This window comes from Emydura macquarii, unplaced genomic scaffold (assembly GCF_026122565.2).
Source record: "Emydura macquarii macquarii isolate MOO-44397 ecotype Brisbane River unplaced genomic scaffold, CSIRO-AGI_Emac_v2 contig_1348, whole genome shotgun sequence".
In the NCBI taxonomy this organism is placed as follows: domain Eukaryota; kingdom Metazoa; phylum Chordata; order Testudines; family Chelidae; genus Emydura; species Emydura macquarii.
In genome coordinates, this window is record NW_027131485.1 from 7,171,550 (window position 1) to 7,285,946 (window position 114,397).

The following is a 114,397-nucleotide window of genomic DNA, read 5'->3' on the forward strand; positions in this document are numbered from 1 at the left end:
TCATCAGTCTCTTGTTGCAGAAGAGCCCAATCCTCCCATGTTCTTACAACATAACTTTGGTGCAGAAGGCCACAATTTTAATACTTTTCAGCATTCCCGAAATGTGACTATTAGACTATCCTTAGTTCTCAGACAATTTTTGGAGCCCATGAGGAAGAAGCAGAGGCTACTGATGGTAAAAAAAATTGTGACATTCCCCAGGATACAATCTGGACTGTTGGACAGTTGTGTCCCCTCAGTTCTCCAACCTGAGGTGCCTTTTACACTCCTGGCCTGCTCTCACACAGTCTCCAGCATGTAAATTACCCCCAGCTATACTACAAGATTGCTTAATCCAGCCAACCACCCTTGCATTACACTGCAGAGCAGAGTAACACCAGCAACTTCCCAGTCCCAGACTTTCCCCCAGAAGTGTGGGTCTTGTACTGCCCAGCACCTTTCTGGATAACACAAGCTCATATAAAGTCTGTCATTTCATTCTTAGAAAATGATATGCACAAACCTTGTTATCTCAAATGGAGTTCCCCAAACACATCAGTCCAAACACACTGGCTTATATAAAACAATAAAAGAAGTTTATTACCTACAGAAAGATAGATTTTAAGTGATTACAAGTAATGAGGTATAAAGGTCAGAATTTGGTTACAAGAAAATAAAAGGTAAAATGCAATAGCTAACTTAACAAGCTAAGTGAATTTAAAGCAAAAGGATCCCTCTCATCATATGTTCTTTTGCAGTCTTACTGTGTGGATGCCTTTCAGCCAGGACCCTTCCCCCAGTCCAATGCTCCTTTTCTTGTCCTTCAGGCATTGTGGATGTCATGGGCAGAGAAAAAGGGAGGAGAAAGGGGATTTGGGACCTCTGTTCGTCATTTTTATATCTTTTCCTTCTCTTTGAGAATCATTTCCAGCAGGGCTTCAAAAGGCAGCAAGTCTGGGAGATGGGAACTTCCAGCTGTTCCATTGCCAAGATGTAAATTTCTCACTCGCCTTTTTCTTCCTGCCAAAGAATGGCTGCTTACCCAGGTGAGAGATTATGCTGACACCTGGCTGAGGTGTCAATATGCTTTTTGTCTCTGAGGAACTGGTTTGTGCCTGCTTTTTTAAATTTGGCGCATGTCTCAGTAAAGTCACACAATAGAATCTTATAATTTTACATACAATGTTGCCATACATATTTACCAAGACAATAATGATCAGCAAATTATGAGTTTTCAAATAATACCTCACAAGGCATACTTTGTACAAAATTTATCATAGTCTTGTAAAAAGGATGAACATCAGCTGTCACAAAAATGTACTAATGTTTTTAAAAATGTTAAATGTTCATAATGTCTCAAGGAGTTCGGGGTAGCAGTTCCTTCCAGGGGCTGTGTTACCAGTTTCAAAATTCTTCTTTAAAGGCTGGCCAACAATTGGAGAACATTGCAGTTTTCAAGGTACCAGAATGGAAAAGAGAGGTGGCTTTCCAGTCCCGTGGAGGATATCTGGCAGTCTAGGCCAGAGAGATGCTTCAGGTAATGTTCACACCTCTACACATTGATGAGTGGAATGGTCCAGTGAGCTATGAAGGTGGACCAAGTGGATTTGCACTGCTGTTGAACCTCGAGACCCAGATGAAGTTTCTGCTACACCAGAAATTTGTTGAAATTTTCTTACAGGACTGGGAGGTAATTTGACTAAAAATTGACTCTATTCTCAGATAGCATTAGTTTCCATGCAAAGGGAAATGTGAACCACTAAAATTGCCCGCTCTGCTGGCATCACCAGAAAATTCTGCCCCTGAGTTTACCTAACAGTGAAATGGGCAGGGAAAGAAAGACAATGTGGGTGATGTATTATCTTCAGTCTGAATAGGAGTTCTGTGTAAACTCGAAAGCTTGTCTCCCTTACCAACAGAAGTGGTCCAGTAAAGATATTACTTCAACCACATTGTCTTTCTAATAGCCTGGAACCAACACAACTACAACAACACTGCATACAGGGAAAGAAAGAGACACACTGCAACTTTATTTGGTTCCCTGAAGTTTCAGATCAGCACCACAAGTACCTTTCCTCTCCACTGCAAAGGGACACCGCATCGTGTTTATCTATTAGCCTGTCCGGATCCTTCTCCCATCTCTATTTCCCCCAGTTTATGCAGCATGGCTCAGTGCGGGGAGAGGCCAAATGCTAGGGATAGGGATGGTAAAAATGTTGTAATTGTCCAACGGAGAGAGAATTGCTGTGACTAACTTTTCCTCAGACAACCAAAGTGCTCACTTCCCCTGCCTGGACTTAACCCTCCTCCACCTCAACCCTTTCCCCCATTCTGTGAGGATCGCATTTGTAAGGGGACGGTGGTGGTGGTAGAAGCAGTGAAACTGTGTAGTCTTCCAAGGGACAAAAGGCAGCTGTTACTATGATTACACAAACTGTCAGTTTCCTACAGTTGTCCCATCCCTAACTAGAACCTTTCTAAACCCACTCCCTTCCTCTCCCCCAGTTTGTGTGGCCCTGGGATCATTGCTGCCTGTGTGCGGGTCGAGAAATACACAGACATGGGCACAATGATTTTTAATTAATAATTTGTTTTTCAATCATTTTCTGGCCAATGCATAACAGTGGTTCATTGGAAATCAATAAAATAAAATAAAATAAAGGATGCTCACATTAATACCACCCTATACCGAAAACCAACTGACTGCAGTACATATCTTCATGCCTCCAGCTTCCACCCTGGACACATTACACGATCCATTGTCTACAGCCAAGCCTTAAGATACAACCGGATTTGCTCCGATCCCTCAGACAGAGACAAACGCTTACAGGATCTCCATAAAACATTTTTAAAACTACAATACCCACCTGGAGAGGTGAAGAAACAAATTGACAGAGCCAGATGGGTACCCAGAAGTCATCTACTACAGGACAGACCCAATAAAGAAAACAACAGAACACCACTGGCCATCACCTACAGCCCCCAACTAAATCTCTCCAGCACATCATTAAGGATCTACAACCTATCCTAGCAGATGATCCCTCACTCACTCAAGCTGTGGGAGGCAGACCTATCCTTGCTGATAGACAGCCCCCCAACCTGAAGCAAATACTCACCAGCAACCGTACACCTTACAAGAAGACCATTAACCCAGGTACATACCCCTGCAACAAACCCTGTTGCCAGCTCTGCCCACACATCGACTCTAATGACACCATCACAGGTCCTAACCACATCAGCGACACCATAAGGAGCTCATTCACCTGCACATCTACTAATGTTATATATGCCATCATGTGCCAGCAATGCCCCTCTGCCATGTACATTGGCCAAACCAGACTGTCACTATGCAAAAGAATAAATGGACACAAATCAGACATAAAAAATGGTAACATCCATAAACCAATCGGAGAGCACTTCAACCTCCCAGGACACTCTGTAGCTGATTTGAAAGTTGCTATACTTCTACAAAAAAAACTTCAAAAACAGACTTCAAAGAGAAACTGCAGAATTGGAATTCATCTCCAAACTTGACACAATCAAACTGGGTCTAAATAGGGACTTGGAATGGTTATCCCATTACAAGAAGTAATTGTCACCATTCACACATTCTCACCTCCTAATCAATGGTTGTGAATAGGCCTCAACTACTCTAACTGCATGGACTTTGCTAACACCTAGGCTCCCCATTATTGTTCCTTAACCTTAGATGTATATATATACCCCCTATCTGATTTCTATTCCTTATATCTGACAAAGTGGGTTATAGCCCACAAAAGCTTATGCCTGCAGAAATTAAATTTGTTAGTCTTTAAAGTGCTACAGAACTCTCGTTGTTTTTGTTGTATACAGACTAACACCGCTACCCCTCTGCAACTAATCACAAGAAAGAAGTTGCTGTGCAATCGATTAACTATGTAATACTTTGCTAGTCTATAATGTCTTTCATCCAGTGATCTCATGTGCTTTGCAAATAATTATAAAAGGGCTGCTGCAGTATGTGCTCCCCTGAGACCATGGTGGAATCCTGGCTGAGTCTGCTATTGTGATACCCCTTTCCACTACCTTTGCGGGTTGAAGTTTAATAGGCACAATATAGCCCATTATATAGTATTAATTATAATTTTACTATTATGCATATTTTTCCAGGGCATTTTATTTAATCTCCTAATCTGTTCTCAGTGACATTGGTATCAAATAAAAGTAACTCCACTGAGTACTTACTTATTCAGACACCACTTTAATGGAGTTATTCAGCTTTATGCCGGTGTAATTACTGGATGTGGCCCCATGGTGTAGAGCATTTAAAGTAATCTGAATTTAAAGAACAGATCATATAGAAGTATAGTTTATATCTGTAGGCAGGCCCCATGTATTCCATGGCGTGAATCCAAGTTCTGTAGCAAAAAACCCATACATTCAACTTATATTGAATAACTTGTATTGCAAACCTGCAATACCCATTTTTAATAGAATGTTTGTTTTTAAAAAAAATTCTATAAAGTGAAAATATAAATGGTAACACAACTGATACAATTACTTTCTTTCCACTGAACCAGCTGAATACTGCTCTCCTCTAAACAACAGCAGGAAATTGCCCTCAAAACAACCTTGATGCCATAGGTTAAATTCCCACATATTAGATCAACTGTACTCAAGCAAATTTTTAAATAAGTAATCAGTGGAAGATTTGTTAGTAATTGGAGCAGATGAGTGTGTTGGTAAAATGTCTTTTCCTCTTGTTATCAACATCAACAGGGATGCTATTTTTGTTATTAGTGTTCAATTTACTGTACATTTACCATACCATTCAAAGACGCTATTGTAAGATTTCTTGGCACTAAATGAACAAAATTTGCAATGACAACAAGAATGTATGAGTGTGTCATCTTATAAGGTCCATTGTTTCAGTTCGTTTAAATGTTAATGTAAGGAAGGTTGTGTAAACATCGGCTTTGGATGAAATGCAGGTAACTTGTACAATGATGCACAATCATCTTTGCATAGCAGTGTTATCTTCCAAAGGAATCCATATTCTAGGAATCCTTTGTGATCTTTAAAAGGCACCCACTTGCAATACTCAAACTACAGAATCTTGGTGGGTTGTGTTTCTCTGCTCTAGTCAAAATATTGTTTTTCTCCTTGGCCTCAGTCCTGTTTCCAAACTAGGAAATGGTTAGCATCTCTTTCCCTCCCTACAATGGTGATTGTTTTTCTTTCAATATGTGGCTTTGTTAGGGGCATACATGGAGCCATGAAGCCAAGAAAATGACTTTCATCTTGCCTTGTATTCCTTAGCATACGCAGATTTTTTAGAAAAGCCAGCAAACTGGTGAGGACTGGAAGATGTAATGTGTTGTCTTATTCAAGCACAGTAGAAGTATACAAATTGCTCTTTATTACAACTAAAAGTAACACTTGGACTAATAGTTTTTCTTTTTACTTTACATATTAAGTCAGTAAATAATCAGGATAAATTGAAAATCAGCAAAAGAATTAGTGTCAATCAGCTTCAAAATTCTGCATTATAAAGAAAATTGTCAGTGTGGTCTAGTGGACTGAGCACCTGGCTGGGAATCAGAAAACCAGAGCCCTATTTCCAACAGTCCCACTGATTCATTCTGTGATACTAGACAAGTGATGTAAGGTTACATTTTAAAAATGGCCTCTAATTTGGGGTGCCTCAATTTTTGGATATACAGCTTTACACACCTACAGCTTGATTTTCTGAGGCGCAGACATCTGTAGCTCCCATTGACATCAATCCTGGGCTCTAGATATCTAAATCTGGGACCCAAAAACTGAGAGCAAACTTAAAAGCCAATTTAGAAAATGCAAGCCTCAACTTCCCTCTGCTTCAGCTATCTCCTCTGTAAAATGGGTTCTGAATGTTTTTATCCACTTTTATAAAGCACCTTGAAATCTACAGGTGAAAAAGTGCTATGTGACAAGTATTATTATTATATCTCATGGATCATGATGAAAAGTTTTATTACTTAAAAGACTATCAAAATTTCACAATGTAGTCATTCGAAGTAGAAATAGATCAATTACATATGGAATAGTGAGTGGAACTTATATAGCATTTTAATGTTTGTACAGTGATTTCAAAATGTAATTAACCAACCATTATTATCTCTGTTTTACAAAAAGAGAACATGAAACTCGGAGAGGCTAAGTTATTTGCACAAGGCCACACAGACTCAGGAGCAGATTCATGACTAGAATCCAATTCTTATACAACGCTCCTTGCTCTAACCACTAAATCAGCAGTGCTCAAACTGTGGTGGTCTACAGACAGATGTTGATCACAGAGTGCTGGTTCTCTTTCTTGTGTCCAGCTGTTAAATCCATTAAAAGGCAGCTAAAGATACATCCCGTAATATTATCTTCCCTCCCCCCCAGGCAACTGCTATAGTTGCTGCAAAGATTTTATGACATCATGAAAATGAGGGGAGATGATCTGCTCCATTATCAATGAGTGGTGATATGATCCATAATATTCTCTCTTTGTGAGTTAGACAGACAGGACTAGGCAGCACTAGATATAGCTGCCATGCCAGTAAAATCTGATTTTGACTCTACTGTTTTAAATATATTCAGCTTGCTGAATATCAAATGCTACTGGTTAACTTTCTCAGTTTAAATACCAAAAGTAGAAATAAGACAGCAAATGGAAGGATTTATAACTTCATGTACAATGGTTTATTTCTGCAAAACTGACTCGAGTATTTAAGAGTTGCAACTAGGGTGACCAGACAGCAAATGTGAAAAATTGGGTCAGGGGGTGGAGGGTAATAGGCACCTATAAAAGAAAAAGCCCTGCATATCAGGACTGTCCCTACAAAATCGGGATATCTGGTTACCCTAGTTGCAACTTAACCAAAATGTTTTTACAGTATTGCTCTTAAACTGCTAAGCACTTGAAAGCTAGTGAGTAGAAGAAACACAGTACACACGCAGCGTCTATCCCCGGTTACTATTTGTGACACTGTCAGAATGTTGTGATGCATTATAATGACAGTGGGTCATGTCACATCAAAATATAATTATGTTGCAATTCAGCCTTGTAATGTGATGTCTCTGAGTCTTGGGACTTATTTTGGAAACTGTGGCTGTCCAGCAAGCATGGTTTGAGGGATGAAAGACCACAACACGTTCATGGCTGTCCAATAAAAGCCAAGAGAGGTGGCAATATGCCCATTGACTCAGCTCATTAACAAAACACAACTGCAGTTTATTGGATGATATTAACAAGGCCTCTAGTGATGCGGTTGTGATGTTAAGCCTGGGACATAGGCCTAACTGCTCTTATTTATGACTATGAGCATCTTTGCTAAACCTTTGACTTGAGTGTATTAGATTTCATGAAAACTTGAGGTTCAGTAACAAGAAAACATATTCAGGAATCAGTGTGGCCATTGCAATGCATACATTTCTTGGAGGAGAAAAAAAACGCTAGTATTTTAGGCTATGTCTGCACTTAAACTGCTGCAGCTGCACCACTGTAGCGCTTCAGTGCAGATACTCACTACAGTGCTGGGATGGGTTCTCCAGTCACTGTAGTTAATCCACCTCCTTAAGAGGTGGTAGGTAGTTCAACAGAATTCCTCCATGAGCCTAGTACTGTCTACACTAGGGATTAGGTCGGCTTAACCACACTGCTCAAGGTGTGAATTTTTCATACCAACATGACCTAGCTGGGTTGACTTAACTTTTTAGTGTAGAGCTGGCTTTAGTATCTTCCTTAAAAATGTGTCCTACAGCACGGGTTTTTATGTTCTTTCAAGTGTGGACCACATTATAGTAGGCACAGCAGACATTTTCTTGCCAATTTGTCTCTCTCTCCCATTTTCAGTCACATCCTTGTAGAAAGGACAGTGGTTGCTTCCTTAGAAAAGTACCATTACAAAAGTGTTATGCATTTTTAGCTCTTTTAAAATGCATTTTAGCAGCTGGAAATAAAAGAGAAACCAGCACAAGGACTTAGCCAGCTCCCTGCTGCCCACCACCCAATACCCTGTGGTACACCAATCTGTGAACTTCCATCCTACACGTGGGAGAAACAAGCTCAGGGTGGATTGGGTAGGGGAGGCAGCACCCCCTCAGGGTAGGTGGGAAGGCAAGAAACTATTTTATGGGGAGTAGTCCCCTCAATATGGCTGGAAGGACAGGAAACCCTACCCTCAGGGGGATAGCAGATGTTCTCAGCAGAGGGCGACCCCCAACCGGAGGTAAGGAGACCCCTCCTGAGGATTAAACCCAGCTTAAGTAGTGGGGCCAGCAGGCTCCCTCAGGAGCGGGCGAACCCCCCTCCCACAGGATGACCCCCGCCTGAGGGAGCCACGAGGCTCTAGAGGGCTGAGCCCCCTCGCTGAGGAGACTCCGCCGGTGGGTGAGGGCCCTCTCGGCGTGGGGGAGGGGCTAGGGAAGCCCGTGGTCAGTATACGGCGTGCAGGTGCTGTGCTGGGGGAGGGGGCGGGGGGCACCCCGTGGGACCTGCCCTAGCCCGGCGCAGGGGGGAATTTGCCGCGTGAGTGCTGTTGACCGGATGACCCCGCTCGCTCGCTGCTGTCCCATGGTGCCTCGCGGAGGGCGGGCGAGCGGCGGGGCGGCGGCCCCATGGCCCGCGATCCCGGCATGCCGTTCGGCGAGGCAGCAGCACCAGCGCTCAGCAGCCGCAGGCGGAGCCACTGCCGCCGCCGTCGTCTGTCTCCTCTGCTCCCCTCCTTCAGTGTGAGACCGCAGCAGTGAGGAGAGCGAGTGAGGAGCTGCCACCGCCGCCCCCCGCCGCCCCTGCCCTGCGCCGCTGCCCGGCCGGCCATGCCCTCTCGGGCAAGGTAATGAGCCGCAGAGCCCCGGGGTCTCGGCTGAGCGGCACCGGCACCAGGCAGCACTATCACCCTCGGAGCTGGAATGACTGGCAACCCAGGTGGGCTGGGCTCGGGCAGGGGGAGGCGCGGCCTAGGCGGCCTCCGTGGGGGGGGGACACGAGGTGGGGGGGTCTGGCCTGTTCCCGGGCTGGGGGCCTACGGAGACTGGCGGGGGAGAGGAGAAAACCCCGACTTTCTATGTAGGAAGGCCCAGCTTCCTGAGTGTTTGGGGCCTAGAGGGAAACGGGGGGAGGATGCGGGTGCCCCATCCCTTGACTATTGGGGCCTAGAGAGAGACGGGAGTGACACTGGGGACCTAGAAGGAGATGGGGGAAGCGAGTGACCGTATTGGGGCCTAGAGTGAGCTGGGGGCGGGGGAGCGAGTGACCCGCCCCTTGACTATTGGGGCCTACACACAGGATTGGGGGGTGTGGTGAATGGCCACTGCCTCTCTAATGTGGCCTAGATAAATGGGGGAAGAAACGTCAGGACACCTCCGATATAAAGGATCCAGACTTTGCTGTGCATCGGAAAGAACTGGGTAGGTAGGAGGTGTGGACAGTGGAGGGTATTTCCTGCTATATAAGCAATTCCTTATCTTTTGGTGGTTACAGAAAGAAAATGTTTCCTTATCACACAACGCACAACTTCATGGGTTCCTAGTTCGGTTGGATTTATGCTGATTTAGCCCAGGCTCTGTTTTTGCCTAGGTGATCTATAGTTTTTGATGATTTTAAGACATTTCAGTTAAGTTGTTGCTGGCCCCTCTCCCAGTTATTATAAGTAACAACTGTGTTGCTCAGTGACTTATTTTATAATAGGAGACACTTTCCTTTAGTGGCAAATAGAAGTTTTGAGTTGCTTATATTGAGACAGAGAATTTAGAGGAAGCTTCCGTAAGTGCATTTTTGTTCCCTCTTCTTGTTTTTAGTTGGAAATTAATTGAAGGTGAATGGAGGCCGCAAACATACTTGTTGTCTTTCAAGGACTAATAAAATAGTACCCAAAACATATATAAATTTTGTTCTTTAATCAGGAAAAGTAGTCCAGAGTTGTAAGTAAACTAATGTGGTTTTTGTATGTGATGTGTTGCAATAATTACATTTCAGCTACACATTCTGCACTGCAACTTTTTTGACCAATAGCATGTTGGTAGTTATTTTCTTTTATTCAAGTACTGAAAGTGTATTTTGCATCTTAACTATTTCCAGCACTTCCTGTCACCAGTGTAGTTGCTAAACTATTTTAGTTTACTATATTAATTTTTAAAGTTTTTCTAAACTTGCTGTAATTTGGCCTGATGTATCTAAGTACTTTGACTTTATTATTGTTTCTATGTTTTCTGGCTGTATTCTAAGTTACTAAAACTTATGTTGTCAGAGGAAGGGACTGTAGTTCTAAAATTTGCTCTGTGTCATGAAGTTTATGAAATTGATGAGATTGGATGGATAGGGAAGTGGATCCTTCTATTGTAGGGGTATAACATTAGTTTCACATACGTGAAAGAAACAAATGTTCATTTTGATTAAGTAGTCAGCATTCCACATGTAGTGATGTTAAGCATGCAAAAAGCATGCAACATTCATTTGATCAAAAGGTCACACCTTACTAAATTCTGCTCCCTTCAGTTATTGAGGTGCATTAAATTGCAAGTTTAAAACATAGAAATTTGCAAGCCATCATTGTGATATGTCCTGTTGTGGCATCCTACTTCTTCAATAACAATAGAGGGCTTCTAATGACCTACAGTTTGGTACCTCCCTTATCTCCTACCTGCAGAGTAGGGTTCTGATTCCTGGACTCCATACGTGAAGTCAAATACTTTAAAGCTCTTGACCCAGAGTTTTCCCCCTAAGGGAAAGGATAATACAGCTGTGATAACAGCTTCCTGATAAGACATTTAATTTGCTACAAGTCCCAACTTATTTTCAGCATAGAAAATGTTCTTCACCGAAACTGAAGCCCTGTCTATGCTAGGAAATTGACTTTCTGCAGAAAACGATTGAACTGGAGGAGGTGAAAATGGTTTAACTGCTGGCACAGTCAGAACAAAACTGTATTCAACAGTATTATCAAAAGTGTGACTGAAAGGAGGTGAGACATTATCACGGACAAGTTAGTTTCGTAGTGTGAATGGGGCCTGGTCCTCTGGATCCACGGGATCATGAAATTGGGGCTTTTGTAAAGGAATAAGTGAGATCTGTCAACTGTCCTTGGGAGCAACCAGAACCTACAGCAAGTAGCTTTACCCCTTAGTTTATCTACCTCTATCAACCAGACACTCCAAAGAGTATAAAAATGTGCACAATGAGAATTGTGATCTAATTCTACATGCATGCATATATATATATATATATATATATATATATATATATATATATATAATGCTAACATTTTTAGACTTCATAAAGATCACTGATCATATGAATCAATGTACAGATGTTTAGTTGAGGCTTCAGCAAGAAAAAAAATCTTTGCAAAGGTATATTGTCAACTAATCTTAAAAAAAAAAAATTCTGCTAGAGTTCTTTTAAATATTATGGCCTGATTTTTTTTTATAATTTTAAAAGTAGCTGTGAAATTTTTTGTTTCCATGTTTATATTTAGAATGTTCTTTTGGACAACCATGATAACAACACAAAATATGCTCAGACCTACTTTTCTTCTTTTTCCTCCATTTCTTTCTGTGTTTTTTCCTGTCTGCTGCTTACTACCTGTTCTGTTGTAGCTCTGTTGCTGCTGTTTTTGGTAAACAGCTTCTTGCAGGGAAGGTTGGACGAAGGCACCAAAATTGTAAAAATGTTGTCATTTCCAATGCAATTAAAAAGAAACAGATTTTTTTTCACTAATCTTTCATGGCTTATAGTATGCACACTTTCAGATGGAAATACTATTTTTTGAAGTTAACTGTATCCTTTTAAATAGGGTATTGTTTTTGAAGTTTAATTACCTGTAAAGTGATAAATGAGATGACGCCTGAACCAAATCATTAGAATCAAAATCTCCTGAAATTTGAGGTATGAAAAATCTGGATCTAAATTTTGCAGCTCAGATACATCTCTAATAAAATCTAGTTGGTGAAGCAGAATTTGAATTTTGTGCCCATATGAACGTGGCAATACCTGTCAGATGTGTGTGGGCTGGTCCACACGGTTTTTGTGACACTGCATATTGGACAGGAATAAGCTATACTGATATAAGATAATTTATTCCTGAATAACTGCATCCACACTAGGGGCTTTTACCGGTTTAACGATGTCTGTTTCTAAATGGATATAGCTATAGCAGTACAAAAGCTGTGGATGGACAAGACCTGAGTGTATGTGGCAGAACTCTGATCAGGAGACTCAATCAGATTTAGCAGATTTGATCTGCTACCTTTCTAAACTTTCAGATCTTTGCCTCCTTAGTTTCCCTTTCAAGTTTTCACTTCCTTTGGCTTTGGCTTTTGGAAATAAAAAAAAAAATTCATATCACTGTGTAGCTACTACTAGTTTCAGTCCACTGTTAATCTATAGAATTGTGCTAAATCAACTGCAACACACAGTACTTCTTCATACTGACAGGAAAGCAGGCATTATGCAACACATAGCATTAAGCAAACTGATGTCTACTGGTGCATCATAATGGCAAGGACTAGAACATGGTTTTAACATTCACATTTTCAGCGCATGGTGAGAAAGGGTAGATGGATTTTTAATAGTCCTCTCCTATAATCAGAAGTTACTTCTGGAATAACCACACTTCTCTTTATGAACAGAAGAAGACACAAACATATGGTAGCTGAGGATGTATATGGAGAAGTAAGAAACAAAAGCTCTGGTAAAAGTTCCAAAACTACTCTGATAGATACAAGTTCAATACTGGAATTTAATTTTTGAAAATGGAATTTTTCTTTCTCTGGAAATATGTTAGTGTTATGAATTATTATATTATTATTACTAATTTGTATTACCGTAGCACCTACAACCATGGTCATGAATTAGGATCCCCTTGTGCTAGATGCTGTACAGATATAGAACAAAAACATGGTCTCTGCCCTCAAAGTGTGTACAGTCTTAAGTATAAGGTCTGGACTATTTTAGAAAATTGAGTCTGCTTAACTACGTTGCTCGGGGGTGTGAAAAATCCACACCATTGAGTGGTGTTGTTAAGCCAACCTAACCCCAGTGTAGACAGCGCTAGATCAATGGAAGAATTCTTCTGTTGACCTAGCTACTGCTTCTGAGGGAGGTAGATTACCTACTTTGATGGGAGAACCCCACTGAAGCGCTACAGTGGCAGTGGAAAAATGCACCCTGGGAGATGTAGCTATGTCGATATAAGTTTTGAATCTAGACAGCCCTGAGAAAATGATCTTTGCAGCAGCATTCTGAATAGATATAAGCAGTACAACATTGCATTTCTCAAGGACAGAGAAAAGGATATTGCAGTAATTGAGACATGAGATGAGAGCCCATACAACAGTTTTAACAGTGTGAATGGATAGACAAGGCTGTATCTTAGTTGTTATGCAGAAAAAATCAGAAAGATTTAGATATAGCTTGGATGTGAGGACCTAGAGACAGATCCAAGGTGAAAATGACACCCAGGTTACAGGCATGAGTGACAGACAGGAAGGTGGTGGTGTTCATGGTGATGGGGAAAGGGGGTAGTGAGAGGGTTTGGTGGGAAAGATTAAGAGCTCTGTTTTCTCTTTATTCAGCTTGAGCTGACAGCTAGACAGCCATGAAGGAGATGTAAGAGAGAGTTTGGGATTTTAGTTTGGACAGAAGGAGACGTATATGGAGTGAAGAGAGAGATCTGTGAGCATAGAGATGGTAGTTCAATTTGTCTGTGGATGATGTTGCCAGAGATAAGGTGTAGAGAGGAGAGAAGGGGACCAAGCCCCCATAGAAAGTTGCATAGATGATGAGGAGAATCTCACAAAGGACATGCTGAAGTAGCAGTTAAAGAGGTAGGAGGAGAATCAGGAGAGGACAGAATCATGAAAGGGAAGGGAGGACAAGATTTCTAAAAAAGCATGATTGACTATGTTGAAGGTGGCTGACAGGTCAAGAGGTGTGAGGAGGGAATATTGGTTCTAAACTTTGATTAGGAAGAGGTCATTAAGAAATTTTGATGAGTGATTTCAGTGGTGTGCAAGGGACAGAAGCCAGATTGGAGAAGATCAGGAATGGAGTTGGAGAAGAGGAAACAATTGTAAACAGGGCATTAATAACCTTACAGATGGGAGAAGGGATGACAGTTGGAGAGGCAAGTGTGGTCAAATTATTTATTTTTGGACAGGAAAGATTAAAGCATGCTTGTTTTGTGAGGGGAAAGAGCTAGAAGAGAGTGACAGGTTGAGGATAAGAGGAAGAGGGGATGAGAATGAATGTGAGGAGATCTGGAGATGGCATGGGAGGGGTCACTGAGGCAAGTGGAGGGGTTAGAGGAGAAGAGCAGGCAAGAAACCTCTATGTCTCTGACAGGAGAGAAGGATGAGAGGGGATAAAAAGGAAGGAGATGGCTGAGAGCAGACGAGAAGTCGTCAACCCTGATAGACTGAAAGTCACGGACTATTCTGAATGTTTTAGTGTTGTGGTTTTTATGTAGCAAAGAATCGAAGCATATTATAGTTGTTTTGACCATCATCTCCTATTTAATATGTTATTCTGTAAGTCTCATGCAACGATCATGGCGCAGTTTCTTTTTTGCAATCTGTAAACATTTGTTTTTCTGCAAGTTAAAAGTTCTTTTGTGTCACTGTTTCTGTTTCTTTTCAACTGTGGCACATGGTTTTCAAGACTTTCTGTTCTAATATACAGAGCTTTTTAGCTAATTATGTCAAGGATTCAAACTTGTATAGAGGTAATGTAAGAATGTAATGTAGTGTACAGAGAAGTTACCTCCATTACTGTTTATATGCTGTATTGCCTTTTTGATGCCAGGTTGGGTCCATTGCACTGAAAAGATAACTTTACTGGAGTGAGAGCTGATGATTGTGGTTCCTGTTGTCAACAGATTCTGCAAAGATCCTACTAGAATGCTTTTCATAGTACAGAAACCCTTTTTAAAAAATTGCAATGTATCAGATTCCTGTTCCACTCAGAATAAAGAAATTATAATGAGCTCAAATATACTTTTTTTTTTTTTTTTTAAAATTCAAACAGTTTTACTGTTGTATTAGGGATCGTGTTTTAATTTGGTGTGATAAGAAAGAGCGATAAGGCTTGATGTGTAAAATGAAAGTACTGAGATAGTAGGGAGTGATCACCTTAGTAAAATAGAGGTGACAAAGCATTAATATCCTTCATATGATGAATATTTACCCATAATGGCTTATACCACACTACTTGCTGCTGGCCTCCTTGAAGTGTTCTTTTACAAGCATTCCATTTCCAGTCTGTTATTTTGAATCAGTTTCAGTAGTTTGTCCCAAGTGCCATGCTTTTCTAATCTTGAAATCAATCTGTTCAGTTGTCCACTGAAAGCCATAAAGAAATCTGGGTGACTGATGTGTAATATTTCATCCTTGTTTGCCACATTAGTACTGTTCTCTAAGCATTTATGGAAACAGTTGTGAATAATTTTCCTCATCAATCTGAGTAATCTTTAAAGCTGACCTGCAATGGATTTTTAAGTATTATACTTTACTTATTCTATTTAAAAATGGCCTGTAAGATGGTGTGTGTGTGTGTGTGGGGGGGGTGTTGTTTTTTTGTTCCTTTTTAATAACTTGGTAAATAACTGAAATATCAAACCTGTTTTTTTTTCTGGTTTTGCTGGAAGACCTCTTCCAGGTCTCGGAGCAAATGTATTGTGATCTCTCACGTCTTGACTGAATGGTCTGTGGAGTTGATCTTTAATAAAAATATACTTTCTTCAGAACATTCTGTCATCATCACTGGTACTGCATCTAGAGGCCCAAAGCACTTTTGGAATCTTATTGTCCCAGTCACTGTACAAATACAGTAGTAGACATAGTCTTCTTGCCATGGGGATGATTCTTTTGACCACAACAACTAGAGTTAGATATAAATGGGCATTAGCAAACACACTGTTTAAAACATTCTGACTAAAAATCCCATTTTCTCTCAGTTACTTCACAAAAGTCAAGAGACAAAGCTAAGCAAGAATTGGAGGAGAATGTGGGATAATCTTTCCTTCTCATTCTCTTCCATTTTCCTTGAAATGTGGGGGAGGAACAGCAGTGGACGTTTTCTCCCACTTTCTGGTGGTATGGACTTTAGTTTCAGGAAGTGGGAGCTTGCTTTCAGAAAACAGCCTTGGCAAACGGAACCAGGAAACCCAGAACAGAGTCTGCCAAACCTTTTTTTTTTTTTTTTTTTAAACTGGATTTCAGTGCCAATTTCTTTCCCCATGTTTTGGAGAAAATAGACTAGTTCTGGGACTCATAGGGATTCATTCAAGGAATGTACCTTAATTTACATTTTGGACAGCATATTTTCAAATTCATATTTACCTTAAGGTAAAATATACATCAGGTAGTCTGTAACTCTTCTGCACCTAGTGTTTCCATCCTGAATTGTCAACATGTAGATATTATCAAAAAGGTCAGTTACTATTGTCACTTCATTTGTTATCCTCATTCCATTCTACCCTTCATTTGTGCCTTGTGGACCAAGCAGTTTGGAGGCCCCCCTGTGCTCCAGCACAGCATTTTTGTCATTGTTTGTTGGCACAGTGTGAAACTGACCAGGATCACATAATCCTGGTGCTGGCACTGTGGTGGATGTGGGTAGTTATATAGGATTGAATTTGAATGGCAGTTTGCCAGAGGGTGTGTGAAGACTCTCAGTGTTTAGTATTCCTTTGACTAATTCATATCAATGAACATACTAGATTTTTCAGTCATAGTCATTCACCTATGCTGTTGCAGGTTCTAAAATCTCTGCTGAGAGAGCATATTTTAAAAATTAATTTTCTCTGGAAAAAGTACCTACCTTGCAGGGTGGATAAAAATCTGATTGGGGAGGGGGATTTATTTTATTTAAATTATAATAAGTTTTTCTTATTAAAAATAAACCTGTTTAAAATGAATTCTGAATTTAATACCAAATTTAGGCCTAAACTTATTATAATCATTCAAATATAAAATAAATATGCTGAATCCATGATACGCTATCACAAACTTTGTGTTAAAGGCTACTCTTTTATATAATGGAAGAGTCAGGGGAAAAAACATCTAACTTTTGGTGTCAAGCTTTATAAATACAGCACAATAAGGTATTCCTGACTTGTTTTGTTTAAAAAATAAATTTTAGATGCTGTTTTGTGTGTTAAATTAAATTCCAGTTACCGTTTTAATGCATCTTGACACACATCATGAGCAGAAAGTTAATTATCTAGTAAATAAGCAATATATTTGCCATTTTCTAATATATTAAAAATGTACAATTTTGATGATAATCTGAAAATATTAAACTTTTATTAGTTGCTTAAGTAAATGTCTATAGTTATATTGTACCCTCCTAGGTAGCAAAAAATGTACCAAATCTAGTATAATAGCTCTAATTAGTTGTAAATCAACATGTTTTAATGGTTTCATCAACCAGTAAGAATGCACCTTTCTTTAGAAAATAACTGAAATACCAAGGCCTTTCACCTAGAGATTTAAATCATGATTTAAATCAATCCATCCTGATACCTTGGGCGCTTAAGTACTAGGGGCTTTATCTGCATGGGACACTTGACCATCAAGGCTATTCCAGAATAATTAATCTGCTATAAATTACTTTTATTCCAGAGTAGTGTCCACACAGAGCAGTTATTGTGGGATAGCTAAATTATAGCAGAATAATGAATTTGGAGTGGCCATGCCAGTGGATTTCCTCAGTGTAGACAAGGCCATAGAAATCTTAAACCCTTCTGGCTATCCTCGAAAAGCTATCCACCCAGCAAGGACGATAGGTTATTTTTACTGATTTAGAACTATAATGAATATCGTAAGGTCACTGATCTCTGATCCTTCATAGTATGATGTATTCCCTCAGTCGTAAATTTGTGCAGTCAGGACATAATAACTCTACTTCTGACTGGCAATGAAATGAACTCCTTTTCCAAAGAGATTTCTGTCTGTCTCCTTAGTTATGTGTTAGAGCATGAGTACAGTAACTTTTGCGAACATGCAATGACTATTTGAGTGTTTAATAAACTGGCCTATTCTTTTTTGGAGGGAAGAGAATTCAGAATGTTGCTTTGTGAAGGTGAGCTTCCCAATATAAAAGTGCAGCACCAAAACAATCAAAGCAAGGCAAGGAAATTGCTCAATAAGCAACTATGCTGATTTGCTTCTCTTTCGTTACATGGTAGTCACAGTGTATCTCCGATCCATAATCTTCTGTGTTCTTTGTCTATTCTCTAGTCCTGAGTTTCTCATATAGAAACAAAAACTTGAAAGTATCTAATTGGCACTGCCTTGTGGAAATGCATCCAACACCTTGTAGGATAATTACAGTTATCCACCTTCTCATTCCAACTGGACAATTTTTATCCTGATATCTCACCTCGTATTTGTGACTGAGCTGGTCTGCTGGCACCACTGCATAATGGTTTAGTTGGCACACTGTGTGTGTGTGTGTGTGTGTGTGTGTGTGTGTTAGTTATGTGGTCATGTCAAAATATGTGACTGATGTACAATTGGTGTTACACAAGACTTCATGTGAAAGATGACTAACAGAGTTAGGTTCATTGTTCAGATTCATCTGCCAGCCACAACCTAGTCAAAATAGAAATACTACTTTATGACCAGGAAAAATGCCATCTTAAAATACAGGCATGAGCTTAGGAAGGCCAGAATACAAGTTTGTATATCCAATTTGCTTGATGTTTGGTGGCACAGTTGTACTGCAACATAAAAGAGGGTATGGGGAGACAGATCAAAGAAGTATTCTTTTAAATGCAAGTAACTGAAAAGGTTCTGTATCTGTAAGTATGTGTGTTATGGTTTTAAAGTGGGTAAAGTAGATTAGTACGCTCCAAAACACATGTACTCTAATATTGAAAGAAGCTTTTAAACTTCTAAATGATCGAAAATAAGTTTATTTTTATGGTTTTCTTCTTAGTGTTTACCAGTAATTGAAGAAACATATTTTGAATAAGCATGCACGAGCCATGATTTTAAGCAGTCTTCTTTCTATTCGTTCCTTCAGTGAAATATTGAGACTAAATTTTCATAGTGGCATATTTAATTGTCATACATGGAACTCTGATAAGATCAAATAAAAAAGAGAATATGGGCTCTGTGAATCTGTTACTTAAACACACATTTCTGAATAAATAAAAAAGTAATGCCAGATATGACTGCTAAGAAAATTGATTTTTGCTTAAATCTTCTTCTGAGCTTGCTTCAGTGTGAAAGTCCATTTTCAAAGCACTGTAGGTCATAGTAACCAGTTGGATCATAAAGTCTATTCTCAGGAAACCAACAACTTGTACTGAAGTGATTCTTCTGTGCCTGCTGAGAGAGGATCAGAAGTTGATGGTTGTTTGAAATGAGCACATTTATTGGAATGGAAAGGAGCAGGCTCTTTAAGAGATAATAATGCTTGTTTGAGAAAGATGCATGGGTGCAGAGCAGCTTTTTTATTTGAACAAAATGCCACTCTCCCTTCTTCAGTTGGGGGCTGTTATGCCAGGTTGCTTGGCATCTCTTGGTTCTGTTAGTTTGCAACACTCTGCTCCCAAACATAGAACCACAGTAGTACATAATACTTCTCAAAGCTTGTGGAGTATGTGAGCTTCACCACAATAAAATGATTTTAAAACCGTTTTAAAAAGATGGCAACATTTCATGAAGTGAGGTTAGTCAAGAACATGTGCAATTCTCAGGTCAAGTGATGTGTAAAAAACCTCCAGAGTTTAAATGTGCAAAGTCAATTAATGCTTTACTGAACTAAGTTTTGTTGACTCCCTATTCTAACAGTAGGAGATGGAACCGTATAGTGTACTGGAAGGCCATGCTTATCAGAGGAACAAACTGTTATTATGAACCTTTTGAGTGTTTAAGCTCAAAGCTGTTGAAAGCCTCCTGCTCTGTTACATTGGGCAGCTGAGGCAGCAGAGACCCTTTGTAGGACATTCTCCATCTCCCTGAACGTGCACTGGAAGTTTCTGCAGTTCACCCTGGAGGAGAAAATGTGCATGGGCCATGTAAGTGGAGCTGAAGCATGATACAGATACACGAGGCACAAAATTGCTTGGAGTGGGGGAAGAGGAGATAAACAATGGGCTTCATCTGCTATTTAACACCCTGTGCGGTAGTAGTGACTGTAGTCCAATTGTGTGGACATCATCTTCAGAGCCCCCAGTTAGTTCTCGAGAGCAAAGTCTTTTACTTAGTCTTTGTCTGTTGGATCAGGATTTGGGCCTAATGGAATACTGTAGCTTACTCCTATAAAGCAAGCCATGTGAAGTGCTTGACAAAATAATTAAACTATTTTGGGTGCAGTACCTCAGAACTTTGTTTGATTAAGGAAAATGTTCTTATTTTCTGTATTCAGAGAGGTTTTTGACCATGGGGTAGTAAACATCTGTCTTCGTTCCAATATGAAAGTATTAATTTGGAGACACATCTACTTGATTCTGTAAACGGGACAAAATTGTAATTTGGAGTGTGCATTGGGGAATTCAGGAAAATAGATGTATTCTCTGTTTTTGAAAAATCTCCAATAATATTAGTGGTTTTTCCACCTGCAAAGTGCTTTACAAGCAATAACCCTCAGGATTGTTGTTCTATTTTGTAGATCAGAATGCAAATCATTGAGAGCACCAGATCATTAAGAGATGGTTGAAGAAATAAGTCTTTTAATACTTTACCAAACTAAGAATATGAATCTTTAAGCCTACAAAGTGCATTTGATTCCATTGTCTTGAATTTACCTTTTGGCTCTTATCACACAGACCTTTTTTGTTTTGTTTTTATTGGAAGACTATTGAGGGTTTGTAGTATTTTTCTCTTCCAATGTTTTTGGAGTTTATATTTAGGAAAGCTATGGTTAATTTTTTAAGAGCAAGAAAAAAATATGTTCTAATTTTTTTAATTTATTAAATCTAAACATAGCTCATAGCGAGTGTGGGAGATTTTTAGGGCTTGCCTAACAGCCCCCTCTGTGAATAATTTTCAGCAATGTAAACTCAGGTATCATTGAGTGTGTTGTATAAAAAAATCTGTTATCATTTTTGTTGGATATAGTTTTATTGGGCTTAACCTAACACCTCCAACACTACTTACAAGGAAGCATTTAAAAGAAGCTGGCTTTAATTAACTTAAGATACTGGAGTTGGGTACGCAAAACCAATAACTTCAGAATATTAAATAAAATTACAGCATTCAAAGTCAAATTAACTTGACATATATGGGGAGAAAATGAATGTTGAGGTTTCGCTTTGTCACTCCCCCCATTCTTTTTTTCATTATAAACTTATTTAATGACACACAAAGTATATACAACATACCTTAATGAAAGTAATGGATTTTATAATTTTGCCCTAGTTTCTTGTGATTGTTACCTTTGTACTCTAAATAACTTCCTAACATTAAACTTGCTGCTATACTTCACTATATTGCAGAGAGGATTTTATTGTCTGAAACTATTTGGTAAAAATTCATATTACATAATTTTGAGAAGTAATAGTGTGGTGGTCTTATTATGATTTTGTTTTTAAAATCTCTAATTCTGGAACATCACAATTTACACTTTATACTACAAAGGAATTACCTGAAAAGTCATGGGTAATTTCCTGGCCCTTAGAAAGGGTAACATCTCTTACTTTGTAGCTTTAATTCTCCCACAGACAATTTCCCTTTAAATCTCATCTGATGTTAGGTGTGTGCGTGTGCGTGTGCGTGTGCGCGCAAGATTGAGAGAGATCAATCTACTTTTCTCTTTTTGTCCATCCCCCCTTTCTTGCCAAAAGCCAAATTCATCAAGATCTTAACATACCATGCAGTCACACAGTCCATCCACATCTGAGCACTTGACCAGGTAGTATTTGCAGTAGGGCTTTGACATGCTAGAACACATTACCTTTGTGTTCTCTTACTGTGCTTACTCTGTTCTGATACAAGGCAAAGCTTAAGGTGCTTGCTTCTTCTAAAAGTAGCTAGGGTATACAGTATAACCTTATTTTTTCTTTTTAAGAAAATTATTGGATTGTTTTTCAATGTGAGTTGTATTCATAAATGTGAATCCCTCTTTTAGTGCACTCTTACATAACAAATAATTTTCTTTTTATAGAACTGACAGTGCATCAGCTGACCAAGACAATTTAAAATACCCTTCATCCAGAGACCGGGGCAGCTCTGCCTCCTATGGATTACAACCCTCAAATTCAGCTGTGGTGTCTCGACAAAGACACGATGATATCAGAGTCCACACTGACATACAGAATGAAGAAAAAGGTATATGGATTGCTGTTTCATGTGTAAAACATTAGGGGATATCTAAAAAAACTGAAAGGCAGCAAATTTAAAACTGATAAAAGGGATTGCCTTTACATAAAACACAGTTAATCTGTGGAACTCAGTGCCACAAGATATCACTGAGTCTAAAACCTAGCAGGATTCAAAAAAAGATTAGCATTTTATATGGATAATGAGAAAATCCATAATTACATTATATAGAATAAAAAATAGAAAATAGAGTATTAATTGACTGATTAGAAAGAAACTTTGCTTTGGTCCTGTTATTCCATAATTGTCTGCTATAGGTTTCTGGCACCTTCCTCTGAAATACCTGGTACTGGCTGCTGTTGGTGGTAGATTAACGGACTAAATGGACCATTGGTCTGATATGTTATGGGAATCACTGTTTTTCTAGTGATCATAGCAGTGGATTTGGAATTTACTTCTGGGATCTAGTCTGTGCTTTTCCCCTGGCTGTAATTTTGAGTAAATTGTTTAACTTCTTTCTGCCTCAGCTTAGCTTTTTTAATAAAATTGGTGTGATATCTATCTATCCCACAGGAATATTATGAAGTTGGTGGTAAAGCGCTTCGTGGTCCTTAGAGAAAGTATGAACTGTGTTCCCTTATATATAGCTGAAAGTGATGTTGTCTACTTCAATTTTATAGCTATTTTCTGGTTCGGAAAGTTGTCTAGGTTCTGACAGCTTGTCTACGCAGCAGTGCACACTAGAGTGATTTAAATTCTGAAGCTCACCAGTGTTGTGCAGTAACTGGCATGTGTACACCCTGCTGGTGTGCACTAAAAATTCTCTGATAGGAAAGAGTATGATTGATTCTTTTTTCAAGTTCTGAAAAAAATCAGTTTTGCAGCTTTCTTTGTGAAAGTCTGTACTGTGGAAATGACCAAATACATTGCTTTGGGTAATCTGACTTGGAAAGTATCTGATTTCAGTAGACTTAAAGGATACATACCTTCACGTTCCCATCTTATCTGCTAAAGGGACTTGCATTTTATGATGACAAGAAGTTGTCTGTATTGCTTTCTAACTTTGTTTGTCAGAAAGCATGGTTCCTGCACTGTTCTCTAGTATTGTCATGAGCCGTTATGAACACAATGTGCCTGGTCCTGCAGTATTTCATGAGTTACGAATCTGATGACAACACCGGGTTGTCTGTCCTTCTGTGTGCCATGGACTGAAACAATTCAAGGTTGTTGTTGGCATTCACAGAGCAGCTGCACGTGGTGAACCATAGTTCTGGACGCAAGAAACAAGCACGGAGTGGTTAGGATTGCATTGTTTTGCAGATATGTGATGAAGAGCAGTGGCTGCAGAACTTTTGGATATGCAAAGCCAACTTCCTAGAACCGTGTGTGGCACTTGCCCCTGCTCTTTGGCACAAGAACACCAAAATGAGAGCTGCTTTAATGGTGAAGAAGCAAGCGGCGATCGCTCTGTGGAAGCTGGCAACGCCAAAGTGCTACTGGTCAATCGCAAATCAGTTTGGAGTGGGGAAGTCCACAGTGGGGTTTGCAGTGATACAAATGTGCAGGACCTTTAATAGCCTCCTGCGACAAAGGACTGTGATTTTGGGCAATCTGCGTGAAATAGTGAATGTTTTCATGGCAATGGGATTCCCTAACTGCAGTGGAGTGATAGATGACATGCATATCCCCATTTTGGCCCCAGACCACCTTGCGATAGAATACATCAACAGAAAGGGCTGCTTTTCTATGGTATTGCAAGCGCTGGTTGATCACTGGGGGTTGTTTCATTGACATTAACGCAGGCTGGTCAGGGAAGGTTCATGATGCATGCATCTTCAGGAACGTTGGCCTGTACAGGAAGCTGCAAGCAGAACTTTCTTTTGAGACCAGAAGATTTCCATTGGGGGTGTGGAAATGCTGATAGTGATCCTGGGAGACCCAGTCTACCACTTGCTTCTGTGGCTCATGAAGCTGTACACTAGCAACCTTGACTGCAGTAAGGAGCGCTTCAACAACAGGCTCAGCAGGTGCAGAATGGCTATTGAATGTGCCTTTAGCAGCTTAAAGGAGTGCTGGTGCTGCCTCTTTGCCAGGTTAGACCTCAGTGAGGAAAATATTCCCATGGTCATAGCAGCCTGCTGTGCTCTGCATAATGTTTGTGAAGCTAATGGGAGGAGTTTCTGCAGGGGTGGAGCATTGAGGTGGGTTGGCTGGCTGCTGATTTTGAGCAGCCAGATACCAGGGCTGTTAGAGGGACTCAACAATAGGGGAGCTATTGGAATCAGGCAGGCTTTAAAGAGCATTTTGACAATGAGTCACAGTAATGTTTCTGTAATGCATTGAGCCAGGCGTTGTTTTCTTGCAGCATAGTATGAAATTTGTAATGATTGCTGTGTGTGCGGTAATGTAACAATGCAAATGTACCTATTGGCACAGTGTATGAAATTTAGGAGCAATCACCATATGCAGGAAACAAATAAACATTCATTCACACTCTATAAATATATTTTTAATAACACCCATGCAAAAGTTTCTGTCTTCTGTCAGGAACATGAAAATCAAGAGCATATTTGTCATTGAGGCTCTCACAGCTTGGTGTATGTCCATCTGTCATTGTGAAACATCTCCCTTAGGATGGAGTACCTGGGGTACTGCAATGGCACTGGAACATGCAAGGAATGTAGGGGGATGGGGGGGCAAGCAGGCTGGAAGGCTGTATGGGCTTTCAGGGATGTGAGCACAGATGTGTTCTGCCTGAAGTTCAATCAGAGACCTCAACATGTCCATTTGCTCCCTGAGCAGCTTTATCGTTTGCTCTTGCCTGTTTCCTATTCTGACTATCCATCCGCAGTTTGTCACTGATAGCCTCTCTCCATGTTCTCTGCTCGCAATCTGAAGCACCAGAGGATTGCACCACCTCCTGAATGTCTTCTTTACTCCTCTTGTTTCATCTCATCAGACAGAGCCGCTCAGCCGCTGTGCAGGAGGAAAGGAAACCCTCAAGGGCACATCTGCAGATGCTTTTTTTTTTTTTTTTAAGTCACTAAAGTCACTACTGTGAGTGTGCTCACACACTTGATCCAAATAAGTTAGAAGCACAACTTTCTCACTTTACCATGGAAGGAGCCCCAACCATGGTGAGTTTCGCCTGGTGGGGAAGGGGCAAAATGGAACAAAGGTTGGGAGGTTTCAGTGGGGTATCACTACAAGTGCCTAGGACTACTATTTTGAATACTGGCACCGTTTTCCACATACTCTCAGGAGCGAGTGATCAGTTGCTAATTGAGGAAGCAGGGGTGCAGCTCCTGCATGCATGTGGCTGCAGACCAGGTCCATATGATGCTCATCTGTGTACTGCTATGGTGCCTGCAGAAACAATTGCTGATTGGCGAGGAAAAGTTTCCTACGGGGGGAAAAAACAAAGCAGCCTCCACCCAAGAAACCTTCGGCTGAAGATTGCTGATTACCTCCAGGAAAGTTTCCTAGAGATCTCTATGGAGGATTCCTGGGACATTCCAGTGTGCATAAACAAACTTTTCCGCAGGGCCCCCTGTGCCAAGCTGCACAGGAGGATGAGAAGCAGATACAAACTGTGCCTATGTTGGTTATTTCAATTCCTCCTCTACCATCATTAAAAAGCAGAATGTTACCACATGTTTCCCTGCAGTATTGAATCACAATGAGTACTTACCAGAGCTTCCCTTTCCAGCATCAGGCATACCAGAGTCAGGGTGCTTGGGACTAGCTAGACCCCTTGAGTTAAAAAGAGGTCCTGGCTCACCACATCATCACATGTCCCTGTTGCCTTCCCCAATCCTCCTCCAGCTCCTTTTCCTCATCCACCACATTGTTCTCGGGGCCCACTCCACTGGCCACTGTCTCCAGCGCTCCTGAAGTATCCACGATGTTCATGGAGGCGGGTTCACTGCCAAGGATGGTGCAGTTCCTTGTAGAAGCGGCATGCCTTTGACGTCGCACTAGAGTAACTATTGGCCTCCCTTGCCTTCTGGTACGCCTCAGCTCATTGATTTTTGCATGGCACTGCTGCTTGTCCCTATCGTACCCCTTCTCCTTCAAGCCATGAGCGATCTGCCTGTCGATATCAAAGTACCTGTGACTGGAGCAGACCTGTGACTGCACAGCCTCCTCTCTCCACAGACCCAACAGATCCATCACCTCCAGGCAATAGTTTGCTGCAGGGAGCCAGCATGGTCAGCTGGGCATATTCATGCTACCCAAGCTGAGCAACAGGAAAAGCAATTTCAAAACATTTAAAAGGCTTTAAAAGGGGAGGGGTGCATGCCTGTGTACCTGGCTGCAGGGCAGTGGGGTTCAAACTGATGACCAGAGCGGTCATGATTGACATTGTGGGACAACTCTTGGAGGCCACATAGGGTGACATAAGCGACAGTGTCTGCACTAGAGTGTTTTATTGACCAAAGCGGAAGCGGTGTACGCACTGCAATCAACGCACTGCTGACAAAATTGTCCTGGTTTTTTTTTTTTTTTTTTTGACAAAATAAAACCATCTTGATGAAAGGTATAGGGCTTTTGTCAGCATAGTTAGGGTGACACAGTGTCAATGTAGACACTGTGTCCCCTTACATCAGCTGTGAGGCTGTCATTCTTGTCAGTTTCACTGTAATTGACAGAAAAGCTCAAGCCTGGGCTGCTGGTTCCTACTCCTGACTGGTTCCTGGCTGAAACTTGCAGCCTTGTCAGTTTCTCACACAGCTGTATAATTGATATGGTTGCCCCACCAGGGAGCAGGTAGAAAAGCACCTAGACTTCTCGCCCTGTCTGTTAGCCAGGAGCGGGAACCATCTGCCTGGGTTGCTGGCCTCTGCTTTAGGCTGGGAGCCGGGGCCAGAAGTGCAGGTGATTCTCCACCTGCTCCCAGCCCAAGCAGCCTTGTCAATTACATGGCTGAGCTGTGAAATTGATATGACTGCCTGTTCAGAAGGAGAGCTGGGAAGGGAGAAACCCCACATGGCTTCCCGTGGCTCCCAGCAGGAAAAGAGGAGGGGAGGGAGTGAGGGGGCAGCCCACAGGGAGACCAGGAGCTGTAATTACAGCAGTGGCTGTAAGTCAGTCTATATTATGTTGACTTATTTTGTATGTGTAGACAAGGCCTTACACTGCATCACTCTGTCACCCTAAGCACTACGCCTCTTGTTGAGGTGGTTTTATCATGTCAGTGAAGCAGGAGACTTAAACCAGCAAGAGGAGCATTGCAGCACCTACATCTCCATAGTTAAGGCAGTTTGTGTCTACTTATGTTGACTTAATTTTGCAGTGTAGGCAAGCCGTTAGAGAGACAAAGTAGATATGGTAATATCTTTTATTGGACCAACTTCTGTTGGTGGAAGAGACCAGCTTTTGAGCTTGCACAGAGCCCTTATTCAGATCCTGGGAAGATAGTGTCACAACTAAGTAGAAGAAGGATGGGAAAGATAAGGAGTTAACCCATGGTGCAAGAGACAATTCAGTGTAGTTAGAGGTTAAACACCTCTACAGTCATAGAACAAAGGAGGGTTAGTAATTTACAGATTGTTATGAGCCATAAATCCAGTGGCGATACATCTGTGGGTTTTGCATCTGTTGTTGCTCTTAAAACTGCCTTCACCAAACAAGGAAAACTCCATCAGTTGCTTTACTAGAGTGTTGCTTTACTGTGGCAAAATGTCCTTGGTGACATGTATGCTTTCTATTTGAGCTGAAAAAATAGGAGAAATGTTGTAGATCAAATAAAAATACATAATAAAAGATTATCCTTCACCATAATTTTCCAGTTAATTATATAATGTACTGTACATAGTTTCAACTGTAATGATGTTATAGGTCTCTGTACGCAACTTTGTAGTATCGTGATGGAATGGTGAAATTTCTGCTAACATCTCCAATGTGCTTCTCTTGGAGAGAAGCTTCATAATTGCTTTTTGGGCCCACTGCGTCTCAAATTCACCTCAATATCATTTGGACTTCAGTTTTTAAATGCCCTTAGTCCTGCAGCCTTAAAAGAGATTCCAGTTCCAAGCAACTGCCATGGCTGCTAGAAGATGGTCTGCGTGATAGTCCTATTTCTTTTGCATCTTCCTTATACTGTGAGGCAGTGGGGATTGCGGAAATGGTATTGCTGAGAGATGGCCTCATTGACCATTGGTGGTTTAGATTTTTTTTACACAAGATGAGTTCTTCCCTGGTTGACTATAGTGGATCAGGTTAGGGAATAAATGTCAAGAGGCTGCCTGGATGGCCTGAAACCTTCTCTGTGGCTGAGCTTCAAGATTGAGTTCTTGCCAGTCAGATAAATGATTATGAAGGCTCAGTAGACAATTCTTTGTCCTGTAAAAATTGGCAATCCTGTGGAGAAATGGAGAGAGGGAAGTTCAAACCACAAAGTGCTGCAGCAAAGTTGATGGCACAGAAGGTTTCTTCTAGTCGCTATGTAAATTCTCAGAGAACTGGTTCTTTCAGGATGGCAGTGGCATTTGGCTGTCACCCTAGGACAATATGAACACCTCTGGGCTGTGCAGTACCATGAAGAGAAGTTACATGGCATCAGGAAGGTCATGTACTTTCATGTACTTCTACAAGAGACCATTCTTTCTTCTGGGTTGGCTGTTGAGTGGTGAATCAGCATCTAACTTCCAGGGCTTGTATAGCTTGGAAATGTGCAGACTTTTAAGAACATGATCCATTAGGGAAAAAAGCTTTAAATTCTATAAACCTTTTTGAACTAAGACAATGACAGCATTTTTGGTTCTATTGTTGTTAGTGGAAGTGCTCCCAGTTTAAGTATATGTTGTGCACTTAGAATAGACTCTTTTTTCCATATTTTAAAATGTTTTTCCAAATAATTCCAACAGGTGTGAGTGAGGATATTGATTGACACATGCTTAAAAGGGATATTGTCAATTTGAAAAATTGCATTTCTACCTGGAATTTTTTAACTGGCTATTTTTACAAATAAGCCCTAACATCATTATAACTGAGATTAGAGAACTTTCTCTCAGTTTTTCTCACCATTTTCTAGAGTCTACAAAATAATGTTTATCAGTTAATAGCATCAGATCTGGAACTGAAAGTGAACAGGCAACAAGGAACAGGTAGGTGTGTGCACAGAAGACGGATGGGCATAAGCATGATTATTCTCAGGCCCACCCAAAATACATTTCTAAACATAAGTAAGAGCAAAAGACCCTCAATCTTTTTAAAGGGATTTTTTAAAAATCAAACATACATATTACTTTGAAAATTGAACTCTTTGAAATTAGAGTTTAAAAAAAAAGTCAAATTGACAGTGTCCCTTTAATCTGAACAAGCCACTCAGAAACTCAAAGGGCCTAGCAAAGCACTTTTGCATATGTAAGTCCAAAATCAAGCCAAATAACAAGTTAAAATATTAAAACAAAGCCTTTTAATTTATGAATAAAATTGAAACACTTTATTACATAGGTATAAAATCATACTAAATAGGTAAGTCAATAACATTTTGATTTCAAACCAATTTTTTCACAGGTGGCTACAATGTCAATGGAGGATCTGGGGAAAATACTTATGGTCGGAAGTCGTTGGGGCAAGAGCTGAGAGTTAACAATGTGACCAACCCTGATTTTACCAGTGTTCAGCATGGGAATCGTGCTTTAGCCACAAAAGACATGAGGAAATCACAGGGTAAGAATACTGTGTGTTTGCAGGAAGAATAACAGTATTTTTTGCCAACCTCTGTCATGTATTCAATGAGTGAAAGAAACAGAAGTTTTTTTGACTAGGCATTGTGTACATATTTTAAAGTGTAAAATTATAAACCCCCAAAGATATAATAACTGCAGATGGAAAATATTTCGGGGAAAATATCCTATTTAAAAATGAGCCCCACAGTTTGGGAACCTCTGCTCTAAAATGAGGAATATGGTCTACTGGGGCCTGGTCTATACTTACAGGGAAATTTGGTGGCAGTCAATGGGAGTTATGCAAGCTACACAGTGTAGCTTGCGTAACTTACGTCGACTTCCTAAATCCCCTTCTGCATGCTGTCTCCACTATGCTGTGCCTTTTGAGGAGGTGGTTTAATTGAATTGACTTGCAGATCAATTAAGCAGGTCTTCACTGCCGCTCAGTTGATCTGGATAAATCGATCTGACGGTGGCATATTTGCTGCTGTCAGTGAAGACATACCCTGAGTGATAAGAGCAAGATGGGAGTCAGTCATGGATTCTGTTCCTGCTGAATCAGAGACTTCCTACATGAGGTTGAACAGATCTTCAGCCTTATTTTTTTATAATGTTTTAATTTGAAGGACGCTTGCATGAAAATAGGATTTGTTTTGTGACTAAATGTGGAGTCATAAACACTAACTACTGTTGTTACTTAGATATTCCAACAACAGCTGACTGTTACAATTAATTAGTTGTTCCTAAAGGTCTCCACCAAAATTGTGACCCTGCTGTGCTGTGCAATTTGCAAACAAATAGTAACAGATAGTCCTTGCCCCAGATAGTTTAGTCTGCTTTTAGACAAGACAGACAAAGGCTGAGAGAGACGAATATTATCCCCATTTTGCAGATTGGAAAGCTGAAACACAGACTGACTTGTTCAAATAGAGATTTTGTGACATAGCCAGGAGTTAAACGTAGACTTCCTGAGTCCCAATCTAGTTCCTTAACAAGAACGTCCTGCCTTTCTAATCTCTTCAGATGAGCCGTAAACAGGTGAAACAGATGAATGCCTAATTGCTAACCCTGTTTTGAGTCAAATGTCTCTAGTAATGGAATTTGGAGGTGACGGGAAAGAATATTTACCAGTATTAGCAGAATATCTTAATATTTTGTTTGTTTCCCTTGAGCTAGCCACATTTCTGATTTTGTTTTTAAGTGCAAAAAATACAATTTTCAAAGAATGAAATTTAAAAGTAGCCATCTGTGACTAGTACACATCTGTATGTATTTTATCTGTCTTTGAACTCAACAGTTTGAGGGTATCTTTTTAGTTGGGCAGAGTTCACTGGTGTCATTGATCGGTGGTGTACTCTCTCAGCAAGTTATATTGAAACTTTGTCTCCTTTGAAATATAGAATAATTTTGTTGAGGTAGGATTTTATTTTTAATTTCTTTAAGTTTGCCATAATATGGATGTGGTTTTTTTCAGTTTTGTAAATATGGAGGTTGTCATAGTATTGAGGGGTAATTAGCATGTTGCAGAAACTTCCCTGTTTTGCAAACAGAAAGTCTTTTGCAGGTGTTCTGTATTTAGTGCTTTGCACAACTTCATTCATGTTGCTGGGTGTCCCTCTTGTCCTTCTGACTTGGTTTTCAGCCTATGATTTAGGCTCAACAAATTGCCAGTCTCAACATTTTAACAGAATTATAAACTGGAAGACTTTTCATGGAGAAATGAAGTATGTTTGTCTAAATCAGTAATCTTTCTCTTTTTTTTTTTTTTTTTAAAAACAGTTTCATATTGTAGTTTCTTTTTCTATATAAAACTGCCAAAAGTTTCACTGTACATTTTATTTATCATGGTCTTTTCACTTCAGCATGATCTGACTTGTACTGAGGGATCTCAGGGGAAACTCACTTCTGTATGTTCTACTTAGGCAAACAGATACCAAACCTAGATGCTATTTCTAAAGTAAACCAAACTTTGCATAGTGCTGCAGTAGTTTTGATGACATTTGGTAAGATTCTCCCCATGTAAAATCTGACAAATTTTAGACAACTGCAGAGTCATCAAGGTTCCTGAAGCTAGTAGTTTATCATCTTATTTAGAGCTCCAATTCACCTATCAATAGAAACCTCATGGACCATGGGATAGTATATTTCACATGAAGATACTGGTCAAGTAGTAAATTGATCACTCATTCACTAAATAATACAAAACTTTTGTGGAGTCCACCCCCAACACAATATTTGGGTGGAAAGACTTGCATGTAATAGTAACTTGGTAACTTACTTATATTTCTTTTTATATTACAGTGGCACAAAAGAAGCCCTGACTGAGATCAGGGACCCATTGCTCTGTACATATACATATAATTGAAATAGTCCCTGCCTAGAAGAACTTTGAGTCTTAATAAACAAGACAGAGAGCATGGGAGAAATAAGTATAATGCCTATTTTACAGATTAAAAATTCTGTATTTGTCTCCCCTCCAACATTAAAACAATGATATGACCTACCCCTCTCAGTGGAGTAGCAGTACCGTACTTAAAACGATAACAGTTGGTAATGTACAGTATCAGTTTGGTCCGGATGCCCGAGGCCTTCCAGAGGGCCCCAGACCTACAGAGAACCTTGAAAACGCCTCATAAATTCCCCAGGTCTGTGTCCACTATGTATGCTATACTAATGAAGAGGAATTAGTCTGGAGTTCTTTGTATAAGTGTGGAAAGGTGAATTATCACAGCCCTTAAAAGAATCTGTGGCAGAGCATATTACAGAGTGTTAAAAATGCTTCTGTGGATCTCAGGCTATGCCTGACATGGCAAAGGATTCTATTCACAATGGATTGGTGGACTCCACGGAGGTTTTGCAAGATGGGGGCCTTGTCCTGTGATGTTTGTTGGTGCTGTAATCAAGAAAAAGGAATCCTTCTGCACATGCTATGGGACTATCCAACAGTCAGGCAGTTGTGGAAAGAGGACCTGAGTGAGATTGATGCTATGCTTCCGCAACCAAATCTCAGCTAAAAATTATTTCTTAGGTTATATACCTACCATGCTAGGTTTAACTCCACCACAAAGACTTTGATTCTTGAGGGCTGCAATGATTACAAAGCGCATGATTTTACAAAAATGGAGAAGTAGGCTTATGCCCAGAATAAAGCAGTGGTAATCAGACCTGTCTGAATTAGCAGCAAAAGAGAGAATATCTTATTGATGTAGAGAGCTCTTATGTGAATTTGAAGAAATTTGGCTCCTGTTTCATGCTATCTTTGGATAAAGAATGCAGACAGCTCAAATAATCCAGACTTCCATTCTATCTGATTGTGCTGCTTCTTTTATCTCCCTCCATCTCCCCCAGTCCTCTACTTCCCTTTTTTTTACTGTTTTTTTTTTTTTATTGTTATCCCTACCCTGAAAGTGTTTTGTTTTTGTAAAATTGCATCATTTTATTGGATATCCTGTGAAATGTGCAGTATTTGGTAACATACAAGCTATAAATCATTTACTTCTTTGTATTTTTTATTTTTCTTTATGAAAATTAATAAAAATTAATGTCAAAATTGCATTTGGCTGTTCTGAAATACTGAAAACAAGTGATCATTCCATTCTAGTTAAAATCTCTCCTGCTTGGGACACCAGCTCCTAAGATTTCATTTTAAGGTTTTTGTGCCTGAATATACTGGAGATTAGGAAAGTTTTAGTCACCTGAAAACTTCCATTCTTTTAGTAGACAGGGAGAATAGGACTTGTGGGCCTATGAGAAGTGGAGACATAATTACAGTAAAAGTATTCTGTTTTGAACTGCTCTGTTTTCCTGCCTCTGCAGCAAGGTCTTCTGTTTATAAACCAAAACAGTTAACCTGTTCTTATTGTTTAGCTATCATAAAATTAACTTAATTTCAGTTTTGAAAATTATTGCACTGAAAGGCTCTTAAACAGGCAGGGTTAGCCCAATGCTGTAACCACAGGTTTTTTTCTGCCTCAGAGCAACAAGGAGACAGAAGAGCCATTATAGGGTGTCTCCTGTCCGCTAGAAGAGAAGAAATTTTCAGGTATCTAAACCCATTTTCCTGTTTGTTTTTTTTTGTTTTTTGTTTGGTTTTTTTTTTTTATTTGAAGGCTACGGTAAAAACAAAAATAAAACTTTTTTTCCCTCAAGGAATGGCTATGCTTTTAAAATGTACCCATGAATTTAATTCAGCTTTCTGATTAAATACTCATACACCACATATGTTATAGAGAATAAAATATTATTTTTCAGAGCGATCATTGTCTTATTCTGACGAGTCTCGACTGTCAAATCTTCTTCGGAGGATTACTCGGGAAGACGACAGAGACCGAAGACTGGCTACTGTAAAGCAGTTGAAAGAATTTATTCAGCAACCAGAAAACAAACTGGTTAGTAATGTTAACATACTGTTCCTCATAACATTAAAATGTATAATATGTTTGTTCTTTTTCTAACTCAATTTTTATAAACATTTGTCTATTGAAGTGTGGAGCTGGGTTAATACTTTTTTTTTTTTTTTTTTGAGTGACCATTTCTGGGCCAGTGCTCTTTCTGTGGCATTCAGGAAATGATTTATACCTTGATTACTTAAGACATTTGCCTCAAAGCAAAACCATTAAATATATGTGAGCCCTGGTGTAAATATGGCATCCATTGTACAACAGTCATTCTGTTCTTTTTCTTCTGACTGTTCCTGGAAATGTTGTCTTATGCACCAAGTGCATTTTTAACTTGCATTGAAATTGTTTTCTTATAATCAAAATGATAATTAACTTGAATATTTTTAATAAAAATGGAATACATCTATACATCCTGGATAACTGTGATAAGGTTCACATCTGAGGGAAATTCTGTTTTCTAGAAAATACGCTCTCTGACTTACTTCATCCTTGACCCTATATAACAGGGTCGCTTGCACCTTTTAAAGGCGTAGGGCCAGCCAATTTTAGGTTAATAGGCACACCTTAGCAGGGATCAAGTGAGTCCTCTATCAGAGCAGCAGGAAGCTGCAGAGAGGGGGGGGGGGATACTCTGGGAGAGACAATCAGAGAAAGCGGTGGTAGAGACTGCAGAAGAGCTGTTGTGCACAGGAAGCTATTGCAAGAGATCCTTGTCCAGGCAGAAGGGTCTGGGCCAGGAAACCAGAGAACAAGTCTGAGGATCAGGAAAATCAGATTCCATGGGAGAAGAAAGACTCCAGCCAGGTAGGGCTGAGAGTGACTTGCTAAAACAGGAAGAGCTTGGGGAAGAAGAGAAGTCTTAGGACTGAGTATTATTTAGTGTTTCATGCCATTCAGTTAGACTCTAGGAGAAGGAGTGTTGTTGGACAAAAAAGCCTGGATGGAGTTTCTTTAAGGAGCCTAAAGGAGGGAAATTGAGGTAGGCTTGCCTGTTGAGTGACCTCAGGCTGCGAGAGGGCACAAAAAACAGTCCTCATGATGCGGTCCTGGCTGTAGGCCTGATCACGAGTTGATATCCTAGCAATAAACTGAGTTCAGATCTTGTCTTGTTGATTATTATTATTATTATTAGGTCAGCTACCATAAGGGGCACAAGTCCAGTGTGCAAGTTGGAAATCAAAGCTATGTGAACCCATCTAGTATTTTAATGTGACAAACTGAACTCAGAAAAGACATTGCACTTGTCTCACATAAATACAAATCTGCTATCATGAAGGCATCCAGTCTGGCCACAACAGAAATATTGCTGCTGCTTGTAGAAGGCAGCCTTGATTCATTAGACAGTACACCTCTCAAAGAAATTCTGGTGGTTATGGCTTCCTTGTTCTGGAAGAAAGTGTTTTTGCCTCCTCTGAATCACTGTTAGACACAATAAGAATCTTCTAATCACATTCTACAATTTACAAAGATTTGCCATTATTGGCCTTATGTGTGTGAAACAGAGCAAATTTGCCAATATTTAAATATTGGCAAGAGAGAGAATCTATTGGAGGTAAAACATCCACATAGGCAATCTCATGTTCTGCAACAAATGGTGCTGGGTTCAGTAGTCTTACTATCAACATCAGAAGCTTCTTTTGAAGATCATATAAATGTCTTTCCCTTTTAAAGTTTAAACCAGTGCACTTTTCTCATGCAGATGAGGCCTAAATCAGTTACTCTCCGTTCGCTTATTTAACAGTAAATGTAAAGTTTCCTGAAAATCAGTGTGCGGTGTTGATTTCTGCATCATATTGAGTATCTTTTTTATTGAAGAAATCTTGTTAGGTGTTGATGATGATTAAACTCCAGAAAATGCAAATTCTATTAAGGATTCCTATTGTTGCTTCCCAGCTGCTTATGCTTAGAAGAAAATCCTGGTGGGCATCTATAAGCATTTCATATTATTTATATTGGGGTGGAGTATGTGTGGGTTTTTTTATTTAAATGTGGGAGAGGTTAAAAGACTTCTCAAAGTGGGACAGTTGAGGCACTCTTGCTTTTAGTTTCCTAGCATGATGGCAGGACTTCAAAATTAAGGGTTAGCCTGGCTGAAAACATGACAACTTGCTAGGAATCTCTTCATATCATCTTACTTGTAGGATCTTGGCTCAGGCTCCCATAACTTATTAGTTAGCCTCTTCCTTGTGCCCTTCTCCATCCTCAATCCAAACTCAGTTTTTCATAACCTCTTTTTAATTTAGACTTTTCATAACAGTAGGGAGGATACAGTAGACTTTCAGCTGTATTTATTGGAACATAATGACAATGCCCATCTAACTTGTCCTTAACTCAACAGTGAAGGAAGTTTTAGAGTAGACCCACAAACAGTTAGAACACTTAGTATCTGGCATTCCTTATACTTCTCACATGTGGCCCATCAGAACACTGTCAAATCCTCTGCACAGTGTCAAACCTTTTAATATTTTTATAAAGGAAAATATTTACTTTCACTTAGATAATTCCAAGTACACTGTTCATGATTGAAATCTTTAACTATGAACAGATAATGTTCTTGTCATAATCTTGGGCCAAAACTTTAAAAGATATTTGAGACAAAGATTTTTAGTGAGCATTAATGTTTGTAGGCACCAGATGCTACCATATTTTTTTCCTTCTGTCTTGCAAAGACTGTGTAAGTCTTTTCCCCTTCTTGTTCCATGGTACCCTATTCCTTCTCAGACTTTCTTTTCCAGAAGCAAAGTCTGCCCAACTTGTTTTATAATGACACCGTGGAATTCTGAGAGACTCGAGCACACAGACCATCTTACTATGACATTGTTTTCTGAAATGGATCAATATTGATCAGAATGTAAGATTTTTTTGAAGTGACCACCCACTTTTTTCCCCAAAGCACATTAGTAGAAGGTAAACATTGTGTCTTATCAACAAAGAAAACATAAAAGTAGAAATATTCCTTTTTAAACATGTCAGGAATGATTTTTGCTAGATAATGCTGATAAATGTTGATAAATGCAAAATAGTGCAAATTGGAGAATATAATCCCAACCATCCATATAAAATGATGGGGTCTAAATTAGCTGTTACAAGTCAAGAAAGACATCTTAGAATCGAGTGGAGGTTTTCAGAGGACTATCCACAATGTGCAGTGGCAGTCAAAAACACTTACAGAATGTTGGGATCATTAGAAAAGAGATAATAAGACAGAAAATATCATAGTGTGTCTTTATAAATCCATGGTACGCTCACATCTTGAATATGGCATGCAGATCTGGTCGTCCCATCTCAAAAAAGATATATTGGAATTGGAAAAGGACAACAAAAATGGTTAGGGGTATGGAACAGTTTTCATATGAGGAGAGATTAATAAGACTGGGACTTTTCATCATGGAAAAGAGATGACGGGGATATGGTAGAGGTCTATAAAATCATGACTTGTGTGGAGAAAGTAAAATAAGGAAGTGTTATTTACTTCTCATAATACAAGAACTAGGGGTCACCAAATGAAATTAATAGGCAGCAGGTTTAAAACGAACAAAAGAAAGTATTTCTTCATACAATGCACAATCAATCTGTGGAACTCTTTGCCAGAGGATTTTGTGAAGGCCAAGACTATAACAGGGTTAAAAAAATAACTAGACAAGTTCATGGAGGATAGGTCTATCAATTGCTATTAGTAAAACCATGCTCTGAAGTGTCCCTATTCTCTGTTTGCCAGAACTGGGAATAGGCGGGATGATTAACTTGATGATTACCTGTTCTATTCATTCCCTCTGAAGCATTTGGCATTGGCCACAGTCGGAAGGCAGGATACTGGGCTAGATGGACCATTGGTCTGATCTAGTATGGCTGTTCTTATGCCTAATACTATTGCAGTTATTTTTTGTTTGACAATGCACTACACTACATACCATGCGAATAACTATTCCTCTAACTATTTTTTTATTCGGGAGTGTGGGCTCATTACTTTCTCTGCAAAGAGAATTATTGTTGCTTTTTTTTTTTTTTAAATACCTCACAGCCATAACTAATCAATTAAAGGGTTATTCTGCTGATATACCCGATGGTCAGCACAAAAATGTGTGCTTGTAGAAGACATTACTGGAGATAAGGCTCTCTTCAGGTTTGTGATGCAACAATATTAGCGTGAACTACGTTTGGGCACAGTGCTTAATAGCAGTGTATTAGTAAGCTTTCTTAGCCAGTGCAACTAGGTATGAAACATAATGTACAGTATAGTATTACAAATCTATTTCAAATAATTCATGCCTGTGTGTGATGGTCAGGGAAGACATTATAGCACCCTGCTAGCAAACACTGTTGCTAATAATGTTTTAATGTGAGTGTAGGAAGACCTGAATTGCAGTAGCAATTATGATTGCTTTAAGTATATATCCTTTAACTGTTTCAGGTACTAGTTAAACAACTGGATAATATCCTGACTGCCATACATGATGTGCTTAATGAAAGGTAAGCTTCAATAAGTTAGATAAACTAAGCAGTCCAAAGGTTTTAAAGGGAAACTGTCAGCTTTGAATTTTTGCAAACTGACTGACCTCTAAATGTCCATTTTCTGATATAGCACTATTTCAAATATTGTGTCCTGACTTAAAATAAATCCTTGAAACATTTTTTAAATGCTTTTCTGCTTCTGTGTTGATTATAAGGATCTTAGCAGCAAGGGTGAAACTGACGGTTGGAAGGAAGTGTGTTGTCAGTTTCATGAAGTAAACACAACTGAAAATTTTTTTTTTTCTCCAACTCTTTCTTCGTAGTCATGACAAGTTGTATGAGAAGGGTGGGATTTTAAAAAATGCTTAAGGGAGTTGAGGTTTCAACTCTTAGGCACGTCAGAAAATCCCACCCATATAGTTGAAGTGCAAAAATGACAAATACCTTAGACATCACTGAGGTGCTTACTTTTTTAAATCTTAGATGTTACTTTTAACAGTAACATGTACAGATTTTTCATGTAGAAATGTGATTTTTATTTTCAAGGGGTTATGATGTCCCTTAAACTGAAAAGTTGTATAACATTGTTGACACTTGTTTATTCTCAGCTGCTGTAATTAAAATGCAGCTAAAGTAAGGTTTAATATAAATGTCCATTAGTAGCCATAGGTATATTGACTATTTTATTTGGTGGTCATTGCAGCAGAAGGCCTCTCCGGCCTAACTAACATGGTACAACATATGTATTGTATTACTATCAACTTTCTAATTTGTCAAGTTTCCAAGGATATTTTCACAAGGCGACTGGTCCTGTTTCCCTCATGTGTATTGAGCAGGGATGTAAAAGACTAACCATTTAAACTATAATCAGCTGTTTAAATGTTTTAAACAGCTGATTACATTTAAACTGGATCGGGGGAGCTGCTGGGCTCCTCACAAGCCAGAGCAGCTGGGCAGCTCTGGCTCATGGGGAGGCGCGGAGCCCAGCGGGGTGGGTAGCCTTCATGTTTCAGGATACAAGCAAACCACTAAGTGACAAAGGTTAGGAGAAAACTTCTTTCATGAGCAAATTATTCCATCATTGTCTGCTATGGATTTTTTTTTTTTTTTTTTTTTTTTTTTTTGCACCATTCTCTGAAATATCTAGTGCCACTGCTAAACAGGATACTGAACTACACAGCCCACCTATTTGATTTGGTATCGTAATTCCTAGGTTCCTAAATGATTAAAATAATTCATACCTTAAGCATTAACATTCTTTAACTTAACCTGAAAGTTCATTTTCAAAACAATAGCTTCTGAATCTGTCAATTTTATTTTACTGGGTTTTCCAGTGGCTGAATTAAGTAGTTGAACTCTTCAAGTTTTAAGGTTTATACATACAGTACTGGAGCTGTATTCTGACCTAAAGGAAGTAAGTTGTCCTGGAGTGACTGGAGAGCAAGAGAACCCAATATTTACTTACTTGAATATCTAATTATAGGAGCCTACAGATTACAGAAATTCTGTGCCAAATGCTACCTTGCTACCTATGTGTTATAAATTAACTTAAAATAAAATAAATATTAATGTTACACATAAATAAATTACTATTTTTTCAAACCTCCTCCATTGGCCAATAGACAAACTTCATGCAAGTGAAGAAACACAATCCAAGTAAAAGTTAAATGAAAACTATATTTTATGGTTTCTGGAAAGTGGACAGACATAAGCTCTTCTGTAATGTCAGAGGAAGTGAGTTCTGGAGCAGAGGATCTCCCATGGACAGTGCATTGCCACAGCCACAGTGAGGTCATTTTAGAAGACTGCCAGAAGAGAACCTGAGTGGATAGAAACTGCTGCAAGTAGAGCCTAGGGGAGAGGTGATGTCTGAGATAGCCAGGTCTAGAACTATATCTGCTATATATTCTTGTATCTTAAGTTAGCTCATCTGTTTACAAGAGAAAATTTGTTCATCAGATTGGCAAAATAGTATTGCCAATCTAACTCTAGTATTTCCATATTGACTTGTTTAGTGGAAAATCTTTTTCATATTATTCATTTTCATATAATGGCTCTAAATGGCAGGTGCAGCTATTTAATGAAAAGAATACAATAGCTTCATATATACATGCCTTTTCTGCTTTAGAAATGATTGCTTGTGCAAAACTTTTTTACTGAACATATTCAAGATTTTTTCTCTTCTTGTACTTTTTGTTCATTGTGTAAAAGGTCTAATTGCTGTCACCCTCTGAAAACTTATTTATTTTTTGTATAAATACAGTAGCAAATTGCTTCAAGAACTGAGACAAGAGGGAGCTTGCTGTCTTGGCCTTCTTTGTGCTTCTTTGAGCTATGAGGCTGAGAAGATCTTTAAATGGATTTTTAGCAAATTTAGCTCATCCACTAAAGATGAAGTTAAACTTCTTTACTTGCGTGCAACCTATAAAGCACTAGAGACTGTGGGAGAAAAGAAAGCCTTTTCATCTGTAATGCAGGTAAGAATAAAAGTTAAAATCGGGTCATTATTGCTTTTCCAGTATTATATTGATTCAGAGGTTGAATTACATGATTGCTTTTACTAAAACGAACAAATAAAGAATAAGCGGTCATGGTGTTAAAATAATAGATATATATGATAACCCTATGAAAACCACATTTTACGCTTGGAATAAAAAAAGTTTAATATTTTATCAGGTTTAAGTTTAATATTCCTTTAAAAATGTGATTTGAATTCGATGTTTGGATTATATTTTAAAAAATCTTTACGTAGTGAGGACATATGAAATGTCTTTCTTTAATCTGTTCTTGGTTAATATCTGGTCTGTAAGACTTACTCCTTGTGACATTGCTGCCTGTTCTTGGTTTTTATAGCAATTTTTTTTGCCTTTTTACTTGATTAAACTGGAAGACTTGGCAGCAAAATTTGCCAGACCCTTTCTCCCCTTGAAAAATTATTTTCAGTCATGGGGTCATCTGAAGTATCACCTGTCCAAATCAGGGCTGTGAAGTATTTAAATAAGCTTGGTGGCTGGAAGGTCCACCAGAGCACTAGCTTGTGTTTGCTTTTGTATTTCAATTTGCACCTTTTTTACTCTTCATCCTATTTTGTTCTTGTGGAGTATTCATAATCACATCAGTTCCTTGGGTTGTTTTTGGTAGGGAGATCTGCCTGTGCTTAAAAGGTTTTACTGGTATAGATTTACTGGTAGAGTTATGTTGGCAAAGTCCACTAGTGGAGCTTATACTGATAAGTTTTTTTTGCCAGTATAGCTTAAACCAATTTCCAAAATGGAGTAAGGCTTGGCCTGTATTTAAAAGTCTTTTGCTGGCATAATTCTTACTGATGTAGTTATGCTGGCAAAAGCCCCAGTTTAGAAGCAGTTGCACTGGCAGAAAAGTCCTTTTGCCAGTTTAGCTTATTTTGTTCAGGGAACTGGTATAAGTTATACTGGCAGTAAAATTATTTTGCCAGTGTAAGCTGCAGCTATATTAAGAGGAAAAAACGACAAGAGTCCTGTAGCACCTTAAAGACCAACAAATTTCTGCGGGCATTAGCTTTCATGGGCTGCAATCCACTTTGTCAGATGCATGGAAATCCACTTCATGCATCTGACGAAGTGGGTTACAGCCCAGGGAAGCTTATGCCTGCAGAAATTTGTTAGTCTTTAAGGTGCTTACAGGACTCTCGTTGTTTTTGCTGTATACAGACTAACATGGCTACCCCTCTGGAACTATAGTAAGAGAGTATGCTAGTTTGATAATGGTAAAACTATACTGGCAAACCTTTTGTAGTGTAGACAAGGCCTAAGCTATATCAGCAAAAGGGCTCTTGCCAGTTAACTACATCTATGCTAGGGCTATTGCTGGCATAGCTATGTCAGATAGGGATGGGGAAAAATCACACACCTTACTGAGATAGCTATGCTGACAAAAGTTTTAATCATAGACCAGGTCCACACCTCTAGCACAGTTGAAACACTCATTTTGAAATGCCAAACTTTTTTGTCATTGTCACTCATGGGGATTCCTTCAGTGGAAGAAGTCTGTAGATAAAAATGCTAATTATGGTCAAGGAGCTCATTTTATTTCGTGATCACTTCAGTTAGTTTTTGGCCTGAGGTATCTTACACTTTTCTCTCTCTCAAATGTTTTATGGTGTGGCTATAGTTCCACCCTCCCCTTCTCCATACAGTTGCTGCAAGCTAAAAAAATGTGTGATTTACCCTAGGGATCAGCCTAAAGTAAACCCAAATATTTGGGTAAAAAGTATTCAAATTGTCTTTTTAAAAGGTGTTAATTGTCAGTCAGTTAAGTCAAGGTAAACTCTAGAGAAGACAAGCTGAGTTTATGCTTTACTTTTAGGTTGTGTCTACACTACAGAGGCTTGATCTACACTTAAAAGTTAGGTTGACATAGCTGTATCATTCAAAGCTGTGAAAAATTTCACCCCCTGAGCATTGTAGTTAGTTCTAACTAACCCCTGGTGTAGATGCGGCTGAGTCAACTGAATAGTTCTTCCGTCAAGCTAGCTGTAGTGCTTCAGCTGTGCGATTGTAGTATGAGTAGTGTTGACCTACTCCTAGTTTTGGTGGTGGTGTTCCTGTATTGACAAAAAAACCCTCCAATCAACATGTCTGTGCTCCAGGGTTATGCTGGCATAGCTACGCTGACATTGGAAGGGTTTTTTTCCAGACATATAAGATCCCTACCTCCCTGAATGAAGTTAGCTACATTGACGGAAGCATTTCTCCATCAATATAGTTACATTTGCATGAGGGGGTTAGGTCAGCATAGCTGTGTCGATCAGGGATATGGTTTTTTCATACCCCAGATCAGTGTAGCTGTTTAGATCTAACTTCTAAGTGTAGGCCAGACCTTAGGAAAGACAAGGCTGCTCCCTAGGGTAAAGCATGAATGCTTGTAGCCTGGATCAAAATAAGGAGTGATTGCATAGCCTTTATGAATGTTAAATATTTCCTAATTGGATGTAAAAAGGCTAGTGAAGAGAAGCCTTGTGTGAACCTCAGGTATTTTGGAAGACCCATCCGCAAGATCAGCCTATGGAATTGTTAGGGTGATTGTCAGGGGAACTTTCAAGTCTTTTGTAATTTGTTGGAAGCCTTAACAGCATGCAAACCCTCTCTCCTGGTAGCCTTATTAGTCTCTGCAATTCCTAATGAGCTTAAATAAATTTGTCATTATTAACCTAGCATTTTCCCACTTTTACACCTTGGCATTCCCATGTCTTATAGGTGGGCAGAAAATTTATATTATCCATCAAAATGTTTTGCTAATACCTCTTGCTTGAATCTGAACAATTTTATCATGAGCCACCATCTGTTTTGTAGCAGACTTTTCTTATGCCTGACTTGTCAAGGTCACAATAGATGTAACAAAATTCATGACTTTTAAATCTTTTTGAATAAACTGAAATGACTAGTAGCTTTTTAAATTTGTAACTGTTTTTAAGCTTGTAATGACCAGCCTGCAGTCCATTCTAGAAAATGTGGATACACCAGAGTTACTGTGCAAATGTGTCAAGTGCATTCTTCTGGTGTCCCGATGTTACCCACATATTTTCAGCACCAATTTTAGGGTAAGCTTGTTCCTCGCTTTTTCCCCCACCCCTCTTTTATTGTATAAAATATTGACATAGCACATCACATAGGTGATTTACCTTTTTCATTGCTTTCAAGGACACAGTTGACATATTGGTTGGGTGGCATATAGATCACACTCAGAAACCTTCTCTGACACAGCAGGTGTCTGGTAAGTCTGGCCTATAAAATCGTTACACGTGGTGACGTACTATTAGTGTTCTGCCCCACCTTGTGGAGGATATTGATTTATTTCTAAGTATTTCTCACTTCCACTGCACACACAATGCTGTGGAGGCAACCTGCCTGATCTCCAGAAAAAGGAATGCCTCTTGTCACTCAGTGGCAACTCCTCCAAGTAAGTGGCATTCATGGATTATTAAAAGTCCAATGCAGTTTCTCCTCACATGGGGTAAAGGAGTTTACATAACCAGAAATTTTTATTTTGTTTTTATATGGGAGACGTAATGTATTAACAGAATTCAGAACCAAAACACTTATTATCATATACCCTACATGGAAAACTTACTTAAAGGACATTTTAGACAGTCTGTATTTAAATATCACTTCCTTTCTCTGTTAGAAAAAATTAAATCATTCTTATAGTTATCAACCCTAAGCTAACTTCTGAAAACACAACCTATTCCTTGTGCACCTTTACAAATAATGTTGTGTTAGAAAAGAGGAAGGATGGATTGGGATTCAAGAGACCGGAATTAATTTCCTGACTTTGCCACTGACTGTCTGTCATGACTTTGGGCATATCTCTATGCCTCAGTTGCTCACCTGTGGAAGTAATGTTTCCTTTGTCTGTTTGTCTATTTAAACTGTAGGCTCTTTCTTACAATATACTTGTGCCTGGCCCAATGGGAACCAATCTCCTTGAGGTTCCTTGTGTTACTGTAATACAAATGAATATAAATAAAAATACTTTTCTTCTAAAAAATGTGAATGAGTAACCTTTTCCATCCCTTCAGAATATGTATCTAAAATTTTATACCCATGTTCTACTTTGTTAAAAACAATCTGTTTTACTTGGTCTGACTTCTTATACAGGATGGTTACAGAGCTTGGAGCCATTTTGGGTAGCTGATCTTGCTTTTTCCACCACACTTTTGGGTCAGTTTCTAGAGGATATGGAGGCATATGCTGAGGTAAACAATGTTTGTTGTGCAGCAACATTAACAGTTCTAAAATAATTAAGATATAACATAGCCATAAAAGCCTGTTTGAAGAGCTCAGTGTAAGCTTGAAAGATTCTCTTTCATCAACATAAGTTGATCCAATGAAAGGTATTACCTCACCCACCTTGTGTGTCTGTTTTATATTACCTTGTTTTGTTAAGTTTACGGAGTGTATGCTGAGAGTAAGGTGTGGGGTTGATCGATGGGAGGGGATTCAAATGCTACATATACTTGTAGAATATAAAATAAAGATGCTTGCATACTAAAAGGCTTCTTGGGTGAAATCCAGAGATTTCACCTCTTGTTTTTAGGAGGTTTAATTTTGAGGATGGGAATATGGAAGTAACAATGATCTTTTGTAACAAATTAGCCAGTAGCTGTGGGATGTGTTTAAGTCATGCATATTGCAACACAGGGGTGCAATACTTCATTTTATTTTCTTAGAGAGGCAAGGTGGGTGAGGTAACGACTTTTATTGGACCAACTTCTGTTGGTGAGAGAGACAAGCTTTTCTTTGCATTTTCCCTTAGTTTGTAATATTGCCATCATGATTTCCTGTTAAAACAGATGAAATGGTATTGAGACATCACAATATTTAAAAGACAATATAAAAAGAAAGCTGCTTCTTAAATCTTATTTAATATGGTAACTGGTTTTATTTTGCTATACATGAAAACAATAATGCGTCCATAATTGGTACACTAGTAATCTATCACACATTTTTTGGTGATTATAGATACAGAGCTAATGTAAATACAGTTTTCCAGACATTTTGTGTTGCTTGTAACCTTTATTAAAGAGAAATCTGAGTTGCTTAGTGTTTTCATATTTATTGTGTTACGCCTGTGATACATCTGATATCAAAACTGCATTTTATATATATTTTGTGTATATTAGAACTGCCTGTGCTTACTGCTTAATGACATAAATTTCCATATCTAGGACCTCAGCCATGTGGCCTCCGGAGAATCAGTGGACGAAGATATTCCTCCTCCTTCAGTATCACTACCTAAATTAGCTGCACTTCTTCGGGTTTTCAGCACTGTGGTGAGGAGTATTGGAGAACGCTTCAGCCCAATTAGAGGACCACCAATTACTGAAGCATATGTAACTGATGTAAGATTTCAGTACCCGTTTCATGATTCTTGTTAATAAATATTTTCTGGTAAATTGATGGTAAATAATAACGCAACAATTGCATTTTTGCAAAATTTGACAGCACACAAATATATTCAACTTTATTCAAGGACTAGATTTGTTTGTCAGCTAACAGAATCTGATTTAATATTTAGTAGAGATTGTGACAGAGGCCTGTGATAGCTATATGTACCAGAAACCACCGTGTACTTGATGTCAGTATTTTTGTGAAGTTGTTTGTCTGACCTGGCTATAGACGTATTTGTTGTTATGATCTGTTCAAATAGCCATTTATGCAAGTTATCATGGTGCTTTAAAAAATTTGAGTTTAATTATAAACAGTTAAAGGTTTGTACTTTGTCCTTTTCTAAATTTCATCTAGTTGACCTCTGATATGCAAGAAGCTCTTTTGTTTTAGAGTATCTTTTGGAATAGTTAGCATTGCACAGTATGAGAAGGTGACTTTTGTTCTTACACTTGCCATATAAAAATAATGAATGGGTTACAATCACAGTTAAATCAACAAGGATCCAATTTAATGAAAACAAAGAACATGCAGGATTAAGGTCCTGATCCTGCAATTGGGTCTGCGTGATTGGACCTGTGTCTGTACAGAATCCCAGTGAGAAGTCTGGGACTGCTTGCAGGCATAAGGGTCCACCTCTATAGATTTCATTATTGGGGTGTAAGACTGTCTTTGACTGACATGTATAGGCACTGAAGTATGAAACCCTTGTGGAACACAATAAGAAAAGAAGTCCAATTCTTTTCTCACTGAAAACTACAGAAGTTCTACCGCTGACTTCAGTTCAAGCTAGGTAGAATCCAGAATAATTACTTTAACTCTGTGTTTCTGTGCTCCTTAGTTTGTCTTGAAAATTATTTTACATTTGGGGTTATTGCATTTTTGTACTTAATAGAATACAAATGCACATTGTCAAAATAAATGTTAAAAATGCATAAAGAACTTGTTCCAGTGCAGAGTAGTGTTGAATTCTGAGATTAATAACAGGAATGCCATAGGAAGGCAGTTATTCTACTCTACTCAGCACTGGTGGGGCCTCAGATGGAGTACTGTGCCCAGTTTTGGATACCATACTTCAAGAAAAATGTGGACAAATTGGAGATAGTCTAGAGGAGAGCAACAAAAATAAGAGATTTAGGAAACATGACCTGTGAGGAAAGGTTAAAAAACCTGGACATGTTTAATCATTAGGAGAGAAGCCCTGGGGAGGGGACAACACATAAGTCTTCAAATATGTAAAAGGTTGCTATAAGGAGAACAGTAATCAATTGTTTTCCTGTCCATCGAGGCTAGGACAAGAAGTAATCAGCTTAGTTTGCAGCAAGGGAGATTTAGGTTAGATATTAGGAAATCTTTCTAACTATAAGGATAATTAGGCTCTGAAACAGGTTACCTAGGGAAGTTGTGGAATCCCCATCCTTGGTGGTTTTTAAAGAACAGATTAGACAGACGTCTGTCAGGGGTGGTCTAGATATACTTAATCTTGCTTCATTGTGGGGGCGGGGGGGGGATTAGATCGCCTAGTGAGGTCCCTTCTAGCCCTGCATTTCTATGATTCTATGTAGTATCAAATGGATGTGAGGTTTTCCCTGTGCTTAAATAACACCCAATATTAGTTTTGGTTAAACTGACTTGAATTTGCTTTTCTTCTTTTCCAGGTTCTATACAGAGTAATGAGATGTGTGACTGCAGCGAACCAAGTGTTCTTCTCTGAGGCTGTATTAACGGCTGCCAATGAGTGTGTTGGGGTTTTACTTGGTAGTCTGGACCCCAGTATGACTATACACTGTGACATGGTCATCACATATGGGTTAGATCAACTGGAGAATTGCCAGACTTGCGGTACCGATTATATCATCTCGGTCTTGAATTTATTGACACTGGTACATACACATTCTTATTTTTATGTGGCTTTTTATTTAGAAAAAATTATGTCTCAGGCACCTGAATTACAAACTGATTTAACAGTAAATCACAATATTTGCTCCCTTTTTGTCTATTTAGATGTCTTGTATTCTTCCCTCCCCAACCAACCAACCAAACAAACACACAACCTATCAAATGTTTGTAATCATTTCCAAAATCTTGTAGAGCTTGTGCTGATAGCCCTTCTACTTAGTCCCATTCCTGAGTAGTTTCCAATTTATCCAAAATAATTTTCCTTTGGCCTTTGGATAGTGCCTTTTCTTTAACTGATAGGTTAATTTTCCTCAGCATTGGTAGCAGTATTTTTGATGAACTGCCAGAAGGACTGGGATTTAGTATGTTTATGTAGTCACCTCTGCCATGGCTAAAGATTTTGGATAGCAGATTAGTTCAGAGTATTGATCTCAACAACCATGGTGTTGACTAAATAACTATTTGAGCCTTGTTAGCTAAATAGGCTTATTAGCCCATTGTCATAGCATTTTTGTCCAGCAACCTATATTGGTCATGTTCTTGAGTTTCACTTAGGTTGACAAGTTAGCATAAAAATAGTCTGTCCTCTGAATATTGAATTTTAGGAGAGCAATTGTAAGTTAATGAAAAACATATATAGATATGGATAATTATTTCTGTAACTTATTTCTTAACTCTAATGTAGTCAAATATCTCTAAATTTATTTAAGGGGTTCTGATTTATTAAATTCTGTAAGTTAGTGCCATCAATATGTGTGTATGAATAAAGAATTCAGGCAATTGAAGATGTATATTATCAGCTCTTATGTTTTGTCTCTAGATTGTTGAACAAATAAATACAAAATTGCCATCAACATTTGTAGAGAAATTGTTTATACCAGAATCTAAACTTCTTGTACTCCGTTACCATAAGGAGAAAGAGGTAAGGAATAGATGGTTGCTACCAATATGCTACAGCAATTCTGACACCGTTTTATGAGCACTGGTATGTTATCTTATATAATTTTGCCCCATAAGAAAAAAAATAGTTGCATAGATGTCTGAACTCATTGAGAAAACAGAAACCCGAACTCATGTTTGGCTATTCTTCATTTGATTGTGGCATGTAAGGAAAATCTATTTTGGTGTCAGATACTAGACAGAAGAGAGGTCTTTTCTAAAATTGTTTTCATAATTTGTCTATGCATCGTATATTACAAATATAAATTGGAAGAATGTGGACCAGAAAAGGACTAAAATCCAGTGGTTTTGTTTATTTGGGTTTTTGTGTGTGTGCTAATACAGCCTAACCCAAAATTTATTCAGTAGTGTTTTCATCATATATTTTAATCTTAACTCAGTTTTAATTTTAGTTTTAGTTGATTCTTAATGGAAGTTCACCTACCTGCGGTAAATAGTTTAATTTGTTTTACTGTTGGTTGCTGTGGTTTTGGTATCCTAAAATGGCAATCTAATTTATTTATTTAATTAATTTAATTAATTAATTAATTTGCCTAGAAGAATTAAGGGAAAAGTTAATGATAGTAAACTGAAGACTAAAAGAGGCACACTGTCATACCATGGATGTTCATAAATCTTTCTTTCATCTAACAAGAAAGCTTCACTTCAGAAATATCTCACTGTGAAATGACATTTTGAATCTTTTCATTTTCTAGGTTGTTGCAGCAGCTCATGCTGTCTATCAAGCTGTATTGAGCCTGAAGAACATTCCTGTTTTGGAGACTGCTTATAGGTTGATTCTGGGAGAAATGACTTGTGCGCTAAATAGTCTTCTTTGTAGCTTACATCTTCCTGAGGCTTGTTCCGAAATTCAGCATGATGCTTTCAAGAACCAAGTGTTCAATGTGGCTAATGCAAAGTTTGTGGTTATATTTGACCTCAGTGCCCTAACTACTATTGGAAATGCTAAAAACTCATTGATTGGGGTAAGTATTTAACAGCAATAAAAATAAAATACTTCTTAATTTTTAACTCAGTAAATGATATAATGTTTGGCTTTTATTGATAGAGACAAGTCTCTATGGACTCATGTAATGCACATAATTTTCATTTCACGCATGCATCTATGTACTTAAGGTGTTTCTTTCTGGATCTCATCATTTTTGAGGGAGGAGTTTTAATATTCACTTCAATGGTGCAAAATTGGTTGAGATAATTACATTTCTAATCTTAAAGGTCCAAAATACACTGTGTGCTGAAATGTAATTTCCACATTACAATACTTTACCGTGGTAATGGTGTATTGCTTCTGATATCATCAGGATGAGAAAAGAAAGAGAAAAAAATAGTTTTGGCATGTCTTGCAGTGATTTTCACTGACAATATAATGCTACTTTGCATTTGTCATGCATTCCCTATCCTTTCAAGGTAGAGTATAAACCTTTTGGGGCAGTGTTTATGCTATATATTATGTATACAATGCTTTAAAAAGATTGGGAGAAGACTTGCAAACGAGATTAGAAATATGAAGGATATATTTTCATTAAATAATTTAGAATATAAACAAGCAAATTTAAACAAGCAAAAAATGTATTTTAATATAGTATGTGGAAATAGTAGAGAGGAAAATGTAGAAGGCTGCATTGTCTCAAACTTTCATGTTGTGCCACTTTGACTCAAATTACCCTTGCATCACCTTTTAAAGAAAACTTTTACATCAGAAAAGACTGATGTGTGTTTCCTTAACTGTGGGCAGGAAAGCATTCACATTTGAGAAATACTAGATAGACAAAAATAGTAAAGATTACTAGTAAAAAGTCCTAATCTCAGCAGGTCTTTTGTGATTTCAATAGTACGTTATTTGTTAAAAGCAGATTTATGACCATTTTTTTCTTCATAAACCAGATGCCTGTAAATATGACAAATACCAGCATCCTTTCTATGACTTTCTTTTTGCTTTAATTACAATTGTTTTTATAGATGTGGGCCCTTTCTCCAACTGTATTTGCACTGTTGAGTAAGAATCTGATGATTGTTCATGATGACATAGCAGTTCACTTTCCTGCTGTCCAGTATGCAGTTCTCTACACTTTATATTCACATTGTACCAGGTAGGAAGATCATTAAAGCATTAATATTTAAGAGCATAAATAAATAGATGTAAACTGTATTTGAGTTTAGGGAAGAATTTTACTATAGCAGAACTGATGGCAATATAATCAATGTTTTGCCACCATTTCTCTTACATATAAATCCTTATTTTTATTGATTTTATTTTCATAGGCACTACAGCTTACCCATGGACAGTGGTTCCAGGTTGAAATTGGCCATGCATATTCTCTGTTTCAGAAAAAAAAAAAATGTTGCACAAAACATAGTTTTAGATATTTTTAAGATTGAGAACTAAGATGTATTTTATAATTTCTAATTTAAGTGTGTCTAAAATAATTTTGCAAGCAGTTTATGATGTGGACTAATGATTTTCCTTTTTAGAAAAAAATTAACGTCTGGTATGTTACATGGTATGGTATGTTCCTCTGATATTTAGCGTATTCCTTTCAGTATGCATTAAACAATGCTTCATTTTATACGGCATCTTTTCATGCAGATATTAAACAAAACGTACATTGCAACTGCAGAATTTAAAGTAGATTTTAATTGTGGTATTAGGGTCAAAATGTCTAAATAAAAAACTTCTAGATTTCAAATCAACAAGTAGTCATAACATGAGTGACTGCAAGGGTAAAGTAAAAAATCTGGCTTGAAATAGAAGAAATCGGGGGCAGAGGGGGCAGACAGATTGCTGAGACACAAGTTGCTCCTGAGCCATCTTGGATTTAATAATACATGACTGATCACTCATTTAATGTTTGCAATGGTGGTGTGGCCGTGTTGGTCCCAGGATATTAGAGATATACATTAAAGAAAAGCTCTTTGTAGCTCAAAAGCTTGTCTTTCACAAACAGAAGTTGGTCCAATAAAAGATACTACCTCACCATCTTTGTTGCTCGTTATTTAAGATATTTTGCAAGGAATGTCTTGTGGCTGAATCTAACATTAATGATGAGGAGGAGGAATAGTAGCATTGACATAAGGAATAGTAGCATTGACGTAAGCTAGAAATACAGTGCACACAAGCATTGAGCAAGTTTTTACATGGAGCTTTGCAGGTCAGGACTGAACGACATAGGCAATAGTCTCATTATTTTAGACTTAGAACTTTTTTGAGCAGATACTAATAGATGTGACAAACTTCAGTGATTTTGTAGTGGCACACATCTTGATGAGACCCTTTCATCTTATCTCGCTTAAGTTTCCTTTCTTGCTTACGTACCTTATTTTTTCTCTCGCTCAGTTGAATGTTGAAATTACATTATTTTCAGTAATTCAAAGAATTTGGGGTTATAACTAGCATAAAACTTTTTAAAATAATTATATTTAACCCCTTCTTATTTAGCCAGGCATTCATACTTCATTGGATCATTTTTATTTTAGACTGTCATGCAATTATAACATTGAAACTAATTTCCGGGCAACACACCTGAGTAAAACACTGTTTTTTCGCCCTGGTTTTGTTGTATGTTTAAGGAAATAAAATACTTCTGATTTTCCTTCAGGCATGACCACTTCATATCCAGTAGCCTCAGCTCCTCCTCTCCTTCTTTGTTTGATGGAGCAGTGATTAGCACTGTAACCACAGCTACAAAGAAACATTTTTCTATCATACTAAACCTTTTGGGGTTATTACTTAAGAAGGATAACCTTATTCAAGATACCAGGTAAATAGTATTTTCTTCATATCCGAGATTGAGATTTATTTTCAATAGAATTTAGTTCTAATTTAGAACCAACAAAAAGTTTGCCTTTTTTTTTTTTTTTTTTTTTTTTTTAAAGGGGGAGTGGGGTTGGGGGGAAGCTTTTCAAAGTGTAGGATTTTGGTTTAATACAAAACATAACTAAAATCATTATTCATGCTCAACATAGTTGGTTCATAGGATTCAGGCTAAAACATCTGAAAAAAATTAATTGATCATGTTTTCATATTCATGTTCATGTAAACACACAAGGTGAGAGACTCTTCTAGGCCAAACATTGAATATAGAACATCCAAAACTCGATTGACAGATGATTTTCAATTATTTAATGGTTATCTTTCACAAATTCTTCCAAGCTTGCATTATCAGATTGATGTGAAAGCTCAGGGTAATTAATGTCTTGGAATCTGTTGTCCTGGAATTTAATTGTATAGAATGACTATTCTGTAATTAATTTTTAGGAAACTACTGATGACCTGGGCTTTGGAAGTGGCTATTCTAATGAAAAAATCAGAAACATATGCACCATTATTCTCTCTCCCATCTTTCCACAAGTTTTGTAAAGGACTCCTAGGAAACAGTAAGATGGAACAAAATTATTTTTTCTTATTGATTACCTTTTATAAGCTGCCATTAACCATATTGATATGGCTCTGATGAAGACAACTGATAGATGTAACTGTGATCATCTTCTGATTTTCAATTTTTTTCTGACCTCTGGTTGCGGCTGCATAACCATCCCCTTGCCTTCTCTTCCTCTTCCTCAAACTGTTAGTTATTTGGAGAAGATAATATACTTGCAGGTGGGACTATAGTCATGAAATTGTTTGAGAGTCTCAATGGAATGATAAATATTTGAAAGTCAGATTGCATATGTTTGACAAGGGATAAGCAATCCTACCATAATTTGAGGTATTGTGTTAGATAGAGGGAGACTGGAAAACTAGCTGGTGACAGGGTTACTAGTAATCTCTGATCTCCTTCTGGCCTTGGGCAATTAATTCACTTTCTTTACCTTGGTTTCCCCTAACTGTAAAATAACAAATGTATATTATCCCCATTGCATAGAGGCAATATAAGGATTAACCTGTCAACATTGTTTTAGGTCAGAAAGTGTTATATAGGTGACAGATTATTATTAATGATGGTTACACTTTTTTTAAAAAAAAGTGTATGTTAAATATACATGATAGGAATGCAATTTCAGCTTTGATTGCCATGAGGCTTCCATTAGTATTAATGAAATCCATGCAGCTAAGACAGAATTTAAAAAAAAAACCCACTAAATGATTTTTTTATACAGTAATGTCCTTAAACATTCAGGATAGCTCTGTGTGGAAACTAATGAATTTTTTCATCTTAATGAAAATGACATCCTTTATTTGTACCCTTAATGCAGCCCTTCTTGAAGATGTGAATATCTGTCTTCAAGCATGTAGTAGCCTCCATGCCCTGTCATCTTCCCTACCAGATGACCTTTTACAAAGGTATTTTCCCAAAAATCCAATACATTTTCTTAATATGTTACTAGTTGCACATTTAATTATTACTTGTTTTATTTATTTATTTACACAGGTGTGTTGATGTGTGCCGTGTTCAACTAGTCCATAGTGGTGCCCGTGTAAGACAAGCTTTTGGAAAACTGCTAAAGTCAATTCCTTTAGATGTGGTTCTGAGGTAAACAGTTTCTTTTACGTACTTGTGTATCTAGAAAGTGTTAGTTCTTTGTTTCACAATCTACCTCTATTTTAATTTTAAGTACAATTGTGTAATATTTCCAAATAATTTAGCTATGCAGAGTTAATATTTTTTAAAAGGTCATATAAAAGATGACAGTACCGAGACCATTCTTTCTACTGGCTTGCTGCAAGAGTAAATTTTTAGTATAAATGACACTTATTGACAAATATTTAAATAAATGTGAATTTTTGTAAGATCAGTGTCGTCTGGTGTTTCAACAGTAACATCATCTTGATCTCTGGGACACAGACCTGTCTTCCAAAAAGCATTTCTCATTTTTATAATCAGAACATACTTATTTCCAGCAATTATAACTTTTATTTTGACTGGGAAGATGATTGTTGCTTCCATGCGTATTTAGTAAATTCTGATTTTAATATATCAGATTGTATTCTTAATCTAGGAACATACGACTGTGTTTCCTTCATAACTTATTCTTTTGGGCTGGAGACAAATATTGATAAATAATGTATGGCAACTCTCAGTTGATATCTTTTTTTGATATTTCGACCACCCGATAATTCAAGATGATTCAACTTGAATAGGCAGAGAACTTGAAATCTAGAAATTCTTCTAGTATCTGGTAAATTTATCAAAGTGTCAAGTCCCTCAAACCTTGCATAAATCTTCAGATTCTATTTTAAGATATATTTGTGACCTGTTTTCTTTTATCCTTGGATAATTAAAAATCATCTACATTCTTAGAAATATCTTAGTCTAATTTCTCCTGTTCTGCTAGAGATTGCCATCTCTCTTAAAAAGTTCAACTGATTCTTCCACCTCAGCAAAACAAGTGTCAATGTTATACAAAATTCTTTTTTTTTTTTAATTAAATAATTTGTGGTATTATTCAAGTCTGTATAGACCAAAGCTTGGAAAACCTGGCAAATTAACAAGGTATGAATGGCAGAGACTGGTTATAGAGAGACTCGCACCCCTACTTTTCCCAGTCCAGAATTTATATTTATATCAAGGGGTTTTTGATGGTGGGACTTCTCTGGAAGCTTTGTCTCTTTAGAAGCTCTTCAGAAACTCAAATGTTTTTCTCAAGGAAATCTTGCCAATATAAAATTCCACACACTTATTAAAAAAAAAAAAATGTAAAACATACAAATCATCCTAAAATCTCCAAATAACAACACATATAACAAAAAAGCTCTTGCTTTATTCTAAAGGATGAGTAATGTTATGTCAAAACAATAGTTAAAAATCAATTATAATCCTTAACTTCAAAACTTTCACTGAAATGTTTCTCAGCCCTTTAGTATAGTAACTTTTCAGGCAAACCAGCCAGAGGTATGTCCACTGAAAAACAAGTCTCAAAATCTTCATCAGTATTAATGATATAAAACAGATACAAAAACAGTTCAACAAATCATACTCTAAAATATGTAGTTCTACTTAGTTGAGATCACTGAGTTGAAAGAAGAGGAAAAAGACCATTACAAATGTAAGGCAATTGGAGATAAAGTGTACATTACTTTTTTAGTTTTTGCTTATCTCTTCTTTCTATGACCATGTGGGATGAGATTGGCCCAATGAACTCTAGGGATTTTTTGCTGTAAGTACAAAGACTAGTTAAAACTGAAATAATGTTGCATTTTTTCCCCTAAAGTTAGTAAAAATCTGGAATAATTTAAATTTGTTTTTTGTGAACTTCCTTCTACAGTATGTGTGTTTGAAGTTTAAAAAAGCAGATTTGGTCTAAGTAGAATCAGACATCTTATGTGTTTTTCTTTTTGCAGTAACAACAACCACACAGAGATACAAGAAATCTCTTTAGCTGTAAGAAGTCACATGAGCAAAGCTCCAAGTAATACATTCCACCCGCAGGACTTCTCTGATGTCATTAGTTTTATTTTGTATGGGAGCTGTCACAGAACTGGGTAAGAACTTTTTGTACCTTTAAAATCACAAAGGTATCATGTAGAATCCACACTTGATCATTTACTAAATATATGCCTATTATTATGGAACAAGTTTAATGTGTTTGATTTGCATTGGTTACCTTGAATCCTGAAATATTAAACTAGCTCATCAACAGATGTAGTTCCAAAGTAGTAATTAATTTACAAATAGTTTTACTTCATGATATAGCTATTACCTGTGATGGTATTGGAGACTCTGCTTTTATTAAGTATATAAGACCAAATAGCTTTGGCAGCTCTTTTCAGTGTACCCTGGAAGAATTGGATTCATTTAGAACTTGGGCTTCTTGCTCTTAAGAGTAATGGAAAGTCACTTTTGGTGGTAGAAAGCTGCTTCCATCTTTCAAAAACTCCTGTTCGACTAAAAAAAATTGCTTTTTGTTCACCCTCTCAATCTTTCAATTAGTGAGAACTGTGTATAGGGTTGTGCTAGTGACAATGTAGTTGAACAAGCACTTTAATTACAAGACGGTCTTTTTCAGTTACTTGTAACTGTGTGTGCACTATATACTTAACTACTTCTTTTTCTCAGCCCAAAGCCTAAACTTATTTTAGAAAGTTTGGTAAAATTCCATTGAGCTGTTTGAATTATCAGGATCGGAAGTGCTTGTGGGAAGGTGTATTCTGTTTTAGGCCCAGCTCTACAAAGGGTTCCATATGAGGAGCACATGGGTTTGCACTTGGCTATCTTGCCCATTTTGACTTGTGTGCTAAATACAGTGATCCAGTAGTAACCTCTCCTTTTCCATGCTCCCAGTGTGGGGACGGGCTGGCCGACTTATAATTGAGTCCCAAACACTGTACAATGGGCAACTGGATCCTAAACATGGTCAGATTGGATTTATGCCATACAGGTCCTCTCTATCCTTTCTCCCGACCCCACTAGCCCATCCCTTTTCAGAGACCCCTCTCATGGTGCATGAGTGGCCTCTGAAGCCCAGCATCATGCAGTCTATCTCTGCAGTTTGCGGCATCCGAATAGTCAATCAGTTTGCCACGAGAGACAACAAGAAATACCAGCAGTTCTGCTTCTGGGCAGGGTGTCTCTTTCAATCTGGGCTCTTTGGTTGGTGCTTTTCACCTGAGCTGGGAACTGGCAGTCCTGTATGGCATAATCCAACTCTGATCATCCCTCAAGTCATTCTCAAATTAGATAATGCTAAGCTCATTCTTATTGCTCAAGCATGGCCAAGACCAGATTGGTTCTCTGACCTCCTCACATTACCGGTTCTGCCTGTCATATCTCTTCCTCTTCATCTTTGCCTCATGACTCAGCATCATGGTCAGATTTTGCACCCAACTCTCAGCTCTGTGCATCTCACAGCATGAATACTGTATTGTTAGATGAGGAGGTGGAACATGTTCGAAGGCAGTCAGGTAGATCTTGCTTAACAGTAGGAAGCCCGCCACCAGAGCAGCCTATTCGGCCAAGTGGAAGTGATTCTCATTATGGGCATTCAGTCGATGCTCTAGTGTCCAGTACATCTTGGAATACCTGTTATATCTTCAGTGTTCTGGTCCTACGCTTGGTTCATTGAGAGTCCATCTGGTGGCATTTCAACATTTCATCCATCTATCCAGGGGAAACTGGTGTTCTTAAATTCCATGGCAGTGAGATTCCTGAAAGGAGTCACTCATCTCCACCCACCAGTTAAAGAGCCAGCTCATTTGTGGGACCTTAATACTGTTTTAGTGGCTCTTATGGGACCTCTGTTTGAGCCTCTGGCAACAACTTCTTTCCACCTTCTGTGTCAGAACACGGCCTTCCTTGTGGTGATGACATTTGTAAGGAGACTGAGCAAGTTGCAGGCTTTGATGGCACAGCCTCCCCACGCACAACTTTCCAAAGACAAAATAACCCTGAATTTTTTTCAAAGGTGGTTTCCCAGTTTCACTGGCACTGCATTATATATCCACCAGTGTTCTTCTTTAAGCCGCTTCAACCTTTGAGGAACAGTGTCTTCCAACTTGGATGTCAGGTGATGTCTAGCTTCTTACCTGGATAAAACTAAACCTTTCCATTCCTCATTTCATCTATTTCATATGCAGACTGAATGAAGGGTCAAGTGGCCTCTTCACAGACAATTTCCAGTTGGATAACTTCATGTATCGTGACAGCATATGAAGTAGCCCAGGCTATGCTTCCTCAAGGGGTATGAGTGCATTCCAAGAGAGTTCAGGCGACGTCCACAGCATTTCTATATGATGTTTCCATATTGGACATTTGCAGAGCACCCACTTGGTCCTCTATGCATACTTTTACAAACCACTATGCATCCAGATCAGATGCAAACTTTGGGAAGGCAGACATGCTGTCCTCCTTTAAGTAGACTCACATCCTTCAACTATTGCTTGCAAGTCACCCACATGGAATACGTGGTTGCATATATTTCAAGTAAAAATGGTTACCTACCTATAACTGTTGTTTTTCCAGATGTGATGCAAATGTGTTTTCTGTGACCTGCCCTCCATTCCCTCTGCATTTGGAGTCTATACTTCTGATGCTCGATGCTAAGGAACTGAGGGGATCGGAGTGCCACTGCCCATATACAGCAGAGGAGGCTCTATGGCCGCAGGTGTGAGCACCTCTGCTACAGGTACTCCTAGGCAAAGTTCTCCCAACTCCAGTGCACAGAGTGTGCACACCCATATGGAATACATGTCTGCATCACATCTTGAACAGTTACAAGTAGATAACTGTATTTTCCAAGCAGAAGCAATTAAATGACATAATATGCTAATGAAAATTGTAAATGTTAAATTTCAACTCATTTTTTGGTATGGAAAGACTTCAGTGTATTAAATCTACAAGAAGAGATGCTGTGTAAGCCTTTGTATACTCAAACTTGTCATCATATAGCTTCTAACATCCACTCTGCTCATGTTCATGTTGAAAGAATTGGCTGTTTTTGCTTTTACTTTTTATTACCATTGGTTTGGTCATGTGACATTGGAAGGGTTGTTAATGTTTTCGGAAGTTTCTGAAGGCAGACTATATATAAGGCAGCATTTGTGAACCCTAAAAGAAAACTCTATATACATCATAGTTTTCAACCATTTGTTCCTCCTTTATCCCTACCAAGTCACACTTACAATTAAGGTCTTTCAACTGTAAACAAGTAAGTTTTTGTTTTTGTTTTTTAAATTATGGTCTGTTTAATAGCTGATTTTTTTTCTGATAGCCTTGAGTCCGCTGGTGCGATAAGTAAATTTGAATAACTTTTTTTCTTGTTTTAATTGCACCATCACCATAGCAGATTTCATCCATAGTTGATTTCATTATCATAGTAAATTTCCTTAGCTTGATACAGTTAGTACCATTGCACAGAAAAAATGCTACAAGCTAGTGTTGACTGGTATATAACACACTGCTTCCTCAGGTACTCCAGATGCCCTTACCCTTCTTCCCAGAGGTTATACTTTCTATTATTCATGCTCCATATAGTTATAGATGTCCCCATGAGCTCAATGTAGAGATCGTCAATACAGATGTCTTTATACTATTTCTGTAGGATGCCTATATCTGTCTAGGTATTTGACATCTGATACACTAAATTTATACTGATACCATCTGCATTATGAGACTGCATACTCAGTTCAAACTGATAGAGGCATTTTTTTGGTAGTGTTGGTACATCTTAGATGAGGAGATGATGTTGGAATGGATTGTACTACTTGCACTTGGCTTCACTGTGGTCTTTCTAACTTGTGGGCCTTCTCTGTCATTTTGTGCATCTGGAAGAGGATGTCTGAAATCCTTTTTCCAGTTTTTGGCACCAGCTGAAACTATTTACTATTCCAATTTTTGGGGTGCAGTATTTTATGCTGCTAAGTCTTCACCATCGTCATTAGTCATTAATCACAATGCCTATTTTTGTCTCTTTGAATTTTTAATATCTTATTTCTCTTCGCTCATTTTCATTTTTAACCAAAAGTGTGTGCCTCTTTTTCAGATTTGTCTTCTGCACTTTGTTTTCATTACTTTAGGCTAGCAAGCCCATTTGTCGCCATTTCTTCTGCCTTTAAGTCATTTTTTGCAATGTTCTTGAACTCTGTATTTATTCCTGCAGAATAATCCTGTGTTCATGTATATGCATGTGTACATGACTCTTAAGAAACATACGTCCATTAGAGGTTTGATTATGAGAATAATCAATTAAAAATTAAAATATATTTACAGCTCTATATGTGGATATGAATTGCTATATTTGTCTTAACATTTTTTTCAGGAAGGACAATTGGTTAGAAAGATTGTTCTACAGCTGCCAGAGATTAGATAAACGTGACCAATCAACCATTCCTCGCAATCTATTGAAAACTGATGCTGTACTTTGGCAATGGGCTATTTGGGAAGCAGCTCAGTTTACTGTCCTTTCTAAGTTAAGAACCCCTCTAGGTAGAGCTCAAGATACGTTCCAGACAATTGAAGGTAATGTAAAGAATGTATAATTTTTTATGGGATATTTGGTTTAAAAAATTGAGCAGTGAGCTATTTCTTAACTTGTTTATGTTCAACACAGGAAAAAATTACTTCCTTTTTCAGCAGTTTGCTGCTTTTTTAGACAGTTCTTAAATGTCAAGAAATCAACTGTTATATAATAGTTTTGAAGGCGCTAGTTCTTCATTTGTTGCACTACACGTTAATGATTTTAGACTCAATTTTCACAGATATTTTTATACTGTATAAGGATGTAGATACCTGATTATTTGATAACCAGTGTGTTGAAATGTTCTGGCCAAATGTTCATAGGTATCATTAGAAGTCTTGCAGCCCACACGTTAAACCCCGATCAAGATGTTGGCCAATGGACTACAGCAGACAATGATGAAGGACACAGCAGTAACCAGCTTAGACTTGTTCTCCTTCTACAGTACTTGGAGAATCTGGAGAAATTGATGTACAATGCTTATGAAGGATGTGCTAATGCACTCACTTCTCCACCCAAGGTTTGTGTCTTTCAGTGCTGCAGATTGTCCCACAAAAGTGGGACAATTTCACTGTATATCAGTTGATGTTTATCAATGTTCATATGCCAGTTCTGAATGATTCCATATAATAACTTTTCTGTAGAAATGTATGATTTACTACCCTGATTATAAGCTAACAGTTTTTGCACTTTAAAAAAGACTTGGGATTGATAGCTCTTCCTGGTGGAGTCTACTTTTGAAAAAGATCAGCTGCAGACAACCTTGTTTCCCAACATTTTAAGCTTATGTTCAGGTTTTCATTTAACCTTGCTTATTTGTCTAATTTCTTTTTAAAAAACATGATATATGCCTTCAATATGTTTTGTCTGTTTTTATTTAATGTTATTACTATTAAGCAACTGAAAACGGGACATCATTTTCTTGAATAACTGTTTACACAACAACACAATATCAAACAGGTTGCAGATGATAAAATGAATAACTATTGGGTGTGAATTAAAGATACCATTCCCACTGCTATATTAAGTTGCTATCAACACTTCCATTATGAAATACATTCAGCTATGTATGAGGGGTTCAAGCTGCCATTTTTTGGTTATGAAATAAAAATTGATTTATGTACAGCTTAATCTATGAAGCTTTAGCCTTCATAAAAACAAATAGCTATACAAATTTGAAAGGACCACTGCTTTCTTCCTATTTCTGTTTAAACAATCTGTAAAATGGCCAAACTATTGCAATTGTAGATCATTTCATAATTGGAATGAATTTTTGCAATAATTATTTGTTTGCTCTTTTGCCTTCCTAGGTATGTAATTAGAAGGGTTCCTAGGAAACTATTTCCATTTATTGAGAACAAATCTATCCATACCCGTTTGATTATAGTATTTGGTAAAAGGATATTACACCACGCATATGTGTTTGTCTCAGAATCTCTGTAATGTATGTTGTAATTATCCAGTGTCAGGTCAAACTGAATTTGGAAGCAGTCTAGAATTAGTGTATTCTGTTGCTGTGCAATGGATCATATTTTGAGGATCGAGCTGAATCCTTTTCTCCCAGACTGGCAAGAATCAGGGAGTCACTGATGAGGCAAAATTTCCTTCTTTTCATACCTTCTCTTTCCCCAACTTCCAGCCGCTTTCGGTCCTTCAACAGCAGGTATTGGCAGAGGGTTGAATAAAGTAAAAATATTTGAGAAATTGTCCATTGTAAGTAGGTCGTCTTAGGTATGGGGGAAAGAGAATTTGAAAGGACAAGTTAAAAACACTTTTAAATCTAGCTTCTTCTAATGGACTTGCTGACTGAACTCTTCCTACACATGGTGTTACATTCTTTTAATCATTATATATTTAAATTACATCAGTTGAAAATTTAGTTAGAGAGGGTAACCCTTCTGGACAAAGATTATACTGTGTTGTAGGTATTATTAAATATTATAATGTATCTATTTTGATTTATAAAAAAAATAAAAAGTATTGTATTATAAAACTCAGGATCTCTTTTTTTTCCCTGTTGTAAAGGTTATCAGGACATTCTTCTATACTAACCGCCAGACCTGCCAAGATTGGCTAACTCGGATTAGACTTTCTATCATGAGGGTTGGATTGTTGGCTGGTCAGCCTGCTGTGACAGTGAGACATGGTTTTGATTTACTCACAGAAATGAAGACCAATAATATCTTTCAGGTACTGTATTTTTCAAAACTTAATAGGCTGTAGAAAAAATATTTCCGTAGTATTGTAAGTAAATTCAAAGATAAACCAATGGATTAGGTCATTAAACCAATGGACTTAGGTCAGTAGTTCTCAACCATTCTAGACTACTGTACCCCTTGGAGTCTGATTTGTCTTCCACATTCCAAGTTTCACCTCACTTAAAAACTCTCTGGCTGCCCAGCGCTGAAGGCAGCACTGCCACCAGCAACAGTGCAGAAGTAAGGGTGGCAATACCATACCTTGCCAATCTTATTTCTGTGCTGTTGCTGGTGGTGGTGCTGCCTTCAGAACTGGGCAGCTAGAGAATGGTGGCAGCTGGCCGGGGCATTCATGTTGTTTGTAGCACGGGAGGACCATTTTTTTTTTAATTCCGCCCCTGTCCCTCCCCACAGTACCCACTCCCACCAACTCCGGCATTGTTTGTTGAGTTTTTATCCCTCTCCTGCTGTCATGGCAGTGAGTCCTGTGGTATCCACGGGATCCCAGTCCTACTAAGGGCTCTGGAGCCTGTTGTAATACTAGGCAAATAAAATGAGTTAATGTACTCTCAGGAAGACCTCTGCGTACCTTATTAAACCAATGGGCCTGTTAAAAACTGTATTCTAGAGCAACAAGTTTTGAACTTTTACTTACTCATTTTTGAGGAGGCTAGACAAAAATAATTAAAATAATTAAAATTTGGAAATTGTGTGTTTCACACTTAGTCAAAGATTATAGTAAACAGATACCAGAGCTGTGTTATTCCCACTGTTTAAGTAAGGAGCCTCTGTTTAAAACTTGTGGAACAGTTTTTGATACTTTTGCTAGACCAGTATTTTTCAAACTTTGGTCTGTGGAGCCTTTTCTGTATTGTGAAAAGCGACCTTTTTCTGACCAAGATCTGGGGTGAACACTGGAAGAGCGTGTGGTCCATTAGGGGATCTTTCTCCTACAAAATATTGGGACGATGAGTTGGAAAGACTAGTGTTTAGAACAGTTTGTATAAAAGCCGAAGGGTACTGATATCTTGTTCAATAACATTATTTGGCCTTCTTAAAATGTGTTTCTTAGTGGAGAAGGCTTTCTAGATTTATGTTTAGTTAGTGATTGTCTGCTGATGAATTTTTAGAGATTTGTGAAAAAGTAATGTCTTTACATAAGCATAGGCCAGCGCCTGGATGTGCTTTTCAAAGGGTAGTGTACAGTGTCTGGTTTTCAAAGATTTTTTGCTGTACTGTTTGTGGGAGTGGGCTAACATGGCCACTGAGAATAGTTTATTAAATATAAACATGAAGTATTGCATTACATATTTAAAATATTTAACAGTGCATGTAGCTTTTCTCTTCAAACAAATCTGTTAAATTAAGCCTAAATTTCATTTCTAGGGAAATGAATTAGAAATGACAATTATGATGTTGGTGGAAGCACTATGTGAGCTTCATTGCCCTGAAGCTATACAAGGAATAGCTGTCTGGTCTTCTGCTGTAGTTGGGAGGAGTCTTACTTGGATTAATTCTGTAGCTCAGCAAGCAGAAGGACGGTAAGTTGGCACAAATGGCTAGAGGACTGGTATAAATGTGAACTTATTTTCTAAATACATGAAGTGCCAATATTTTTATCCCAATGAATGTAATTTGCTTCATGAATCAAAGATGCTGTTCTGGTTTCCTTATCTGAACAAGAAGTTCACTTTACATGTCTTTGAGAAATGGTTAACATGTCCTAGGATATTTTAAAAACAGATGCATAAGAGCATCACTGTGTTGTCAGTGTTCAAGGATCAGCTGTGCTATGTCACGTTTTTTAAAAGTTCTCTGTAGTGTAGTAGCATGACTTACGTTTTATTTAGCCTGGTTTGTGCTGCAAATTATTCTCTAATCTGAATTTTTTTTTACCAGTTTCCTGGTCAGAGGTAGTAATCTGAAGGTTCACTAAGGATATCCATATGTAATTTTCAGACCTGGCTTTAAATCCCCAGTGTTATGGGGGTTGATCACTGCTGAGCTAGTGTCTTAGGTTTCAGATAAGAATCAGTAGATCAGTGTGGTAGATTTTAAAAGGGTGGATCAGAATATGTTGAAACATAATTGAAATGTTCATCTCCTGTGCAAGGAATTTGCAGAATCCCAGAAAGAAAAGAGAAGACACCCTGTTAGTTCTTAGGTACATGTGCAGACAAACAAAACTTCAATCAGGCAAAAATCTACAGAATTTTTATAAGGATTATTGAAGTCTGTTTTCTTTTGTTAGGTCCTTCAAATAATGTATATCTTTGTAAAATACAAAGAGTGTTGTTCAGAAATACTTTCTGTTGGTCGTGCAACAGTTCACATTACTAAGATTTATAGAAAACCTTCAGTCCTAAAATCCTCTACTAAATATTATTTAGCTAATGGATATCCAGTTTCACTGTGTTAAGACAGTTATTACACTTGTGACTGAATAAACAAAATAATATTTGATAGATTATTCAACTATTTGAATAGTCAAAGCTTGCAACTCTGTTCTTATCCAACATCCTTTCAGATAATGAGATGTTCGGATATGACTGGTACAACAGGCCACAGTGAAAAAATAAATTAATGGGACATTTCTGAAAGGAATAGCAGTGAAAAGGGAATGTTGGTTTACAGTTTGGTTTAACATTTGTTTTGCAGTAGTACCCAGATCTCTCTCTCATGATGGTGGTAATCTCATTGTGCTAAGTGCTGCACAAGGGCAAATCTAAGAAAACATGCATATACAAAAACTGGAGGGGAGAGGGAAAAAGTCAGATACAATTATTAAATACATATATACATTTACATTTTTTGGTATAATAAAGTAAGTTAGCATGTGTCCTTTTTGTTCCATGGTTTTCTTTCTTTTAAAAAATGTTTTGTTAAGGGAATGGTGGCAGGGGGAGTGAAGGGGTGCCGAGGAACAATAGGTGGGGTAGGGTCATTGGCTGTTGAGGGATAGGAGTGCAGGGAGAATGGCACTGGCAATGAAGGGGCTGTGGTGAGGGGTGAGAAGGAGGTTCAGGGGAGCAAACAATCAGCAAGAAAACAAATTTAGAATTCAAACTGTAAAATGACAACTGTTCACATCACTAGGGTCTAGGGGCTATGAAGCTGGTTGCTAGTTTCACTAACTATGGCTTTTGTTCTGTCTCCCCAAACTAACATAGCTGTGGGAAGTGACTGGGAGGTTGGGGCAGGTTCTGCTCATTCTCATTCTGCTGTGTTTCTGCTCCTGTGAGGGAGGGAGAGTTTCTGGCAGACTTCTCTTGTGAAAAATTATCTAGAACAGTGCCAGCAAGTAAATTTTGCTTCAGTTCATAGTAATTGGAAGTTGGCATGAATACCTGAATAAAAAATGCTGAGATATACATAGTTCCATATATGTGTAATTATTACGGCTTTCAAACGACAACCTTAATTGTTTTCCATCTTATTCAACCTTATTTTTTAAAGATCACAGTTTAATGTTTTGGGTTGAAGGATAAAAAGAGTTCCAAGAATAAAAGAGATGAATAACTAGATCACCCACCTTCAGTAGGTTTCCCCCTCCACTTCTGTTTGCCAAGTTCTAGCACAGGGAGAAAATCCTCTGTGGTTTTCCTTTGTTTTATTCTTGTGGCATTGCAGAGATCACTCTTTCGGTCTTCTGTGGGAAATTTTCATACAAACTCCATATAAAAAAAATAGAAAATCACTGCTGTGAAATGTTGACTAAACATTAAATCTTAAACATTTAAGGTTTGAAAAAGCAACTGTTGAATACCAGGAGCACTTGTGTTCCATGACAGGAATGGATTGCTGCATAACTGGTTTTGATAAATCTGTCCTGAAGTTGGCCAATTCAAATAGTGGCAATAATGCCAGCCCAAAACATTCTTTGAATGGTAAGTATTTTTAATTGCTTTTTAAAACTACCACAGACTTCATGTACTGAATTATATACATAACATTTGTGTGGTTTACAGGTAATACAGTAAACAGCAGAGCCTTGCTAAATTGCAAGATATGGGTCTTAGTAATTTACATTGTAAACACTTGTGTACAAGTTTAACTTAACTGGGTAATCCTGTTGAAGTTAATGGCATATTTATGCATGTGCTGAGATGTACTAAACATCTTTACATGTTTGCAGGTTTGGGACTAGTGAAGAGATGTGATAAAAGCAAGGATAACACTGTAAAATGTACTTTGTATTTTAAGCAGTTGCAGTGTAGTTCTAACTATTTAGACTATAATAATACTTCATTATTTCCAGTTTTTTACACTTAATGAATGTACTATGGTATAAAAGGAAGCCTTAATATGAGACCTGACCACAACAATCTATTAAAACTTTGAGAAGTGGGAGGAGGTACTTTATATACTACTTTGTGTGTATTATCAGGTGCACGTATTCGTTTAGTTCTTCCATATTAATTAGATTATTTTCTATCTTCCAGTCTCTTTATAAATATTAACTAAATTCTTCCAAAACATCTTTCATAAGTATTTCAGTTTTAGAGGTGGTAAAATATGCTACAGATGAGAAGTTAGGTGCTGTAATTATTGTGTAACTAATTTTATCTAAAACAGATTAAACTTTTTGCCTTAAACATGGTTTCCAAATGCTTTGTCAAGTAATAAGACTTTTATTTTTCTTAAATATTGATTTTCTTAATTTCACAGGTGAAGCTAGAAAAACTGTTCTGACTAAACCAAGTGATGCGTCACCTGAAGTTATAAATTACTTGGGTAACAAAGCATGTGAATGTTACATTGCAATTGCTGATTGGTCTTCTGTACAAGAATGGCAGAATGCTGTCCATGACTTGAAAAAAAGCACAAGTAATATCTCAGTCAATTTAAAAGCGGACTTTAACTACATAAAGTAAGGTTCTCATTAATTTATTCAATAATATCTCTAACAGCAGTAAACTGTTACATGAAAGCGTCTCTTAGGCTCATCATATCAGTGCCATCTGGTTTCCAAGATCTTTCTTTTGTGATGCAAAATCAATAATTGTTTTAGTAGGAAAACTTGTCCTTGACACACAGTGGTTATAACAGATAGTAGTGAATTGACACCATCCTAAATAAACTATTGGGGGTTTCATGATTCTTACAATTCGACTAGTGTTTAGGAAAGGCCTCTTAAATTGTTTATTTGGAAGCAGAAGATAATGAATTAGTTTTAGTTATTTTTTCATTCTAAGGCGATACAACCATTCTCACAATTAGAATAATTTTCATAATACCTTATCTTTCACTTGTATCTTTTTATTCTTTAGATTTGTGAATTAAAATATTTTGACTCTAAAACTTTCTTCAGAAATTAAAAAGGTTTATGTTGGTTGATTATAAAATGAATCATTAGAGAGACAAGATGGGTGAGGTAATATCTTTTATTAGACCAATGTCTGTCGACGAGAGAGAAGCTCTCAAGCTTACACAGTGCTCTTCTTCAGGATCTCTGCAAGCTCAAAAGCTTGTCTCTCATACCAACAAAAGTTGGTCCAGTAAAAGACATTACCTCGCCCACCTTGTCTGTCTGATATCCTGGGTCTGATACAGCTGCAACAACCCGGCATATATCTAATGAATCATGATACTCTTTAGGTTTTTTTAACTAAATATATAACTATTTTTAAAAAGCACACTTATGGTCCTAACAGACACTTGACTTGTTACTCTAGTTAAGTGATTTTCAAACTCTTTTCATTTGCAGACCCTTAAAAAATTTCAAATGGAGATGTGGACTCCTTTGAAAATCTTAGACATAGTCTGGGGATCCCCAGCAGTCCACAAACCACAGGTTGAAAACCACTTCTCTAGTTAATAAAGGTGAAATTGCAATAGATAAAGCTTCAGTAGCCATTCCATTTGAAGACCTTTTTTTTTTTTTTTTTTTTAAAGCCTGTACTTCTCCAATAAACTTGACAAAAAATCTTTTGTCTGAAGTTTCTCACATGCAATCTTGACCTAAAAGTGAATTCTTTGAGAAAAGTTTAAATATAATCTGTCAAGAAACTTGAGTTTCTAAGGAGAGAAAGTGCTCTTTTTTTCTGTAAATAAAACTCGTGGCCTTTCTTGTATAACCATAACTCAAATGGTTTGCTTTTAAAAGTTGTCATGTAGGTTAATCCACAACGTGGACAAGTCCTTGTGATGTGTATGAAAATATTTTGTTTAGAAATAGTTATGAATGCTTCATATCCTTAACCTTTTTAGATACATTAGCTTGTATTGGGAGTGATTTTCTATGATAAGTGCCCACAAATAGTTTGTTTGCAGCTGCAGAGATTTGATCATTATAAGTTGTGTGGGGTGGGTGTAGTTTTATCCATGTTGAATCTACATATTTTCCGGATTACTAGGCACCAAATTTGTACACCCCTAAAAAGCTTTTTATGGTGCTCAATACCCTATTTAAGACTATGACTTCACTGCAGAATCATGCAAAATGGAGAAACACGGTAGTTAGAGAAGTTTTTAATCAAACAAATCTGCAGTAGTAATGGGAATATAAACATTTTCATAGTGAACATGGGTTTTTTCTTCTTTGTTGGTCTAGACATTTCATAATTCTTTTCTGCCAGCAGATGGTAACAGAACATTTGAATCATGACATTCTCATTTAAGGGGCTTGTTGGCTCAATCTTTGATATCTTGTCTCCTGACTGGCTGACTGATACTGTTCTAGAAGAATCTAGTCTCATGAAATGCTCAATTGATATGCTATCAGCAGGGTAGAAGGGTTGGGTGAGGAAGTTAGATTTTGGCTGTTGCAGGCTGTCGGTGTACTCCTATGTAAACTAGGCCCTATCCAAGACTCTAGGGGCTTGTCTACCGAAGGACAATCAAGAAAGTTTACCTCAACTAACTGAAGATGTAAATTTAAAGTGGATTAGTTAAATCAAGTTAAACCTCTTTTGGGGATGCTATTGAGAATTAAAGCAGTCCTAATTCACTTAATTCTGAATAAAAAGGTCCACACAGGGGTTTAATGGAGTTTAACTAACCCCTTTAAAATTTAGTTTGGATTAATTTTTCTGAGTTTCCTTGTATAGACAAGCCCTAGGTCTCTTGTTGTCATGTGCACTAAGCAGTTGAATTACTGGCCAAGAAAATTCTTTGTGGCCACTTTATTGGCCCCATTGAAGTCAATGGTAAAACTATCATTGACCTGGATGGAACCAAGATTCCACCTCTTAGACATAAAGGAAAGCTCTTTTTAAGATTGTTCCCCTAAAAGGAACTCACTTTAATTTGCCAATACTTTCCCTTTTTCTTTCTTCATCCCTACACCTAGTGAAAGAACACTAGGTGTGTGGACTAAATGATTTTCTGTAAATATGAAACTTGGAAATGTTTATCCTTTAATTTTGATAGGCTGGTAGCTTCTAAATTTTCCTGAGTGGCAAAAATTGAATTGTTTTCTGCTACATCACCTTCATTTTACTGATTGTGATTGTACGTTTAAGATGGAAATCTTGGCTTTAAAGTTATGTGAATATGCTATGAATGCCACCTTCTAAAAGTGCTGTGTGAAAACTTCAGGGCTTTGAATACAGGTATGTTTACACTTGGATCTGGTGGCATAATTCACAGCTTGAGGAGACATATGATAGCTCTGACTGAGGAAGCATACTAAAAATGGAATGTAGCCACAGCAGCACAAGTGTGCTAGCTGCCCCGATTACCTGTGTGATGTTTCTGAGAGATACACATTCTGGGTGGCTAGCCCTTCCTGCTGCTTGCGCTGCTGTGGCTACATTATATTGTTAGCATGCTAGCTCCATGAAAGCTAGTGTATGTCGCTTCAAGCTGGGATCACACCTCCTGCCCAAAGTGTAGACATATTGTAAGGCTATGTTAAAATATGTTAAAAGATCATTGGTTTAATAGTAGTGTTCTTTCTGCTTTTCATTGCTGCTTTGTTGTAGGATGTTCACCTACTAAGGTGAAGTGTAGAGGTGTGAAAATAAAACTCTAAAAATTGAATTGCAGATCTTTAAGCAGCTTTGAATCTGGAGAACTTACTGATTGTATAGAACAGCTAGAACTGTTACCTGGAGAAAACATCAATCTACTTACTGGAGGATCCAAAGAAAAAATAGGTACAAATAAAATTAAAATTCATAATATACATAGTAATTCTTAAACACTTGTTATAAGCTTAAAATATTGTACTATATCCATATAGAAATGATAGGTGGAGACTTTTTGGATACAGATTCCAGAGTGCAGCAGAACTACTGTAACTTTATTTACTAAGTTTAGAAATAATTGGCAATCATATTCTAAAAGCTGTTCTAGCTTTTTGTGGATGTATGGTTTTTTTGAGCAAAGAACTTGGGGCTTATAAATGTAACTTTCTGATTAATTATCAATATTTGTTCTGTTGTTCTTAACTCAAACTTCCTTCCTTTCAAAACTTTTATTGCAAGAATTATGGTAATGGTTAGTAATTTTTAACCAGTTGTGGAATATGTGTATAATCCTTGTAGACATGAAGAAGCTCCTTCCTAACATGCTAAGTCCTGATCCAAGAGAACTTCAGAAAGCAATTGAAGTACAGTTGTTGAGAAGTTCAGTGTGTCTGGCAACAGCTATAAACCACACAGAACAGGAACAAAAGTGGCAATTGATAACTGAGTAAGTTTAAAGAACCTTTGAGTGAATACAGTGACCTTGTATCATTTGTGTGTGTGTGTTAGGCGATAATCCCATTAAACACAACTTTGTAGTAACTGTAGTCTTCATCGTATTTAAACTATCAAGCTTTCGGCTGTCTTTCTGAGAGTACATGAAGTTGTGTTTTGTGGATTAGGAGTATAAACCCACTAAGAGAAAGTATAACTAAGGAGGGATTTTAATTTGAGATCTAATGCTTTGTTCAGATGGACAGTTGGCAGTAAATCTGCTTTGATATAGACAATCTGTATGTGAAATTTACTGTGCATGATAAACTCTATGTCATGCAAGACTTAATCCTTTCTTCCATATGAAGAGGCTGAATTTTGGCTGCCTGTTCAGAGGGTTTTTTTTGGCGTTAATAAATAACAATATCTGTTTATTTAAAAGACAAGGACACTTAGTAGCTAATGAACTGTTCTAGTCTCTAACACTAAACCTTTATTTCAGAAATATTGTAAAATACCTGAAGCAGACATCACGAATAGCCGTTGGACCCTTAAGACTTTCCACATTGACTGTGTCTCAGTCATTGCCAGTGTTGAGCACCCTGCAGTTATATTGTTCATCTGCGTTGGAAAATACAGTATCAAACAGGCTTTCATCAGAGGTAAATTTTTTGTGTACAAATTTTTTAAAATAACAATATAAGTAAGGTCATGTATTAATACATGCATCAGGTAATATCTTTTTGCTGAACTGTTATTGCATGAACACTGTTGCAAAGATGGGCTCATTGAGAACACTTCGAGTTTTCTAACAGAGTTGCACCTGAAAATAATTTTTTTAAAATCTGTCAGTAAAGTTTGACTGTTTAACACCACTTTCATCTACACCTTTATAATCCGACAATAATAATAAGGGCTGTGTTGCAGAACTCTGCAGACCTCACTTTAGAAACCTCTCTCATACAGTAACATCTGTGGTCAAACAGTCCAACTTACCAAATATTTTTGGTATTACGTTTTGCTGTGTAAACTTAAAATTAGTAAACTACAGCTTGAGCCACCTTAAAATGTTCTTTAAGTATTGAAAACTACAGGCTCTATAGTATTCCATGATAAATGTGACATTTTTTATGCCTTCTGCAGGACTGTCTTATCCCTCTTTTTAGTGATGCTTTACGGTCATGCAAACAGCATGATGTAAGACCATGGATGCATGCTCTAAGATATACTCTGTATCAGAATCAATTGCTGGAAAAACTTAAAGGTATCTACATTTTACTTTAATGTTCTCAAGTATCTGTACAGAATTAATAACTAATACCTTTGTTTTGGTAGACGCACCTGCATTTTCATGGTTTGTTCAAATAATTTGCTTTGAAATATGAAAGAAACATGCTTTAGTTAGCAAGTGCTTATGTATATTATAAAATATTTAGGAAACAAAGGCTATAAAGTAATTCACTCATTTTCAAGTTTTTAAACACTGCCATTGTATTCTTGGACATACCTTGTGCTGTCATGAGCGTGTTTTCAAAAACAAGCTCCTTTACTGTAATTCATGCAGAGTGCTTGTGGTATGTAAAGAAGCAGGGTATATACAGGTAAAATTTCCTTCCTATTTTTTTCTCTATTGGTAATCCATGAGTCTCAAATTTTAAATGTTAAACATGAATTTAAAGTAGCTACCTCAGACGAAAGTATGTTGTGGAAGAGTGGTGAATGTTTAAGCCTGGCTCCAAACAGTTTTTTAACTTTTATATTGTCGAATAGAATCTTAAAATGGAAAAAAGTAAACAAATTTCAAAAATATTATACTGCTTATGTAACTATAGTTATGTGGCCTCTGACATCAGTCTTCTGTTAAATTGCATAGATATTAGAGGGGAGAGAGCCCACAACCTTTTCACTCCAAAGCCATCTCATACATCACTCGACCTAATAGACTCTACACTAGTTGTTAGTGTTTTTGTTGTTGTTGTTGTGAAGCACTCCTCTAATATCTGGATTTTATTGGTCTTCTGATTATAAAAAAATGTACCAGTAAAACTGCACAATAATGAATTTGGACCACTGTTGAGAATCTAAAATCTCTTAAGTCATTCTGTCTTCAAAAAAGAAAACTCCCACATAATGGTCCTTATGGTCTGGGAGAATATTGGAGGTTTAGCATGATCTGAAGCTCAGTACAAATTTGGGCTCTAGCAAACAATCAGAAATATTTGAGCAGCTCTCATTTCTTTCAAGAGAAAGCAATAGTATACATAAACTCAAGCCAGCATACTAGTTTTTTTAAAGTACTTATTTAGTAAGTTTCAACAGGTTTACAACATAGTGCTAGATCAAAAAGAGGTCCATTTCTTTTGTTAGGACTTGATGCAGAGAAAGCTTTTGATAGACTAGAGTGGAACTTTCTGTCTATAGTCCTATCTGGTATTGACATTAACCCCCAATTCTTTAAATGGAAAACTGCTCTTTATTGTGGCCCAAAAGCAGCTGTGCCTATTGGAGTTAAATCTCCCCTCTTTGAATTACACAGGGGAACTAGGCAAGGATATCCATTGTCTCCTTTACTTTTTGCATTGCCATGCCCTTTGCAGAAAGGATAAAGAATAATGAATTTATCACAGTAATAAAACTTGTAGGAACACAAAAAATATAGTGTTATATGCTGATGATATAATAGTATCTAACCTGAACACTTCCTTAAAAATAGTATCTAAAGAAATCCATGATGTCAGGAAAACATCAGACTTGAAAATAAATTATACTGTTTTCATGTGAAATTATAAATCTATAATACTAGCTATAAATTTGCTAGATTCTGAGAAGTTATCCCGCCAGATAATATTTGGGCACAAATAGGCAACCAATTCTGTAAGATACTGGGGAATTAATATCTTCAAGAGGCCTAGAAGAGCTATATGATTTACATATCAGATGACTATTCAGCAGACAAAAATAGAGTTGGGGAACTGGGGGAAGTATGCAATTTCTTGATTGGTAAGCACAGCAATGATCAAAATTAATATTGTTAAGGATATCTTGTTTCAAAATCTTCCTATACTCATCCCAGATAAAGCTCTAGCAGGAGTATAGAGAATGTTAGAATTTATATGGAGTAAAAAAAGACTGAGAGAGTACAGATTTTTCCTCTGTTTGGTAATTGCATTCTGTATATGGCTGGTATGGTAAGGCAATCATCTACTGTGTGTTCCAAATGCAATTATTGCTTTAAAACAAAGTTTTGTTTAAAAAAAAAAAAAATTTGCTTTCTTTTTCAGAACAAACTGTCCCTGTTAGAAGTCATCTAATGGAACTGGGTCTAACAGCAGCAAAATTTGCTCGAAAACGGGGGAATGTGGCCCTAGCCACACGCTTGCTTGCTCAGTGCAGTGAAGTTCAGCTGGGAAAAACCACTACTGCTCAAGATTTAGTGCAGCACTTCAAAAAATTGTCAGCAGCAGGTCAAATAGATGAAAAATGGGGTCCTGAACTTGATATTGAGAAAACAAAATTGTTGTACACAGCTGGTTAGTGTTTAATAACTTCATATAGATACTATGGTTTATCGTACTTCTTGCCATGTTGTTTTTTCCAAGAAAATCATAATGGTACAGAAAACTTACAAATTGCTTTCAGTTCAGTAACTAATGTCTCAGTTTAAGAGTATTTTAAAATGGCTTTTCCCTTCAATTGTGTGTTAGATTTGAAAGAGAAGGGAAAACTCCCATCTATTACAAATTGCTGAGAGTATATAATTGTTTTTGTATTATAAGTTTAACTCCTACCAATATTTGGCCCTGTAGAATAGAATCTTATAATACTCCAGTAATGTTAGTAGATAGTCTCTCATTTCTGTTCATAATTGGTTAAAATGGCATCTGAAATCTGCTGAATTTGAGATTACAGGGAAGTGCTTTGAATAAAACTAACGTCTCTACTAAAACTGTACTGTCTTGATATACAGGTCAGTCAACACACGCTATGGAAATGCTGAGTTCTTGTGCCATATCCTTCTGCAAATCTGCCAAAGCCGAATATGCAGTAGCTAAATCTATTCTTACACTGGCTAAATGGATTCAAGCTGAATGGAAAGAGATTTCAGGACAACTGAAGCAAGTATATAGAGCACAACAGCAACAGAATCTCGCTGGCCTTTCTACATTGTCTAAAAACTTGTATAATTTGATTGACCTGCCAGCTGTTAATACAATAGAAGAGGAATATCCTAGGATTGAAAGTGAATCTACAGGTAGAAGTTTCTCCTTCTAGTTTATGCTTTGCTGGGCTATATGGTTATTCAGATGTGATGGTTTCAATGAGGGACAGAGCAAGTTGCACTTGTAAAAGTACAACTGTTTTGCTATTTTTTTTATAAGTTTCAAAGTGATTTTTCAGACTAAGGCTAATTTACATAAAATTAATATTTCAGTGTTTTGTCTGTAGAATTTAAATACTAATGGAAAATAGAGGAACTTGGACTGAATTCTCTAAATGCAGCACTATGCTTTGTTATGCTTTTGTGATAACTTTAAACTCTCACTTAAATTATTTATAATCTACAAGATATTTAAGAACTAGCACCCACGCTGTGAATATAAAAGATCTATATTTAAATACCTTTAATACACTTGAGAAACCAGTATGATTTTTTCCCTTGAGAGGTAACTGATCTTTTCTAAACTTACTCAAAACAACTTTTATTTCTCTTACAATTGTGATAATTTGAAGCTATTAAAGTTGGCTGTTTTTAGTAGACTTCTCCAAATGTCTCAATTAAATTTTTCTTTGTTTAAATCTGGATTTCCTATCTAATTTAGGCCTCTGTTCAGCACATGCTCTCTACCTGACTTGAATCTATATTCTCTTCTCCTTAGCCTACCTATATCTCTACTCTCTTTAAAGTGATATATAGAAGTCTCAGTCTTTGAAGCACAGTATTCTGGTATTTTGGAGATCAGGATTCTCATAAATGTGAATCAGGAATGTTTATTTTTATGTGTAAATATCTATTGCTCTGTTTCCACCACCACAGTAAATATTGGAGTTGGAGAACCTGACTTCATTTTGGGACAGCTGTATCACCTGTCTTCAGTACAGGCACCTGAAGTAGCCAAGTCATGGGCAGCACTGGCTAGTTGGGCTTACAGATGGGGCCGGAAGGTAGTTGATAATGCCAGGTAAATCTATTATCCTTTTAAAAAAAATTTTTTTTTAAATCTTAATTTCACATTTATTGAGTATTTCATAGCTCTCAAGTGAAATTCACCCTTGTGCAGTACCGAGAGCCAAAACAAAACCAATGTGCCACTTGCATTCTGTTTTGATTGTTGGCCCTCTGAATAGGGGTGAATTTCACCGTAAGGTGAAGTGTTACCTTTGTAATACTGTATATTTAAGTAGCTCTGTAAATATTTACATTAATTGTGGTTTTGGGGGTGATGACTTATTAAATGTTACAGTCAGGGAGGTGTCCGTCTTCTGCCAAGAGAGAAATCTGAGGTTCAAAGCTTGCTTCCCGACAACATTGCAGAGGAAGATAGAGAGAAAATCTATGGCATTCTTGGACAGGCAGTATGTCGTCCCGCTGGAATTCAGGTAAGTGGAAACTTGCATTCTTGAAATATGTTCCAGTTAATTAAATTTGCCACTTTAGCTTTCCTCCCTGATTGTGAAGCAGACTAAAATATTTATATAATGGCCTTATAATCATACTTCTCCCAAGTTAACATAATCAGACTGCACAAAAAAATGCAGAAATTCCTAAAGAAATAAGCTATGTTAGTGATTGTACATATATGACATTGTCTGCTGTGGGAGATTATGGCTATACTATGGAATGAGGCAACTGAAAGAAATGTGTGTACACATTTCAAATTCCTGGTTACCCTTCCCAGGATCAGCAGTTAATATACCATGTGGAAAAGATTTGTGGTCTTGTTTAAACCAATTATCTCATTGCCTTCTCCTTAATATTCTTGCATAATCTGCATTTAGGATGAAGATATGACCCTACAGATCACAGAAAATGAAGACAATGAAGAAGATGACATGGTGGATGTTATATGGCGTCAATTGTTGACTAGTTGCCCCTGGCTTTCAGATCTTGATGAAAATGCAACAGAGGGGTTAATTAAAGTGTGGAGAAAAGTAGTAGACAGAATCTTCAGTCTCTATAAACTGTCCTGCAGTGCATATTTTACCTTCCTTAAACTAAATGCTGGTCAGGTATGCATTAGTTTCCTCTGGTGATGAAAGCTAGTTCTCAAACTTTTCTAAAGCTTGAGACCCATGACAAAAACAGTATGGTCTGTTAAGAGTGCTATTTCTTTGTATAATTTGTAGGTTCCTCTTGATGAAGATGATCCCAGACTACTACTAAGAAACACGTCTGAACAAAGCACCGATGATGTTATTGTGATGGCAACCTTGAGATTGTTGAGGTTGCTTGTGAAGCATGCTGGAGAACTTCGACAATATCTAGAGCATGGATTAGAAACAACCCCTACTGCTCCATGGAGAGGTAAGGTGGTTTTAGCTGAATTATTAAACTGAATTTTTTTTTTTTTTTTTTTTTTTTTTTTTGGTAAGTAGTTTTCTCTTTATTTATATTTATCAAACTTCCCTTTACAAACCTCCATCTCTCAACTCGATAGAAACAAACCTAAATTCACAAAATTTTTATACATAATGTCTGTCCCCAACCTAATAAGCAGAATATTGTGTACTCTTCATCTAACAAAACTTAATTTCTAAGAAGATTTTGGTATTCCCCAAGACTTTTCCAAAGACTAACCTGTTTCCAAATTTTGAAGAACATTTTAAGTTTCTTGTAGGAAGGTGAATAACCACTTCCAAGTGGGGCCAGAGGGCTGGACCATATCCCTGAGTTACAATGGTACTCAGCCCTTCCAGGAATGAGTGAATTCCTACCACTTCTTTCAAGTGCTAGGGTTAGTCAGCAAGACTCAGTGACCTGACCATAAAAGAGTGATTCTAAGTGGAATTGGGCCTCTTCTTTCTCCACCTTCCACACTGTGACAAAATCACATTTGTTTTTGGAGCTTCTAATGATGCAATCCCTTAAAACTAACAGCCTCAATGTGCAGGACTCAATTCCTAGTACTCAACTGTAAGATTTAATAAACTGTAAATATAATTAACTTTGCTCCTTGAATGGTAGGGGGAAATAATTTGGTACCCATACAGTAAAATGTACTCATCTTGCTGTGGTTTAAATAATAGGAGAATGTGACTGTTCATTTTCTTGATACAAAAATTACACATCTCTGAAAACATCTTTCTGTGGCTTCAGTGTACAAAAACCAATGCAGCCCTTTTTCTGCTCCTTTTTATAAAGGTATTATTCCTCAGCTCTTCTCCCGCCTGAACCATCCTGAAGTATATGTTCGTCAAAGTATTTGCAATTTACTGTGTCGAGTAGCTCAAGATTCTCCTCATCTTATATTGTACCCTGCAATAGTGGGTACCATTTCACTTAGCAGTGAATCCCAGTCTTCAGGTATTGAAGGATTCCTTTGGTTGTTTTATTTAATGCCGAATAGTTGTTAAATGCAAAATGAAATAATGTTCAAAAGGTCCATTTTAATATTTTAAACAATTTGCTAAGAAATATATCAAGTCTACGTCCATGTGTACTACTAGCTAGAATGCATTATGTTTGAATTTTTATGGTTTACACAATAAAATGCAATTACAGTAAAATTGTTCTCATTAGTGTCATCACTTTGGCTATATCCTTTGATACAACAGTCCTTAAGGTGAGAAGTATTATGCAGTACACCTGTGAGCTGTCTAAATTTATAGTATTTTAGATGGAGACACTTTTTGTCACACCATAATTTTTTCATTATGATTTCATATATTATTTCTAAAAGCCTTTTGTACTGCCATCAATTTGTGCAGCACCTAATACAATGGGGCCCTGATTCTGATTTTGGCCTTTGGATGCTACTCCAGTATGTATACTATTTAATTAACTTTTTCTAATGTAGGGAACAAGTTGCCCTCGGCAATCCCTACTTTACTAGGTAACATTCAAGGTGAAGAACTATTAGGTGGTGAATGTGAGGGAGGAAGTCCCCCAGCTTCTCAAGAGAGTAATAAGGATGAACCAAAAAATGGATTAAATGAAGACCAAGCAATGATGCAGGACTGCTACAGCAAAATTGTGGAGAAACTGTCTACTGCAAATCCAACAATGGTGTTGCAGGTAAAATAAATTGGTTTTTGCAATGTCTTCATGCTCTGACTTGTAACCAAACATACAGTGGAGGGTTGTTAAAGATTTCAATGTAACTTTGATCTTACTGTAAGGATGTTGTTTTTTCACGACATCCAACCTGCTATTAAACTACTTAAAAAAAATTCTGTATTGTTTGAACTTTAAAAATAAGGGCATTTTAATGTATTTTATACAGGTTCAGATGCTAGTAGCAGAGCTGCGCAGAGTTACAGTGCTTTGGGATGAACTTTGGTTGGGAGTCCTGTTGCAGCAGCACATGTATGTCCTCAGAAGGATTCAACAACTGGAAGATGAAGTCAAGAGGGTTCAAAACAATAACACTCTACGGAAGTAGGTTTTCATGAATAACTTCTAAGTAAATTTGGTGACAAAAGACAGGTTGTCACCGTGTACTAGAATTATCAAATTGACCAGTCATGCTGTTTCCCCTAAATCTATTTCAAAGGTCAGAGTGCCACAACTGGTACTTTGGTGCAAATTCTCTGGCCACTCCATTTGCATCACTCAGGATGCAAGAGGAGCAGAATACACCAGCACGTTCCTTGCTGGGGATTCTCCCAGTATGGAGCAGTTTTCTGTGGACATAGACCTAAGGTATTCAAATCCTTCACATTCTTCCCTTCTCACAGCCCCAATACAGGGCCATGTCAGCTATGGAGAGGTTTGTAAAGGATAGAGATAGGAGTGGCTGGTGTACTGTACTCTAGCTATTTACATCTGGTGTATGGTGGTGTGGTAACAGTTACCAGATCACATCAGGCTGGTACAGGTAGCTTTTATTGATTTTCAATTTTCAGCTTGTTTTTTTCCCTTTCCTGGGTTTTCCTGGATGGTTGTGTGAAGAAGGAAGCCATACCTTTTGAGACACTTGCCTAGGCTTAGGCAGAACCAGATGAGTTTCAATCCTGCTCTCTTGTAGTTACTGCATTCTAGCATAGAAGATAGCAATAAAAAGGCCAGAGGTATTACTGCCTCCTCCTCTGCAGTGCTGCATGCAGCCAGGAGGGGAGCTGCTGAGTAGTTGTGGCAAGGAAGGAGAAGCAGCTGTTCTGAACTCTCCCTCACAGCAGAGCAGCTCCTGTCATGTGACTGGAGAGGAAGCAGTGACAGACTGTTTCTCTATCCACATACTGATGAGGCTGATTCAGAAGCTTCTATTTAAAAAATTAGAGGCCAAAGCTAAGGGGAACATATTTGCAATATGTAACCACATTCAAATTTTCTTCTCAATATAGCAGCCTTCAAAGACTACAATTTAGAGAATTGAGGACCAGAGGTTGGACATCCCTGTCTTGACTGCTTTTAGTGGGATTGTTTGTTGTCTCTTATTAATGTATGATTATCTTTGTCCTATTTTTGTTTGATTCCAAATTCTGTACTGGAAGCCAAGATTGAAGATGGCAAAATATACTCAAATTTAATTATTAACACTTCTGTGATTCATCTTTTCAATTCTAAGACATTTTATTTTGTATAATTTTTTTACCCCAACCTAGTGTATCTGTTTTTGAAATGTTAGGCATAAGTACTTCTGGTACTATTGATCTGTCTTCTGTCTGAAACATTGACTATTGATAAGCTCCCAGTGTTTTATGCTTCCATTTCTGAAAGACGTCACAAACGAAACACCAAAGGATTTGGAAATATAAATTCAGGTTTTGTTTTGCAGTGGTTTTTTTATGAAGAAGACAGGAGCTTAAAACAATGGTTGCTGTTCTTTATGACTATTATTTTTACATTTTTAGTATAATGTAGAAATATTGTTCAGTGTTTTGAGTATACATGAGTAGCTTCTTTCTCTTCCAGGTATTGACTTTTGGTTGGCTCACTTGTAGGTTTTTAAATATTGCTTGCTGGTGTTAAAATACTAATTTTCTTTTATTTTATATTTATCCTGAAAGATTGCTAACTTAGTTTAATTTTTTCTATTTAACTGGGTAACAGTCAGTGTGATCTTCTGTAATAAATATTCCTTTTGTTTTAAAATAGTTCATTTTTAAAGCTGAAATAGAATTATTTTCTCTCCTTCCTACATAGAGAGGAAAAGATAGCAATCATGCGTGAAAAGCATACAGCTCTAATGAAGCCTATTGTATTTGCTTTGGAACACGTACAAAGCATCACTGCAGCTCCTGCAGAAACTCCTCATGAAAAATGGTTTCAGGACAACTATGGAGATGCAATTGAAAATGCTTTGGAAAAACTGAAGAACCCTTCTAATCCTGCTAAACCTGGAAGCAGCTGGATCCCATTTAAAGAGGTACTTGCTAGTAAACTATATATAAAATCTGATAACTTCTGCTGCTTACATGTGATTAAACGACTTCTTACTTGTTTCTGGAATGAATAATATACCAGTCAAAGTCTCTTCCTCTGTTTCATTGGTTTTATGTCACATTTGTTTTAGGGCTAGATCAAAGCTGGTTGAACTTGGGAAGATTAACAAGGACAGATTTTGTATCCTCATCGCATAGGCAAATATTTTTGCCTCAAGCGCAGAAGCTGATATTGGGAACTTTATTAAAATCATAATAGGGCCAAATTAGGGCAGTGGTGCTCAAATTATAGTCTGCAGAATGAGATATTTAGGAACCAGGCAGAGATGCATTAGGAGGAAAGAAATATCCTCTCATGAATTAAGTAGACTGCAGAATGAAACACTTTGAGAGTTACTACTGCATCAGTAAGCATCTGTTTTCCAATACCATCCAACTATAGGTTGTCCTCACCCCTTGCACTTTGGGTAGTATTCCATATGCACATTTTTATGCACTTTCCAGGCCTTATAAGAGCTCTGATATCACCAAATCCTAGAATTTTGCCTGTGCCACAAATGCAGCTTATGTCTTTACACTCTGCACTACTAACCTTTCAGCCACTGGAACTACCTTTCTTTTTTAACCTCCTACTTTCTAGTCTGTGGGAAAGTCTAGTCTGGAAAGTTATAGGAGCAATTTCCTGTTCTTCCCATCCTGTCTCTTCAAACTTGTCCCCATCTCCCTCTCCATGAGCCCAGTGAGCTCAGACTCTCCTTACCTAACACATTCTCTCTCTCAGTAATTCACCAGTGCTCCAGTTAGTTTTAACAGCAGTCAGCAGCTTCTCCAGTTCTCTTCACATGATCTACTTTCTACCACCTGATAGCCTTTCTCAAAAAGTCTCCCACTTATTGCAGCCTCTCCTAGTTCTTCCAGGTACTGGCTTTGCCATCTCAGTACTGGAAGACTTGGGCTGCTAGATCAAGGTAGGAAATACAGCTTTCTTCGGAAGGTTTCTTTGCTGTCACAAGGGGCAGCTAACAGATAAAGGCCTAATATTACAGTAGATGACCAAGATGTTCTGCCAGGTCCAGATCTGCCAACATTGAGGACTGTCTATACACAGTGCTCGGGTTGAGAACTTTAATTAAGCCATCGAAAACAATTCCAGGATGGTAGTTCCTGGAACTTGTTGAAGATCCAAACTCAAGCTTTAACCAATGGAAAAATATCAACCAAATGTACTGGTGGAAGGAGTATGAAAGCTTCATTATTAAATTCTGTCGATTTAGCTGCCACCTCTGAGAAGTAGTTGGATTACCTACACTGACAGGAGAAGCCCTCCCGTGAGCATAGGTAGGGTCTATACTGAAGCGCTGCAGCGTTTTTAGTGTAGACATACTCAAAAAGAGAATGATGTAAATGATGTTGTCCCACTGTCAAATGGCCAGAGCCAACCTGGTAATTGAACTGGTTTGGTAGATGGATGCTATTTTATATGTAAATTGGTTTTCATGAAGTTGGCCTGTTCTGCAAAGCAGAAATAAGGAAACGTGCGGATTTCTTGGTAGCAAGTAACTCTCCAGTGCTCTGCTTTGTCCTTTTTCTGTTCTCAGAACACACCTTGTACTGAATCTTAATATGTACAAGAACTAGCCCCTTTAAAGAAGTTCACTTATTGTACTGTAACCTTTTCTTTTGTTACATAAAAATGGTAAAAATGTTAGTCTTTGATATGGTTTTATCACCAATGTCTATAAATATAGATTAGTATGTTAATAAAATGGAAGAATACATGGGTTAAGAAAGCAATTCCTTTCTTCCCCCCAAAAGTGGAAAATCTATTTGTTTTTGTAAATGTTTTCTACTACATCAGCTTGAACCTCAGCTTTTTAACAATTTCTTTAAAAGGTTATGCTAAGTTTGCAACAAAGAGCACAGAAACGTGCTAGTTACCTTCTACGCCTTGAAGAAATTAGTCCTTGGTTGGCTGCCATGATGAACACTGAAATAGCACTTCCTGGAGAAGTGGCTGCTAGAGATACAGTCACGATTCACAGCGTGGGCAGCACTATCACAATTTTGCCTACTAAAACCAAACCCAAAAAACTCCTTTTCCTGGGTTCAGATGGGAAGAACTACCCCTACCTTTTCAAAGGTAAGACCTGGAAATTTCCTCAGGACTGAAAAAAAAGATGTTGCTAAAATATTGGGCAGATACATGTTTTATATGAATATTTTTCAGGTTTACACTCACTTAAAATTAGATAGCAGCATATCTAAAGTTGTAAATATGTATTGTAGCATTTTAAGTGATAAAATCAGCCTGGCCAATAAATCTTTCATGCAGCCCTTAAAGTTATACCTGAACAGTGGATGAAAGATATCATATGTAGATGTCCATATATAATAGTGTCGATCATCCATTGGTTTTTTTTTTTTCCACAAATGCTGTAATATTCTTTGACTCAAATAAAGCTGCAGAAGAAGAGGCCTGTGAGTCTTTGTGGCTGTTGCAGTAGAGTCCCAGCTGCAACCTGTTTTGATTTTCCTTCTCAGCTGAACTCTCACAATACTCATGCAGTAGTTAGAAGAGAGAACTTCAGCCTGAGACTTCACACATTTCTGCGAATGGTAGGGAAGTGCTTTGTAGTGCAGGCACTCCATTTGCATGCTTTTCCCATGGAGTCAGTACAGCCAAAGGACTGTTCCATTAGCAGATACCCCATTGCTTAAGAATCCATTGTGGGCCTGATAGATATATACCTGTTTTAAATCTAAAATGAAACGTGCACGTCAGAAATGCTACCTTGAGGGATTCATTTACGGGAAAACAGCTTTTATAGTTTTAGTAGTAAAAGCTCAATTTTAAACAGTGTTTTTGTTTTGTTTTGTTTTGTTTTTTAATGTTTAATACAGGTTTAGAAGACTTACATCTAGATGAGAGAATCATGCAGTTTTTATCAATTGTGAACACCATGTTTGCTACAATTAATCGTCAAGAGACACCACGGTTTCATGCTAGGCACTATTCCGTGACACCACTGGGAACAAGATCAGGCCTGATTCAATGGGTGGATGGAGCAACTCCTTTATTTGGCCTTTACAAGCGGTGGCAACAACGAGAAGCTGCTTTACAAGCACAGAAAGTAATTGTTTTATACTAGTTAGCGCCTCTCAGATGTGGAATATATCATGATTTGCTTCTAAATCTAAAGCAAATATTTAACTATTTTTTCTGATTTTTATCTGAACATGCTGAATAGCTCTGTGTGTTCATATCTCATGGGGTTTGACCAGATGCCAGACAAAACTATATAGTCAAATTGTGTGTTTTTAGAGAAAGGAACATTTCTTAGGCATATTTTAATTATACTGTTCTTGTGTGATACTTCAAGGGGAGGAGCATTTTGGATGCATTGAGCTAAAGTTGCTCTAAATCACTTGAATTTCATTTCTCGTTCATAGCTGTTTTGTCACTTTACCTTCAGCTTTAGAATGGGATTTTCAAAAGTGCTAAATGTTGTCCTAACCCTGCTGCTACTGAATTCAGTTGTAAAATTCTCATTGACTTCAGTGGACGTTAAGTTAGGACAGTACTCAGTGCTTTGAAAATCAGTCATAAATTTAAAAAAACAAAACAAAAAAACACCTACTGAATTTGAAATGGTTAGTCCAAGTGCTGCAAGTCATAATCAGGAGAGAGGATTTAGATTCCATTTTTTTTTTTTTTTTTGGTCGGAACTGACTTTAGGGAGAACTTTTCAACTCAATATTGTAGTCTGCATTATAATGCTAGCTTATTTATTCTATCTCTTGTAGGCTCAGGATTCTTACCAGACTCCTCAAAATCCTGGAATAGTACCTAGACCCAGTGAGCTTTACTACAGTAAAATTGGACCTGCTCTGAAGGCAGTTGGGCTTAATCTAGATGTATCTCGTCGTGACTGGCCTTTGAATGTAATGAAGGCTGTTTTAGAGGAGCTTATGGAAGCAACTCCACCAAATCTTCTAGCTAAAGAACTTTGGTCATCATGTACTACACCTGATGAGTGGTGGAGAGTTACACAGGTAAGCTAATATATATATTTTCCCATTTAAAACCATATTTTTGATTTGGGTGGGGGGCAGCAGATGCTTCTAGCTATGGCACTCTTTTAGGTACAGGTGAGCTAGTATTACTGAATCATCACTTAGCAGAAGTGTGTGCTTTAAATATGGACAGTTAGAAGACAGAAGTATATGTGAGAGTGGGAGTAAAAGCAGAAAAGAAGTGGGAAACCTGATGACCTGTATCTTAATTAGCCTATTAACTGAAGTTCTAACTCAAAGAAATTAGTGTTGTGTTGGTAGATGTCCTGAGACAGTAAGTAAAGGAGAACTTGCAACTGACTGCTGTGACTTATCCTAAAAAAAATTAAGCAATGTTCTTTTTTTAAGAAGATTCCTAAAACATGATTCTGAAATTTTCTTTAAAGTCATACGCAAGATCCACTGCAGTTATGTCCATGGTTGGCTATATAATTGGTCTCGGAGATAGACATCTGGATAATGTTCTTATCGACATGACTACAGGAGAAGTTGTCCATATAGATTACAATGTTTGCTTTGAAAAAGGTAAAAAAAAAAAAAAAAAAAATTTTTTTAAATACATTTTGTGTTTATACACTGTTCAAATATAAGCTTTTCTTAATAATTAAAAATCTGAATCTTTCTCTTGAAGGAAAAAGCCTTAGAGTACCAGAGAAAGTTCCATTCCGGATGACACACAATATTGAAACAGCACTTGGAGTAACAGGAGTAGAAGGGGTTTTCAGGCTTTCTTGTGAACAGGTGGGCTGTGTGACTTCTAGAAGTGTGGGGGACTCTCCTCTGTTTGTTCGTTTGCTTTGGAAATGCTTCCCTTCTCCTTACTGCCTTTTCAAAGCCTTTTTCTACTCTTATACTTGTAAATGTTGTTTGATATAGAGGAAATAAGAGAGTGTTGTTTTGTGGACCGTTTATATTTATATGAAACACTAAGTATAAGAGTACAAGTGTATAAAATTTAGCTCCAGATGTTGGCATGGATCACCATTGTTCAGCAAGTTTAACTGACTTCTAAAAATTAGGTTCTCTAGATCAGAAATATAAAGTTTTATGTTTAGAATACTATGTTAAAATTTTAGATTAATGCAATGTAAGAAGCACATAGCTAATCATACCTGCCAATCAATTCAAATTAGAAACAAGGCACACATTTAACAGTGAATGTGATTAACCATTGGAACAAACTAATAAGGGAAGTGGTGGATTCTTCATTTCTTTTTGTCTTCAAATTAAAACTTAGATGCCTTTCTGGAAGATATGTTTTAGCCAAACACAGGTTATTGGGCACAGTACTGGGGTAACTGTCTGAAATTGACTGGCCTGTGATATATAGGAGGTCAAACTGGATGATCTTATGATACAGTCTTCTGGCCTTAAGATCTATGAATCTGTTATGTCTTATGTCTATATAAGATGGTTAAAGAATTTAATAGCTGAAACATTTTTGAATTCTAATAGTAATAGTACATGGGGTAGAGGGGGTTCTGGAGAAATTGTGGTGATGTGACGAAGGCAGTGTTCGTTAGATTTTACTGAAATCTTAACTTACATGCTGAGCATGTTCAGAGACTTTTTTCAGCCCCTAAGAAACCTTTTCTTTCTTACTGCATACCAAGGAAATGAAATAGTCTTCCATGAGGACTATATGTGTGTCAATCTTACATTTCAGACTTCAGCTTTTTTTAAAAAGGTGTACTCTCATGTAATTTAAAAAAAAAAGTGGTAAGATTTTATTTATGTATTTATTTATTACACAAGTGAGAATTTTTTACACTAGCATAACTCAAATGGCTAAGGGATTTTGCTTAGCTGTTATTATCTTTCCTCTTCTTTCTCTACCACTTTTCTTCTCTCTTCTCACCCCTGCACCCTTTACACATAAATAAGAAAAGAAAAATCAGCTTTGGACAGAGATAAATAAGAAAAATTCAGCCCCCAAAGTAAATGTTTTCAAAGAGTTAGGTAGGAGCTTGTGAAGAATAGTTAGAATGCAAACTGTGTTGCAGCTGTAATTCAAGAAACTATTTGAACTTGCTGCTATAATTGTATATACCTCAATGTATCCATTATGGATTGCTTTATTTAACTATTCAAATATTAATGTCTGTATTGTATTTAATAGTTTAACTTGACTAAACTTGTTAAAATACAGGTTCTACATATTATGCGGCGTGGGAGAGAGACTTTGCTTACATTGCTTGAGGCTTTTGTTTATGATCCTCTTGTGGACTGGACAGCAGGAGGGGAAGCAGGATTTGCTGGGGCTGTGTATGGTGGTGGCGGCCAACAGGCTGAAAACAAACAGAGCAAAAGAGAGATGGAAAGAGACATCACTCGTAGCCTCTTTTCTTCAAGAGTAGCTGAGATAAAGGTGAAGTAGAGTCACTACAGTAAAATTTCACATTATACTATCAGATAAAACATTTTTAAAATGCTACAGGTGTCATGAATAGAAATTCTTTGTATTAAAGTAGTTTTTGCATGTTAGAAATGGTATTTGCTAAGAGCATAACACTTGCAGCTTTTATTGAGCTAATTCAGGCCCAGATTTAGGAAAGTATCACTATTTAGGAAGGACACTTAAGCACGTGCTTACCTTTTAAGCACATAAAGGTTAAGTATGTGCTAAAGTAATTTTCCTGCATTGGCACTGGTCATAGGATTGAAATCTGAAGCTTAGAGACATTGGTCAAAATATTGATCTATCTTAAAAGCTTTACACCTATGAGAATGGAGGAAGCCTGTACCCATGGATTCCAGCTGAGCAGCAGTACAGAAATGTGAAGTACTGCCTTTGTGGCATGCTCCATCCTCTATCCATTTGAATAAGTATCACATTTAATTTTCTAATTTCTATGTCTTGATTTTTAGGTAAACTGGTTTAAGAACAGAGACGAAATGCTGGTTGTGCTTCCTAAGCTGGACAGCAGTTTAGAAGAATATCTAAGCCTGCAAGAACAGTTAACTGATGTTGAGAAATTGCAGGGCAAATTACTAGAAGAGATAGAATTTTTAGAAGGAGCAGAAGGAGTGGATCACCCATCTCGTACATTGCAGCACAGGTACAGAAATAACTGTGCTTCTACAGTGCTTTTATTTGAGGATCGGAAAGCTTGGTAAAGCTTTGTTTAATACTGCACTGTTAACACATTGCAACTTTTTATTAATTAGATGTTATAAGCATACTGGTTAATTTTATAACTGTTAGTTTGGACCAGAGATTGACAGTAGTAAGAAACTTATTATCACAGTGTAAATACAGGTGTAAAAAAGGTGTTTTAATATATTAGTTTAAACTTTGTATATGTAATCTGTGAAATTTACAAAATAGATTTTCAGATCAGTTGAGTTAGTATTGCTTTGATAAGTGTAGTTAAATATTTCTCACATGGTGATTGACAGAGTATATGACTTCTATAACTCAGGTATTCTGAACACACCCAGCTGCAATCACAGCAAAGAGCTGTTCAGGAAGCAATCCAAGTGAAGCTGAATGAATTTGAGCAGTGGATAACACATTACCAAGCTGCTTTTAATAATTTAGAGGCAACACAACTTGCAAGTCTGCTTCAAGAAATTAGCACCCAAATGGACCTTGGTATGAAATAAATAGTATTGTATCCCTCTCTTGGTATTTCTTATCCATTAAAAAATAATTGAACTAGTATTTGAAACCAAATGTTTTCTTCACAAATGAGTTGTGTGTCTTTAAATGAGACTTGAATACTGTAATACTCTGATTTTATATATATATAAAGACGTGATTTTAAATTATAGTCATTATGTATTTGATCGATAGTTACAGGAAGATAGTTACATTTTAATCTCTTTCTTGAAAGGTCCCCCAAGTTATGTACCAGCAACAGCCTTTCTGCAGAATGCTGGCCAGGCACATTTGATCAGTCAATGTGAACAGTTAGAGGGAGAGGTTGGTGCTTTTCTTCAGCAGAGGCGTTCTGTTTTACGTGGCTGTCTTGAACAGTTGCATAATTATGCAACAGTAGCTCTTCAGTATCCGAAAGCAGTGTTTCAGAAACACCGAATTGAGCAGTGGAAGACCTGGATGGAAGAACTCATCTGTAACATGACGATAGAGCATTGTCAGGATCTCTATGGGAAGTAAGTTAACAGCACAGTAGATTTTCCTAGTAATTTAATCCTTGCTACTTTCAAGGTATCTTTATTTTAAACAGGATATATAAAATACTGAAGTTTTGTTTTATATTAAAATGCCATAGAGTTCTTCCAAGGACTGTTTCTTTTTAAGGTGCTGTTACAGAAGTTTTAAAAAGATATTCTCTATTATCTTTTAAGTGTGGTCAGGCATCTTCCTCCATGTAGCAACAAAACAGAATTATTAATATCGTTGCTTTATTTTGTGATTAATGGCTGTTCACAGCTCTAGGGAAATGACCATCATGGTTTAAAACAAAACCCTACCCCATCCCAAGCAGAGTTTTGATCATAAAAAAGAAACTCCAGAGACTCCATGAGGTCCAGTAGGGCCTTTATTATTGCTATCAAATACTACAATGATGGGCAGTAGAAAAACACTAAAGCAGAGTAAACAGGTATTTTAGCATGATTAGTGTTTTTTAACACTAACTGTACTTCTGGATTGTTGTCCACAAATTGATCCTGAAAATAGATTTTAGTGTTAATGCTTGATTATAATCAATATCCTGTAGGCAGAAAGGTAGGATGTCCATTGACTTACATTAGTGCTGTTTTAAATAACTTATTCCCTAAAGAATGTTGAAAGGTGAACTGAAGGAAGGCTTTTTTCTTTCAAGTTAAAATAAGTATTAAGTTTATTGATCTAAGCAAATGTATCTATTAGAGATGTTCGGGAAAACAAAGAGTCGAATTCTGGCTAATAGGGAAAGTGAGCTAAACTCTTCACCTCAATAGAAGGAGATGCATTCAGAACAAAAGCAGTGTTAATTTGCATTTGTATCCTGGCTTAGATCAACTCTCATGATTTCTGTTTGTTCCAAAAATGTGGGGGGCGGGAATGTGGATTGACATCAGGACTTGGGCTAGGCAGTTGGGTGTAAGCAGACTAAAACTGGTTGGAAAATTCTGAAAGAATCAAAATTTTGAGAAAAGGGGGGGGGGGGTAATTGCGCTCATTTTCTGTCCGAGACATGATTTGCAAAGAGCTGGTCCATGTACTACTTTGCCTCTGTGTACTCCATGCCAGGAGCCATTGAATGAGTTCCCAGTATTTGACAGAAGAGCCAAAGTAGGGTGGCCATCATCCACTTTGTTCACATTTAGAATTTGTCCCAAAATATTTGATGATATTTAAAACAAAAACTATGGAATACTCTTCCTAGGGAATGGAATGCAGCTTGTTAGATCTTCAGAAAGGAGAACTTGTCATGTTCCTGTCATTTTACAGGTATGAAATACAGTATGCTCCTCAGCCACCTCCAGCTGTATGTCAGTTCATAACTGCTACAGAAATGACTCTTCAAAGATATGCAGCAGATATAAACAGCAGACTAATCAGACAGGTGGAACGTTTGAAACAAGAAGCAGTCACTGTGCCAGTTTGTGAGGAACAGTTGAAAGAAATTGAACGTTGCATTAAAGTTTTCCTTCATGAAAATGGAGAGGAGGGGTCACTGAGCCTAGCAAGTGTTATAATCTCTGCTCTTTGCACACTTACAAGGTGAGCTGTTTTTTCTAAAATATACTGTAGGTGGTTGTTCTGATGATCCCTGGACAGACTGCCCCTTCTGAGACCCTTTTCCAGTCCCCTGAGTGTACCCTTTCAAGTTACAGGCCTGTGCCCCCACTTGTCTTTGCAGTGGGATCTTGTAATCCAATCACTCTACAACTATGTCTCTGCATTACAACCCCTTGGCTACTGACTGTGACTAATTTAGGAGATCCAGCTGGGGTTGGATACTGCAAGGTTTCCCTTTTGGGGCGTGCATATGTGTTGTTACAAACAAAGCATGATCTGTTTTTCCCAAAGATACCCAAAGCTTAGAGAAGCGGATTTAAAATAAGAAACCTATATGCATATTTCCTTGTTTAAGCTTTTAACCTCTTTATCCATAGCTCGGGCAGGTCTGGTTTGTTTCCCATCTCTGAGCTGGATGAAACATTCTGTCATGCTTGCAGCTTTTCCCCACAGTCCCTGAGTGTCTCAGTCTTTCAGCCTTTTCACTGCCACATCCTGACCAGCCTCTCTGACCACTTCCTCGCCTACTTTTCTGCCAGAAACATCTTTTAAACTGGTCAAGATTTTTCTGATCTTTTAGGTTCTCCTTAGGCCCTAATTTCAGCCTTTGAAAGAGTAAAACATCCTAACTTGGATGGAGCCAGCTAGGTGGACCCCACACACACCACCATACTTGATGGCCCAGCCACTGTTACCTTATTTCTCTTGCAGCTGGAGACTTAAGAGGCTGTCTTATCTGTGTCATTGTTTTACCTTTCTTATCTGGCTCCTCAACAACACTTTTATAGCCTCCTTTGATTTCACTCTCTGCATTTAGGCAGGCAGCAATATACAATTGAACAGGGAAACAGTCACATAATAATCATAAGAAATAAAACAGACATTTCCTCAGTTCATCACGGATTACTTTATATTCATCCTTATATTTGGAAGAAAAAAAAAGTAACTTTTTACACTTGGGTTATTGACTTTTGTTAGGAAATGGCATTAAATTTACATTGGTTAATATGAGTATTAGAAATTGAAACTAGAATATACTGTAAAATACGTTGTTTACTTTTTAAGATGGTCTGTTCCATTCCATGTTTTTTATGGCTAGTTTATCAATTTAAGTGTTAACAAAATAAACTTAACGTGCATTAGCACATGTGCTTTTACTTGTCTAACAAAAATATTGCTTCCTTTAGACGTAATCTGATGATGGAAGGTGCTGCGTCTAGTGCTGGAGAACAACTGGTTGATCTGACTTCAAGGGATGGAGCCTGGTTCTTGGAGGAGCTTTGTAGCATGAGTGGGAATGTTACATGCCTTGTGCAATTATTGAAGCAATGTCATCTGGTCCCACAGGACTTGGACATTCCAAACCCAATTGAAGCATCAGAAGCAGTTCACTTAGCTAATGGAGTTTACATCTCACTTCAGGTGAAGTTACAGATTAGTCAAAACAACAACTTTGTGTCTTGCTGTCATTTCATAATATTCCATAATACTATCACTGACACTATGAAAAGATTTCCAAATAGTGTTTAGAATTTCTCATTTCTATTTATTTCTGGCTACACTTTATTTTTTCCCAAAAAAACAAGCAGTTTGAAACAGACTCAAGAAATACTTTACAGGCTTTAATTCCCGGAGTTGGGAGGAAGAAAATCTTAATTTTATCTATAGAAGAGTGCTCACTCATAGAAACTTTTGACTTTAGGGGCAATTCTGAATCATATGGACCAATTACTTGGTCTTCACCAGCCATCCATTTGACTAGAACAGGGGTGACTTATATTTTTGAGGATTTTCGTGCCCCTAAGTTGCTTTTCAAAAGCACTCTTTACTCATTTTTGTAAAGGGCTTTGAGAGTCTCTGAAGAAAGGTGCTATATAAGTGCAAAGTATTAGCCTTCGTTTCAGAAGCATGCATATAACTTAATTGCACTGCAGCTAAGATCCTGCACACAAATATGGCCATATTTCCTTTTGAGTTCTTGGATGAGACTTGAGAAGCTTACTAAACTAAGCTAACTAACATTTCTTTTAGTAACTCTTGTCTTGTTTTGGAGATGAAGGGCACTGGCTGATACCTTGCACAGCCTGCATTAGCCCTCTGATGCATTTGCTTAGTGAAAATAGTCTTGCATCACTTAAGGTATTCTCCTTCTTACCTACATTGATGTCTGTGGCATTAATAGGCCTCTGGCTAAGATAATCACTATTTGGTAAGTCTTTGGATCCCCCCCCCCCCCCCCCTTTTGCTTAGTCCGTCATAAATTTAATGACTAAAAATTGAATCCAGGTTTTCTTTTATGAGTGGTTGAGCCTGAATTGTCTGAATCAGTGGTTCTCAAAATGAAGTCTCTGCACCAACAGTCATCTGCAGAGCACATGCTGTTAATCATTGCAGAGCTAGTTGGTCGCATGGTGTCAGAACTCTTCATTTCTGGCTGCTAAACAGAAGTCAGATAGGCTAAAACTACCTTAAATGTTTTTCAATTACTTTTAAATATAACAATTTCTGATTTCCTACAAGGTGGTGCTATGAAATACTAAGTAATCTGCATAAGTCATGAAAAGGTGACGAGGTGGTCAACAAGACATTTTTTCTAAGATATTGTCTTCACTACTGAATGTTTGTGAAAACCCTTTAGTTTATGCAAAATGCCATCATTTTAGATTTAAAACAGCTAATCCCAAATTTACAGGGCTTCATAGTCTCAATTTATACGATAAAATATTTGAAGCAAGTTTCTGATCCTTTTGCTAGCTGATAGCCCATTGTTTTCAAATAACATTTACAGTAGGTGGCATAATAAAATAAAGCATTGCATATGACATCTAAAAAGGGAAGAAGCTATATTTTCTTCTTCTTGCATATTTCTGACAGGAATTGAACTCAAACTTCAGGCAGATCATTTTTCCAGAGGCTCTTAGGTGTTTAATGAAAGGAGAGTACACTTTAGAAAGCATGCTTCATGAATTGGACAGTCTTATTGAACAAACAACTGATGGAGTCCCTTTGCAAACGCTGGTTGAATCTCTTCAAGCCTATTTAAGAAATGCAGCTATGGGACTAGAAGAGGAAACACATACTCATTACATTGATGTTGCAAGGTAAATAGTTTTGTGTGCGTTTCCTTTAGCTCAACCTTAGTATGTTTTGCCATATTCTAACCCACCATGTCCAAATCTTGGTTTGTCCTTTATTTGATTATTTGTTTCATATGTTGGGTTTTAATTAAAATGTTTCACCTAACAACATATTTAAGCAAATATGGCAATGGATAATATTTAGCTTTTAATAGTAAAATAAGTATAAATGTGAGATTAGGGAAACTCTTATAATATTGTCAGCATAAATTAGACTTTAAAATGCTTTTGGTGTTTAGAGTATTTCACAAAGTTTATAGGTAACATAAGACCTTTTTTTTTTTTAAAGCCAGACATTTTTGTGTTAGAGATTTTAAAAAGCTTAGGAAAATGTCATGGAGAGATGAGATTTCAGGAGAGCAAGATTCTCTAGAGTCTGAGAAAGCTGTAAATTGGAGTGAGGAATTCATAACTTTTGCTGTTCCTGTAGCAGACCACGATTTGATTGTGTTTTTCTGCACAAGACTTCCTGGTCAGATAGACTCACCAATGGCAATAGGTATTTTTGGTGCCAACTCCTTTGTCATATTTCAATTTCTGGCTCTAGATTTTACTTTCTTTCCAAATAAACACGCCTCACTCCAGTAGTTTCACCAAGGGAAAATACCTATTCTGTGTTTCTGCCTGACTAGTCTTGAACATTAGACTCATTTTACTGGATTTCTGGCAAAAACCTCAAAACCTGATTTCAGGGTAAAATCTGTCTGGTTTTGGTCAACTGGTTTTTCATGCAAGACCAGAAAACGATCAGAAAATTGAATGTATGACTAACAACTGAAAAGACACTGCAAACCAAATAAAGGAATGCATATTTTAATGCATAATGGTTAAACCACAGGTGACTAAAACAAATTGAGCAATTTAATAGCAAAGCATAAGTTAATTTTCTGGGATTTGAAAGGACATTTTTATTGACAAGTGTTCATGCAAAAGGTTTTGCCAGTGGGATTAGTGTGTTCTTGCTGCTATTTTAGATTTTTGTTGTAGATCTTTCTTCATCATAGACCAGCTTCTGCTTGGTCCATGGTGAAATCCTAGTCCTGTATTACATCCATGTGCCATGAAAATAATTTCTATCATGGATTCAGCATTAGAACTTCACCACAGGATTAAATAGCAAGAGAAAATAGGATATGAAAATAGGATTTGTTTGACTACAAATAATGACCTTTCCGTAATTAGTAGAATAGACTGGAAAACTTGAAAGAAAAATGTTTGTTTTGAATACTTGTTTTCAATCTAGTGATCTATAATATGTTAAGTAAAAATATTTTAACCCCCTTATCTTTTTTCCTAGAATACTTCATGCTCAGTATGGTGAACTAATTCAGCCAAGAAATGGTTCAGTTGATGAAACTCCAAAAATGTCAGCTGGTCAGATGCTTTTGGTTGCATTTGATGGAATGTTTGCCCAAGTAGAAACTGCATTTGGCTTGTTAATTGAAAAGGTATGGCTTTATTTTTCAGTATATGCTTGGAGGCATAAGACATTCATAAAACAAGAATATAATGCTTTCCTTACTTTCATTCAGCTAAACAAGATGGAAATACCTGCTGCTTGGCGTAAGATTGACATAATCAGGGAAGCCCGGAGCACTCAAGTTAATTTCTTTGATGATGATAATAATCGACAAGTTCTAGAAGAGATTTTCTTTCTAAAGAGACTACAGACAATTAAAGAATTTTTCAGACTCTGTGGTACATTTTCTAAAACTTTGTCAGGTAAATATGCGTTAATGTAAAACAAATCATTTTTGTTTCATAGCAATAGGAAACCTCCCTACTCTTCACCTATTTACACGTGACAGGGGTACAGAATGAGACTAATCTATATTTTTTGTAATTTACATATTTTAAGATGCCAGTGCCTAAAAAATAAATGTAAATTCTGTCCTCTAATAACATTGCTGTCTGTGTAGGAAAGAAATGAAATGTTTCTAAATATACAAGATGTTTATATGAAATATTGTTTATCTTTTAAAGGCGCAAGTTCACTTGAAGATCAGAATACAGTGAATGGACCTGTTCAAATTGTCAATGTGAAAGCCCTTTATAGAAATTCTTGTTTTAGTGAAGACCAGATGGCCAAACCTATAAAGGCATTTACGGCAGATTTTGTGAGACAGCTTTTAATTGGCCTTCCAAACCAAGCCTTGGGGCTTACTCTGTGCAGTTTCATCAGTGCTTTGGGTGTGGACATCATTGCTCAAGTAGAGGCTAAGGACTTTGGAGCAGAAAGCAAAGTTTCTGTGGATGACCTGTGTAAGAAAGCTGTAGAACACAATATCCAAATTGGCAAGTTCTCACAGTTAGTCATGAACAGGGCAACAGTATTGGCCAGTTCATATGACACAGCATGGAAGAAACATGATTTAGTGCGCAGACTTGAAACCAGTATTTCTTCTTGCAAGACTAGCCTTCAGAGGGTGCAGTTGCATATTGCCATGTTCCAGGTAAAACCATATGTAAACTCTTTCCAAAATTGTTCATCTGAAAATATGCTTCAGTTATGTCATGCAGGCATGTAAAATGCCTATTGCTTGTGGAGTGTGTAATGTATTTTGATGCTTTTTAGTAGTCTTAATTTAATTTTCAGTTTTTAACTCTTATTTAATACACACATGTGGAAGAATAGCGTAGCATGCCGGTAGCTTGTGCAGCCTAGCTGCCGTCAAGGGTGCAAATATGCCCATTTAAATTTTGGAAGTAACCATATATAAACCATTGTCCAGCTATGCTGGAAGAAGGCGAAGAATCTTCTTCCAGTGTAGCCGGACAATGGTTTTTTTATATATATATATATATATATATATATATATATATATATATATATAGGCAGTTTAATTAGGCCACAGATTTATTCTAAAATGTCTGGGAGTACCCAATAGATACATGTGTATGGTGCAGATAATTCCATAATAATTTCCATGTATATTCAGGGGGCTTCAGTCAGCCCCTTTCCTTTTACCCATCATGGTCCTCAGCCAACCCATAGCTTGGACCTCCCTCACTCCTCTCCAAATGAGGGTTAAGAGAGGGCTATTCGGGGAGCAGGGGGTTGGCTCTCTGCTGTACCAGTTATAGGCATCTCAAGCTCCCCTACCCCCATTTCCACTCCTTTAAAGAATACCTCCTTTAAATCCTTTACCCCAGTCCATTTTATCTGATCACTGTGTCCCTTCCCAATGGAGTACTTGCACTGGACATCTGCCCCATGTTTACATAATGAGTTGCGATATAATAACCTAATTCCTGTTTCATGTTTGCCCAACTAAGCTTCCTCCTCCTCCTGTGAATCCACTGTGGGGAGGCAAAAAAAAACCAAACCCCACTTTGCCTTGGCCAATCTAGTGATGAGGGAAAAATTCCTTCCCGCCCCCTTGAGAAAGGAGGAACTAGTGCAATGCCCACATTTAAAAAATCCACATCCCTGAGCGACATAGTTATACCAATCTAATCCTTGGTGTAGACAGTGCTATGTTGATAAGAGAGCTTCTCCAGTCGACATAGCTACCACCGCGTGGGGAGATGGATTAACTATACTGATGGGAGAAGCTCTCATGTTGGCATAGTAGCATCTTCACTGAAGAGCTAAAGCGATGCAGCTGCACCACTGCATGTGAAGACAAGCCCTTAATGATTTCAGTTACATAGATATTTGGTTGAGTGTAGTATTCCTTTTAGAATGTCTTGTATGTTTTAGAAAAGTGTAGTAGGAAATTTTTTTATTTCAAATGTAAATCTGGGTTAATTTTAAAAGTAATAAGCAGTAACAATTAAAATGTTAATTGCTAAACTGTTTTATAGATGGTGTCTCAAATATTCTGTTTTGGTTTTTAAGCCATCACAGATTAACAATGATAAAGTGTAATCAGTTTTTAGATTAAGGTAGCATAAATAAATATTTACTGAAAGGTTAATAATTAATAAATGGTATAACAAATGGCTAATCAATTTAGTCCAACAGGACAGTACATTATTTATATCCAGGGCTTATAATAACCATCTGTATCACCTTCTACTGATTTTTATGACCATCTATGATGTATGCTGCTCATATCTGTAACATATTTGTTATATATTAATTGTTTAACGCTTTATAAATATACGCTTAATATAAAATATAACCAGAATGGTCAAATTAATGTCTTATAAAAGTTTAACATTTCTGAAAGAAATTATATAAATAAACTTCAATAAAAATATTTTTCTGAAAAAGTGGCAGCATGAAGATCTCCTTATCAGTCGCCCACAAGCCATGTCCATTACTCCTCCACCCCGTTCTGCAATTTTAGCCAGTATGAAAAAGAAACTTCATACACTCAGCCAGATTGAAGCTTCAATTGCAACTGTTCAGGTACTTTCTTTTTTTTGGTGTTTTTTTGCAGCATGCCTAAATGTGAATTCTTTCTCATTGTACTAAACCCAGTCCACATGTTCCAAAAGTGTCTACCTCTTCCCCACCATGATGGATATTAGCCAATGTGAGCTAAAATCTTTTACCTTGCCCTTTAAGTCTGTGTTGCTTTTTTCTGTCCCACCTTTTACATAGTATTCCATTACTTCATCCCTCTGCCTCAGCAGACACAGCATTCTGTGCATGGGATGGCAGAAAATTTGTTCCATGACTAAACACCCATGTATAAAAAAGCACCCTTCTCCTGAAGGCTGAGGCACACTTATCCTTCAAGAGGAAGGATAGTCCCATGGGTAAAGTGGTTTGAAAAAAAAAAAGGCAGTCTGTTCTTTTTGCAGTTTTTTTGGGTTCAGAATTATTTTCTCAATCTAGGAGAAACTAGCAGCACTTGAAGCCAGCATTGAGCAGCGTTTGAAATGGGCAGGCGGTGCCAATCCTGCTTTGGCACCAGTCCTACAAGATTTTGATGCCACTATTGCTGAAAGAAGAAACCTTGTCCTTAAGGAAAGTCAACGAGCAAGTCAGGTACTATATGCAATTTAAAATTGATTAGTGTTGGCTTATTTGAGAAGTTAGGAAAGTTTGTTCAGTCCTACTGAAGGTGGTACTGTAGGCTTTTAGAAATCTCTGGTGCCAGTATGGGCAGTCAACTATTTTTGGGAATTCCAGATCTTATTCCAACTGCTTTTAAATTAGAAGAATTTATATAATGTTACTGCCCATGAGTTGACACAGTTGTTACCACTGCCTGCTTCTGAGTGCTCTTGTCTAAAAGTAGACTTGCAGACAAAAGCTTTGAAGCTTCATTCTGTTTTTATTTGATGTAATATGCAATTTAATGGTGATGGTTCTCTCACTTTTTTTGTTTTGTAGGTTACTTTCCTCTGTAGTAACATAATTCATTTTGAAAGTTTACGCACTAGAACAGCTGAAGCCTTGAATCTTGATACTGCATTATTTGAACTTATCAAACGTTGTCAACAAATGTGTTCATTTGCATCACAGTTTAACAGTTCAGTCTCTGACCTGGAGCTACGATTGCTTCAGAGAGTGGTGAGTAAAGGTGATGGGAAGATGGATTGTAAAACACAGCAGAATGACCAAACTTATTAATGGCTTCTCCACGTTATTTTCAATTCTTGCTAGTTTTGTGTACTTGTTCTAGCAAGGAAAGAGTATTGAGTTAATTCTGTTCAGCGGTAAATGCAAAATGCAAGCACCTGTGTAGTAAATTATTGTATCTAGATAGAGCTTAAAATGTTCTTTTTTCAGGGCACCAATCTTGAACATCCTATTGGTAGCTCTGAATGGCTTCTCTCAGCTCACAAACAACTGACCCAGGACATGACTACACAGAGGGCAGTGCAAACAGAGAAAGAACAACAGATAGAAACAATTTGTGAAACAATTCAGAATCTGGTTGATAGTATTAAAACTGTGCTCACTGGTCATAACAGACAACTCGGAGACGTCAAGCATCTGCTGAAAGCCATGGCAAAGGTAATGCCCAAAACTCCCATTGTGTTGTTACTGAAGACCTACCTAGCATTCAAGAGAAAAAAAATGACTAGGATATTCATGTTAGGCTACCTCATGATATTCCTTAAAATTAAATACTTATTAATGGTGATTCCTGCTCATGTGCATAGGGTTGAACTGATTAACACTTTGATATCAAAGACATTTTACTGAAGCTTATATTGATTAAAGGGCTCCTGGAGCATTGTGCAGTTATCAGGTGGGTGATATACAGATTGATCAGATATTGGTAGACCTAAAGCTTGCCTTCCTTGTACATATGTGTGTCTGTTTTAACCACACACGCACACCAACCTTTTTAAAATTTTGTACAGATAGTTAGTAGGTAAAATGTTCAACATTTCCTTTTCAAGTTAAATTTTCTTCAGATTTATCATTCTTCTATTGAAATTACAGTCACATAAGTATGTAGTGTTCATAGGAAAAACCATCAAAGGCTGTAGAGGTAGCACAACTGCTAAACTATACTACAGAACAAAGCGCAAACGTGAATATTTTTAACACCTTGTTTCCTTGTTTATAGGATGAAGAAGCCGCTCTGGCAGATGGTGAAGATGTTCCCTATGAGAATAGTGTTAGGCAGTTCCTGGGTGAATATAAATCATGGCAAGACAATATTCAGACAGTTTTGTTTACATTAGTTCAAGCTATGGGTCAGGTTCGCAATCAGGAGCATGTTGAAATGCTGCAGGAAATAACTCCCACCCTGAAAGAACTGAAAACACAGAGTCAAAGGTAAAACTATATCTTCTGCAAGGTGGTGGGGAGTTTTCTTGTATCTTTACATATGTAAATAAAACCAGGCACATGTGTACCATTCTAGTTCTTTCCCAGTCTGTCAAAATCTGTTTGCAGAATTTCACTTCATTTTTATTGATTTTCATTTGGGATTTTCAAGTAACCTATTATACCTGAATGTATAAATATTTATTTTATAAATATGAATGTATAAATATTTATATTTAAAATCAGAGGTTCAAAGGGCAGAAGAGAGCAATCTAATGCAGCTCTTGAGTAGTTTGACAGGATTTGTGGATGGGCGCTGCAGAAGGCCAATTTACAAATTAAAAAAAAATCTATTGGTGTCAGGAGCCAAATCCCAGGACCGTGGGGTTGAATTTGCTTATTAATTCATATGCTGGTTACTAATGGGAATAACTTGGCTGCTAATCATCTCTTTTATTATGTTTTCTAGTGTCTACAATAATCTAGTGAGTTTTGCATCACCCTTGGTCACGGATACATCAAATGAGTGTTCAAGCCCAACATCAACTGCTACATATCAGCCAACCTTTGCTGCAGGTAACATTTGGGAAAGTATCAAATCTCAAACATAGTGGAGAACATTTTAGGGCCCCCCCCCCCCCCCCCCCCCCCCCCAAAAAAATTGCTTTATAAAGTTCACTGCAAATGTAACCAGTATGTTAGTTTGCGAGCGTGTCTGTTTTCTTAAATAAAAATACACTGTAAAAGTGAAAAATAATTGATACCAAATATAAAGTAGCCTCTACTTCAAATCACAAATGCCAGAAAATGTATTACATTTTTAACACTCCTTTTATGAACCATATCAAATATTCTGTAAATGCACCAGAACTGTTATTTTGCTTATAACAAGGTATCTGGAGGGTTCCAAAGAACAAGCTAGTTGGTGCTTTGCTTTGTCTTAGATACCTTGATGTTTGATGAATTCAGATGTGAGGCTATTTAACAATCTAATTTTTTTAATGGGTTGAGGTCAATTTTTAAAAGTCTGAACTTATAAATGTCCACAAGACTTATTTTGTAAAAGTGCAGTTACCGAGGAAACCATAAGTGTTCTCCATCAGTAGTTGGGGTGCGTTTACATTCTTAACTCTTATTGATAGTAGGAAAAGTTTGCATAAATTCCTCACAACAGTTGAGGAAGAGGAATTAAACTCCCTTGGGAATAGTTCCACAGGCCAATTTACAAATTATTTTAAACATCTATTTAGTGTCATGAGCCAAATCCCAGGACCATGGGGTTGAATTTGCTTATTAGTTCATACGCTGGTTACTAATGGAAATATCTTGGCTGCTAATCATCTCCCAGGAACTTGTTTTAGAGAACTAGCAAGTTATCAACCTCTATTTTTTAATATATATATATATATATTTTTTTTTCTTTAAAATGTTAATTTTTCCATTTAAATTTGAGTGTAAAAACAAATCAGTTTTTGTAAAACTTTTTCTACATTCTATTGCTCAAATGATTAAACATTATTATTATCTTTACAGCAGTGCGTAGTAATACAGGGCAGAAGACCCAGCCAGAGGTCATGTCGCAGAATGCAAGAAAGCCAATTCAGAAAAATCTTGCTACGTCAGCAGATACGCCTCCAAGCACAGTTCCAGGAACAGGCAAAAGTGTTGCCTGTAGTCCTAAAAAGGCTGTCAGGGACCCTAAAACAGGAAAGGGTAAGTAGTGGAGTAAAATTTTTTGTAAAATGTGTTAACATCCTTCTATATGTGCTATTAAGTGGAACTGATGGTTTGCATTTACATTTTTAGCTGTGCAGGAAAGGAATTCATATGCAGTTAGTGTGTGGAAGAGAGTCAAAGCCAAGTTAGAGGGCCGAGATGTGGATCCCAACAGGAGAATGTCTGTTGCTGAACAGGTGAGTTGAACCTGGTCAAAGTTTAAGTAACAGTCCTTGTTAACAATACTTGTTAATAAATTATTAATTTACTACTTTATCTTTTGTTAAAGCTTGACTGCAAAACTAAAACCTACAGTGAGTGGTGTCAGGATCGATTAATCCACATTGGAATATTGTGCTCTGTCCTGGTTGTTTTATGAAAAAAGGGTCAGTGGGAGGGAAAGAATTGGGAAGTAATATTTGTAAACTAGATCTAGTTTGGGAGAGGAGGAAGGGGGGGCATGTGATAGTAAACCACAGATTAGATGTGCCTTTGAAATACGATGTGGGAGCAAAAGCCCCCAGTGCAAGTTTAGGCTATATGCAGGAGCATCATAGAGTAGGCAGGTGTAAAATGCATCTGTAATATTCCATTTAGGTTTTACTGAACATTCTGCTGCCTATGTCATATATGTTTACTTTAGTGAACCAAAAGTTCTCACTCTTTAGTCCTGCAGAGCCAACACAACTAAGTGTGAACTATATTATATTCCTTTTTTCGTGCATCAGAATTGTTGACTGATGTGCTGTCAGTTACACATTAGTGCATATGTTTGCAACCCCACTGTCTTTAATAAGTATCATAAAGGGTATAATTTCTGTGTGAATTAGCGTTACAAGTAAATGCCTGATTTTACACACACAAGTCCCATTTGAAATCAATAGAATTCATCTAGTTCAAACAGGAATTCAGGGAAATCCGATGGCCTGCTATGAAGGTGCTAGATGATCATAATGATCATTTCTGGCCATATAATTTATGTATATATGAAAAGCTGAGCATGTTCTTAAATATTTGTGGCACTGGGGCTTTAAAGTAGATACTTGGTCTTTCCTTTCCTGAAATTTTGTTGAATAGGTAGCAGGTTTAAAACAAACAAAAGGAAGTATTTCTTCACACAACGCACAGTCAGTCTATGGAACTCATTTCCAGGCGATGCTGTGAAGGCCAAAACTCTAACAGGGTTCAGAAAAGAATTAGATAATTTCTTGGGGGATAGGTCCATCAGTGGCTCTTAACCAGGATGGTCAGGGATGCAGCCCAATGCTCTAGGTATCCCTAGCCTAACTGCCAGAAGCTGGGAGTGGACAACTGGGGAGGGATCACTAAATGATTGCTTGTTTTGTTCATTCCCTCTGAAGCACCTGGCGTTGACCACTGTTGGAAGACACAATACTGGGCTAGGTGGACTGTTGGTCTGACCCAATATGGCCATTCTTATGTAGATTTGTATGAATAAATTGAATATTCTAAGTTGTTGTTTTTTTTTTAAATTCACTACAAAAGTTTCTAAACGTTGAGGCCTAGTCAGCAAGTAATTTTAACAGTTAACTATGATTTGAAAATGCATTCAGTTACAGTAATTTTAATAGTTCTTATTTATTTATTTATTTGGCTTTTTAATAGGTTGACTTTGTGATTAAGGAAGCAACTAATCTAGATAACTTGGCTCAGCTGTATGAAGGTTGGACAGCCTGGGTATGAATAGGAGGAAAGCAGATCAGTCTGGTTCAGCAAGGTCAGACATCCACCAGAATCAACTCGGCCTCAGGCATCCATAGCTGCACCACAGTCGGTGGTGATGCATACTGGGGCTTAATCTGAGGAAACCTAGGAAATCTCGGTGCACTGGGAAGTGAATCCTACAGGATAGCTGCACTCAGGGATATGCTAAACACAATGGTCTGCAACCCCCCAGGGTCAAGGGTGAAAGCTCACTGCCTGAACAAACACGGTTGTCTTTCTGCTACAGAAGAACTGCAAACGTGTCCAGGGGCTAGCTGCAGAAAAGAAATCAGAATGCTACAAACCGCAGAGTGATTTGGAACTCAATTCCACCTGACCCTGTGAACAATTCAGGAAACATCGAACCCTGTTCAAAGAAAAACAGAAAAATGGGGCCATGAAGAAATCACAGCAAAGGAAGATTTGATGCATTTAGATTCTTGTTACTCTTGTTGGTTGGCAACAGTGCTGGTTGAGTTGACCAGTTGGTATAAAAAAGATATGAACTTCAGAAATGGACTGAAAACAAAGAGCTGTATCAGATACACACTACATTGGAAGAACTTCTGAAATAGAAGAAAAAGCCTTTTGTGTATTCCCCTTCTCTCCCCCTCTCCACCCCCATGGCTTATTCTTGTAGTTTAGGTGTACTTCCAATATACTTTTTATTTCAATCCTTGTATTTCACAGTTGTCAAATTAACAACATAATTTTTGTTTGGCAAACAGAAAATTTTCCAAAAGCACTGAAAGTATTGAACATTCATTGATTACTTCTGAGTTGGATGATCAAATGCAAAATGTAATTTTGGTTACTTTAAAATTATTTCTGTGATTTTTATCATGTACAGTTTCTCAAGATTGTCACTGTGCATTTAAAAGTAATGATCTAGCAGGCATTTGATTTAATGTGCACTTCCCTTTGCTTGCAGTGTACACTTTTTTGTAATTCAGAATTGTCCCTCAAATCTCATTCTACTGTGATTGCTGTAGTTTCTTTGGTAAAACGTAGCTAATCCAATGTAATCTTTACCTTTTAAAAAACCAGGATAGAGTATCTAGTAGAGTTTTACATTGTTGATGACAGATAAACAAACAATAAAGTGATGTTCTGGTGGAGGTAGAGTGATATGCTTTTTTAATTCACTTTCTTAATACTTTAATTTACACTTGTAAATTATTGTGCTTCAGTTTACTGGAGTTTTAAGGACCTATACATATAATATTAAAATAAAGGACTATCCAATTTTTGTTCAACTCATTTGTAAAGATTTGTGCAAAGTAATTTTTGCTTTGCCATATGACTTGAGTAGATGGTTGTTCAATAATGAATTGATAATTAATTTCTTACCATCAAGATTTTCTTAAATTGAGCTTTGCACTCAAGTGTGGTTATGGTCAGAAAAGTTTCTATAAAAATGGCATCTACCCTTACTTAACAGACCTATTTCCAGTGTGTGCTCTGTGTCATATCTGCCTATTGACTAAAATATTTTTTCATGCTGTTTTACTCTTTTTAAACTATAGTGGCTGTGCTGTACTAAGGAAGAGGTGAGCTGGTTCTTTTTGTGGCTCATACATTTAGCACAATTCTGTTCCAAATACAGAATCTATTACTGGTGGTGATGGCCACGACAAAAAGCACATAGCTTGACTAACATATCCCAGATGAATTTGCAGGACTGGCAGGTGTAAAAACCATGTCTCTATTTATAAACTTAGCAAATTTGATATAAAAGCCATTGAAAAATGATAAACTTGGAATTACATTTTAGTCACTTAGAACTTATGCCATTTTAGTCACTTTTCAGAGTAAAAACACACTTTAAATACTGAGCTACCTAAAAGGATTTTTTAAAATCAAAACTTAATCATAATTAAAGATCTTGAGCCAAGTTCACCACTGATATGAGCTGACATAATTTTCAGTGACATTAATAGAGTTGCATTTGCTTATGTGAGTGGAGAACTTAGCCATTTGGCTAGAGTAGTGATTATCAAATAACACGAATTAACACCAGGCATAAGTAACAGAAAAACTTACATTATTTTACATATTTACAATGTTACCTGTTCTGCCTTCTCAGTAGGTCCTAGGCAGATCTGCGTTCACTCTCCTCTTTTGCCAATCTTTCACAGACATACACTTTAAGTGTAAGATATTTCAACAAAGCTATGGCCTTTTTTGCATTCTGATTGCCTGACTAGGTGTAGCGAAGTCACAGGCTGTGTGTTTGTTGATACTCACGAGCAAATGCATTCAAATATCAATGCTTTTGAAACCCTCTGTCATGCTGTATTGCAAGAAAGAGAGTGTTTGTTAAAGCAAAGAAAATTCATATGCCTAACAAGACACTCACACTGTTAGTCCATTTTACTTTTTCTCCACTTACAAATAACTTTACAAACAATCTGTATTGGAGCACCATAGTAATAAGACTGTATTATTCATGCTGTTTAATTTCTTGGAAGCTGGGGGGGGGCGGGATTAATGCACTCACCTGTGGCTCATGTATTATACCTCTGCTATGGAGAAATGAAACGGGTTCTTTACTGCCTAACTGAATAAAGTTTAAAAAGAAAATCAACTTGTATTCTTAATTTTCTTGTTTATGGTATTCTAAATTATTTTTGTTTTTGTAAGTTGTAGGGAGAGAAACAAAATAAATCATCTTAAAGAGCCAGCAAGTGCCAAATTTAGTCCTTTAGAATTAAACATACGTGTAACTTTGGCTTCAGAAGGACTTCCCATGCTAATTTTTTGTAGTACTGGAGCCTCAGTGGAACTGGGGATGTAAACATTTTTTCTTGGTAAATATGCAGTTTCAATATAAAGTTAGGTAAACCTAAAATGCAATCTGTATGCAATAGAATCTGTTTGTTACATTTTAAATAGTGGACTTCATTTACTTACATTTTTTAAAAAGTGATATAGTTTTATGAGGTGGGGGGAACCATGTTATGGGCTAAGTTGGAACCTCATCCATCATCTGATGTATAACATCATCATCTGATGTATAAACAAGTCTGCCATTTAAGAAAGTTGTAAAAGAGTTAAGGGGGATATACCTTTTTAAAAAAAAAAAAAAAAAGCCTAACAGTCTGCCCAGAAACTAGCATCATGGGGGCAGGAGGTTTGACTGGTTGATTGTGAGCTGGTATCCTGTTGAACCAAGATGGACCAAGTAAATGGGAGGTGCTTGCAGAAATCAAAAATGGCCAGCAGGATTTAAAACAAGACCTAAAATAGTAGCTGGAGACTTTGTAAAAGGAATTAAGACAACATCTAAAACAAGATTTGGAGGTTTCCCAGAAAAGGCTCAAAGATGGCTTGCAGGCTGAGATGAGATCCCTGTTGGAGCAGCAATTATCAAGTGCCTAGACAGATTGGGAAACCCAGCTGCAACAAACCCAAGCTGGAATGGTAAAACAGATTGATGAGGTGACCAATAATCTGACTGCCATAGGACCCACAAAATAATAGTGCAGACCAAAGAGGCTTTGGCCAGTTTGGAACTTGCTAACCGAGATGAGCTGCAGGAAGGACTTGAGCTGAAAATGCAGTTACAGAAGGAAATCAAAGGACCACTCACTGACCATAGTGGAAGACCACTATCTGAATGAGGAAGACTTGGATAAGACCAGACATTTACAATGGTTTTCTACCCCATTTGTAACCCACCGATGCCCTGAGGGAAGAAATCAGGCTGTCAGCTCAAATGATGCAAAAGCCCCACTATCTTTGAGACAAAAACTTTCTAGAAGTTTATTTGACTATGTTCAACATTATAGTTCAAATGAATGACTGGGAAGAGGGACAGAAAGGCCAGCTTAGGTGGCCAAGCTCTGATCATGCTGCAGAATCTACACCCAGAAAAGAGACTGGAGCTGCGTCTACACCTCAAACATGGATCAACACAAGTTACATTGGCATAAAGCTGCCAATGTTAGTATATATCATTCGTGCATGTGCATGCATACTTGGTTGTCACTGTGAGTACTCCCCATAAATGCTTGTGTCAATGCACAGTTGGTGCACCGTAGGTATCCCAGTGCCTTTCACCATTAGCTGGAGCACTGTATCTTGAGAAATTTTCACAAAGCATTGTGGTGTAGAAACAAGTTACATGGGGTGACTGGGAGCAAGGGGTCAAGTTCCCATCAGGTTTTATTTTCGTAAACTGCTTACTAAGCCTTCATTTTCAGGTACTGATGAATTAATTTCTCATAAGTTGAATTCCAAATGGCTTTGTAGTTTTCAGTTGTAACACACATACTGATTAGGAGCAGTGGAACTTTAATACAGGAAAAACAGCTACAATACCAGTTCCAAGTCTAATATTAATTAGGGCTGTAAGCTCACATATACAGAGGAAGTATAGTCCAGTGGTTGAGGTGCTAGCCCTGGATTTGTGAGACCCTGATTCAGTTCCTTACTCTGGTGGTGTGACCTTGAGTAAGTCTTTTAGTCTCTTGGTACCTCAGTTCCCCATCTGACATGAGGATAATACTTCCCTACCTCACAGGAGTGTTATGAAGGTAAATACACTATCAGTTTGTGAGGTTCTCAGATACCATGGTAATGGGGCCCATACAAGTACCTTAAATATACTTTTGTGAAACTATGATAAAAATATAAAGTTGTAAAACTCAAAGAAAATTATGAAGTCACAAACACGTTTTCCAGGAATCAAACTTGCCTTTGCTAAACCAATTATTTTTTTCCTTTAATGCTTTGCAGATGCTTCATGATCTCTTGACTATCTGGTTCAATAGGGAAGACCTTTTCACGCAGCTATATAAGCAACTTTACATACAAATGTAAGAAAAATAATTGTTGTATTGATCCCTGGTACTTAAAGTTGTCTGGAATGCCTTGTTTGGTGCCTATTTCCCATTGTATAGTTGTCCTGTACTGCCATAGTGGATCAATAGCTTGAAAAGCCATTACATGTCCACCAGTCTAGTCCTACCTTCAGTCTTAACAAGTAAATATCCTAAAACATTAAAAAAAAAAAAAAAAAAAAAAAAAAGCCATGCAGTCAGTGATTAGCAGCTGTGACATACTTTTAAGCCCATAATTGAAGATCATCAGTTTTGGGGATAACATGCCCAATTAATTGTCCCTAAGGTGTTACAATAACTTCTCAACTTCCTTTGAAATCTAGTCAAAATTTTTAAATTAGGTTTTTGTAATTAGTGGGGTTTTACACTAATGTAGGAAACTAGGGAAAGGTAGCAGTCTGCCGGAGAGGCACCACGCTGGGAGTCAGAAGACCTTGATTTTATGCTCAACCTTGATATTAATGCCTTTATGGCAGATCGCTTAAACTCTCTGACTTCCATTTCCTTATCTGTAAAACTGATATATTTACTCTTTATTTGAAATGCTTTGAAATCTATGGCTGAGAAGCACTATAAAAGTGCTAAGTGTTACTTGTTAAACGCTGTTTGCAGTATTATTGAAGTCCTGTTGGTCCCAGGCTATGAGAGGGAATAGATGGGTGAGGTAATAGCTTTTATTGGGCCGATGTCTGTTGGTGACAGAGACTAGCTTTCAAGCCACACAGAGCACTGGACCTGAAGAAGAGCATTGTGTAACTCAAAAGCATGTCTCTAACCAACAGACGTTGGTCCAGTAGAAGCTATTAACTTACCCACCTTGTCTCTTTTTAAATGCTGAAAGGGGAAGTGAGAAATAAAGCTCAAATTGATTAGATATACTTTAATCCTGAAGACCTACTCCTCATGTATCCATCCCAAGTTGTTTTTGTTCCTAGGAGATTTGGTTTTGGTGGCATTGGCAGTTGTCTGCTTCCCTGCTTTCCCCAATCTTCTCCCAGCCAGGCTGACGAGAACTGAACATTTAAAGCAAAGTGAGACCTGTTATCTTTTTTACACTCTTTTCTAAAACACACAGAAACCAACTCACTTCAACAATGTACAGATTTTTTTTTTCTGAGGGGGAAAAGATTATTCAGAAGTTTTCCAGTGCAACCTCCGTTATCAAAAAAATAATTTTAATGAAACAGTTTAGATCATTGTTAAACATGTAATACTCATGTGCATGTTTAAATCTAGAGCTGATTAGCTTAAACTTAGTCCAAGCGTGAGCAGCTGAGACAGTATCTATTACTATCCAGCGTAAGAGGCAAAGAGGTTCAGGCAAAGTATCTATCTCCTTTTTAGATGCATGGGATGTTTAAATCGCTTGGGAGCTAACATAGGGAATGTCTAATTTGCTTCTCCTCTGTATGATTTAGTGAATAGGGCACTAGATTGGGACTCAGAAGACCTGCATTCTGTTCCTGGCCTCCTATGTGACCTCAGCAAGTCACTAACTGCTCTATGCTTCAGTTTTCCCATCTGTAAAATAGGGATAATGATACTGACCTCCTTTGTAAAGGACTTTGAGATCTACTAATGAAAAGCTTTATATAAAGATCCAGAAACTAGAGATATTGGCCACTATTGGAGGCATCTTTGGGCTGTTCTAAATGAAGTTTAGTTAAATCTGTTTAAAAAAGAATTAAGTTTAAATTGGTGTAAACCCACTTATACTATTTTATAGCTGCTTAGATACTGACAAACTAAACCAGTGTTAATGACAATTTAACATTTTGAAATGAATTATGGACAGTTTGTACCTTCTGCTGTGTGGTTTTGGGCTATCAGTAGCTATCACTACATTGTCTTACACTTGGTTCATATTCAACTGTCCACAACCTGTACATTATCAATAACACAACATGCCAAGTATCACAAAGAGGTGGCAACAATTTACAAAAATTTTGGCTTTACTAACTACACACCATAACTATGTACAAAAAGTGCAACATGCAGACTGAATGCCAATTCATCACAGATGATACTGTGTAATCAAAACAGTTCTCTTTGTTCCCTGAGCTTTGGTCCACCGGAGTAGAGGGGAACTGATGCAAGGGCATAGGGATTGGTTGCAGGAGAAGGGGTGAGGGTATACAGTCTTTGTCAGTAACCAGTGTTCTCCATGCTTTGAGTGGGTGGAACTGCTGCTGGGGTGTTCTCTGGTCAACAATTCATTGAAGCTGCTGGCCTGTTGTACAAGTACTGCAGTATGTCTGTCAGCATTTCTCTCCTCCAGTAGCTGCACATGCCCTTCACTTGCATCCCTTACATTTTGATCAGAGTTCTGCACAAAATCATAAAGCATGTCCACTTTTGTGCCATTCTTTTTGGTGCTGACAGTGACCAGACATTCTGCAGCTTTTAGCGGACCTCTTCTTAGTCTCCCTTGCTGAGGTTGCAGATAGAACTATTGTTAGGTTGGGAGGTAAAGAGAGTGATGGATAACTGTTGCACCTATTCAGATTTTCCCATACTGTGCAGATTTACTAGGTCGTCATAGTTTGTTAGACCCTCCAGGATGGGATCACCAGTCTGGTTTACCAAACAAACCTAGTTTGACGTTTATTGTTCACGCATACAGCTGAGTTCAAGAAATCTAATGCCTATTTCTTTTTGGAGATAAGCTAGAAGGGATGAAAGCCTTGCCTAAATTTCTTCACAGTGTTGCCAACTCATAATATTTGATGGGAGTTTTAAAGCCTCAGCGCCTGGGGTCAAATGATTGTCAGAATCTGAGCTCCTCATTTAAAAAAAAGTTTCTATTCTTCCTGATTGCTGAATAAATCTTGAAAAAGTTGCCAGATTGTAACCTCTATAGCAGAAGGCAAATAAGAAGCTTGGGAGAAAGTAACTTGGGAGAAAAAAACTTGTTTGAAAATGTAACAAGTGGGTGTTGAAGGCTGGCATTGTGGGCTAATCATCTGGATAGTGAATGAGAGACAATAGGTTATGAAGGTCCTTGAAAGAGAAGACAAGAAGCTGTATATTTGGTACACTAGAGAAGACAGAGCCCATGAAGAGATGCAAAGAGCGGGATGACATGGTCAAACTAACAGGCTAGGAAAACTATCTTTGCAGTAGTATTCTGAATTTGATATTAGCAAGGCAAGATTGCATTTGTCAAAGCCAAAGAAGAGGGTATTGGAGTAATCAAAATTCGGAGTGGTGAGAATCTGGATGAGGGTTTTAGCCCTGTGGATGGATAGGAAAGGCCAAAGCTTCAAGATGCTATTTGGAAAGTATCTGCCAGTTTTAAATAGTCTGGATGTTAGGACCTAGAGAGAGGACTGAGTCAAAGATGACACAGAGGTTATGACAGACAGGATGGTGCGTTGTCCACAATGATCAATAAAAGATTATGGGGCGAGATTAGGAGCTCTGTTTTAGCTAGAGCTAACAACTAGACATCCATGAGGAATAGTCAGAGAAACAGGCTGATGTTTTTGTTTTGATGGAAGAAGAACAGTCTGAAGTAGAGAGAGAGAGATGTAGAGGCAAACAGAGTAAAAAATTGATATTTTAAAGATGGCAGAGACTACAGCATGTTTGTATTATGAAAGGAAAGAGGCAGAAGACAGATGTTATGGAGCAGGGTCAGGTAGGAGATGAGAATTGGCACTAGGGTGATATGGGGATTGGATGGGGTCACTGGGGCAAGTGGACAGGTTA

The 114,397-nt window shown here is 37.5% G+C and overlaps 1 protein-coding gene across 1 annotated transcript; it reads left to right on the plus strand.

Moving 5' to 3' along the window:
* Positions 1–8,567: 8,567 nt before the first annotated feature.
* SMG1 (SMG1 nonsense mediated mRNA decay associated PI3K related kinase) lies at positions 8,568–106,958 on the plus strand. The gene is made up of 63 exons (XM_067551048.1): positions 8,568–8,911; positions 22,097–22,260; positions 29,773–29,928; positions 34,179–34,315; positions 38,739–38,797; positions 41,043–41,256; positions 44,232–44,357; positions 44,458–44,530; positions 45,415–45,512; positions 46,485–46,658; positions 48,363–48,587; positions 49,424–49,525; positions 50,259–50,528; positions 51,523–51,653; positions 53,160–53,321; positions 53,819–53,937; positions 54,757–54,844; positions 54,933–55,034; positions 56,843–56,983; positions 61,255–61,454; positions 61,776–61,972; positions 63,478–63,642; positions 65,037–65,191; positions 67,392–67,537; positions 68,319–68,520; positions 71,640–71,749; positions 72,140–72,287; positions 72,777–72,936; positions 73,418–73,538; positions 75,556–75,804; positions 76,242–76,526; positions 77,310–77,454; positions 77,737–77,872; positions 78,272–78,502; positions 78,620–78,797; positions 79,635–79,796; positions 80,290–80,507; positions 80,716–80,870; positions 82,578–82,800; positions 84,710–84,956; positions 85,718–85,947; positions 86,621–86,869; positions 87,277–87,415; positions 87,522–87,631; positions 89,040–89,258; positions 89,759–89,949; positions 90,313–90,485; positions 90,727–91,006; positions 92,292–92,564; positions 93,770–94,004; positions 95,457–95,683; positions 97,017–97,167; positions 97,252–97,441; positions 97,703–98,172; positions 99,939–100,076; positions 100,509–100,661; positions 101,010–101,189; positions 101,409–101,636; positions 102,199–102,410; positions 102,871–102,977; positions 103,935–104,114; positions 104,208–104,314; positions 105,744–106,958. The coding sequence occupies exons 1-63, from the start codon at positions 8,823–8,825 to the stop codon at positions 105,819–105,821; spliced, it is 10,983 nt and encodes a 3,660-aa protein (XP_067407149.1). The 5' UTR covers positions 8,568–8,822; the 3' UTR covers positions 105,822–106,958.
* The last annotated feature ends 7,439 nt before the right edge of the window (positions 106,959–114,397 follow it).

Coding starts and splice junctions, on each gene's coding strand:
- SMG1 (XM_067551048.1), top strand. CDS start 8,823: ATGAGCCGCAGAGCCCCGGGGTCTCGGCTGAGCGGCACCGGCACCAGG. Junction 80,871..82,577: donor AACAATAACACTCTACGGAA/GTAGGTTTTCAT, acceptor CTTCCTACATAG/AGAGGAAAAGATAGCAATCA. Junction 95,684..97,016: donor CATTACATTGATGTTGCAAG/GTAAATAGTTTT, acceptor CTTTTTTCCTAG/AATACTTCATGCTCAGTATG.